The 113,085-nt window shown below is 39.2% G+C and overlaps 1 protein-coding gene across 3 annotated transcripts; it reads left to right on the top strand.

Annotated features, from left to right (window-relative positions):
* Positions 1–7,029: 7,029 nt before the first annotated feature.
* ELOVL7 (ELOVL fatty acid elongase 7) lies at positions 7,030–81,725 on the top strand. Of its 3 annotated transcripts, none has more exons than XM_045494078.1 (8): positions 7,030–7,133; positions 53,377–53,474; positions 62,547–62,737; positions 66,288–66,368; positions 67,227–67,283; positions 69,573–69,678; positions 77,081–77,217; positions 79,041–81,725. In XM_045494078.1, exons 2-8 carry the CDS (start codon positions 53,411–53,413, stop codon positions 79,248–79,250), a joined length of 846 nt encoding a protein of 281 aa, XP_045350034.1. In that variant the 5' UTR covers positions 7,030–7,133; positions 53,377–53,410; the 3' UTR covers positions 79,251–81,725. The 3 variants fall into 3 exon arrangements, with proteins under 3 accessions (XP_045350034.1, XP_045350027.1, XP_045350044.1); XM_045494071.1 differs by lacking the exon at positions 7,030–7,133 and adding an exon at positions 34,864–34,994; XM_045494088.1 differs by lacking the exon at positions 7,030–7,133 and having other exon boundaries at positions 53,358–53,474.
* The last annotated feature ends 31,360 nt before the right edge of the window (positions 81,726–113,085 follow it).

Here is a 113,085-nt window from a genome sequence, read left to right as displayed (position 1 = left end):
TGCAAAAATAAGCAAATGACATGAAAAAGCAATTCAGAGAAGACATCTCAATGATTAAAAAATATGAAAAGATGTTTAGTATCACTAGTAAACCTGAAAATGTATATTAAACCAACATACCCACCAGACTGGCAAAAACGTAAGGTCTAACAAAATGGGATGGTGACAAGTATTTGGGAAAATGTGAATGATTCTATAATGTGGTGGGAGTGTGAATTAGCACCATTTAGGAAAGTAAGTCAGTCAGAGTTCTCAACTGCAAGCAAAAGAAACTAAATGGCTAATTTAGACAGAAAACGTGTTTGTTTATTGAAAAAATATTGAGAAGTTTACAGATTTCCACAAAAATTGTATGGTTTACTCATACAATAGAATACTATGTAGTAATTAAATGAATGAACAAGATCTATATGTATCAACAGGAATAAATCCTTGAAGAAAGTGATGACTAAAAAACACAGTTGCAGGAGAATATACAGTATGATACTATTTACATAAAATACAACCACATATAAAATTATAGTAAATGTTTAGAAATGTATGTAATAAAATTATAAATACATGCAGGAATGATACATAGCTACTTTAGCACATACTTTTGGGAAAAAGAAAGGGGTTAGGGTAGGTTTTTTTCTTTAAGTTTTTCTAGGTTTATTTATTTATGTTCACGGGGGGGGGGTTGCAGAAGAGAGGGAGAGGAGTGGGGCAGGGGGAGGGGGGGAGACTGGATCTCACAAACCTTGAGATCATGAGCCACCCAGGCACCTCTAGGGTAATTTTAACTGTAACATTTTAATCCTTTTTTAAAAAGCAAATTTGGGGCGCCTGGGTGGTTCACTTGGTTAAGTGTCCAACTCTTGATTTCGGCTCAGGTCATGATCCCAGCATTGTGGGATGGAGCCCTGGCTTGGGCTCTGCACCAAGCATGGAGCCTGTTTGAGATTCTCTCTCTCTCTCTCTCTCTCTCTCTCTCTCTCTCTCTCTCTCTCTCCCCCTCTGCCTCTCTCTCCCATTTGTGCTCTTTCTCTTTCTCAAAATAAATAAAATGAAAAAAGTTTTTAAGGCAAATTTGGAAAATATTAATATTGGCATAGTGAACAGCGTCAGTTTTACCCAGATCCTCTTTGATCCCTTAGTGACCTCAATAAATCAGTTATACACAACTTTCGGTCTTGGGTCTGCCTCTGGGGAACCTGCTAAGACCATCTATGAATACAAGCTCCTAAATCCTCCAAATATGTCCATAACTCTACCCTCCCTTTGTTACTTATGGGTGAATGTGTATGTTCAGATCTAAGGTCAAATTCTCTACCTGCATACCAAATCCCAGCCCTCTCACATATTCAAGGACATCACTGCAAGAGTTGTCTTCTTTCTAGTTTTACCAGGTTTGCCTTCTTTACTAAAATTTTCCAATGAATACAAACATACTGTAAATGCCACTATCTTTAATGACAACAACCAACAAAAATTCTCTAGATCTAATTCCACTTCCTGCCATTACTCCATGTCTTTGCTCCTTTATACCACAAAAATCTTTGATAAAATTGTCTAAATTTGTTATCTCCAATTTCTCTCTTCCCACTTACTCTTGAAACTCATTCAATTCAGATTTTCATTCCTTCCATTCCTCCAAACGTGTTCTTGTCATGGTCACCAATGATTTTCACCTTGCTAAATCAACAGTCAATTTCTGGTCTTCAGTTCACAGCATTGGACACAGTTGATCACTTCCTCCATATTGAAACACTTTCTTCTTTGTTATAATACAAATTTGCATTGTTGTTTAGCAACTACTCATTTTCTTCATCCTTCTACTGTGGGGATTCCTTTTTAAAGTTTCGGTCAGAGGACATGACACTTTATGTGGAAAACCCAAAACATTCCACCAAAAAACTGCTAGAACTGATATATGAATTCCACAAATCATAGGACATAAAATCAATGTACAGAAATCTATGACATTTCTATACACCAATAATGAAGCTACTGAAAGAGAAATCAAGGAATGGATCCCATTTACAATTGCACCAAAAACTAAAATACATAGCAATAAACTAAACGAAAGAGGTGAAAAATCTATACACTGAAAACTATAGAAAACTTATGAAAGAAATTGAAGAAGACACCAAAAAAATGGAAAAATATTCCATGCTCATAATTGCAAGAACAAATACTATTAAAATGTCAATACTACCAAAGCAATCTACATATTCAATGCAATCGCTATCAAAATAACACCAGCATTCTTCACAGAGCTAAAACAAACAATCCTAAAATTTGTATGGAACCATAAAAGACCCTGAATAGCCAAAGCAATCCTGAAACAGAAAACCAAGGCTGGAGGCATCACACTCCCAGACTTCAAGATGTACTATGAAGCTGTAATCATCAAGACAGGATGCTACTGGTACAGAAACAGGCACTCAGGTCAATGGAACAGAATAGGAACCCAGAAGTGGACCCACAAACGTATGGCCAACTAATCTTTGACAAAGCAGAAAAGAATATCCAATGGAAAAAAGACAGTCTCTTCAGCAAATGGTGTTGGGAAAACTGGACAGCGACATGTAGAAGAATGAACCTGGACCACTGTCTTACACCATATGCAAAAATAAACTCAAAATGGATTAAAGACCTCAATGTAAGACAGGAAGCCATCAAAATCCTCGAGGAGAAAACAGCCAACAACCTCTTTAACCTCAGCCGCTGCAACTTTTTACTCAACATGTCTTTGGAGGCAAGGGAAACAAAAGCAAAAAGTGAATTATCATAAAGATAAAAGGTTCTGCATGGCAAAGGAAACAATCAATAAAACTAAAAGGCAACTGGTGGAATGGGAGAAGTTATTTGCAAATGACATTTCAGATAAAGGGTTAGTTTCCAAAATCTATAAAGAACTTAACAAAACTACACCCAAAAAACAAATAATCCAGTGAAGAAATGGGCAAACAGGTGCCTAACAAACACATGGAAAAAAAAATGCTCAACATCACTCATCATCAGGAAATGCAAATCAAACCACAATGAGATACCGCCTCACACCTGTCAGAATGGCTAATATTAACAACTCAGGCAAAAGAGATGTTGGCAAGGATGTGGAGAAAGAGGAACCCTTTTGCACCGCTGGTGGGAATGCAAACTGGTGCAGCCACTCTGGAAAACAGTTTGGAGTTTCCTCAAAAAATTAAAACTAGAACTACCCTATGACCCACCAATTGCACTACTAGGTATTTATCCAAAGGATACAGGTGCGCTGTTTTAAAAGGACACATGCACCCCAATGTTTATAGCAGCACTATCGACAATAGCCCAAGTATGGAAAGAGCCCAAATGTCCATTGATGGATGAATGGATAAAGAAGAGATACACACCACATCTTCTTTATCCATTCATCAGTCCATGTGTATATATGTGTGTGTGTGTGTGTGTGTGTGTGTGTGTGTGTGTGTGTAGGAATGTTACTCAGCAATCAAAAAGAATGAAAGCTTGCCATTTGCAACAACATGGATGGAACTAGAGTGTACTATGCTAAGCAAAATTAGTAAGTCTGAGAAAGACAGCTATCATATGACTTCACTTATATGGGGGAATTTAAGGGACAAAACAGGCGAACATAAGGGAGGCGAAGCAAAAATAATATAAAAACAGGGAGGGGCACGAACCATAAGACACTCTTACAGACAACAAACTGAAGGTTTCTGGAGGGGTTGTTGGTGGGGAATGGGCTAACTTGGTAAGGGGCATTAAGGAAGACACTTGTTGGGATGAGCACTGGGTGCTATATGTAGGGGATGAACCACTGGATTCTATTCCCGAAATCATTATTGCACTATATGCTAACTAACTTGGATGTAAAATTAAAGAAATAATTAAAAATAAATAAATAAATAAATAAATAAATAAATAAATAAATAGCTGAACAAATTGAAAAGTCAACGACTCTTTTTAGATCTGTAAAAGAAATGGAGTCACATGGCAAACTGCTGCCCCTAAAATTGGAGAGACAGGCAGGTACAATCACAATCACAACTTATCAGAGCAGACAAGCCACAGACTGGCAGAAAATGTTTGCAAAAACATATCTTAAAAAAGACTGTTACCCGAAACATAAAAAGAACTTTTAAAACTCAACAAAAAGAAAATAATCTGTTTAAAAGTTGGACGAATACTTTAATAAGTACCCCACTGAAGAAGATATACAGATGGCAAATAAGCATATGAAAAATGTTCCATGCCATATGTCATCAAAAAGAAGTAAAAATTAAAAGAGCAATGAGATACTATCACACACTTATTAGAATGGCCAGAATCCAGAAGACTGACAACACCAAATGTTGATGATGCTATGGAGTAACAGGAACTCTCATTCATTGCTGGTGAGAATGCAAAATGACACTTTGAAAGACAGTTTGATAGTTTTTTACAAAACCGAACATACTCTTACCAGAAATCGTGCTCCTTGGTATTTACCGAAAGGAGTTGATACTAATGTTCACACAAAACCTTGCACATGGATGTGTATAGAAGCTTTATTCATAATTGCTAAAACTTGGAAGTAACCAAGATATCCTTCGATGAGTGAATGGGTAAATAAACTGTGGCATATCCAGATGGATTATTATTCTGTTCTAAAGAAAAAAAGAGCTATCAAGTCATGAAAAGACATGAGAGGAAATTTAAATACACCTTATTAAGTGAAAGAAGCCAACCTGAAAGGCTACCTACTGTATGATTCCAACTATATGGCATTCTGGAAAAGGCAAAATTATGGGGAATAGTAAAAAGATCAGTGGTTGTCAGTGGTTAAAGAGAAGGCAAGGATGAATAGGTGGAGCACAAAGATTTTTAGAGCAGTGAAACTACTCCATATGATTCTATATTGTGGATACATGTCCTTATACATTTGTACAAACCCATAGAATATACATACTGAAAGTAAACACAAATGTAAACTATGAACTTTAGGTACTAACATCTGTCAGTGTAAGCTCATCAACTGTAACAAATGTATCCCTCTTGAGGGGATATGGGAGAGGCTATGAATGAGTGGGGACAGGAGGCGGGTGGGAAATCTCTACCTTCTGCTCAATTTTGCTCAATACTGCTGTGACATAAAAGTGCTCTAAAAAAATAAAATAAAATAAAATTTCAGTCAGGGGATGTCACTTCTTTACTAAAAAATGCTTCCCTTAACTCTTTGACCTCATTTATTACTAATGTCCTCACTAATCCCATTTCAACCACTCTGGCCTCCTTCCTATTCTGTGAACATGAATATCTCAGGTATCCTCATGCCTCAGGGCCTTTAGCCTTGCTGTTCAACTGACTAGAATGCTGTTACCAAGGTAAACATACAGGCTTGTCACCTCACCTCCTTAAAATTTTGGCTCAAATGCCTCCTTCCATTGAAGCCTTCCCTAACTGCTTTATCTTCAAATCCCCTCCTCTTTCCCTCTTAATTTTTCTTCATCACAGTTATCATAACATGAACACTACATATTTTATTTATCATCTACAGTCTCCAATTAGAATGAATGTACATTCTACAAGAAGAGAGGATATTTTTCCGTGTGTTATCCTGTGTGTTGAATCTTCAGGGCGTGGGATATAGCAGTACTCAATAAACATTTGTTAAATGAAAGAATCTGTTTGACATTCTACATATTTGAAGTTTCATAAATACATACAGATATTTAGAGATAGACTAGAAAGATAGACTCAAAGGGAAATACAATTAAGCAACTGTCTCCAATTCACAAAGGAATTTTACAAATCTACTAAACTATATTTATTCATGTTTTTATTATGAAAGCAGAGTTTTTCTACAAAAAGGGAGAAATCTTCAGTTCCCTTGACTTCAACATTCTCAAGCTCAGCTTGAGCTTTCATGTGTTTTGCGTTCCTTTCAACGGTTACTATGTGGGTTCTCAACATTTTACATAAAACATTCAAAACCTCTTGTTCAATGCAAGATTAGGGTTAGTCATGGAAGGCAAACTTGCTATGCAAGGAAAATATGCTTCTGGCCCACTGAATGTTCTCCCTACCCAATATACCTGGTGGTCTGTATCCTTTGTCGATTCAATTCTTGAAACTTACAGCACAAACAGACCAGCTTGGCTCAGGACTGCAACCTGTCAGGCTGTTTCAGGTTTCTAGAAGACAACTCAATTCCGGTTCATGGTTTTGCCTAACTTCTTCCCACTCCTATTTTGCCTCCCAGCTACCGATGCCCCGATCCCAAAACTCAACAAAGGTTAAGAAGACCGTAACTAGACACAAGGCCAGACAAGTTAAAAAATAATTGAACGTGCATACACACGCCCTGCATTCTCCTCATCTCACTCCCCAAGCCCACAGTGGCGGATAAGGAGAAACCAGTTTGCTAGACTTTGTTCTTTGCAGTGACTAATCAGGAAAAAATTAATTTAGATTTTATATTTGCTCCCCACTGCTCTAAAAACCCCCTCCACTCCCCAATATTTGCAGCAATTTTTGCCAGTTTCTTACTAAGCAGGGATGGAGTTGACCCAAATTGGGATTCTCGCCGTGGTGGCCTCCATTTTAAATAGGAGTTGACCCTCCCAATAGCTTTTTCAGGAGCGGGGATTCCTTCTTTTCTCCCTCTCTCCACTCCAGCCTGACCGGTACCAGGTTTCCTCTTCTCACATTTTTCTACAACTCATTCCTGAGTCATGCATGACGACAACTTTCACACTATTTATGTCACGCCTCGAGATGACCTCAAGGGATGGCATCGGTGCTCAAAAAGAAACATAACAGTCCAAAGGCCAGAACCCGTAGTCCAAAGTGGCCCGCGGGGCTCCGAGGGTCTGGGCGCTGAGGCGGGCGGAGGCGGGACGCTCGTTCCCGGATGGCGGCTGGCTCCTCCTTCCCGCCCCTCGCGGGTACCTGGCGGCGGCGGGCGGGCGGGGGCGGTGCTGCGCGGCGTCACGCGGCGGGGTGGGAGAGCGGGCAGGTGACATCCCGGCGGCCTCCTCCCCTTTTCCAGCTCTGTCGGCGGCCGGAGCAGCAGGGGCCGCTGTGAGGAGCTCTGCGCTCGCGCCGCAGCCCGCCGCCGCCCTCTGCTCCCGCGCTCGCCCTGCCGCTTCGGCTCCGCTCTCCGTGGGGTGAGTGCCAGACTCCCAGCCCCTGCGCTGGGACCAAACTTTTCCTGGGTGTGGAGAAGAGATGGGGGAAGGGAGAGAGACCCCGCCGGCAGGAGTCCGGAGCAGCCGGATGGAGGAACCTGGGCGCAGCGCGCGGCGGCGGGATCCGGGTGCGGGAAACCCGGGAGCGTGGCCAGGCCCTCCCCGGGCTGTGTGCAGGCGCTTCGGAAGTTCTCGAAGCGCGGCCTGTGGGCGCAGAGAGAGAAGGCCCTTCCCGCGGGAGGGCGGGGCCGCCGTGCTCACCTGCGCGCTCCCTGGGAGCCCCCCGCCGCCCCGGCATCCCAGAGGGCCGGTGCTCCCGGGCCGCCCCAGGGCTCTGAGCCTCCCTGAGCGCTCCCTGCGGGCGGGGACCCTGGTGCTCCGGGCGGGAGGGCAAAGGTGCTCGCCCCTGGGACTGGAGGGACCTCCTCGACCTTGGCCACCGAGGTCACTTTCCCAGCTCCGGGCTCTGACCTCCCTAGCCGCAGCACCCCCCCCCCCCCATTACCGGAATTCCCGAGCCCCTTTCTTACTGCTTCCTTCCCGTCTGGGGCGCTTTTGTGTCCTTGAGGTCGGAATGAACTTGGGGGGGGGCGTGCTGCTCTCGCAGCGGGGAGCTGCCTCTTTGGCTCTCTGAGCTGCGCGGTGTCCCAGCGACTGCTGCTGGTTGAGGAGGGTGATGACTACTGAGCCATAGAACAGGTCGTGCGGGAGATGGAGATGGGAAAGCCTGTTGTTTCATCTTCCAGGGTATCGTTGGTTGGGAAATTGCCCGCCCCCCTCCCCGCCCCCCATCAGCCAACGCTGATTCAAAGTTACCGGATGCCGAGCGAGCGCTGCTTCGAGCTCCTGGGGAACCGGGACAGGAAGGGTCCGGTCTTACCCCTGTCCACCTCCCTGTGTGGTAGGAGAAACAAGTCCCACTCCCACTCAAGAATAGTTTTGGCGAGCCAAACCTTTCCCCTCTTGCTGAGCTATCCCCTCAGAAAGCATTTTCACTTAACACTATGCTCACAGGTTACTTTTTGTTTCACAGCTCGATTTTTTTGTTTAACCGCCGTGGAAGAATCATCCATACTTTGTGATTGCCTTTGCCTTCTTACTGCTCACTTGCTTATTAATTCCCTTACTTTGTACTTCCTGCTCCTACTGCTGGCCAGAAATTGTTGTCCCTGAGGTCGCGGAGGACTAGAAAAAAATCTTTTCCCCTCAACGGCAGACATTTATCGAGTGTTTCTGTGCCAGGCACTGTTCTGAAAACTTTCATTAACTCTTAATCCTCACCACAATCCTGTGAGGTAAAATTATTATGTTATCTCACTTTATGGATGAGGGAATGAATACTTGGTATCTTGCTCAAATACTCTCAAGTAGCAGGAGAGGACTCCAACTCAGGGGCTCAGGACCAGCACTGGGGCCCTTAACCACTGTGCATACTGCCTCGCCTAGAATTCCTTTCTTCCTCCTTATTTCCTGAAGTCCTGAGCTCCTTGAAGCATCACTGATCAGGTTTCTCAGTCTCACATTCCCTCTTGCATGACTTTGGACTAGTTTAGGTTCTTTTTTATTTTATTTATCATTATTATCATTATTTTTTTAGAGATTTCACAGAACCTTGTTACTTTAGTTATCGCCTCTAGTTAGCTGCCTTAAGATTCTGTGCTTTCCATGTATCTTACTCAGTTTTAGAGTAGCATCGGTCAGTTTATATTGTAATATTCCTTGTGGACTTGCCCTGTTTTGCCTCAAAGCATTTATAGTTAACATCGTTTATGTCACGGGCCCCATCATTATCCTAGTCACTCAGGTGCAAAATTCAGCAGTCCTGTCTCATATCACCTCTCTCCCAATCATGATGTATCTCTTCAACTTTTACAATGTCTCTTCCTTCTAGCTTTCATCGAACCTTACCCCCTCCCCAGCCCTTCTTTCCTAGTCTCCTCCTTCACAACCTCTGAACACTCATTCATCACTTATCATATGTCACTTTCTCCAGTTGGGTATCTTCTCTTATAAATGTTCCACATCCACAAAAAATATTGTAAGCAGCTTTGGACATTAAATATTCAGGCCTTACAATTAGTAGTTACTTGCTAAATGTTTGCCACATATGATGCAATGTGAATTACGGTAGCACACAGGTGGGCTAGGTTTTACAGGGTGTAAAGAAGCTTACATTGGTAGACATGGAGGAGCTGGCAAGCATCCTGGAGGGGGAGGAAAGCTTCTGGTGACTTAGTTGCTGCAGCTAGGAGGAACCCAGTTATCCTGAGTAAGCACTACAGTTAGAAGTGTGGAAGTAGGACCATATCCGCAGAGAATGATGAATCCTATTCTTAGCAAAACAAGACAGGAACCAACCACAGTAAATTACAAAAAAAAAAAAAAAGAAGTCATCTTTATTGTAAAATATAACACATACCTAAAAATGCATAAAACATAAATGAGATTACCACAGTAGACATATTTAGCAGTAGAATGACTGTCTTATTCTGGTAGGAGATATGATGGTAGTGGGATGAGACTGCAGACATGCCTAATAGGAACCTGTTCCCAAAACTTCTGTATAAGGTAATGTGAGCCTGGACTAGTCCCAAGAGGAACTGTTTGGAAAGAGTTGGCTGTGCCTACATAGGTTTGAAGTGAGAAGACAAAACCAAGAAGGTACCTAAATGGTAAGAAAAGGGAACCAATGAGAGTTTTGAGCCACTGAGCATAATTCTACCAAAATGGATATTTTGTGATTTTTGCCTTTGTTTCTCTCCATTTTTTCTATGCATGTTTTCCTATATCATAGTACATGTAGAATTTTAGTATTCTTTGTTTTTAATGTAATACCTAGTAAGCATTTTTCATCTTATCCGATTTCCCAAATTCCTATTGTTTGTGTCATATTCTGGCAACTGTAATGTGATTTCATAAATTAATCCTCTATTGTTGAGCAGGTGCACTAAACAACACTTATAAATCTAAGTTGTAGCAATACTTACTTTGGCAGATATGTCACTTTATAAACTGGAGTTTGTTTGTTTATGTCAGACATCGGAATGTATGTAAAAGAAAACCCATGTCCTCAGATAATTTGTAGTTGAATGGAAGAAATAGGACTTTCCCAAGTATATTAACTGGTTATTCTTCTTGGTGTCCTATGTGTGCAAACATCAGTTTTAGGATATGTTAGAATGTTGTTTACCAAACAAGTAACTTTGGAGACTCTGTATTAGTGTATTAAATTGAGAACTAACCTTGAATTTCAGTACAACACGTCATAGAGCATGCAAAGAAGCATGCCATGAATACATTTTGAGAGCGGACTGTATCTCACATGTGTTTCTGAGATACTCATCCAATTTGGACCACTCACAAGTTATGAAAAAGTTGAAAACTAATGCAAATTTGGCACTTTATAAGACTGGTCTTCTAAAAAAAGTTGAGATTTCTAATTATTCCTAATTTACTTAAGTATATTAAAAGCGCATATGTTATTACATTGGGAAGTAAAACTATTCATTTAGTTAATGATAGAAGTAGCCACACCATCATAAATATTTCTAAACAGGCTATTATTCAGATGCACTAAGTTACTGTATAACGTATGACATAAGTCTGCCAGGTGAAATGCAGATTTTCATCTCTCTTGAGAAGCAGCCTCACAGCCCTCAAACAACAGCTACCTACCTTCTTTGTCCTCTCTAATACAAGGTAATAGAGATAAATCTGGCCCAAAGTAGGGAGTTTCAGAAGTTGTGTGTTCAGTAAACATTTAAATGAGCGTCCGTTTTGTGTCAGGCAAGGTGATCAGCAGAATGCTAAAGCCAGGCCAGGTCTGTGAGGTGCAGAGAGGCAAACAGTTCCAGTACAGTGTGAAAAACTGTGAGAAGCACAGAGTGTTGGGGAAGTCACATGGAGGAAGGCAGACAAAATCATGCTCCTGAGCTAAAAGAAGGAAGAGTGTAAGGGCAGCAGAGAAATGAGATGAAGGCAGGAAATCACATTCAGGCTGAGAGAATGCAGATGCTGTGCTGAAATTGGAAATACTATAAAACAACTGCAGAGGAGTGTATGAGGTGAGGTGAGGTTGCTAAGAGCCTTGTTGGACCTGAAGGATTTGGAGTTTATCCTAAAATCAGTGGGGAGCCATTGAAAATGTTCAAGGAAGTGAGGGACCTGTTCACATTTGAATTTTAAAAGCATCCCTCTAGCATTTGCAACTTCACCTTTCTGAAAGCTCTCCTCCTCCCCCTGTTGGAGGCTTTATCTCTCTTCTCTACCTGATTGCTATCTCGTAGCTCATTTCTCTTTGGAAAGGACAGCCACCAACATTGTTTCCGCTTGATATCTTGCTTATGTTCTGTTTGCATAACAATTTTGGAACAGAAAGTAAGCTTTCATCGGTGTCCTTGTGCTGCATGTTTATAAAATACCCAGTCTTGCAGTTCAGTTTTAAATCTTTTATTGACAGTTACGAGATGAAACGTTTTGGCATCTTTTAGGTATCAGTAATAGTTGCAGCAAAGCACTTTTCATGCATTTGCTCATGAATCCTCTGAAGCTGGCAAGATCTGCACCATAATTCTCACAGTATACATGAGTGCAGGAGAGTGAAGAAAGGTACTCAGTATTCACTGTTGGAAGTATGCAGCCAGGATTTGAACCCAAGTAAAATTACAATGTTTAGCTTCTTCCCACTTTGCATATTGACTCTGTGGATTGCTATTTTAGAGGGTACATGAGACAGTAGAGTTCTGATATCATATGGTACTTTGGTGAGGGCATAAGTGCAATCACAAAGAAAAACCTGATTTAGACTTTCTGGGTCAGTGGTAGAAGAGAAAACTAGAAAAAGAGGGTTGACCAGTAGCTCCTCATTTAAATACAGCCTGTCCTCCTTCCTGTCCCAGCTTTCTGGGTTTTGTCTTAATAACACCTTTGTGATTTTTTTGTTTATTATAATCAAATGACAGAACAGGGACAGTGAAGGCTGCTCATATTTATTATTATTATATTATTATTATTTTATTTTTAGAGAGAGTGTGGACATAAACAGGGAAGAGGGGCAGAGAAAGAGAGAGAATCTTAAGCAGGCTCCATGCTCAGCATTGAGGCTGATGTGGGGCTTGATCCCATGACACTGGGATCATGACCTGAGCCAAAAGCAAGAGTCAGACATTCAACTGACTGAACCACCCAGGAGCCCCTAAAGGGTGCTCATATTTAAGGATGACTTAACCCTAGGTCTGTCCAAGGGCTTCTCTGCCCAATCCCCTTCTTGCTTGTCTTTTTCTTGCCTTCTCTCGGCAGGTAGTGCTGTGTTGGATTCTGTGGGTTAAAAAGATTTGTATCTCAGAAACAAATAAACAAACTAATGCTGATCTCACATTTTAATCCCTCTGATGTTTTTCATTCAGTTATCTAGAAGGCACATGCTTATACCTTCAGTCTCTGAAATTCTAACAGGTGTGTCTTTAACTTGAAGCAAGGTGGGAGGCAGAAGTAACATTCCTAGGAAACCAGAGTCCAGATACTGATTATTCAGTAGCTTAGGGTGAGTTCCTGAGTAAATGTAGAGTGGAAGTTGAAAAATAAAGCTGCAGAAACTACTAATCATTGTTTAAAGGGAGGGGAAAAAAATGTCTAGTAGATATATTTAACATTAAGTATAGCTAATATTTCTTTAAAAATACTAGGTTGAACATAGGCACTTGCCATTGCTCCAGGTAAAAGAGTTAGATGTTGGCAATTGCATATAGTTTATCCTAATACAAAGATAATCCTCTTAACATCTAACCATTTGAGCCAATCAGCCAAGCCTACACTCTTCATTTTCCCAGAAAGTAGGTTGAGTGCAGCGTGTTCATTTCTACAACTGCTGGGTTACTGGCTCAACAGTATTTATCATAAGCCTGTTGGTGGCAGTTACACGTGTTATTATGATTAGATCATTTAAATATCAGTAATAGTCGTGTAAATCTATGAAACATGAGTGCAAAAGAAGAGTATTGGTTTCTGTGAAAGGAATGTTGAATTGTTTAAAAAAAAATTTTTTTTTAATGTTTATTTTAGAGAGAGAGAGACAGAGTGTGAGCAGAGGGAGGGGCAGAGAGAGGGAGACACAGAATCTGAAGCGGGCTTCAGGCTCGGAGGTGTCGGCACAGAGCCTGATGTGGAGCTTGAACTCACGAACTGTAAGATCATGACCTGAGCTGAAGTTGGAGGCTTAATAGACTGAGCCACCCAGGTGCCCGGGAATATTGAATTCTTTAGAAAGAGTCCATAAAAGTGAGAGACTAAAAAAGTGGGCAGAAAAACTATTAAAAAATTGGAGAGAAAATTATGAAAATTTGGAAGAAAATATCCTGACCTTGCTTTACAAGTTTGTTTTGTTGTTTTGTCTTTGTTTTTTAGTTCTCAATCTACTTAGGAAATTAAAACTAGAAATTGTAGAAAATAAATTCTGAGTGTAGTTAATGTAAGAAAAATATTGGGGAGGAATTCTTCAAGGAAAATCTTGGAATTACTTTGGGAAATTGGGGAATTAATGCATATTTTTATGTGTTAAGGTAAAGTAAATATGGTGTGTATATAATTTTTTGATTCTTGAAACAACTTTTTTTTATTAACTAACCAGAACCAGTCAAAACTGCTGATGCTGTTAGTCTAACTGTAATAGTTTATGCTGTAGGATAGTGAGTAGTCAGAAGTTTTGCCTCTGTAGATGTTCTGTGGGCCTACTACATTACCAAAGTAAAACTTTGCCATTGGGAGTGTAAAAAGCAGGGCACATATAGATTTTTTTCTTTGCTTACCATATTATGCTAATGGCATATAACTCATACTATTTTGAGTTAGGCTTTTAGCAACCCTATAGCATTTAAGTTTGTATTAGTAATGTGAACCAATATATAGAACCTAGAGCTGATTTCCACCTCCCTTAAGTGACTGCCATAAAAATTGAAAGCAAAAACTGGAAAAAAAGAAAAAAACCATAGCCATAGTATAGGATTAGCTAGTTTGTTAAACTTAATAAATTTCATAGTGCTGCTAATCTGAAAGTTGGATTAGGTGAGGTGTAACTTATTCTAGATTCAAATACCAGTTATGGCAGTATAGTAATTATTTTCTTCTGAAGTATTACAAGTTAGTGAAAAAAGACCAAACTTAAATGCAAAAAAATAAAAGTATGGCATTTATTGACTATTTGGTATATGCCAGGCATTGTAAAACATTTTCTATATGCCTTATCTCATGTAATCTGCACAGCAGCCCTACCAGGAAGGTCATTTTGTTCTCATTTTCTAGACTAGGAGACTCATGCCATATCAGAGTTATGCAATGTGTCCAGAGTCATGTGGTTAGTAACAGAACTGGGAATCCAATCCCGTTTAGTCTGAACTCTAGCACTCATATGCCTCTGCTCTTACCACTTCATAAGGTAGTACTTTTCATCTGAATTTCTAATATAGGGGTTTTGTTGTTTTGTGGTTTTGGTAAGCCCTTTATTGGAGGGGTGATTCTAGACATGATCAACAGAGAGAGGGGGAGGAGGTAGCTAGGATAGGATGTGTTGGTCAAGATGCTGCTCCTGCCACTGTGGGCAGCTGGGCTTCCCTCAGGGCAGGATACACCTCAGAGTTGTCTTGGCACCTATGGGGAGGAGGTGGAACCTTTATTGGCACATGAGCATGGCGATAATTTCTTAATGACATGTTGAAGTGTTTTAACCTGGAAAGGACCTTAGAGATCTTTTAGGCTTCCTCTTTGATAGATGAGGAAACTGGGGCCCATTGAAGCCAAGTTGTTTCGCCAAGGCCACTAGCTGATTTATCATCCTGGAAGTGGAAACACCTTCTCCTGATCAGAGTCCAGGTGCTTTTATAGCTTAGTAATTATTTTTCTTTGTTAACCCTAACTCTGATTGGCAATTGCGTATAGTTTATCCTAATACAAAGACAATCCTCATGACATCTAACCTTTTGAGCCAATCAGCTGAGTCTACACTCTTTATTTCCCCAGAAAGCAGGCTGCCTTTACTACTGAATTTTGAAGTTCTTAAGTTGCTCCACCCCATCTTTGTCTGCAAGTAACAACACTGATTATTCCCTACACTTTACTGTAGAATATGAACAGGGCCAGTATTATGTTCCCCCTGTGTTACATGAGGGAGACCTGAAACTCAAACAATATAATGTTGTCCTCAGGCCTGTGTATGTTAAAACCTGACCCTGAACTATGACTGAAAATGTAAAAGAAGAAAAATACATTATCTTAGCAAAGATGACTAAACCTTCCTGGCCAAGCCCTGTTGTCTTATCTAACAATCCCTTCCTGTCCTCATTCTCTTTCCTTAGCCCAAGTCCACGCCCTTTAGGTGGCTGCCTGACAGTCTCAGGGAAGTAGGCATCTGTGGGGCTGGGTAGGGGTGGAATGAGTTGTGCCCATTGCTTTGCTGGGCACCCCCTGAAAAATCTGCCAAGTCCCAACCTTTGGCCTTTCATCAGCAGACAGAGGAAGGGCTGTTGTTAGTCATCTTCTTATTAACAGGCAAGCATGGACTACAGCAGCTGCTGTTCCTCCTCCTCCTGCCTCTTTGCTTTTATATGTCATGAAAAACTTTTCGCATGCATCATCTCAGTCCTTACTGCAACCCTGTGTGATGTGGGCTTTTAACTGAATTTTAGAAACCAGAAATCTGAGGCTCTGAGAAATTCAAGTGATTTTTGCCAAGGTCACTTGGGTGGCAAGTGGTAAACCTGGATCTGGAATACAGATAATCTAACTATACATCCTGCCACTTGCTGTATTTGGCCTTCGAGTCTATTTTCTCGTGTTTAGAAAATAGCATGGAAGAGAGCAGATAATATGCTTAGGAAATAGGACAGTTGCAAAGTTTGCATGAGATAATGTATAATTTACATTCCACTTTTTTCCAAAAAAGATTTGAAATTTTCACAATAAGTACCTGAAGACCCAAGCCTGCAAGGGGAAAATGGAGGTAATGTAGTTGTGATAAACAGAACACTAAATTTTAACTGTTAGCTGGGAGCTCATATTGAAAAAATAAGAAAATGTTTCCACGACTCTAATGGTTTAGTTTTTTTGAAACAATAAAACAAAAATGTTGTAAGGTAATATTTTTCCCAGAAATGAATTGTAGAAGGCATTTATCACATTGGTGTTATAAAGAGGATCTTGAATAACTCCATTTATAATACTTGCAATAACAGTTTTGCTAAAGATGCAAAGATATTTTTTACATTAGTACTGGCTCTTGATAACTCATTTATTATGGATGTTAATGAAGGTAAACTGTTCGAAAGTATTTCTTCAAAGTCTTGAGGGCTGGATTAATAAGGTCTAGATTCTCATAGTGATAGACAATAGCAACTCACACAAGGTAGAGCAGGGCCTCTTAGCCTGCTGGTCCATGGATGGAATTCAGAAGGTCCATAACTCTCCCAAACATCAAACTTGTTTGTGCATATGTAATCTTCAGGAACATGACCCATAGCACTATAGTCTCACAGGATAAAAGCTACTGATTTAGGAAAGACATGAAGTAATACATGTAAAATGCTTGTTAAAATTTAACTGTGTGCATGGAAAAGTATTAGCCTTTAATGTTAATGTTGGAATTAAGCATATAATGTTGGCATGAACCAACTGTGTAGACTTTATCCGTGTTACAAGGATGCAATTAGTACAGACTGAAAAAAGATATCATCTCCTGCATGTATGGTAGTTTTCATTTCTCTTGTCCTAGTTCTCTAGGAAAAAAATGCTTCTATTTATTTATGAATTGAATGTTACCTATTTGCTTGGGCTAGACACTGGAGACGTAAAAATCTAGAAGTCATTTCCTTTCCTCACTTCTGTCTTTATCATGCCCACATCCAAATTAGCAGCAATTGTGTCAGCTATGTGCACAAAATGTATCCTCAATCTATCTACTTCAATAAACTCCTAATCCTACTGCCTCACTACAATCAATTTTTTACCAGGCAACCAAGTTAATTTTTAAAAACATAAGTCAGATCATGTCACTGCTTTGCTTAAAAGCCTCTGATGAGAGTTTTCAGTTTTGCAAGATGTGGAATTCTAGAGGTAGTTGGTGGCTGTGGTTGCAGAACAATAGGAATGTACTAAATACTGCTGACCAATACGCCTAAAAAAGGCTAGGATGGTAAAGCTTCTGTTATGTGTATTTTACCATAATTTTAAAAAAGGAAAAGAAATAGTTTACTGCAACAACAACAAATAAGCCTCTGATGGTTTCCCTAGATGGACCTAGAATAAAACCCCTACTCTTTAATTTAGGCCTCAAGACCTTATGTATCCACTTCCCCAAGGCATCCAGCATCTCTCTCCTCCTTGTGCTCTGCTTTCTGTTCCTCTGACTTAAACTAAGTTTGTTCCTGCCTCTAGGCCTTTGCCTTTGTTGTCCCCTCCAGGACCACTTTCCCTTCATATCTACTCAGGTGTTCTAGATCTTTCTAACTACCCTTGTACTGTTAACAGCCCTCTGTCCTCAGTGACCCTGTCATATCACTCTGTTTTGTTTCGTTTTCTTCAGAACTTTTGTCACTCTTTGTCTTATTTATGTTTGTGTCTGTCTTTGTTTACTTGTGTGTCTTCCCATACAAGTTAACTACATGAGAATAGAGATCTTGGTGTATCTTTGGTGTGGAGAAGTGTGCTTGGCACATAGTAGGTGCTCAAATATTTATTGAGTAAATGAATGGAGACATGAGCCCTTCCTCCAGTGACCTTGTAGTTTCTGATACTGACTCTCAGTCTGAGTTATAGAACTGTGAGCAAGGTCTTTGAGAGCCTCTCAGCTAGGTCTCACATAGAGAATGGGCAGCTAGTTCTGCACCAAATAAAGTGATGTGCGGATGGAAGATAAGAGAATGATGTCGGGGGCAGAAAAGTCAAAACCACATAAACTGTTTTCTCTCATTCAAGGATAAAGAGAAACTTTCCCTCTCTTCTATCTCCATCTTCACCTAAAAAACAAAACCAAAAACCAACACCAGCAAAAGAGGAGAAAACAAAACAAAAATACAGCTATGTATCAGTATCCAGGCAAGAACCCTACCCAAGCCAAGCTTAAAATGCAAATTGTGTACAATATTGTATATCACATTCCCAGAAATGCCCAGTTCCTCTGGACCATTTGCTCTTAGAGTGTCCATTATGAGCACTCAGTTGTAGGAGTCAATAAGATGGTCTTGCCAAAATGAGTCCATAATCTTACCAGTCTATCATTCCAGAATTATCTTCTTTAGGATGCACTTCCCAAGTGGCCATAAAAATGTTGCCTTGCCATCTTACTGTCAAACTACAGGATATTTTATAGATAAGTGGAGTTTCATGTTCATGTTTTTCATTCATATTTTTCATGGTAAACATAGACTGTAGAGATTTATGATATAGACAGATTTTCAGTGCCCGATGTGAAAAATAATACTTTCATATAATCAGAAAAATCAGATTATTTTCTGACTATGAAAAAGTGTATGCAGATTTTAGAAGTTGGGAAATGAAACAAAAACTTGTAACAGAAAACCCATCACCTGTAATACCACCAAGCAGAAATTATTCTTGCGAACATTTTAATAAATTGCTTTGCGGCTTCTTAAAGGCCATTTTTAAAATGTAGTTGAAGTTTTTCTTGAGGAAAAAAGGTGAGAACTGTTTAGATGAAGAACAAGAATCATCTAGCATACTTTTAATAAAAACCTTTACAAGCATTTGCAACATGGAAATTTTATTTCTTCCTTTAAAAAAAACCTCATCTATAAAAGGAGAGAACAATATAATGAACTGGATGTACACATCACCCAGGCTCATGGCTAATCTTACTTCATTTGTGAATATTTCAGTTTATCTTCAAAAGGTAAGAACTTAACAATGACTACAGTACAATTATCACACCATTGTAATAAAATAAACAATTGTTATCCTCTTAAAGGTGCAAAACTTTTAAAGAAAAGGCAAAATCTTGAGTGTCTCTGAATAATTTATTCCTGTTTCAGTTATTGCGAAGGTGTGTCAGAATTCAGGGAACAGCAAGAAAATCGTCTTGACTAAGAGAGAGTAGTTGATCAGGAATCAGAGTATGAGGGGAGAGTAAAGGGTAAATGAGGTCCAGTTAAACAAGTCCATAAGTACGAATTACAGCTTGGTTCAACACGATATTATAAATTACTGGAGGGTTCTGAAAAGAGAAAAGACCTGGTCACAGTGCTTTGAGCTGGGCAGTTCAGGTCGCTGGCTTGTGACACTGTCAGATGTGAAATAGAAGTTGGCCCGGCAAGCAGGACAGAGCCTAGATGGGCATGTGCCTGTATGAATGGAAAGGACTGAGAAGGGCAGAGGAATGAAGGAAAAGCTGAGAAGAAGGTCTGGATGAGCGAAAGATAGAGGGCAAGGTTTGAAGCCTGGAAGCATGGGTGGATTGTGGTGCCAAAACTTGTCTTGGAGAAACTGGGTTGGGAAATGCTTTGTTTGAGATTCTGGACATTTCTTTATTTCTCTTCATTGGTAATCATTGCAGGTGAGGTGAACAAACTACATGCTTATTTACTTTGAGGCTTTTGACCAAGGTGGCCTCTTCTAGGTAATTACTTTATGAAGGGCAGTTAGAATTTGTACTTGTGAAATATTTCAAAGATCAGGTGGTTAAAACTCATAATGGTAGATAAAGCCGGAAGAACTAGAATTTCTCCCTTGCCTCTCTCCTCCCCCACCTGAAGGAGATTCCATGGAAATTATTTAAGTATCTTGTGTATAACTAATTAGAGAGAAAAGTCTTTCTTTGTTTACCTAGAAATATGTTTGTAAATATCCACCAAGACCACTATTATAGGAAAGTCATTGTTTTAATCTTGTATTATCTGTAATTTCTGTTTGCTGATGCTGAGCTATTGTTCGAAAAGGTCGTAAATAGAGAGGCCCACACCAAGACAAGATTGAACTAAGCTATATTTTTCTATCCAGATAAATAGTGGGGGGAAATGTTCGTGTAAGTTGTTGCTTCCAGAATCTTTCATATCAAAATTATTTAACTTAAACATTAAGTAATGGTATTTAGCAACACTATTCTTTACTACAAATATATTTTACATATATTTTGCATTAAATCAATATGTCTACTAGCCTAGAAATGTAACTTCATTTTCCTTGGGAAAACCTTTTCTTTGATTAAAATAACCAAATTATAGATTTCATTTTCTTTTTTCCCAACGTTTATTTATTTTTGGGACAGAGAGAGACAGAGCATGAACGGGGGAGGGGCAGAGAGAGAGGAAGACACAGAATCGGAAACAGGCTCCAGGCTCTGAGCCATCAGCCCAGAGCCTGACGCGGGGCTCGAACTCACGGACCGCGAGATGGCGACCTGGCTGAAGTCGGACGCTTAACCGACTGCGCCACCCAGGCGCCCCTAGATTTCATTTTCAATTGGAAATAATCTTTTGCAGACCCAGGATAAATACAAATCCTGTCCTAAATCTGTGTTAGTTTTTAATTTGTTAAACAAGACTGAGACCTTAATAATAATCATTTTCTTAGAATTGAGTGAAGAAGGTCACGTAAATACAGGAACAGTATGCTAACCCAGAAGGCATTTATCAGGAAGTTTTGATCCTAAAATGCTATTGAAACCCGTAAGAAAGCAGAGCAATCATACCTGAGCAGAGAAAACAGTGTCCTGAAGTCCATTGAGTAAACTTCTGTTTGATCTTTAGAGAGAGCCTCTGATGTTTAATCATATTCTTTTTCACATTATTTTACATAGTCCAACATTATTAGTTATTTTATTTCCCCTCCCATAACAGATTAGGGACAGTAAATTAGAATAAGTAGGATCTTACAGCAATGGGAATGCTGGTGACAAGCCAAGTGTGATGGCTAACAAGGGAGGGGACAGGAAATCTATTAAAAGCAGATGCAGGTATTTGAAATGCCTGGAAGTTTGGAACTTTTTACTGTAGGCAAAGGTCATACCTTCAGCCCCAGTAGTCACAGAGGGTACTGTTGTGATACCCCTGCTCTCAGTAATATCCTTGAATTATCCAGGAAAGTTCAGTATATAAGATGATTGAAATCTTTCAAAAAATGTTTTACTTTTTTTTTTCCACAAGTACTTTTTAAAGTGGTTGCACCTAGGGTTTAGCCTTTCTGTTATATAAAATATATACTTCTGTGGAACACTCATTCCAGTGGGTAAGGCTGCATAAATGAATTGTACCCATAAATAGAAAGTGAGGATGAATTAATTTAATCTTACTATTAGTTACTTTTCTTATCCACAATTTTCTTTGAGGGCCACTTATTTTTCTTCCTCTTATGGGCCTATCTGTATATTTTATGGATGTGTATTATTATATATTTTATAATACTATCCCTGTGTTCAAATATATAATGGAAAAGACTAGTATGATTATTGTGTTCTCTAGGATTCATCAATCCACATGACCTACCCACCCACCTCTGGATACCATCTCCCTCCACTTTTGGGGCTCCTGTCATATTTGTCTTCCCACCCGGGCTGAATCTGTTATTGCAAATTCTGGTTTGTCTCAAAGGCAAGGTATTTGAGACCAGTTGATTCCCACTCTTCCTCTCTTTCTTGTAATTATTGCTTACTGCTTAAAAGAGAAACCCCTTACTGGGTATTATAGCCTTTCTATTGTTTCCTACTGTCAACCACACTTTCATCTCTGTCTTTTATCTTTTAAATTGTGTTCCATCATGTTCACAAATGCTTTTCTATCCTCAGTCCCATCACCTTCCAAACATGACTGAATGTGGCTCATTCCTCCCACCCCTTTCTGTACACTACTTATGAGAAGGTTCATCCATTCATCCACTGAACAGTATTTGAGTGTCTGCCACATCTCAGGTACTGTTTTGGTGCTAGAGAGGCAGCAATGCACAAAATGGATAAAGATCCCTGCCTTTGAAGAACTTATATTCTAGGGTGTTATGGAGGGTGTGGGGAATGATACAGAAAGCAAATAAATATAGAATATTGGTGAAATATATAAAAATAATGTTAAAAAAGTGCTGTGGAGAAAAATAAAGCAATAAAGATAGTTTAGATGTGTTAGTGCGGTGCTGAAGGTGACATTTTAGCAGAGAGCTGAAGGAAGTGAAGCCACAGCCATGGCAGATTATCTTCAGGAAGAGAATTCCAGGGACGCCTGGGTGGCTCAGGCGGTTGAGCGTCCAACTTTGGTTCAGGTCACCATCTCATGATTTGTGAGTTGGATCCCCGCATCGGGCTCCCTGCTTTTAGCACACAGCCTGCTTTGGATCCTCTCTCCCTCTCTCTCTCTGTACCTCCCCCACTTACGCTCTCTCTCTCTCAAAAATAAAAATAAACATTAAAAAAACATTAGAGAGAGAGAGAGAGAGAGAATTCCAGGTGGTGGGGATAACGGTTTCAAATGCTTTGAGGCAAGAGCATTCTTGATGTGTGCAAGGAATGCTAAGGAGCCACACCCAATGTGGCTAAAGCTAAGAGAAGTGGGAAGGAGGAAAAGTTAGAGAGGTAGTCAGGGCCCAGATTATGGAGGGCCTTATAGCCCATTGTAAGAATTTGGACTTTTACTGGCATGAGGTAGAAAGACATTGCCATGTTTTAGGCAGAGAAGTGATATGAGTTGGGTATTTTTTATTTTGTTTTTTTCTCCAATGTGAAGAATACATTGACCGAGGACAAAGGTGAAATCAGGAAGATCAGTTAGGAGGCTATTGCAGTAAATCAGATAAGAATGACAGTGGTTTGGGCCACTACTGGAGTGAAAAGTGGTTGGATTCTAGAATATATTTAGAACATAGAGTTGTCAGGATCTGCCGACGGGTTTGATGTAGAGCTGAGAGAAATGGAGGCTTTCTATCATATTGAAAGGTACATGTCTAAGGTGGACTGGCCAGAATTCCCCTGTCTTCTCCTTGCCACGTTTGAATGAAACTGTTACTTTTCCACTTCCATGATAAAATAAAACAAAACTCTCCTTTTCTGAATGTCTCCCTCTCAGGCTTTGTGCTCTCTGCCTTTGCTAAGGCGCTTTGTTCATAGTTTTCCTCTTCAGTTCTACAATGCATTGTGGACTTTGGCATCTGATTAGTCCACTTTTCTATCCCCACACCTACTCTTGCTCTGGGAAGCTGCAAAATCCTTTTTGATGCCAGTGTGTGAGTATGTCACAGTTCCTTGTCTGACCCAACTGTGATAACCTCTTCAACACTGTTACCACCTGCTTCCATCACCATTCTCTGAGTCTTATCACATGAACACGTGGTGAGAAGAAATTACTATCCCGTCTTCCAACTGCATTGTCACTCTCTTCAGCTCTTTTTATTTTTTCAATATGAAATTTACTGTCAAGTTGGTTTCCATACAACACCCATTGCTCAGCCCAACAGGTGCCCTCCTCAATGCCCATCACCCACTTTCCCCTCCCTCCCACCCCCCATCAACCCTCAGTTTATTCTCAGTTTTTAGGAGTCTCTTATGGTTTGCCTCCCTCCCTTTTTTTCCCTTCCCCTCCTCCATTGTCTCTTAATTTCCTCTTCAGGTCTTTTACACCACCCTCTCTTCACACTCAGAAGGACCTTAGTTTTTCCTCAGTTTGTCAGCAATATACTTGTTTCACTTTCATTTGTATCTGGCAAAGCACCAACTTCAAATTAAATCTCCAGTGGTCCTCCGCACATATACTCAGGTAGCTGAACAGTATTGCAGAAAATTGGGTGAAGTGGTGACTCTGCCAATTCATGATTTCCAGTCTCAGCTTCACTCAGACCAACATTATTTAATCCTTCCACTCAGTGACTCTCAACCTTGACTGCATAACAGAATCCTTTGGGAACTTTAAAAAAAGCCAATGCCTTGGCTGCCAAGGCTTATGATATGGAAATTTTGGAGTGGAACTCAAACATCAGTATTTCTTTTTCTTTTTTATTTTTTTAATGTTTATTTATTTTTGAGAGACAGAGACAGACAGACCACGAGCAGGGGAGGGGCAGAGAGAGAGAGGGAGACACAGAATCAAAAGTAGACTCGAGGCTCTGAGCTGTCAGCACAGAGTCCGACGTAGAACTGTGAGTTCATGACTGGAGGCGAAGTCAGATTATTAACTGACTGAGCCACCCAGGTGCCCCACCAATTATCAGTATTTCTTAATGTTCAGGTGATTCCATTGTGCAACTACGATTGAGAAGAGCTGCTTGAGATTTGCCCTTGAAGGATTTTCATTTTTCCATTCCTCTCAAAAGGTATCCTGATCTTCCCATACTCTCCAAAACTATTCCACCAAACCCTATTTTATAAATTCTTGGCCTCACCTCCTACTTTGCTAGAAAAATTGAAGCTTTTGTTGCTGAATCTCTTTTAATTTTTTGGCCCCATTTAGTCAAGTTAACATTTAATTAGGTCCTAGTTTGTGCCAGGCATTATGCTAGACATTGAGTATAGAGTGGTGAACAGGACAAATACAGCCCATACCTTCCTGGAGTTTACAGTTTAGTGCTGCGTACAGATAAATTAGGCAGTTACAGGACATGGTAAATGCTATGGTGAGGCAATAAGGTATTATTGGAACTCATAGGTATGGCCCTAATCCAGACGCAGGCCCTGAGAAAGACTTTCTTCTGTCTTACTAAACTCCTCAACATCTTGCCCTCCTTTTTCTTTCCCCTTCTTGGAGAATGAGGTGGCACCCTGCTCCATTAGAGGAAGAGCACCATCTCATATCTGTCTCCATTCTCTCCATTTCTCCTCCAGACCTTCATTGGTTGTTCTTCCTTGTTTCTCTCTGTTGTTTCTTCCTCTCACTCTAAACATACTTAAGGTTTTACCAAAATGATACAGCTGGATTTTATATCTTCTCGTCTCTTTTTTTTTTTTTTTTTTAAACAGGCCTCTTGAGAGTGGCCTATCCAGTGTCTTCTGTTACTCACCAGCTTTCGTATTTTGGTTTCTGCCTCATCAGTCAGCTTTATCGTAAAGTCACAGGGGCTTCCAGTTTGACTTCAGTTGGTGGAGACCATTCAGCTCTGTCACACTGGACCTCTCTATGCATATGGCTATTTGTCACCGTTTCTTCTTGAGAATTTTCTCCACATTTCTTTCTGTGATTCTGCATGTACTAATTTCTTGTGATGTCTTCTTCCTTGTAAGATTCCTTCCCTCAGCCTACCACTTATAAAGGATGGTATTCTCCATTGGTTTGTCTTTATACCACTGTTTTTTTTCATTCATCCATTACTGTGGTTTTAATCACCGTCTAGATGTGAAACCTTTCAGAATCTGTATCTTCCACCTTGAAATTTCTCCCAAATGCCTTTTGGGCATCTCTACCTGAATATTCCATAGGTTTGTCACATTGAAATTTACCAATCCTTTGCCCTTTAAACCTGTTCCTCTTTCTGTGCTCCTAATCTCACCTGGTGTTGCAACCATAGACGTTTGTCACTTAAACCAAACCAGAAACTTTAGTCATGTTACCTTGTCCCTTAATCCTGTGTAGTTAATCACTTAACCCTTCCTGTGTTGCCTCATAAATATTTCTTGACTTCATGTCTACGACACTGCACATCACCCAACTATCTTTACCCTTGTTGAAGCCTTTAAGCATTTCTCATTGGGATGATTGTAATTAAATCCTAGTTGGTGTCCCTACACTTATGCTCACCCTCTTACATTCATCATTTATACAGCTAGGCCACTATACTGGTTTGAAACCCATCAGGGGCTCCCTCTGCCTATAGGTGAGGCTAGGACACTGCAGTAAGTGGTTGCTTTTGGGATAAGCTGTAGGGGACCAGGGTGGTAAGACATTGGCAGAACTGCCTGGTTGAGTTCCCTTACATAATTATGCTTCTGCATAATATTTCACTTTTGAAAGTTTTCTTTTGCCTATGCAACATCTTTTCTCACTATTCCTCATCAGCACTTCTTTCTCAGTGCATTTTCCCATTCTGGTACCTCAAAGTGCTCAATTCCTCCCCATACTAAAAGCAACTTAGGTATCATGTCTTTCAGGAGGTCTTCTTATCATTCATGTCTTTATTTGTTCACTGATGTTTATCAGACATCTGCATTTTTAGGCAGCCAATAGCATATCAGAAGGTGAGAGATGAGAACATGCCTGAGTGCATTAGAGCAGTGCTTTTCCTACTGTCTGTGGTGGTGGACCAATTGGGTTTTTTGTTTTTTTCACTCTCTCATGAACCAATAAGTGGTCTTGTTGCATGTGATTAAAATGCAATCTGTACCACATGTGACTCACCGCACAAACTCAACAACACCCAAACTGGTCTACATCTTGTTTAACCAGTGTCACATACTTGCATGTCACAGCAATGTCCAATTGTCATAAAAAATTTTAAACGCTTATACTTGATTTCTGAACTTAGCTTGATCCAGACAGGTAATACACCATTTGTTCATTAGCACCAGTCCACAGGCTACCTTTGAGTAGCATTGCTCTTGAGGGTTGCTGTAGATGTCATGGTGGAAGAGGGGACAGCTTACAACAAGGGTACAGAAGAGACTAGACACTTTCCCTGAATGGTTGAGCTATAAGGGAGGAGAGATCCTATTAGAGGAGGGCAAAATCTTAAAAAATGAGATCTGCTTACCAGCTAGATGAACATGGCTTTTTAGCCATGAGGAAAAATTGGGGCATAGAGAGAGGGCAGCTGGAGCAGCCTGGTTGTGGTAAGTCTAGAGTAGTAGGCACATAGTGCAAAGAGGCTGCTATAAGGTAAGAGATGAGACTGGAGTGAGGGGTTGATTTGGCTACTTCAGCAAATACTTTCGAAGGATCTTCGTAGAAGATCCTTCCTAGGCCCTGGGGTTGGAAGCCAAGGAGAGACTTTTTGCCATAGTAGGGCTTAAAAAGGTTGCTAAGGATAACCAAGGAGTTAGACTGATACTTGCAACGCATCTCGAAGGATTTTTGAGCTGGCACACAGTATGATCAATTTAATCCTTAGAGGGTTGGCTCATGTGGATAGTGGGAAATGGATGACTACTGAATCAGGAGAGTTAGTTGGGAGGTAAGTGATCCAGGTAAGATATGATAAGTATCAGGAAGGTGCATTCAGGGGTTGAAGGAAGTAGTTGGGGTGAGGAAAAGAGACAGGACTTTTATGGGAAATATTATTAGGATGGTATATATCACAGATCTTGAGGGGTCAGTGGAGTTTAGGATGGCTTGCAATTTCTGACTTGTTATGAAGTTGATAGTATAATTCATTGGGGAAGGGCTTTTTGGATGGTGAAGGGATTACAGAAGTGGTAAGTAAACTGTCTGAGGCCAGTTAGAGGCTTGCTCTCTGTATTCCTGTAGTGTGTTGTGCTAACCTCTATCATTGTGTAGGTCAGTGGGTTTCTGTATTTGTGAGCTCTTTGAGAACCTGTACCCACTTTTCTATCCTAAACACGTGGCACAGGGCCTAACATGTAGAAGAGGCTCAACAAATCATTCTTAAACTGAAAAGAAAGGTAGTGTATTAGTATCCTATTGCTGCCATAACAAATCACACACTTAGTGGATTAAAATAACACAAATTAAAACTCATGTTGTTTATTTATTTTTTTGGTCAGATGTCCCGGTTGGCAAGGTTGATTGCTCTACTTTGTGTTTTACAAGGTGCTGGCCATCTGGACTTTTATCAGAAGGCTCTAGAATGAATCTATTTCCAGACTCATTCAGGTTGCTGGCAGAATGCAGTTCTTTGTGGTTGTAGGACTGAAGTCCCTATGTCCTTGCTGGCTGTCAGCTAGAGGATGCCCTTAGGGGCATCTCTCCAGTCCTCGAACATGGGCCTCTACATCTCAGAGCCAGCAATGGTGCATTGAATTCTCATGTTTTGAATCTCTTTACCTTCCTCTTCTGCCATGTCTCTTGACTTTCTCTTCTTGCAGCCAGAGACAGTTCTCTAGTTGTAAGGGCTCCTGTAATTACATTGGGCCTACCTGGATAATCCAGGATAATCTTCCTACTTTAAGGTCTGTGACCTTAATTCTATCTGTAGAGTCCCTTTTGCAATGTAACACAGTCACACATTCCAAGGATTAAGCCATGAACATTTCATGGGGTTGGGGGTGAGCATTGTTTTGCTGACCACATAAGTAATTATCCAGCAAATCATATAGGGATCTTGATCATGGTTCTGAAATACTGATGCATTCTGACACCTCTTATTTGTACAGGGAAGCACAAGGAGAGTAAGACTTGCCTAATGACAGAAGGAAATAGGAGCAGAGGTAGATCACAGCCTACAGCTTCTATTTTTTTATTCTAACCACTTATCTATCTATCTATCTATCTATCTATCTATCTATCCCATCCATTCATCCTTTCATTCATTCATTTATTCATTCATTCTTTCATTCGTAAACATTTGAGTATGTGTTTTATTTCAAGGGTCTATACTAATTTGGGACATGAGGAAGAAAGTGAGCTACCGATGACTTTGGCTTGATGATGTTACTGTCCCTATTTAGTGAATAATCTCTTTTTAGTATGATGTAGCTTCAGGCTTGTACCAAGGACTCAGCAAATGTGTATACTTATGATCATTACTGCTTGGTTTATTCCCTTCTATGTGTGGCCATAAAATTTAGGAAACAATAAATATATATTATTAGCATTTTAATTTTTAACTTTATTCAAATAAGTAACCAGTGTTATCAGTTTCTTACCGATTTTTCCAGAAATATTCTATGCATATAATAAAGAAATGTTTATCTTGTACTTGGCATTAATTATATATTCTAGTAACTATTTCATGACAGATAGGTTAAGGTACTTAATTCTTTTTTTATAACTGTATATTATTCCCTGGTATGAAACCAGCTTGTTACAAGTCTCACGTTGGTGGACATTTGGATAGTTTCTACTTCTTTTGCTATTAAAAGATTCTTGTAAAAAATCTTATACATGCACTTTTCACACAGATGCATACATACAGAACTTATGCTTTGCGGCAGTTATTGTCTAATGACAGATTGTACCAGTTCCCATTCCCCCCATCAATGTATGCAAGTAACTACTGTTTCTGTACACCTTGGCTAAAAAATATGTCATCGAGGGGCGCCTGGGTGGCGCAGTCGGTTAAGCGTCCGATTTCAGCTCAGGTCACGATCTTGCGGTCCATGAGTTCGAGCCCCGCGTCAGGCTCTGGGCTGATGGCTCGGAGACTGGAGTCTGCTTCCGATTCTGTGTCTCCTTCTCTCTCTGCCCCTCCCCCCTTCATGCTCTGTCTCTCTCTGTCTCAAAAATAAATAAACGTTAAAAAAAAAATTAAAAAAAAAATGTCGTCGAACTTTATGGTCTTTACCAATCTTATCAGTAAAAAGTGATGTTTCTGTTTCTCTAGCTTAAATGTGCATTTGTCCCATGACTAAGGTTGGTCATCTTTTTTTGTATGTATTTTAAAGCTATTTCTATCTCATTTTCTATAAACTGTTCATATCTTTTATCCATTTCTCTATTGGATTGTTGGCTTTTTTATTAATTTATTGGCAGTGCATATATTAAGGAAATTAGCTTATAAGATGCATGTATTTCAGGATATGAAATAGGATATAAGGTGTACATATTTTTTCTTTGATTTTTCTTTTGATTTTGTATGCTTAGGCTTTTGACGTGCATAAACAGTTAATTGTAGGTGAGCATGTTTAATTAATCTTAACATCTTTGTCTTCTGTGCTTTGTGTCATCATGGTAAAGGCCTTCTTTATTTCAGTATTACAAAGTAATTAGCTCAGGTTTCTGCAAGTATTTTTTTTAACTTTTTATTTTGAAATCATTATAGATGCACAGGAACCTATAATGTTAGTACAGAGAGATTCTGTGTATTCTCTTTATTCAGATCCCCCAACCAGCAGGTATTTTTATGGTTTTATTTTTTATATTTAAATTGTTAATGATTCTGAAATTTATTTTGTTATAAGATTATATATGATTATAAGATTAGATATGAATTCCACTTTCTTTTCCGCTTGGTTACCTGTTTGCTCTAACATTATTTATTGAATAATCTATATTTTGTCCAGTAATTTAAAATTCATATGTATCAATCATGTGCTAAATTCCTAAGTGTACTGGTTAGGTTTTGAAACATTAAAGTGTCACAACTTGCAGAGAAGCTGAAATGTCATTGTATATTTTCCTAAGAGCTACGTGTTGAGACAGCTGGGGCCAGCCCTCTTTCAAAATCCTATTATGGTGTCTGGAATTGTGTTTGTGGTGTTGTGGGTTGTACTAGGGTACTGGTAAATAACCTTCAGGTTTGCATCTTAGTTTACTGTTCCCAGTCTGTAAAGGTAAAGCCTTTACCCAATGTAGTGCCTAAGGTTAACCATGCCATTGATTAATACTTACAAAACCTTTAATTCTTTATTATTTTTATTTTATTTTTTTAATTTATTTCTGAGATAGAGAAACACAGAATCTAAATCAGGCTCCAGGCTCCGAGCTGTCAGCACTGAGCCCAACGCGGGGCTTGAACCCACGAACTGTGAGATCATGACTTGAGCCAAAGTCAGACGCTCAACCGACTGAGCTACCCAGGCACCCCATTACTTAGAAAACCTTTTAGACGGACTATATTGTCCTCATTTAGTAAATAGGAAATAGAGATTCAGAAAGATTAAAAATCGCCCCAGACCTCAGGTCTTAGATAAGGTTGGCAGAGCTCAGACAGGTTCTCACCTTGCGATTGGTATTATTACACAGTATTCCAGGACATGCCTCAGATCTGCTCGAGATACCTCTTCACTCCATTGATCTGAGATAAAAACTACTGTAACTTCTGGGCTAGGACATAACTCTCCTATTTCATCTCTGCTTTAGCAAACCTGAAGGCCTTCCGCATTTTTAGGTCCTGTTTTTCAGTGCAAAGTTTAGGCAAAAACATGATTTTTCCAAGGTTTTTCTGACTTCAGTCTGAAGAATGCTAATGGAAAAATACAATACTCATTTGCCTATATAGTTTTCTGAATTTAAAGAGTAGATTTAGATAATTCTTAAATTCTTTCCCAGCTCTGTGATTCTAAATACATGTTCTTTATCTTGCTAATATTTTTCATAGTTTTATGTTCTCATATAGTGGGGAGTGAACAAAGCATTTAAAGAATGACAAGTATTTTCTGTGGGTTATTTAGAGGGGAAACATGTTAGAATTCTTTAATCCAATTAGAAATCACGTTCTTTTAGGAGAAGTCATATAGGCTGGTTATTGTATTATATAAAAGGTCTCTTAATTTTAGTTCATTACTTTAGCTTGCCGGCATATATTTATTTTTTAAAAATATTTTAATGTTTATTTATTTTTGAGAGTGGGGGGAGGGGCCGAGAGAGAAGGGGACAGAGGATCTGAAGTGGGGTGTGCTCAGTCAGCAGCAAGCCTTATGCAGAGCTTGAACTCAAACTGTGAAGATCAAGACCTGATTCAACGGAGATGAAGTTGGGCACTTAACCAACTGAGCCATCCAGGTGTCTGCCCCAGTAGCATATATTTAAAGGCCACCACTTAAATTCTGTATGTGCTTTGGGTCTAAGGCTATCACTTCACACAGGTCCTCTCATTTCCTTTTAGCTGCAGTGTTGTCTGTGTGGTGCTCTTCACGAGATCGGAGTTTTAGAAGTAAAGCTTCCGGCTCTGAACTTTCCACTTACTGTTAAAAAATATTGCTATGGCAAAGTAAATTCTTCCAGATAATTTTGCCCACTTCTCTTTGAAGCTGTGTCTGTGGTCTCCATGAACAGCCCTCAAACTGGCCACCTTGGAGATCTAGATTCATAAGTCATTTGGTGTGTTTGGAGGGGAGAAATACATTCTTAGGGCCTAAGTGAGGTAATGGAAGGCCAGCCACATTCAGGAAACTGATTCATAAACTAGAATCCCCCCAGTCATTCATTTATAATTGGTTATATCTGTAGACAAAGCAAAGACTGAGCAAAGTTGCAAGTAGGTAATTCTGCTTAGCAGATCCAGGTCTAGGTGAGAATATTGGTTAAAATGAAAGCAAAAAGAGCTTGACTAATCCTGTTCTCCTCTCTAGAGATCGATCATTCTGTCCTTTAAAACCTTCATTTACAACACCTTTCTGTGCAGTGCTAGAAAATTCTGGTGACTAACTTTGTTTTTGAGATTTTATTTAAAAAAAAAATTTTTTTTTTAACGTTTATTTATTTTTGAGACAGAGAGAGACAGAGCATGAACGGGGGAGGGGCAGAGAGAGAGGGAGACAGAGAATATGAAACAGGCTCCAGGCTCTGAGAAGTCAGCACAGAGCCCGATGCGGGGCTCGAACTCACGGACCGTGAGATCATGACCTGAGCCAAAGTCGGACGCTTAACCGACTGAGCCACCCAGGCGCCCCTGTTTTTGAGATTTTAAAGGGACTTCTTCCTCAGTTTGCATTCAGTTTCATATCACCTTCTGTAATTTTAACAGAACTATCACAGTCTACTAAAGTTTACTCACCACATAAATTTTAAATGGTTTCTTTTATATGAAGGGTAGCATCTAATTGTTAACAATAGGCAGGCTGGCTTTGTTTCCTCATCTATCGGTGGACAGACCTCTTCATGCAAAGACTTTCAGCTCTGTGTTAACCTATCTGTGAGGGTGGGTGGTTGACACTTCTAGATTTTGTTACTGAATTTGGAGATTTGTCCCAGTGGGGGACTTAAACTTTTTTTCCTTGAGTCTACCTTTATCCTTTTTGACACTTTTCCATATGGTGGACTGGGGAGATTAGCAGTAAGGAGAACTACAAGCCATCTCAGGTGTAAAAGTCTCAGCTTGGTTAGATTGTGTTAACTTTCTCTTATTAGAAATCCCCAAGTTACATTTCTGCAGGATACATCAGCCTCGCTCCTACTTACCCTTTCAGTGATCAGCTCAGACATGACTTCCTCCAGGAAGACTTTCTTCATCTCTGTCCATGATTCAAGTTCTAGACTGGAGTAAGTGCCCTCTCCTAAAAGCACTCTAGGCTCATTGCTTTTGTAAAGCATATGTTATATAACTGTGTACTTGTATATGAACTCCAAGAGGGCAAGAACTCTGTCTAGTCTACATTTTAAAAATAGCTTCATTGAGATATAATTCATGTACCGCACAATCCACGCATTCAAAGTATACAATTTAGTGGTTGTCTGGTCCACTCTTGAATCTCCAGCATAGGGCCAACTTTGGGGTTAACAAATGTTGGTTGATTGGCTAAGTCTTTTTTGCCATCTTGCCTCTCTTACCACCCTCCACACTAGAAGGCTGCATGCTCTAGTAGATGAACACAGACTAGAGTCCTGTTGAATTTTGAACAGCTGCCCTGCAGCATAATAACTGTGCGCTAAGGAACAAGTTATTTAACTTCTCTGGGCTTCAGTTTACTTCTCTGTGACATAGAAGATAATGATATGTCTTTCATAGTGTTGCTATGAGGATTAACTAGATCATATGAATGAAACACGTAGAGTAATACTTGACACAGAGCCCTGGATGGGTGGGCACTCTTGTTATTCCCTTGGGTAACTTGGGTAGGAAATGGCTGTCCCTTGCCTCAGGAAATAGAGGCAGCATCTGATTTCAGATCTGCCTGGTTGTGCTGCCTGTGTTAAGTTAGATCAGCTCCCTTTGTTTCTTCAAGAAACCTCCCTCCACACAAGATCTGTTAATACCTCTTCACTTTTTGAGCAATAATCCAAGACTTCTGAGGTTTGATGAGAAAGCTGATTGTCATCTGTGGTTCTGTTTCTTACTCATGAATTCCTACTTTTTTTTTTAAGTTTATTTCTTTATTTTGAGAGAGCACGAGTGAGCAGGAGAGGGACAGAGAGAGAGAAGGGGGTGGGGGGAAAGAGAATCCCAAGCAGGCTCCATGCTGTGTTGTCAGTGCAGAACCCAATGTGGGTTTTGATTCCATGAACTATGGAAACATGAACTGAAGCAAAATCAAGAGTTGGACACTTAACCTACTGAGCCACCCAGGTGCCGCCTCATGAATTCCTACTTAAGCTTTAACCACCTGTTTCACATATTTGCTTGCATCTATTAACTCATTATTAAAATGGTATTCTTTCCAGGAGTCCCACCTTAAAACTTAAATCAAGATAGTTTTTGGGGGTGCCTGGGTGGCCCAGTAGGTTGAGTGTCCAACTCTTGATTTCGGCTCAGGTCATCATCCCATGGTCATGGGATTGAGCTTCACGTCAGGCTGCTTAAGATTCTCTCACTCACTCACTCACTCTCACCCTCCTCTTCTGCCCCTCTCCCCTAAGTACACGCTCTGTCTAAAATAAAAATTTAAAAAAAAAAGGTTTTTAATTGCAAAATCTGTGTCTCCCTCAATCTCTGCTCCAGGTTGGGCCGGGTTGATTTGGGCAAGGGAGAAAAGTCTTTCTGACCTTTGTCCGAGAGAAGGTCTGCTTTGCTTAGTGCAGCCTGTTGCTGCCTTGCTTTTGAACCTCTTGGCTAATTTATGAAAGCAGAGGAACTGCTTTCATCTGAGGCACACAGTGGCAAAGTTCCCATGGCAGGAAGTGTTCATACAAATTTCATCCATAGTGATTACAAGAGAAATGGTATTTTGTTTTACTTGTTGGTGCTTTCTTGTGATTGAGTCAGTGTTTTTATTTGAGAGCTAATGCTCTAAGACAAATGTGACACGCTCGCTCTTAGGGATCTTTATTAGTCAGGTGCAATCTGCCTGTCCAGTTGAGCTGCTGCTTCCCCTTCTTATAAATCCTCATGTGCTACAACTGGGTCTGTGAACAAGCACCGCTTGAAGTTTGCAAGTCCCCAGTTTATGTAAGTAGAAAAAGTGTGATAGGAAGAAAACCAAACAGTTGGTGACTTTGGGTGTGGGGAGGGGTGGGGAGGGACAGGTGGGAGATAAAAGAAAAAAATGGGAAAAAAAGAGGTTTTTAATATCAAAGAGTAGAGAGTGGTGGGAAGTAAAGTTGAAAGGGGAGAGTGGAGTCAGATAATGGAGCTAAGAACTTGGGCCTAAAGTGATTTATAATAGGGCATCCTGGGGGAGAAGAAGGTAAAAGTGATATGTTAGGGTGATTTTTTTTTCTGGTAATAATATTAGTCATAAGCAGGAATTTAAAGGAAATAAGAGTGTAGGCAGGAGTTTTCCAGGCTTAGTTGCAGTAATATAGGTGTGCTGTGGGGTTCTAGTTGTTAGTAGTGAGAATGATGGAGAAAGTTTTCATCTAAGAAAACTCAGAGAATTTGTAACAGCTCACAGGTTAGAGGCAAAAAAGCAGAGTCAAAGATGATTGTAATGTTTTGGATCAGAAGAAAAGTCAAGCCACTAACATCGGTGTTGGGTAAAGAAGCCAGTTGGTGGAAGGAATTGGGCAAGTTAAGTTCCTTTTGAGATTAGTTAGGTTTTGTGTGGCAGTGGAATGTCCAAGTTACAGTGTTTATTGGCAGTTGGGAATGGTCGAGTCTGGCATAGGTACAAGATTGGGGTTCAGAGTATAGATCTGGGAGTTGTTACTATAATAGTAGGAGCAAGTAGATGCAAAGACAAAAAAAATTACTGGTACATATTGAGGGAGAAACCCCCAGTGCGGGAGTATGAAGAAGAAACCCAGCAGAATAAAACGATTAAGAGCTTACAGATGGAAAGAGATGAGGCCAGTTAGAAGAATGCTATGTTCTGAAAGCCAAAGTCAGGGCTTCACCAACAAGTCTTTTTTAAAGGGCTTCTCTATTCCTGTATTTTTTGATTCATCTCTATATTGACTTGATTTTGTCATCATAAAGTTTTTTCAAGAAAGCTGATGGATGTGATATACCCTGAGTTCTTCCATTCTTGAGGAGGTATTTCTGCTGCCTTTGTACTTGAGCAAGATCTTAGTTAGGTATAATATTCCTGGGTTATACTTTGTTTCTTTAAAAATGGTGTGTTAATTCACTTACCATTGGATTTTGCTTTAGAAAAGTGTGATGCAGCGTAAGTTTCTTCTCTCTTATATGTAATTTACTTTTGGAGGGATTTTAAAATCTTTTAAATTTATATTCAGTAAATTAACTCTTTTTACATTCAGTAAATTCACTGTGTTTTGCTTGATAGTTCTACAAGTTTTGACTCATAGAATCATGTAACCACCATCAGAGTTAAGATACAGGTATTTCCATCACCCTAAAACATTTCTTTGTACAGTACTTTGTAATCAACCCTTCTTCCGAACTCCATACCCTGGTAACCACTGATATGGTCTGTATTTATAGCTTTGCTTTATTCAGAATGTTGTAAGTGGAATCATATAGTATATAGTTTTTTGAGTCTGGCATACTTCAATTAGCATAAACATATTTGAGATTCGTCTATGTTGTAAATATCACTAGTCCCTTTGCTTTTCTTGCCGAGTAGCATTTCATTGAAAGAATATACCACAGTTTGTTTATCCATGTATTAATTGAGGAACTTGGGTTGTTTACAGTTTGGGGTGATTATGAATAAAGTCACTATAGATATTTGCATATAGGTTTTTGTGTGAATATTTTCTAGATATATTTAATTTACTTTCTGTAAAGATTCTTCCTCCACATAAGATCATATTCTGATGTACTAGGTGTTTGCACTTCAGCATATGAATTTTGAGGGGATACAATTCAATGCATAACACTTGAGTATTTTCTCAAACCACAAATTTTGTCTGCTACATGCCAGACATTAGTTTAGGCACTGGGAATACAAAGATAATGAAGCTCAGTTTCTTCCTTTATGATTAATGGAAAGATAAGAATTAATAACAGGCATCTGCAATACTATGCAATAGGTACTGTCAAAGATGAGACAGATTATTATGAGAACACCTCCGTGAGACCTAACCCTGACTGATTAAATCAGGGATTACATCAGAGGAAATGATGTTTATGCTGGATCCTTCCCAATAGGATACACTAGTTGCCTAATTGTTCTTCCTACTTCCAAACCACACCCTCAGTTACCCAGCCCTGGACTCTACCACCTAGTTAATCTTTCCAAGCACCACTTTGGTTAGGACATTCCCTGGTTGAGAAACCTCTAATGATTCTCCATTGTCAACAGAACTAACTACTCAAGAATTCTTTATCCTGACTTTTGGTGCCTTCACAATCAATACCACCATTGGAATCTACCTTTCCTGTTTTGGTATTTATTTTGTTAACTTAATTCTATGCATTAACAAAAAAGACTAACAAACATTTTTGAAACACATGAGGAGCTTTTCTATAATTTCATACAAAGGCAGGATTTGTTTTGTTTTCTACTATATCACTGGCACCTAAAATGGTGAATATTGGTTGATATATATGCACCCAAAATATGAGCACCAAAATATATACAGCAAATATTAACAGACCAAAAGGGAGAAAATGACAGCAATACAATAATAGTAGGGGATTTTAACATCCCACTTCATCAATGGATAGATTAGACAGAAAATTATTAAGGAAATAGCAGCTTTAAATGACACATTAGACCAGGTGGACTTAATAGATATATGTGGAGCATTCCATCCAAAAGCAGCAGAATTTACATTCTTCTCATGTATATATGGAATATTTCCAGGATATATCATATGGTAGGCCACAAAATAAGTCTCAGTAAATTCTAGAAGATTGAAATCATATCAAGCATCTTTTCTGACCACAATGGTATGAAACTTGAAGTCAGTTATTAGAAGAAAACAGGAAAACTTCAAATACACAGAGATTAAACAACGTGTTACTCAACAATTACTAAGTGATAGAAGAAATCAAAGAAATTAAAAAAAAAAAAAAAAAACCACCTAGAATGAAAACAAGAACACAACCTACCGAAATCTATGGGACACAGCCAAAGCACTTCTATGAGGGAAGTCTATAGTGATACAGGCCTACCTCAGGAAACAAGAAAATCTCAAACAACTTAACTTTATACTGAAAGGAAATAGAAAAAGAACAGATGAACTCCAGAGTTAGTAGAAGGAAGAAAATGATAAAGATCAGAGTGGAAATAAATGAAATAGAGACTAAAAAGGCAAAAAAGGTCAATGGAACTAAGAGCTGGTTCTTTGAAAAGATAAACAAAATTGACAAACTTTTAACTAGATTCACCAAGAAGAGATTGTGCAAATTAGTCAGAAATGAAAAAGAAGTCACAACTCATACCATAGAAATACAAAGGACCATAAGAGACTATTATGAATGATATATACCAGCAAATCGAACAGCCTGGAAGAGATAAGTTCCTAGACATTTACAAGCTTCCAAGACTGAATCAGGGAGAAATAGAAAATCTTAATAGACTAATTGCTAGTAAGGATATTGAATCAATAACCAGAAACCTTGAAATAGACAAAAGTCCAGGACCAGACACCTTCACTGGTGAATTCTACCAAACATTCAAAGAAGACTTAGTACCTATCCTTCTCTAACTCTTCCAGAAAATTGAAAAGGAGGGGAAGCTTCCAACCTTATTTCACAAGGCCAGCATTACCCTGATATCCAAGCCAGACATGGATATTATAGGTTAATATCCCTTATAAACCTAGATGCAAAAATTGTCAGTAAAATATTAGCAAACTAAATTCAACAATACATTAAAATAATCATACACTATGATCAAGTGGAATTTATTACAAGGATGAAAAGATGGTTCAACATCCACAAGTCAATCAATGCAATACACCATATTAACAAAATGAAAAGTAAAAATTATATGATCCTTTCCATAGATAGACAAAAAGCATTTGACAAAATTCAATATCCATTTATGATAAAAACTCTTTAAAAAAATTTTTTTAACGTTTTTTTTTTATTTATTTTTGGGACAGAGAGAGAGCATGAACGGGGGAGGGGCAGAGAGAGAGGGAGACACAGAATCGGAAGCAGGCTCCAGGCTCTGAGCCATCAGCCCAGAGCCCGACGCGGGGCTCGAACTCACGGAACATGAGATCGTGACCTGAGCTGAAGTCAGACACTTAACCGACTGAGCCACCCAGGCGCCCCTATGATAAAAACTCTTAATGAAGTGAGTATAGAGAGAACATACCTTAACATCTAAAAGCTATATATTAAAAACCCATAGCTAATATCATACTTAACAGTGACTAGCTGAAGGCTTTTCCTTTAAGTAACAAGACGAGGATGCTTACTATACCCACTTTATTCAACATAGTATTGAAAATCCTAGCCACATCAACTAGTCAAGAAAAATAAATAAAAAGTATCCGAATTGGAAAGGAAGAAGTAAAATTGCCACTCTTTGCAGATGACATGATACTTATGTATAGAAAACCCCAAATACTCAACCAAAAATCTGTTATAACTAATAAATAAAATTCAGTAAAATTGCAGGATACAAAATTAACATGCAAAAATATGTTGCATTTCTATACACTGGTAACAAAGTATCAGAAAGAGAAATCAAGAAAATGATACAATTATAATCGCATCAAAAAAAAAAAATGTCAGAATAAATTTGACCAAGGAGGTGAAAGACCTGTAAACTAAAAAGTGTAAGACATTGATGAAAGAAATTGAAGCAGATACAATTAAATGGAAAGATAGCATATGTTCATGGATTGGAAAAATTTACATTGCCAAACTGTCTTATGACCCAAAGCAATCTAGGGATTCAGTGCAATCACTATCAAAATTCCAATGACATTTTTCACAAAACTAGAGCAAATAATTATATTTGTATGGAACCACAAAAGACCCTGAATAGCCAAAACAATGCAGAAGGAACAAAGCCAGAGGTACCACACTGCCTGATTACAAACTATTCTGCAAAGCTATAGTATTCAAAACTGTATGGTATTGGCATAAAAACAGACACAAGGATCAACAAGACAGAATAGAGAGCCCAGAAATAAATCCACATATACATGGTCAAAGGAGCCAAGGATATATGGTGGGGAAAGGACTGTGTCTTCAATTAATGGTGTTGGGAAAACTGGATAGCTGCATGCAAAAGAATGAAACTGGACCACTGTATTACACCATATACAAAAATCAATTCAAAATGGTTTAAAGTCTTGAATGTAAGACTTAAAACCAAAATCCTCCTAGAAGAAAACATATAGGCAAAAGCTCCTTGACATTAGTCTTAACAATGTTTGCTTTGGATCTGACTCCAAAGACAAGGGAAACAAAAGCAAAAGTAAACAAATAGGACTACATCAAACCAAAGAGCTTCTGCAGAGTAAAGGAAACTATCAACAAAATGAAAAAGCAACCCACGGAATGGGAGAAGATATTTGCAAATGATATATCTGATTAGAGATTGATGTACAAAATGTGTAAAGAACTCATACAACTCAGTGAAAAAAAAAAAAAGGAACAGTCGAATTAAAAAATGGGCAGAGGATCTGAATAAACATTTTTCCGAAGAAGACACACAGATGACCAACAGATACTCAGAAAAGATACTCAACATTACTAATCATCAAGAAAATGCAATATAAAACCACGGTGAGATATCACCTTACATCTATCAGAACGGTTATCATCAAAAAGACAAGAAATAACAAGTTTTGGCCTGGATGTGAAGAAAAGGAAACCCTTGAGTAAATTGGTTCAGCCACTGTTGAAAACAGTATAGAGGTTCCTCAAAAAATTAAAAATAGAACTACAAAATGATCCAACAATTCTACTGGGTATTGATCTGAAGAAAACAAAAACACTAATTCAAAAAGATACATGTTGATTGCTGCATTATTTGTCACTCTGTTGGACATCAAAGACTAATATAATATCATATGTCAGTGATACCACAATAAATAAAAATCATATTCAGTAAAAACAGCTGAGATACGGAAAAAGAAGACGTGGGGTGTGTGTGTGTGTGTGTGTGTGTGTGTGTGTGTGTGTGTGTGTGTGTGTGTAGCTTGAGAGTATTATTCTAAGTGAAGTAAGGCAGGCACAGAAAAACAAATACTGCATGATATCACTTATATGTGGAATCTAAAATACAAAACAAAACGCAGACTTAAAGGTACAGAAAAAAGATTGGTCACTGCCAGAGGGGAGGGGGATTGGGCGTGTGAAATGGGTGAAGGCTATTAAGAGGTACAAACTTTGTTTATAAAATAAGTCATAGGGATGTAATGTAGAGCATGAAGAATAGAGTCAATAGCATTGTATTAACTTTGTAAGGTGACTGATAGTAACTAGATTTATCGTGGAAACTATTACACAACATATACAAATGTCAAGTCACTGTGTTGTACACCTGCAATGAATATAATATTGTATGTCAATTATACTTTAATAAATAAAAATCAATCATCTCCAGCAAAAGTAATAAAAGCGATAATACTGATTAAGTAAATAAATGAATGAATTTTCCCTTGGAGGGCTCTCTGCTTGCAATGCATGTCTGTCTTCTCTCCCAGGTGCACACGTTTTTGCTTATTGAAATCTTATTCTTAAAGCCCAGCTCGTGTATCCTCCCCTCCATTATACCTTTCTTCCTGGTCACATGTGCCAGAAGTGAACCTTCATTCCTAAAAGCTGTAGTACTCTCTGTGAACTATTTGTGTGACCCTGTGTTCTGCTTTGCATTTTGGATATCTGTGTAGGCATTTATTTTTCCTGTCAAATCGAAAGTCGTTTGAATTGAGGGACCATATTTTAAAAATAATATTGCATCCTGCTCAGCACTTCCTTGCAGAGCAACAAATGCTCAAAAAATACCTTGTGTTTGAAAAGAAAATGAATGGGAGGAGTATTAACATTCATTGGAAGAAAAGTGGAGAAGGCATAAGTGAGGGGATCTTTGGTTTGGCCCCCTTGCTTTGCCATTTATTTATTTATTTAGAGCATTTAAAAAAATTTTTTTAATGTTTATTTGAGAGAGAGACAGACAGACAGACAGACAGACAGAATGTGAGCAGGGGAGGGGCAGAGAGAGAGGGAGACACAGAATCTGAAGCAGGCTTCAGGCCCTCAGCTGTCAGCACAGAGCCCAACGTGGGGCTTGAACCCATGAACTGTGAGATTATGACCTGAGCTGAAGTTGGATGCTTAACCAACTGAGCCATCCAGGCACCCTGAGCTTACAGCATTTTAAAATTCATCCTGCAGATACTTATTGAGCACCTATTTTACTCAGGGCATTGTTCTAGGATTTAGGTTACAAGTAGGAATTGAACTGTCCTGGAGGTATACCTCACTTCTTCTGACAGAGAAGCAAATCCTATTCGTCCTGGTGGTCACTTTCATCTGTACAATTTTTCAGATGCTTTTCTCAGACTTACCACATTTCCTGGAATCTTTCCATGAGTTGAGGAAGTCCAAGGGCAGGGTTCCTGTCTTCCTCGTCCTGCTCCCTACTGCATTGGACTGTGTTTTATACCTGCTAATGATTTAAGCAGGCCCTTATTTACCCTAAATGTTCTCTGAGTCTTCTCTAAACTTGCTTCATGTTTCCAGTGTTAAATGCTGAAGTGGGACCAAAGTCTTGGCAAGGATACTGATTGCTCTGCTAAGAGTAGCAGTAAGCATAATAAATAGCATGTTTAGCATTGCGCTGTGTTTACATGACTTGTTTCCTAGTAGAGCCTCTTGCTGGTTTCTAGGAGTCCTTCATTTCTAACAAGTTGTTGTATTAACATGTTGAAGTTGTTGAATGAACATCTCAACAAGTTTGTCTGCTTCTCTGCTCAAACTTATGAGTACTGATAATGTTGCAGAGCTCAAGCCAAACAGAAATGTAATCTTAATTAGTCTAGTGGGTCATGCATATATAGTGTTATATTTTCCAGAGCCCTCTGATACTAAGGAAAAGTGAAGAAGTGAAAGTCAAGATGAAAGAGTGGAATAGTAAGGAATGGAGTATATGGCACAGATACTTGTTTTGAGGTCCTGCTTGACATGGAAATGACAATTCTTAAATCTGATTGAAGGACAGTCCTGAGTCTATCCTATAGAGAGAATGTTAATATGCACTCCCATGTCATGGGTACTGGAGGGGAGAAGTGCTCATTTTATTTAAATTTGTGTATACCAGCCAGAAAAATGTCAGTTTGTGGAAGTGGTGTAGCATTTCCAAGTGTGAGTTCAACCCTATGTTGTCTTGTGTTTATGAATTTATAATGTACCACCTATATCATCAAAGAGACTGTGGCACAAGATAATTCTAAATAGATATATTGAAAGTCTAGAAAGTCTCAGATGCTGCAAAACATGCTTAACTTACTAACCATGTCTTAATTAAACACACACACACGAAAGTCAAGATTAGTTTATCCTGAGCACATATCACCAGGACATGCAGCACTTAGGTGGATGGTCTCACTGTCAAGAGCTTCAGTTCATATTGGAAATGTCACTACAGAGGAATCGCTTTCAGCCACAGTTTCAGCAGACATCGTTTCTCAAAGCTAACCCCCTTTCTTCTTTGTGGAGAAACCACTCTTCTCTCATTTCAGGCTCCTCCTTCCTCTCCGAAGCCATGTGCTTCCCCATGTCCCTGTGGGGTTGCGGTACCAGGTACCCTAAAGAAACCCCTGCAGTCCCAATCCTTTCTCAGTGCATGGCTTAGATGTTGGCAGGTGGTGCAGTCCTGGGAAGGGACATTTAAAGAACTTCTGGGGAGCACTGGGAAGGGTTTTGGAGCTCCTGAAAAAAGAGACACATTGGAAGAGACCCTTTGGTCTCGATGAAGGTGTATGAGAACATAATTGGAATGACTGCCACCATCTTTTTCCACAAAAATGACAAAACAGAAATTAATCAACCCAGAAGACATTTCCCTACCTTTAGACCTCTTTTTCTGTAACTTACCCTCTTACTGTTTAAGCCACTTTGAGTTGAGCATTCTCTTGCAGACAGAAACTTTTTTCCTGATACTATAACATTTCTACTTGCAAAACAGAAAGCTAGGTGGTTAGTTCCTGTATTTGATATTTTTGGTCACTTTTGTTTGCCTAAAAGACAAGGCTTATATTCTAATTTTCTGTAATTTACTAAAACCTAAGATGTGGCAATGATTTTCTCTTTGGCGCATGTTTGGGAGCTTCAAGCTTATTTTGCTCTCAGAATATGAGGCTACTTTCTTTATGTCTTGGGTGTATGTGCTGATTAAGAGATCTCCCACATTTCACATCTCTTATGGATGTTTTGCATCACTAGAGAAAACATTCCAGTATTGATTGCGTCTCCTGTTGCTGCCCTTCTTGACCCAGATATCTTATCATATCCTGGTCACGTTCATGAACTGAATCCTCTGTCACAAATTTTATGTCTTGCCTTATGTTGTGGACGTTGTCGTGTCTGCCATTGGTTTATGCAGCATTAAGAAAGGTTCCCAAACCTGGCCCATCACCATAATCTCCCCATATATACTAACTGAATCCAGACCTCTCTCCAGGTAATTCTCATTATCAACCAGGTCTGGCAACCACCGATATAAGGGATATAGAAAGGGAGAAAATTGTAATGACTTCATTCTATACCTAAAGTAAATGTTTTCAAACCTCAGCTGACAAAGACAGCTATGTAAGAAGAAAATTTCATTACTTTGTATCTTAATTTTTATTTTTTAGTACAGCTTTCTTTATTCTTTTGGGTGTCAGGAACCTATTTCAAGCAACTCTAAATATGACCACCGCTCTCTGTACCCCTCAGCAAGTTAGAACAAGCTTATGTGATACCAAGTTTCTTGGAAGGATGAGCCCTTTAGTCCTCAGTGTCCTTTGTCTACATTGCCATCCCACGAGATACCGGGGTCCCATCGAGTCTCTGGCCACTTGTCCCTCCAGGTCTGTGTTGTTGCTAGCGCATGACAACTTCATTTTCTACAGCTCTTGTGCTGTTCTTCTGGGTCTGTCGAGGGTGCTCAGAAATGTTTATGCTGCTCCTGCTCCACTCCAGAGTAAGAGAAGCTCTCTATGCCTTCCAAGGCCCCATCGACCACCTGTTCCCTCTCTACGTGGGCACCTGAGCCTGACCACTCCTGCTCTCGGTTCCTGAAATCCTACCTGGCACCTTGCCAGGGTTCCTTGCCCTTCTCGTTGAGATCTGCACTAAATGCTTTCTCTCCAACTCTTCCTCAGTCAAGCCTGAAGCATGCTCTTCTGTGCTAGGAGGCTTGGAAACCCCAGATGTTTCCTCTTCAATCTCTGTTTATGTCCTTTGGTTCTTCTGTATGGCTAAGTGCCTCTGCCTCAGTAACTCAAAAGGTAGGATAATACTTTCTGTCCTTTTGCTTTCTGCTGTTCTGTTTCACTCCCAAGACAGTTTATACAACATAGTTATTCAATAGACATGGCAAAAAAGTGGGGGGAGTGATAAAGGAAATCCCAAAGAAAAACATAAGTGTGTGTATGTGTGTGCGTGTGCGTGCGTGTGCATGTGCATGCGTGTAACATTAAAATGAAATGCAAAGTCCTGTATGGTAGGTGCGTCAAACGTATTTTTACTTCTACAGTGTGTGTGTTAATTAACAATATTTAAAATCTGTCATTTGAAATCATTTTTCACTGAGTCTATTTCACATTCTAAATTTACTTTTAATTGGAGTTCATAGTAGATGATAGAGAAAAAGGATTTGAACTAATAGGCTGGAATGTACACATAGAAATGAGTGTTTCCTGTAAAACAGCCACCTCAGGCTACTATACATTTATTCCACTAATTTTTCTTTTGAAATTGTCTTCATGTTACAAACCTATAAGTTGAAAATGTTAGCAGTAAATTATGATTAAAGCTACTCCATTGCCCCCTTTCCCACCCCACTTATTAAGGTGGAATTCAGCTTCATCCATTTACCTTCAGAACCATTCTTAAGTTCTGATTGGTTATGAACTTGATTTTTCTGAAGTATTAGACAAAGATTTTTCTCCCTTAAAGTCATTTACATGAAATTCTGAAAAACTCTGACATCAGTTTGTAAAGAAAAGTTCAAAAATTGTTTTGAATGGCAGCGTCACTGAAATAAATGTATTGTTGCTAAAGTGGTAATTCTGAAGCAAACTACTATTATTTGGATGAATCATTGTTTTGTTGGTAGTTTAATTCAAATCAGTGATTCTCAGGGTGCCTGGGTGGCTCAGTCAGTTAAGCATCTGACTTCCGCTCAGATCATGATCTTGCAGTTCATGAGTTTGAGCCCCACATAGGGCTCTGTGCTGACAGCTCAGAGACTGGAGCCTGCATTGGATTCTGTGTCTCCCTCTCTCTCTACCCCTCCCCCGCTGTGGGAGTTCTCTCTCTCTCTCTCAAAAGTAAATAAACAACAAAATAAGTAAAGTAGTGGTTCTTAACTGGGGATTGGCAATTTGGCAAGTCCTGGAAACATTTTGGTTGTCTCAACTGGGAAGGAGGTAGGTGTTCCTGGCATGGGAATGCCATGGTTGGTGCTAAATATCCTTCAGTGCCCAGGACAGCTTCCCACCGCTAAGAATTGTCTATCCCCAAATGTTAGTACAACCAAGGTTGAGAAACCCAGGTTTAAACAAACAAATTATTATTTTACAGTCATTTCTCACATTTTAATATGCTTAAAAGTTTCTGATCCCCTTCCTCCAGCCTCAGTCTTACTAAACTGTTGGGATGGAGCAGACTCAGGCACCCTTCTGTCCAGCACTGAGACTCACAACCTCTTTAAGGAAGGCTTTCTTTCTGCTTACATACAGAGGATAGGGGTGGGGTGGGGGAACTGGATCCAGGGAGGAAACAGATGGGGAGGGGAATACACAGGAAACACAGATTAGTATCTACGTGGAAGTTTCCCTAGCAGTCTTTGAATTCTTCACGAGATTTTTGCTTCTTATCTCAGCATTTTTTCTTCCTAAGATAACAGGAGCAGAGACTGCATGTGAACTCTGGTTTTCCAGAGTCATTACTCAGAGAGAGGCTGTGTGACACTTTCACCCGAAGACCGTTAAGCACTGCATGTGCTGAGATCCTGATGCCGCCTGGTTCTGATTCACTGCAGAACTTCCCCTGTCCCCTTCTAATGAGTCGGGCTTGAGTGCCTTTTCCTTTTGCTTTCCAGGCTGGCTCTGCTCTCCTCCCTTGTAACACTGGCTGCCTTTGAAGGCATGTTTCCCTCACCAGTTCTCCAATGAGCAATTATGATTTCTATGGAATAACTTGATTTGCCCTGTCCCTCTCTCCTCCCTGCTTTGTACAGAGGTAAAGTTTCAAACCTCCTCAGTATGAGGCCAGATGTGGCTTTCCACAGGAAGGTCAGCTATTTTGTTGTTTACCCTACTGTCCTCATTTCCATCATAGATCCCATCTGTATGCTGGTACCTTACTATATCTCCTTTTGTGTCTTCAAGCAGCATGTGTGGCTAGCCAGATCTCTTCTTGCAGGTTTGTCCCTGATGGTCTGATTTCGAAAGCAAAGATCATTGGGAAGGCCAGAACCTCCCAAACATCCAAGAGAAATGGAAAACCATAAGGCCTTGTTTATGGATCTTAGACACACCTTAGGAAAGCCATATGCTGACTCTGCCACTCCTTTCCCTCAGAGAAGGTGTCCCCTACATATTTTACAGGGTTTGGCTAAATCTCTACATGGGAGAGTTTACCTGGAAATGGTGGACCATGGTTTTAGATTTCTGGATTCCTGATAGGTACTTCCTATCACAGGCAGCTCTATGGTCCCATTCTCATCTGGGTGAATTCCACCAAGAAGTTCTCTCAGATGAGTTCTGCCTTATGATTGAGCCAAATGTATGAGGTGATCAGATACCTCAAGCATCCCCTCTTGGTTCTGGTGTTATATTCATGCTGCACTGACATAAGCAGCTTGTGGCTTTGGATAGTCTCCAGGTAAGCTGCTGGAGGGAAGGGTCTTCTGTTGGCAGCAGCCACATTTCTCACATTTGAACTTGACATCCTTTTTTTTTTAACGTTTATTTTTGAGAGTGAGAGAGAGAGACAGAGAGAGAGAGAGAGAGAGAGACAGAGCATGAGCCAAGAAGGGGCAGAGAGAGAGGGTGACACAGAATCTGAAGCAGGCTCCAGGCTCTGAGCTGTCAGCACAGAGCCCAATGCGGGTCTCGAACCCATGAACCGTGAGATCATGACCTGAGCTGAAGTCGGACGCCCCATCAACTGAGCCACCCAGGCGCCCTGAACTTGACATCTTTAATGGAGGCCTTAAGAAGCTAGTCTGGGTAGTTTCAAGTCCCTTCTTTACCAAATATCCCAGTCACCATGTGATACTGTCAAAAACAAGAGTGGAATTCATGGGTCGGTGGTAGGCAGTGGTATTCCAGCACCAGTCCTCCATCAACAAGTTCCTGTTTCCTACCATATAATTTTGAGGCCTTTGGGGGTGGGCCTCTCCTATACCCCTTGTCTCTTCCACCCTTACTGGTGGCATGGTCACTTGTGTACCATTTATGAGCTTTAAGTCTCTGCTTCACCTACATGAGAACCTTAATTTTTGTGGCATCACTAGCCCTGAAATACTATGCCATTGAGCATTTTATTTTATTTTTGTTTAAAAAATTTTTTTAATGTTTATTTTTGAGAGAGAGAGAGAGAGAGAGCACACGCAAGTGGGGGAGGGGCAGAGAGAGGGAGACACAGAAGCTGAAGGAGCTCCAGGCTCTGAGCTGTCAGCCCAGAGCCCAATGTGGAGGTCGAACCCATGAACTGAGAGATCATGACCTGAGCTGATGTTGGATGCTTAACTGAGCCACCCAAGTACCCCTGTTTTATTTTTATTTTAGAGAGTGAATGGGGGAGAAGGGAAGAGGGAGAGAGAATCTTAAGCAGGCTCTATGCTCAGCATAGAGCCCCATATAGGGCTGGGTCCCACAACCCTGGAATCATGACCTGAGCTGAAATCAAGAGTTGGATGCTCAACTGAATGAGCCACTCAGGCGCCCGAACTGAGCATTTTAAATTGGTTATTAAGGTCTCAGTTATGCTGTCAGCTAGAAGATACCTCTGTACCTTCACCACCTAGAGTAAGTTTCTTCTCATCTCTATGTTGTTGTCCAACAATCAAGTATCCATGCTAAATCATAGTATGGTTAGGGGTAGTGGGGAGAGATGCCTGAGTCTAGTCTAGGAGTAGCACTATATCTTTTGCAGGACAACCTAGGCTGCCCCAAATTCAGTTGTTAACAGTTTTCTAGACCAGTCCCTACAATGTAATATTGGCATCCAGTCTATCACTGTCCAGCTTAGAAGATTCTCAGCTCCTTCTTGTCACTTCCAGCAAGCGAAAAGATCAGGTTTTCTTTTCATGCCCCATCCTTACACAATTTTGCACATCCCTTATCTGCTGGTGGGCCCACTTGTTGGATGTCAAGTTACCTACAAGGAAAGGATCAGTGAGCGAGTCCACACTCCAGGAATTTGGGCTAATGGATCCCTTTCTTACCCCACCAGTCTCCTCCATCTACTACCTGTTTGGAGAAAACATCTGCTTCTGCTGCCCCTTCCCATCTACTGTGAGTTGCTTCTCTGAGTACCTTCCTCATCTCCCTTCATCTCAGTCTTATGTAGTGTTCGGGATTCGAGAAACCAGCTCTGTTTACTGCCTGCGAATATTTCTGACCTGCCTCTGAGTCTAGTTTCTTGAGTTTTTGTGCTTCAGTGAGAGGAGAGGAGAATATCCTGTGTAGAATCAGTGAGGAAAAAAAAAAAAGAGGAGGAAGGAATTACACAGAAAACAGAAATGTAACCTCACCATATGCCATATATAATTAGAATCTTTTACTCTGGTTTTGAGTAATTTAGACAGCATCATTTGGGCACTTAATCATGAGAATAATAGCTTGAGGTCTGTTTTATCGGTGGTTAAGGTGGACAGGCAGGTAGCTTTTAGCATGATCTGATACGCTCTTACCAAAACAGTTGGAAAACATCAAGGGAAGAAGCATTATAATCTGTGACATACCAGCTTTTAAAATGAAAGTAGTAGAGTTTTCTCTAGATTTATCGCATAAAATGACATTCAACTCTAATAGATAATGAGTTTGGCCAGATAAGGGACAACTTATCTCTGCAAGTAATGATGTCTGACTTTGATTAAATGTTCATTCTTTATCAGATTCTGTGCTCTAAACTTAACAAAAAGGCATAATCTCGTATGGTCCTCAAAACTAACTCTGAGTTAGTTTATCTTGGCAGGTTGTAGAATCATCATATTACAGATTAGGACATTGAGCTTTAGTTTGCCCAGAATCACACAGCTATTAAGTGGTGGGATTCAAACCAAGCCTTTTGTGACCCTAGAGCCCCTGCTCCTGACCCCACATCATACCTTTATTATGGAAACGATCCATAGGAAAGCAAGAGTCCAGGCTGACTCCAGCAAGACTCTGCCATCACCATAGCCAATCTTGAGTCTGAATTCAGCTCAAGGAGACAGAATGTGTCAAAGCCAGGCTGAGATACTTCCCTGAACTTGGAGAGATCCTCTGGAGGGGACGAACCCTTGAGGAAGTAAGATAAAAATCTCTCTTTGGTGTATATGTGCATTTGTGTGTGGATGTTTAAGTAGTAATGTCCCAGCAAAGATATGGCTGATCCTATTCTTTTTTTTCCTTTAAAATATTTCAATTCTTTATTTTTGGATAAGTAATATATTAACATTAGTTTAAAACTACAGTATGAGATCTACCTACTATCCCTGCACCCCAGTTTGTACCATTCCCTTACCCATGGATATCTTTTTACAGTCTGTTTTGTGCTAAAATAAATAAATGCAAACTTGTATTCTCATTCCTTCCTTTCTTTTTAATGTAAAAGTTAGTCATTTAAAAATTATGTACCTTCCTTTGCTTTTTTTCACATAGACGTTTATCTTGGATATCTTTCCATATCAGCACATGGAGCACTTCCTCATTCTTACAATAGCATAATATTTCATGGTTTAGATGCATTATGATTTATTAACCAGTCCGCTTTTAATAGACACTTGGCTTGTTTCTAGTCTTTTGCTGTTACTAACTGATGCAATGAATAACCTTGAATATATGTCATTCTGTACATGTGCATGTGTATCTGTAGGATGAGTTTCTAGGAGTAGCATTGCTAGGATAAAAGATACACATTTATAGTTAGTACCAAATTGCCATTACTAAGGGTTATGCTCATTTGCACTCCGACCAGCACTGTATGAGTTTGCCACAGTCCTGTCAACACATTTTTGGATTTTGGCCAATCTGATTGATAAAAATGTTTGGACTTTGGTCCATCCGCTATAATAAAATATTGTAGATTTCTTATCTGATTAAAATTAAACAACTTTTCATATGTTTAAGAGCCATTTGTATTTCTTTTCCAATGAAATTTGCCCATGTTTTTCTTGACTTCTAGGTCTTTTTCTTATCAATTTCTTGGAACTCTTTATTAAGGAGAGTAACATTTGTGTATGAACTGGACATATTTTTTTCCTGTTGGCCATATTTTACTTTTTACTTTTTTCCTCTTGATTTTCATGTGGCTAAATTTGTTAGTCTTCTCTTATATCTTTTGGAATTTAAGTCAAAGTTAGAAACTCCTTTCCCACTCCAAGGTGAGAAAAGTGTTCTTTTTTTGCCATCTAGTACTTTCATGGTTCTGTTTTTCTTATTTAAATCTTTGATCTACTTGGAGTTTATGTTGGTTTATAGTATAATGTTTGGACTCAGTTTTTTTCTAGATGGCCATCTAGTTCTATCACACCATTTTAAAAAATGGTTTTATTTATTTTTGAGAGAGAGGGAGAAAGAAACAGAGAGCATGAGCAGCAGAGGGGCAGAGAGAGACACACACACACAGAATCTGAAGCAGGCTTTAGGCTCGGAGCTGTCAGCACAGAGCCTGATGTGGGGCTTGAACTTGTGAACTGCAAGATTAGACCTGAACCAAAGTCGGACGCTTAACCCACTCATCCACCCAGGTGGTCTTATCACACCATTTTTTGAAGAACTGCTGGCAATTCAGTGCCCATTGGTTTGAGATGCTACCATTATCATATACCATATGTCTTAAGATATATTTATATATTTTGTATTTGTATTTGTAATATATTTGTATATATATTTATATATTTTGTGTATATATGTATATATATATTCTAAAATGGATTTATTTCAGAATGCTAGAAGAAAGTTTGAATTTTCCTGTTGCAGGCATAAAGGATTTCTTTTTTTATCATGATAAAATTTACATAATGTAAAATTTACCATTTTAACCATTTTTAAGTGTAAAGTTCAGTGGCATTAAGTACAGTTACATTGTTGTGCAACTGTCACCACCATCCATCTCCAGAGCTATTTTATTTTCCCACTTTATGACTTTGAATCAAATACACTGTTCATTTGATAACACACCATCCACTTGTAAGATGTATGCTAATTATAGAGAAGTTAAAATGTGGGAAAGTGTACATCTGAGAATTTACAAAATACCGTTCTAAGTTCTTAACGGTATTTGATGTATTCTTGGATGTTCTGCTCTGTTCCATTGGTTTGCTTCTTCATGTGCCAGTGTCACACTTTAATTATTAAAGATTTAGAATATCTTTTAATACATAATAGAGCTAGTTTCCCATCACTTATCCCTTTCTTTTTTCTTTTCTTTCCCTTTCTTTCTTTCTTTCTTTCTTTTCCTTCCTTCCTTCCTTCCTTCCTTCCTTCCTTCCTTCCTTCCTTTCCAGAAGACTTTTTTTCCAACTATTCTTATCTTTCTGTCAAGATAAAGGAGGCAGCTTTTCCTTGGTTGTTGTGGATCTTCTTTCCTTCCTCTTTCTACCTGTATTCCACTTAAATTGTAAAGACTTGCATATAGAAGACCTTATTATGCCTGAAGATCAGCTGTAAGTTTTGGATCAGAGTAGCTTCTCTGAAGGTTTGTATATCTTCTTGACTTTCTTCTACTAGGTTTTTATTTCAGAATTGCCATGGGAGGTACAGTCCTTTTCTGATCTGTGTGGTTTCAGTAAAAGGGAGATAAGCTTATGAAAGTTCTTAGAATCATTTACTCCTTTTATGTCTTTTACCTAGAATGTCAGCCTTTTTCAGCAAAGTAAGCATTGTTCTTATAATGGTGAAAAATCTTAAATGTTTGCCACTGTATCAGGGTTTAATGTGATTCACTAATGCATTTACCCTCAGTACAAGTTTGTTGTTTTGCCAAGTATTCGTATTAAATATTTAGCATTTATAATATTGTTATATTAGAATTTGGCTTTTTTTGCATTTATAGATCATAAACTCATTTCTCTTTTATTGTACTGAAGAACCCATTGTAAGAGCCAGTAAATCCTGTGGAAAATGGCCTTCAGTGATCTTACTTCGAGGACTGTGCGTCTTTATGATAATTGGATCAAAGATGCTGGTAAGTAACCAAATTTCCTACTTAAGGAACATCTTTCCTTTTCATATCAGATTCCTATATTTCATAGGAATTTAGTGAAACAGAATGAGAGACTACAACTTAATACTCCCTTGTAGACACTTCAGATATTGATTTTTATCACTAGTTAATGAAATGGAAGTGTCACTGTTCTCATTACAAATATGTACAAAGAGCTACACAGATGTTTATTTATAATAATGTTTATAATAATGAAAATAGCTTTAATATCCAGTGAAAGAAATTGGTTAATAAATGATGGTACATTCCAACTCAGTAATCATTAAAACTGATTTTTGAAGCACAGTGCTCTTAGCTTGATTCTGCCCTAATGCTCCTAAGGGAAATAGCACTTAATGCCACTAATGATAAATCTTGAATGGGAGGGCCTGCACCCTCAGGGATGTATCAGAAAGGGCAGGGAATTTTCATAGGGCAATCTCTGAGTAATACTGAAGTGTCTGCCTTCTTGTTTTGCACATTTTAAAAAATAAAAATCAATGTTCCAGAAGAACGTTTAGTGCCAATTCAAGTTTAAATATGTTAAATGAAAAACAGGTTATAAAACATCAGTACATTTCTTTTGTGAGAACACTTGTTTCTGTGTGATGGGATTATGGGTAGTTTCTATTTACTTATCTACGTTTTATTTATTTATTTTTATTTTATTTATTTTGAGAGAGACAGAGTGGGAGAGGGACAGAGAGAGGGGGAAATAGAATCCCAAGCAGGCTCCCCGCGCTGCCAGTGCAGAGCCTGATGCAGTGCTTGAACTCAAAAACCTCAAGATTATGACCTGAGTTGAAACCGAAAGTCGGACGCTTAACCAACTGAGCCACCCAGATGCCCCTACTTATCTATGTTTTATACTGCACAAATGTGTGTTGCTTTTATAACCATCACAAAGCATTTAAAAAATATAACAAAGGTAGGGGCGCCTGGGTGGCGCAGTCGGTTAAGCGTCCGACTTCAGCCAGGTCACGATCTCGCGGTCCGGGAGTTCGAGCCCCGCGTCAGGCTCTGGGCTGATGGCTCGGAGCCTGGAGCCTGTTTCCGATTCTGTGTCTCCCTCTCTCTCTGCCCCTCCCCCGTTCATGCTCTGTCTCTCTCTGTCCCAAAAATAAATAAAAACGTTGAAAAAAAAAATTAAAAAAAAAAATAAAAAAAAAAATATATAACAAAGGCAAAACAGCTTTTAAATAAACAAGCAATCGGAGTGTGGTAGAGCTGAGTTGGACCTAGGCATCTTCAAAGAACTAACTCCTCACATTAGAATGTAAGACACTGAAGCTCAGAGATGTGACCTTCCTGAGACTGTGGTTAGTTGTTAGCAGAAAAGACTAGAGCTTTTGTTTTCTGATTTTGATTGGTATTCTGGTATTTCACATTTGAATTATTTTACACGTATTCACCACCATCACTACTTTAGATTAGTTCTTCCTTATCCAGAAATCACATGTTCACCAAATGCAGGAAGAAAAAGTGTGACCTCTTGGCATTTAGCGCAACTGGAATTATTTTCTAATTCATGCGGATTTCAGCAAAGATACACTGTCTCATGGTTGCCATCTTTCTCAGGAGACTGCTAAAGACCAATTTTATTTCACTAAAAAAGGTCTCAACAGATTTGCCCTTGAAGAACGCCAAGGGTTTTTTTAGTATCCTATAAATAGAGCAGCTTCAATCCGGCAGGGGGATGGAGAATGATTATTTCCATATTTCTTCCTTTTTTTTCTTTAGTTTTTCAGTGAATATAATGATTTTGAGAACACACAGATTTCTTGAGAGGTTATGCTTCTCTGAAAATTTACAGTAGTTCTCATACATTCAGTATTTAAGTTCTAATTTTTTGTCTCATTCTAATGGCTTTCACTTTTATTTGTTTTATATTTTTAAAAATATTAATATTTTCATTGCTTTTCAAAGTAAAGGTGTACCTTGCTACCCAAAATCTCATGATTTGAACTTGGGAGCCAAATAGATTTGGGTATATTTTTTGAAATGGACCCATCTGGAAGCACAAGTTTCTTGCTATCCGAGTCTTGCTATTCACTATACCAAATGCAAGAGCTCAAGAGATTCAGATAATCAGTATCCTAACTCAAGAGCCAAATCAATTTAGATAATGACTAATACCTGTATACTGCTAGAAGTATAAAATGTTTTTAAATGAACTGCTTCTGAATTCCACTTCCACTTTTATCCATGGAATGACTCTTTTTTTTTTTTTTTAATGTTTATTTTTGAGACAGAGACAGAGCATGAACGGGGGAGGGTCAGAGAGAGAGGGAGACACAGAATCCAAAGCAGGCTCCAGGCGCTGAGCTGTCAGCACAGAACCCGACGCGGGGCTCGAACTCACGGACCGTGAGATCATGACCTGAGCCGAAGTTGGCTGACCTGAGCCGAAGCTCAACCGACTGAGACACCCAGGCGCCCCGGAGTGACTCTTTTTTATTAGGAATACTTACATTGAAAAGCCAAGTAATATGAGAATAAAGGATATGAGTAATATGTAATAATAAAGTAATATGAGAATAAAGAATGATAAAGGGCTGGAAGTGGTTAGGGAGAGAGGAGAGAGGATTTAGGGATGTATAATGAGAAGACCTAGATTTAAGTTCTACTTCAATGGACAGGCTATGTGGTCTTGAACAAATGATTGTCTGTGTTAAATAGATGTTTCTTTTTTAGCAAAACAGAGGTGAGAATGGTACCTACGAGCTACCAGACAATATACATGAAAGTACTCTGTTACTTAGGAAGTATCTCAGCATAAATGGTGGTGGTGTTACAGATGACGGAAAGACTACTTTCCTCTGAAAATACTTTTAATGTAGCATATGCTTTTTTCAAATATCTCTTCCTATTTTTTTAACTCAGGGACTAGAGGGTTAAAATGTTTTGTGTTAGATTTACAACTTTGTGAGAACACTATCAGGTGTAACAGGAGAGGTTTTTGCCTCTGCTTAGTGTGATATTGATCTCGGAGAGCCATTAGAAATCACTCCTGGCCATCTCAGTCCAGTTTTACTTTGCTTGCCCTGGGAAGGTCTGAACCCATGATCAAGGGCCAAGAATTTCAAATGTATTCTTGGCATTGGCCCTATTCCTGAGTAGCATTCGGGAAACCTACTGTTATTCTTTGGTTTTCTGATTGCTAGGGAAGTGGTGATACTGCATAGTTATTTCATGTGGAAAATTCCACAGCTACAGATTTAAATATGACTTAATTAACACTAAGCTGTAAGAGGATTTATGGTGATTCTTAGATACGAAATGTCAAATTTTGAAATAATGTTCTAGTAGCATTTTGGACTGTAGAAAAATGGAAACTTTTTAATGTTTTAGAAGTAATTTTCCTTGTGTTTGGTTAGTAACAATGGTTTTTCAAACCTAGTGATGATCTTTTTACAAGAAGACGGACTATGAATAAGGTTGCTGCCATTCGGAACCTTTAGTATTTCACTACATGCTGGAGGCACATGTTTGCTTTTCCTTCCAACTTCTTCATCTTGTTGGTGCTTTGAATTTTAAAGGGTGTACTTGAGCTAGTACATGCTATTTAAGAAGAGAATACTCTCTTACAAGTAGTTGATGGAAAAGCTCATTAAAATTCTATGTATGTGGCACTTCTACTTTCCCTGTACTCTCTCTCTCTGGAACACTCTTTGAAAAAATATTGTTAGCCTAGCAATAAGTCAGAACTGCGGTAATCACTGGGGTATGGATTTCAGACAACCTGCCTTCCTATCCTCTTATTTCATCTTGGCTCTCTTTACTTATGACACTTAAATCCAGCCCTGATGCCAAATAGAAGGTACATGAAACACTCTTCCCCTCAGCCTCTTGTCTGTGGGGAAAACAGAGCTCACTTCACCCCTGAACCTTTTATAATTTGTGGGATCACAGAGTGAGTCTTTATCATAGACTTTAAATTTAGTCTGATCACAGCCTTTAAATGTCATCAAGCAGTCCCCTCTACAACTCCCTAAACAAGTCACCATCTGTACGTGATTTATAGACATCTTGTCGTGGGGAGCCCCTACCTCACAGGGACGTGGGCTTCCTATCTAGAAAGGTATAACCATCATTGAGAAAGAAGGCAGGAAAAATGAACAGTTGTCAGTGTTAACAATAACCAGAGTCATGAACATCATATTAAAGCATTTAATATGCTTTATTAATAAAGCATTAATATGCTTTATTTGCTCAGTAGGGAGAGCTGATTGAAGCAGAGGAATAATCTGAACAGAGCTGTACTTTTAGAAAGTGAACTTGGCAGTTGTATGGAAGACAAGATGTAGCAAATTTGATCTAGGGCAGGGAAACCACATAAAAGACCACTACAGAGCACGTAGTAAGGGATGCTGAGGCCATAGGTGTAGGTTAAAGAAACACTAAACCTTTGGTTCTTTTTTGTTTGTTTATTTATTTTTGAGGGAGAGAGAGACACAGAGTGTGAGCAGAGGAGGGGCAGAGAGAGAAGGAGACACAGAACCAGAAGCAGGCTCCAGGCTCTGAGCTGTCAGCACAGAGCCTGATGTGGGGCTCAAACTCACAAGCTATGAGATCATGACCTTAGCCGAAGTTGGACGCCCAACTGACTGAGCCACCCAGGTGCTCCTGAACCCTTGGTTCTTAACTCTGACAGTTCATAATGGTCACCTCAGCAGCTTATGGATGCCTGGGACCCCATGCCCTAGGATTCTGATGCAGTTCAGTCAGCGTCATTTTTTTGACCATTTGATTCTTAAATCCTGCAGAGGTGATTCTGCTATGCTGACGGAATTGATATGTGTTGTAATAATAGCAATGCATAATTACTGAGCCCTTATGTTGTGCTAGGCTCTTTACATATAGGCTCTTTACATACTCACTAAATCCCCTATGAGTTACATGCTGCTTTATGCCCAATTCACATATGAGGGAAGTAAGCACGGACAAGTGAAGTCGGTGGCCCCAGATCACACGAGTCAGTAGGAAAGCCAGGGTGAGAACCCAGTCCCGCTGACTCCAAAGCTCACTGAAAATAGGATTTTAAAACCCCCAAACTTGGTATATTGTCTTATGAAAATAGCATGAAATTAGCTAGTTTTTGTTAAAAGATACAATGGTATTTTTAAATTTACAAAATGTGAAAGTTACACATAGGATTTTGATAGAAGGTATATGATTAAAATGTTAAATTACAGGAAAAAATTATTCATTTTAAAGTGGGTTGTTTTTTTTTTTTCCTCTTCCTGAGCCAGCCCAGCATGCTTTTCCTGGCTTGTTTTCTTTCTACTGCTACCAAAGGAAAACAGAAAGATGATGTCATTTGATATTTTTCCCCCTGATGTGTCAATAAAAGAATAAAATGAAATTTATCTTTAGTTCAGGAATTCCTTTACCGACACACAAAAAACCCTAGTTTTCAGTCATGCCTACGATGTCTTTTAAGAACAGCAACATTTTAAATGGCTTAAAGAAAAAGGCAAAAAGTGAAAATCATCCATACTGTTACCATCCAAAGGCGATAATATTAATATCCTACCAGTGGTCTTCTTTGGTACTAGTTTTCAGTCTTTATTTCATTGGAGATAAAAACTAGACATATTCCTGTGGCTTACAATGCTCCTCTAAGCTTCAGATTATCCACTGACAGGAAAAATTCAACAAAGTTTGAGCAGTTCTGATTCTGTCCATTAAGTCCCCATTTGTGTGACAACTTTTATTTATGGAGACTTCCCTGGTGAGTTACAGGCCTGTGGCTAGCATTCCTCATGGCCGTTTACACTGCACGTGGTACCCAGATGTTTGGGGAACTTGTTGAAGAGAAGGATGGTCACTAACAGAAGCAACAACACGCTAAGACACTAACACAGCACATCAGCGATTTTAATTTTAAGAACTTTAAGGCTTAATTTAAGATTTTAATTTTAAGAACTTTGTGTTTTTATGAATGTCTTTCAGCAAACTTTTGTTGAATTTCTATCTTGTGTAGGATACTTGACTGAAATTGTTCCTGCTGAGAGCATCAGTGACTTCCTTTTATTAAATCCAGTATCACTTTTCAGTCTACATTTTACTTTGTCTCTCTGCTTCATTTTATCCTTTGACTCCTTCCAAAGATTAACTCTTCCCTTGGCCTCCAGATAGCCTACTTCTCTGGTTCTCCTTCTGCCTCTCTGGCCACTCCTCATTCTTTTTTATAGTTTTCTCATGTACCATTCCTCCTGTGAAGATTGAGTCCTCAAGACTCTGACTTGAATCACTCAGGCTTCTTACTCTATGCTCTTTCCTCAGCCACTTGCATGGCTCTATGGTTCATCTTTTATGTGATAATGACCCCCAATAGTACATCCTTGGCCCAGATCTCTCTCCTAATTCCAGATCCAAATATCCAGGTGCCTTTGGAGGTCTCCATAGAAATGTTCTAGGGGTGCCTGGGTGGCTCAGTTGGTTAAGTGCCTGACTATTGGTTTTGGCTCAGGTCATGATCTCATAGTTCATGAGTCCAAGCCCCATGTCAGGCTCTGTGCTAAAAGCTCAGAGCCTGGAGCCTGCTTCGGATTCTGAGTCTCCCCTTCTCTCTCTCTGCCCTTCCCCACCTCAAAAATAAATTAACATTAAAAAAATTTTTTTTTAATAAATAAAAAAATATTTTCAGGGGTGCCTGTGTGGCTCAGTTGGTTAAGTGTCCAACTCTTGATTTCATCTTAAGTCGTGATCTCCTGGTTGGTGAGATCCAGCCCTACATCTGGCTGTGTGTGGACAGTGTGGTGCCTGCTTGGGATTCTCTCTTTCCCTCTGTATTTCTGCCCCATCCCTCCCTCTCTCTCTCTCAAAATAAATAAATAAACTTTAGAAAATATTAAAAAAATAAAAATATTTTCAGACATCAAAATATAGCCATAATATTATAATTACATTGAAATAAAACATCATCATCAAGAATTCAACCAGTATTTATATTTTGCCAATTATCTCATAAGAGTATCCTTTTTAAATGTTCATTTATTTTTGAGAAAGAGAGACAGAGTATGAGCAGGGGAGGGGCAGAAAGACACACACACACACAGATTCTGAAGCAGGCTCCAGGCTCTGAGCTGTCAGCACAGAGCCCGATGTGGGGCTTGAACTCACAAGCCGTGTTAGATCATGACCTGAGCTGAAGTCAGACGGTCAACGGACTGAGCCACCCAGTTGCCCCTTTTAAGGTATTTTTAACTGCTAGTTTGGTCACTTTTTATACTTGAGGCATTAAAATATTTACTCAAATTATTTACCCTGTAATAATAGCTGATATTAGAAATAACAATAACAAGTTTGACTTTAATGTTTTTTTTTCCTTTTCTACTTGAACAACATTTTAAATATATTAAGATGCTTAGATTATATCAATTTTTCTATCAGTCTATATATATATATATTGTTCCTTTTTTTGTGGTCAACTGGTGTTAAGAAACTTGTGGGACAAGTCTGACATTTTTTCATTTTAAGATTTGTTGCTTCTTTCATCATACTTATAGAAATTTTGTTTATCCTTGCAATACAAGAACTGCACATACATCTGTATTTGTTTATTCATTAGTATTTACTTCCTGATACATGGTAAGTATTTTGACATAAAGATTAGTTTTGATTTTCATTTTTTCTGAAAAATATTTTATGATCTATTTGAATATTTTTCTGTTTTTCTGCTGTTCAGGAATACCTGTTATTTTTGCAAGTCCACTGTTGATTTGGCATATATATTTTTTTTCTCAAATGCTTTTAAAAAATTTCATTATTGAAGTATAATTGACATACATGTTATATTAGTTTTAGATATACAGGATATTAATTCAGCAGTTCTTTACATTACTCTACACTCACCATGATAAGAGTGGTTACCATCTGTCACCATTACAGCATTATTAACTATATTCCCTGTGCTGAACTTTTCATCTCCAAAGCACATTTTATCTTCAGTTGCAGTGTTTTAAAAAAATGTTTATTTATTTTGAGAGAGAGAGCACATGAGTGGGAGAAGGGCAAAGAGAGAGGGAGAGAGAGAATCCCAGGCAGGCTCCATGCTGTCAGCATAGAGCCCAGTGTGGGGCTCGATCTTAGAAACTGTGAGATTATGACCTGAGCCAAAGTCAGGAGTCTGATGCCTAACTGATTGAGACACCCAGGTGCCCCTCAAGTTGCAATTTTTAACTGATCTAATTCTCCTGGTCTAGAAAGAGCAGTGACCAGGTGAATTTCTCTTTACATGGTTATGAGGCCAATATAGTCTCCCCACCCCCCCCACCCCCCCCACCCCCGCCCAAATGTCAGGTTAGTTAGCCTATTTTGGACACCTAGACCCATACTTTAAGTAGATAACGCTAAGTTCCCTTTCAGTTCTCTGATTTTGTGATACGGAATATATGGAAATGTCCCAGTTTCCTTGGGGAAAGAAGAAAGTCAAGAAACAGCAAAGACAAACATATTTTTATATATAAAAGAATATCTGGGTGGAGAAACTCTAAAATGTTGCTAGTGGTTATAGATGGATGGTGGAACTTTGCTGCATGTCCTCTGTTCCCCAGATCTACTCTGTATCCTGTGCTGGACCGTGAGGAACACAGTAGACTATATCCACAGGCTTACTCTCCTACCATCTGGTTCTGGTTGGTTTCAACCAGTGGAGAACCCCAGGAAACTAGAAAGAGAGAGAGAGGAGAGTGGTATTGAGATGTTAATTCCCCAGTCACTTCCATAGTTGCCTTATGCTGGCCCATTCCCTCCACTGAAGGTCACAGTTCCTCTCCTGGAGGGCTTGTCCATTTGACTCCTGGGTTCTGGTAACCACTACCTGCCTCCCTTTGCTCTTTGAGGCCTGTGGTGGTAACAGCCCTACTCTTTTTACTCTTCAGTAGGAGCCCTACTCCTAGCCCTTACTCTTAGGCTTCCAAAGACAGTAGTGATCATTGACCAAATAGTCTGCTGTCAACATTAGGATCTAAGTGCTTGTTTAAGAAATGCTGGTTGCTGTCAGTTATTTCTTGGCTCAATGAATGTGCACTTACATTTTGTTTTTAGATCCAAGAGTTGAAGACTGGCTCCTCATGTCCTCACCTCTGCCACAAACCATCATCCTGGGATTCTATGTCTATTTTGTCACTTCTCTAGGACCAAAGCTCATGGAGAATCGAAAACCCTTTGAACTCAAGAAAGCGATGATAACGTACAATTTTTCCATAGTGCTGTTTTCTATGTATATGTGTTATGAGGCAAGTGTCTTCAGTATTCCTAATGGGAGAATTTTGCCTGAGTCTTCCTGTTTTTCTGTCATTATATGTCTTGTTATAATTATAGTGATGACTCTTTGAGATTTAAGGAATTTTAGAAATTTAGCTCACTAGAGCAGGTATTTGCCAAAAAAAATTGTTATGTATAGACTGGGTATAGAGGATCTCAATATACTCTACCTCACAAGTAGTGAGAAAAATTAACATTAAGTGTGGGGACTTGCACATACTTAGTCTTAATAGATGATTGAATGAATCCATACGTGTTAGTTTTCAGGAAACTCATACATGGAGAAATTAAGTAACTTACTCAAAGTAGCATAGCTACTGTAGTATTAGTGGAGGACCAATATTTGAATCCAGGTCTGTCTGACATCAGGAGCTCATCCTGACTCTGTAATGAGTTACCATCACCATGGTAGGAAGCTCTGATGAGCTGTAAGATGGTAGACTGTTTAGGTTTGATTTAGATGGGCCTTATAGGGACAGGGAATTTAGACTCCTACAAAGCAGTACCTGAGGGAGTCTGTCCCTTAATTGTTACTTTGTTACTAAGAGAGATGAGGATCTTCCAGGACCCAAGAGTAGACTCATGGTTTCTCTCTCACCCACTCTGCTATTAACAACCTTCACCCAGCCTCACTTACCTGCTTTTCTGTGATTCCTTGCTTCTTTTCTAATACTGGCGGTCTCCCTCATCCTCTACTCCTTAGTTACTTCTTTGCAGCATAGCCTATGCTTCCACAGAACTGGAACTCTCTAGGGCCCACCATGACCCCTCTGGCCCCTCTTGACACCATGACCTCTGCACATGCATCCCTCCTACCTGATTCCTGCTGCGAATCCACCTGATTGAGTCACCTTAAATCTGCTGGAGCCTCATTACCGGCCTCCCTGCAGTCTGGACTTACCTTGCTACCTTCTATTTCTTCTACTTTATTACCAAAATTAACTACAAGCTACCTTACTGTCCCTTCCGGATCATGAATAACTGAAAGGGAAAGAGTAATAGAGGTGGTCTAACCAGGTTATGAGAGATAGGAAATAACCTGTAGAGCCTATAAGAGAGTGACCTAGTAGCCAGGAGACCAGGGGCCAGTTAGTACCAGTTATGCTACTAACCAGCTGCCTCATTTTGAGCAAGTTACTTAACCTCTCCAGGCCTTAGTTCTCCTGTTTTATCGAGTCAGGATTAAACCAGATTGTCTCTCCGTTCCCTTTATGCTCTGTGTCTGATTGTGCCATTCAGTGTGATATCCCCAAATACATTTCTCAGGAAGTAATTAAATTATAGCCAGTAAGTTTGGTTTCTTGTTTTAGCAATTGCAATGTAAAAGAAGTTTTGAAAATATCTGAATTTGGCAGTTTCTATCTCCCATTAATCACTCATACTAGAGTTACTTATGTGCCAATTTTGGGGTTTATTACCTGCCAAATGAACGTTATCACTCGTTCTTCTTAATTGCCTGAAATATAGACATATATGTCAGAAGTTTTGTAGACTGTTAAAATGTTCTTAATCTTAATATCAGGAAGGCATTAGGCTTCACTCTGTCTTTAAACAAAGACTTTTGACAGCTGGTCAGGATGTCATCTCCAGAACACCGAACACATGGTTTACTGGGTGTAGCACAATTGCATTAGGTCTACAGAGGAAACACCTCCACTAGGGATGTTAGGGAAAATATGAACAAGGTGAAAGGGAAGTACACCAGACTAAAGGATCCCACGTGCCTTATCGTGTAGTGATGGTTTTGAATGTGCTAATTACTTGGCACCAGTCAGACATTAATAGAGAGACACTGGTGAAGACCACCCAGGAGCCCATGTCACAGGGTTTCTCTTGTCCAGCTCAGTGTTTATTTGGGGTAGGGTATGGTGGAGAGCCAGCATCCCCATTAGGTAAGTGGACTTTCAGTTTTACTTGGATCAGTTAGAAGATAGTCTGAATGGAAGAGAATATGACACTCACTGACAGATCAGGATTTTGTACAACAGAATTAGCTGTTTTTCCACCACATTCCATTGTTCCCTTGAGGAAAAACTTATTAACTTGTTTTTGTAAGTTACTTTTCTCACTCTTAAAATATGTCTTATACTTTTGTGAATCTTAAGATAATCTTTTTTTAAGATTTCATAATTGACCAAGTTAAGAGTGAGATTAAATATCTTATGAATTAAGCTTGGAGTCGATATCAGAAAAGGATGGTATGATTTTGAACACCACAATCTAAACAGTTGTTTTAGCTCCTTTGTTTCTTTTTGTTTTTCACCATTAAAATATCATTCTGCTAATGCCTCATAAACTTTTGCCTTTAAAAATTAATTTATGATAAAGTTTTCATTTTAGCTTTAATAGTAACTAAAAGTAGAAATTTAAAATGTGCATTAATGGCAGAAAATGATGTAACCATTATACTGAAAAAGAAGGCATTTATTATACTGAAGAAGAAGATGCTGGCACTTGAGAGAATAGGATGTCAGAGATGAGCTGATCATATTGCGAGGATACTAAGTTAAGCCAACTATTTATATGTGCATTAATTTAAAATTAGAGCCCTTGGATGAGCACTGGGTGTTGTATGGAAACCAATTTGACAATAAATTTCATATATTAAAAAAAAAACATACTAGAAAAATAAAATAAAATAAAATTAGAGCCCTTAGCTTTTCATTTTCAGATACTGTTTCATTTTTTAAAATTTTATTAAAGTTTTTATTTGAATCAGATAGTGTTTTAAAAGAACTTCCCACCATCATACTAAAAGAATGTCCATATAAATCTTTGAATTGAGGTTCAGATAACAACAATAGGCTTTTTCTTCCCACCACTAGTCTATGATTCCTTAGTGGGTGTGCTGGAATTAAGGCATGCCAAATTGCACTCTTACTGATAACATTTTCCTCTCTTACTTGCTATGTGAATCCAAAGATGAACTGATCTCTGAGTCTTGTGTTTCATCAATCTTGATTTTAAGACCCACAGACTACCCCTTCACATTATACCCACTAGTGAAGGACAGGAAAATGCAGTTATGGCAACCCTCTTATGAGTACCGTGAGGAATCTTGGTTTGCCTATGTATTTTATTGACTAATTGAGAAGACTGGAAATCACCAGAAAGGACTGTTTTCAGACCCACTAATTCCCTTCAGAGTACACAAATATACTAATGGGCATATATAGATGTACACATATGTACATATACTGACATATACCTACCAGTATTTGCTGTTGAGGCAAAACACTCCCAATGTTTTATTCTCCACCATATCAGAATAATCATCCTAAGAAATGGACACTTGAATATGAACACAGTTGATAGAAATAATAGATGATTGTACACTTTTGAAAATTCTTGTTGCTTTGACTATCAATTGAGTTGCTAGTTCTAACTGTTCTAGCCTGGCTTTCCCACTGACCTGAATGCTGGCTCAGCTGAGAATGTGGTGAGGAGGCACAATCAAAACTACCTTTATTATAGCTGTTGAGCAAATGCTTCCTTCTTTAATATGCATGTGCTCTCTTACAGTTTGTGATGTCTGGCTGGGGTACAGGTTATTCATTTCGATGTGAAATTGTTGACTACTCACAGTCACCTTTAGCACTGAGGGTAAGTTTCTCTTTGGAATATCTTGTAACTCAAATTAAATGTTAAAACTTCTGAGATTCTATTTTTTAACACTTAATGTGAACTCAGAAGAAGTAAATGACTCATCTATCAGATTATATGTATTGAGAGAAAACTAAAAGTTATCAGAAAGAATCAAATGAAATCAGGTGTGTAGTTTTCTGTTTAATGAAAATTGGTACTTTTATTTTTTAACTTCCTGGACTTAAAAACAAATTCATATCTGGTTCCTCAAAAAAAGTAAAAATATAATTCCCATATGATCTGGCAATTCCATTTCTGGGTGTATACCTAAAAGAATTGAACACAGGGACTCAGGTATCTGTACTCCCCTGTTCATAGCAGCATTATTAACATGTCCACGGACAGATGAATGGACAAAGAAAACATGGCATGTACATACAATGGGATATTATTCAGCCTTAGCAAAGATGGAAATTCTGACACATGCTATAACATGGATGAGCCTTGAGGGCATTATGCTAAGTGAAATAATCAAGGCACGAAAGGGTAAATACGGTATGATTCTATTACATGTGGTGCCTAGAGTAGTCCAATTCAGAGACAGAAAGTAAAATGGTAGTTTTCTGGACCCATGGGTGGGAGGGGAGATCTTACTTAACAGGTCCAGAGCCTCAGTTTTGCAAGATGAAAAGAATTCTCTGGATGGATGGTGGTACTGGTTGAGCAACAAAATGAATGTACTAACTGCCACCAACCTGAACACTTAAAAATGGTTAAGATGGTAAATTTGGTTATGTGTATTTTGCCAAATTAAAAAAATAAAATTTTCCTCTGTATAAAAATAAGATAAATTTGTATCTTTGTGTGTTTCTGCAGATGGTACGCACCTGTTGGCTTTATTACTTCTCCAAATTTATTGAGCTATTAGATACTGTGAGTATGTGGTCACCACATTTGGTAAATGTTTGATGTCTCAATGGAAGCAATAAACTGCTAGAGTTCAGTTGTTGTCTGATAACTTTGGTTGTCTCTGTACTTCAGGCAGAACTCCTATTATCTCTTACCTTTTATTATCAGTAATTTTAGAGAATAGATAGTATAAGCTTTTTTTTTTTTTCTGGTCTTTTGCAAACTCCAAAGGTTTTTTTTATGTATCTACTGCCTCATTAGGATAAGCATGTAACTGTCATATACATTGCAAAACTGTGTATCTTTTTGGAGATGGATGACAGGTGTTTTGGGAAGCAAGCTCAGGAATCAAAGAGCAGAAAACATTTTACCTTGGGTTCTGCCAGTGTAAAGCAAAGCACTCTGTCATCCATATTCCTTTAAGAGGATAAATGCTTCATAATTCTTAAACATAAATTAGGATATCATCCCTGGGGTATCAGTAATTTTGGTAATATCAAAACTATCTCCAGCTGCCGTTCTGAAGTTCATGCTTACTAGGTGTTCTCTCTTCCCACATAAGATCCTTTGAAGATCAGCTCTGAATTTGGATGACTGGGCTCTGGGGGAAGCAAGTGCCATGGAGTAGGGTACATGATGAGAGGAGAATGCTGTGTACTTCTGTTTTCAGAGTAGCTTAGGAAAGCTGGATATTTATCATATCTTTGGGATATGTGGGTCTTAGTTATCTGGAACCAGTTCTGTCTGTCTAAGACAGACAAGTGTGTTCTATCTTCACAGTACATACAAATATGTTTCTTGTAGCAAATCTCAACATGCTTCACCTTCTCACCTCAACAATCACATAATGTTAGAATTGGAAAGGACTTTAGTGAGCATAGCATACAGTAGTTCTCAAACTTGGGCATGCATTAGAATTGCCCAGAGGGCTTGTTAGAAACACAGATGCCTGCACCCCACCCCTAGAGTTTCTAATTTGCTAGGTCCTATGTTGGCCTCAAGAATTGCATTTCTTTTAAGTACTCAGGTGATGTTATTGCTGTTGGCCTAGGGTCCACACTTTGAGACCTCTACTGTAGTTCAGTGGTTCTCAGCCTTCATGAGGCTGAGGCAAGAGGATTAACTGCATTAGAAAACAACAACAACAACAACAAAAACAACAACAACAACAACAACAACCTAGGTCCCACCTCCAGAGATTTGGTGCCATATGGTCTATAGTTAGAAACCAGGCATGGTGTTTTTGAAAAGCTTCTTGGACATTGGCATATACAGCCAGGGTTGAGAACCACTAATCTGGTTCAGAGCCCTCAATCTGAAAGTAAATTGAAGCCAGGAAGGTAAGTAATTTACCCAGAGGAATGCTGCTACTGTCTGGGGTCAGGGTCCCAGATAGCTGGTTTGGGGCTTTTCCGTTGCACCATGCTGCCTTCTTCCATGTGCATAATAAGCAAATGCTTCTCGGCCTCATTTTTTCTGCTTTGCATGTTCTCAGTTCCACGTTCCACAAAAAAACTGTTGGTGCCTCTGTGTTCTTCCCTGAACCACATTTTTCAAATACTACTATGGATACTTTTTTTGTGCTGCTCTGTTTAGTCTGTATTTAGAAGTCTGACTCAATACTGGTATTCTGAATTTTCAGTATTTTTTGAACATTTAATTCTGCTCTCGAATTTAAATTTCCCCCTGCTTTTGCCTGCCTTTTCTCCTCTTTGTTTGTAGAATTTCTGCAAACCGCGGGTGCATTCAATCTGGATGGTGCCTTTGCTGCTCTTCTCATTTTTCCTAGGCTACTTTTTTTTTTCTCCATCCTGTTTCTATAAAACCCCTCAAGTTTTTCCCTTTTCATCTCTATCTACTAATAATATGCTAACTTTTGGTTTGTTGCAAGTCCTCTTTCAGTTTGCTTAATCCCTTATCTAAATTAGTAGGATGTGTCTTAAGAATTGAGACTCTCTGCTTTCCCATGCACTTCAAAATCCACGTGGATGTTTTCCTGCCAATAATAATTCTTTCAATATTCTTTGGCCATGTTCTTCACTTTCCATTTTTGATTTTAAAATCTGCATTCAATTTCTTTAACACCTTTTTATTGATTCTCCCATGACTAGGCATCATACCAAAGTTCCTTCATACTAATGAGCTTTTGAGCTACCCCTTGGAGAATCAGCTGCTTCTGTGAGCATTCTCTAAGGCAGCCCTTTCAATGCAAGTGATGATGGGAAATAGTTTGTACTTTGCCAATACTTTTGTAACAGTAGATATATCATTGCATGATTTTATATGAACTTGATTTTTTTAAAATTATTTCAGATCTTTTTTGTTCTGCGTAAGAAAAATAGCCAAGTGACTTTCCTGCATGTCTTCCATCATACCATCATGCCATGGACCTGGTGGTTTGGAGTCAAATTTGCTGCAGGTAGCCAAGGGAGATTTGGGATCATGTGTAATGAGCGATTACATTTTTGTATATTGTAAACACAAATTCTGTCCTGCAATGTGATTTAGAAGAAACTCAAAACATCAAAGAATTAATTTGGTCAAACTTCTGACTTTCATTATTACCTGAAACATAAAATTTAACCTAGATCCCTCCTCCACCCTCCCCTCTTTAGATACACATGACTTTTAGGTATAGTCTTCTACTCATATCCTTTAGTTGTTTTGTTTGGATTTTACTCTTTCCCCAGATAGTTCTTTTAAATGTCATTAACTAAATAAAAACAAAAAAAATGGTACAAGCTTTAATTTCGTAGATATATAGATAAATACTCCTAATTGTTTCCAGGAAGTTAGAATGTTGGTCTCAAGTTCTAGTCTTTTTTGCATTCACATTTCATCCCCTACCAATTCTGTAAAGATGTGTCAAATTGTGGTTGTCTAAACTTTGTTAAACATCCCACCATATTAAAAGATATTATTTTGATATTTTTTGAAGTTAAAAGTACTTTAAAACAAAAGCTTGGCAAACAGATTCTTGTTCGTTTGGTTTTCATTTTATGCTTCTGAACATCTAGAATCGGAAAAAACAGATTAAGTAATTTTACCCTCTCATAAAGTATTAAATAAATGATACCCCCAAGGATATACACGTATTAGCAAAAATTGGTTGGGAGATTTATTTACGTGAGTTTATTAAATTTAAGAAGTCTTCGAGTTAGATAATACTTTAAAATTTCTGCAAATAGCTCACCTCTATTATGCATTCTGACTTTGTATGACTAAAAAGAGAAACCACAATTGAGGAACTCTTCTTTGAGTTTTAGAGTCTGTAGGCATAAGGAAAAATCTGCATATCTTGTAACAGGAGAGGGTGTGAGTAAGCTAGTGGCATGAAAGAGATACCAGAACCTAGAGAAGCCAGAGGGCTGTCTCTACTATGGCCTTTGGGCATCAGATTTTCCAATATGTGAAGTATTTCCTTGCCCCAAACTGGCATTTATGTGTCACAGATTTTTAAAAAGTGAAAGTCACTGTTTTTCCTTATAATGTATGTAAAAATGTAACTCATTATAATAAGATAGTCTCTTCTGTGTCCATTTCATAAATCAAGGATAGCTATATTACTTAGTCTCCATTATTATACTTAACTTCATATGTTTTTGTTTTCTCTCACATGCATATCAGTTCTTTGAATAGGATTTTCATTGACATTTCATTTGTGTTGGCCAAAAATTAAAAAATACCATCCATTAATAAAATGGTTATGGGGGCGCCTGGGTGGCGCAGTCGGTTAAGCGTCCGACTTCAGCCAGGTCACGATCTCGCGGTCCGTGAGTTCGAGCCCCGCGTTGGGCTCTGTGCTGACAGCTCAGAGCCTGGAGCCTGTTTCAGATTCTGTGTCTCCCTCTCTCTCTGCCCCTCCCCTGTTCATGCTCTGTCTCTCTCTCTGTCTCAAAAATAAATAAACGTTAAAAAAAAAATAAAATAAAATGGTTATGAATTCTTGTGTATATATAATTGCGAAATTCAAATGATATCAAGGGACATTTAGCTCATCTTCTCTTTTCAGCAGTTTGACTCCAAAATTATCAGAAATAGGTATTTATTTTATTTTAAAGTATGCTAGCAAAAGTTCTTTCACACCCTTATAATTTATTTATGCAGATTTCTTCTCTGAGACTAGAATGTTACATCACAACACTGAAAAATAAATATAAATTTAAAAAAGATTGGGAGGAAGTACCTCAAAATACAGTGATTTAGAAATAGTGCACAAAAAGTGGTTTCCCTCTCCACCTTTATCCTTCTCTGTTTTTTCTAAGTTGAATGTCTATTGGTTCTATAATGGAGAAAATGGACTTTATTTGAAGAACAGAGTTGAGCAGTTTTTTCCTAGATTATCTAGAGTGATTTTTTTTGAATTTTTAAAAAAATTTATGTAAATCCAAGTTAGTTAACATATAGTGTAATACTGATTTCAGGAGTAGAATTGAGTGATTCATCACCTACATAGAACACCCAGGCTCATCCCAACAAGTGTCCTCCTTAATGTCCATCACCCATTTATCCTATCTCCCCACTCAGCACCCGTCCAGCAATCCTCAGTTTGTTCTCAGTATTTAAGAGTCTCTTATGGTTTGCCTCCCTCTCTCTTTTTATCTTATTTTTCCTTCCCTTCTCTTATGTTCATCTGTTTTGTTTCTTAAATTCCACATATGAGTGAAATCATATGATATTTATCTCTCTCTAACTTATTTCGCTTTAGGATAATACATTCTAGTTCCATCTATGTTGTTAAAAGTGGCAAGATTTCATTCTTTTTGATTGCCAAGTAATATTTTGGTGTGTGTATGTGTATATATATATATATATATATATATACACATACACACACACACACACATATATACATACACACACACACATACACACACCACATCTTTACCCATTCATTAGTTGGTGGATATTTGGGCTCTTTCCATAATTGGGCTGTTGTTGATAGTGCTGCTATAAACATTGGGGTGCATGTGCCCCTTCGAATTAGCATTTTTTTATCCTTTGGATAAATACCTCTAGTAGTACAATTGCTGGGTTATAGGGTAGTTTTATTTTTAATTTTTTGAGCAACCTCCATACTGTTTTTCAGAGTGGCTGCACAAGTTTGCGTTCCCACCAGCAGTGTAAGTGTTCCCCTTTCTCCACATCCTTGCCAACATCTGTTGTTTCCTGAGTTGTTAATTTTAGCCATGCTGACAGGTGTCATGTGGTATCTCATTGTGGTTTTGATTTGTATTTCCCTGAAGATGAATGATGTGGAACATCTTTGTGCATGTCTGTTAGCCATCTGGATATCTTCTTTCAAAAAGTGTGTGTTCGTGTCTTTGGCACATTTCTTCACTGGATTATTTGAGTTTGATAAATTCTTTATAGATTTTGAATACTAACCCTTTATCTGATATGTCATTTGCAAATATCTTCTCCCATTCTGTCTGTTGCCTTTTACTTTTGTTGATTGTTTCCTTCACTGTACAGAAGCTTTTTATCTTGATGAGGTCCCAATAGTTCATTTTTGCTTTTGTTTCCCTTGCCTCTGGAGACATGTCTAGTAAGAAGTTGCTGCAGCCAAGGTCAAAGAGGTTGTTTTCTCCTCTGGGATTTTGATGGTTTTGTGTCTAACATTTAGGTCTTTTATCCATTTTGAGTTTATTTTTGTGTATGGTGTAAGAAAAGGGTTTCAGATTCATTCTTCTGCATGTCGCCGTCCAGTTTTCCCACTACCATTTGCTGAAGAGACTGTCTTTTTTCCATTGGATATTCTTACCTGCATTGTCAAAGATTAGTCAGCCATACATTTGTAGGTCCATTTCTGGCTTCTCTGTTCTGTTCCTTTGATCTGTGTTTCTGTTTTTGTGCCATTACATACCGTCTTGATGATTACAGCTTTGTAATATAGCTTGAAGTCCAGAATTATGATGCCTCCAGCTTTGGTTTTCTTTTTTTTAGTATTACTTTGGCTATTTGGGACCTTTTCTTGTTCCATCCAAATTTTGGAATTGTTTGTTCTAGCTCTGTGAAGAATGTTGGTTTTTTTTTTTTTTTTTTATATAGGGATGGCATTGACTACGTAGATTGCTTTGGGTAGTATCGACATTTTAACAATATTTGTTCTTCCAGTCCATGAGCGTGGAATGTTTTTACAGTTCTTTGTGTCTTCTACAATTTCTTTCATAAGCTTTTTGTAGTTTTCAACGTATAGATCTTTTACCTGTTTAGTTAAGTTTATTTCTAGTTATTTTATGGTTTTGGTGCTATTGTAATTGAGATCGATTCCTTGATTTCTCCTTCTGCTACATTATTTGTGTATAGAAATGTCATAGATTTCTGTACATTGGTTTTATATCCTGCTACTTTGCTGAATTCGTATATTAGTTCTAGCAGTTTTTTGGGTGAGCCCTTTTCTAAAGTGTATCTTTGAAGGGGAGACTGGGTGGCTAAGTCCGTTAAGCGTCCGACTTCGGCTCAAGTCATGATCTCACATTTCATGAGTTCAAGCCCTGCATCGGGCTCTGTGCTGACAGCTCAGAGCCTAGAGCCTGCTTCGGATTCTGTGTCTCCCCCTCTCTCTGCCCCTCCCCTGCATGTGCTCTCTCTCTGTCTCTCAAAAAAATGAATCAATGTTAAATAAATAAATAAATACCAAATCACAGATTTTTTAAAAAAGTGTATCTTTGAGTCCATTGATAGGCTTCCATTTCTAAACAAGTATTGCTTTTGATAATGAAATTTTAAAAAAGAAATTCCTGTTTTTCAATGTTACCCTATTTATGGACATTGAACACTTTGTAGTGGGTTCATTTTCCACACCTTAATCCCCCTTCTGCTTTACAAAATGCAAATACTTTCTTCTCTCTTATACGTTCCCTAAGTTGGCATTTCCATTCAGTCTTGCATGTGGAATTTAGTAAACACTTGTACACCTATATCTACTTAGTGACAAGTACAGTGATAAGAGCTGAGATACTTCCAGAAATGTGGTTTGGCATTGACTTTCATTCCTAGAATGGAACTGTTAAGTTTAAACTGTTCTTTCAAAAACTTGAGCACAGCTGATCTCTATCTAGTATTTAATTTCCTGTTTGCCTGTTGTACACTTCTCTGGCATAACAGCAATCCAACTTTTCTTTGGAATATGATAAAACGTTTCTCTGGCAGGTTTTTATATTCATTATGCACATATTCCCTTCCAGAGATATGGAGAGCTGTGATAATTACCCAGGTGATTCCTTTATTTTTCTAATCCAAAGGAATAAAATGTGATGGCACTAATTGTAATTCATTCTGAGATGTTAGCTTTTCAAAACTATTGTTGTAAAGAAGAAAGCAAGCTTAGAAAATACTTTATTAGGAAAGCCTTCCAAGAAAATAAGTTAATTTTGATGGCTGATTTTGATGAGTAACCCTTACTAAACACTGTTAATTACGTTAGTGCTTCATTAAATTCCTGTCCATGGGATCCTCATTTTAGGACATTTAAATGGTGAAAGATTCTGAATGGAAAATAGTCTTCTAACAAAAAATGGGAGAGGTGTCTTAATGAGAAAGGCTCTGATGTAGATTGTTAATCAAAGGTGAAATAGGTTTCCTGTGTGTTTGTATAATCAGGAGACACAAATGGAATTAAGAAGTATTTGGCATATGCCTGTTAAGCAGCTTGACTCCTAACCTATCAGAAATAGACAACTATTATATTTTTAAATCACCTCAGAAAAGGTGTTTTCACACCACTATAATTTATTTATTTAAGTTTATTTTGGGAAAAAAGACTAACCTAAATGTAAATAATAAAAGGTGGGAGGTTGTTGATAAGCTGCATTAATTCAGTTTCTTCTGACTTGAAATTTATGATAATTAAAAAATTGGCTGAAATTTTATTTACTCTAGTAAGGGAAAGTTTATGAAGCATAGTATAGCAGAAATGAGGAAGTATTTAAATTACTCAAAAATATTTATTTTATTTAAAAAAGGTTAAAGGAATACTTTAGCAGTGGTAGTATCCAGAAGTATCTAAGATTTCTGTGATTATGAGTGATTATTAAGTCATTAGTTTCTACTATGCAACAATTTTTGTTTTGCTTTAAAATTTCCGGAATACATAATGCTTATGAATGTGGTCCTTTTTCTAATGTAATTGTTCCACATTTGTGAGGTTTTGTTTTATTTCTGGAATTAAAGAATACTGGAATAGGGGCACATAAATGGCTCAGTTGATTAAGTGTCTGACTCTTGGTTTTGGCTCAGGTCATCATCTCACAGTTTGTTGGTTCAAGCCCCACGTGAGGCTCTGCACTGTCAGTGCAGAAACTGCTTGGGATTCTCTATCTCTCTCTTTCTCTTTCTTTCCCCCCCCTCCCCCATTCATGCTGTCTCTGTTTCTCTCGAAAACAAACTAAAAAAAAAAAAGAGTAATGGAATAAAGAAAGTGGAATATTTTCGAGAAAAATTTAAATCTCAGATCAGCATCACTAAGCTGAATCAGGCTATACATAAAGAATGCAGCTTCTTCTAGATGGTCCGTCTTAGGAAAGATGCCAGGGAAGAGTGTTTTTTTCATTTTTTGCCCCTACTATCAGCTCATCACCTTGTTACCCCTTCCACTACTACAGGTCCAGCTAAAGACAATTGAAATGATCTTTGCTTCTGTTCTCCAAGGATTTTTTGCTTCAACTCTAACTTGAATAGGACCAGTAGGAGATATAGTGGTTAGAAGAAGAAAACCAAGATAAGAAGGCACAATTGATAATAATCAAATGGAAGCGGTAATCAAAGATGACTTAACAATTAATAAATGTTTATTTTGGAAAAACAATTATTTTTAAATAACTAAGGCAAACCTAGCTTAGCCTACTGATGAAAGCCAGTGGTTTTACTGCCAAAGTTTTGTAGCACAGGAGAATGGATTGTGATGAATTCATACAGTGTAATACTATAATACTGCACAGAAGTAAGAAAGCAAACTACTAATATACATAGCAACATGGATAAATTCTTAAAAACATTATGTTGATTGAAAGAAAGTAGGCTTGGGGCACCTGGGTGGCTTGGTCGGTTAAACGTCCGACTTCGGCTCAGGTCATGATCTCATGGCTTATGAGTTCGAGCCCCATGTCGGGCTCTGTGCTGACAGCTCGGAACCTGGAGTCTGCTTAGGATTCCATGTCTCCCCCTCTCTCTGCCCCTAACCCACTCGCATTCTGTCTCTATCTCTCTCAAAAATAAATAAACATTAAAAGAAAGTCTCAAAATCTGTTGTATAATTCTATTTATATGAAGTTTAATAAAAGGCAGAACTATAGTTTTAGCATAAAGGTTACTTTGGGAGGGGTATATTCTTGGAAGGGGGACATAGGAATGTATGTGATGTTGGAAATAGTCTATGTAGACTTTGGTGATGGTTATGTGGGGTGTATACCTATGTAAAAAAATCATCAAATTATACACTTAAGATTAATGTATTTGTGTACATATGTCAACCCTCACTAAAAAAATGAATTTGATTACTATCATTTAGCATATGCCACGTTAAAAAAGTAACACAACTTAATTTGTTAAAGTATATCCAAATTATAAGACCATCTTAAGGTTAAGATATAACAATAGACATGCTAATTTATTTTTAAAGTTTTGCATCTTGTATTTTACTGAATGAATGTATTATCCAGTTCCCTCTAATTTAGTAGCTGTTTAACAAGATTTATGTTTTGGATGCATTTCTTTCTACTAAAATTAAAGAAATATTTATTCTAAAAATCTCAATTTAGACAAAATGAGTCTCATTTTAAGGAACAGTGCCCCCATTTTATAATAATTTTATTTTCCAGGTGGTTTGGGAACTTTCCATGCCTTTCTAAATACAGCTGTACATGTAGTTATGTATTCATACTATGGGCTATCTGCATTGGGACCAGCCTTCCAGAAGTATTTGTGGTGGAAAAAATATTTGACATCATTACAGCTTGTGAGTAATTAATTTTCTTTAAAATCCGATACAAAACTAAATTGCAGTCATTCCTCTTCCCTATGAACCAGGATAGTAACTAAATAAAGAACAAAAGTTACAAAACAATAGGGATATAGTGTGTCTGGCTCCTATATTGCATCCCGTCCTTATCCTTTTCCTGTAGTTTAAACTTTTGTCAAGAACTGTGTTGCAAATGAAGTGTGTTTGGTAGCCGAGAAGCTCAGTTGAACCATAATGTGTATCTTTATGCCATCTTTATACTATTTTTGCTTTTATATTAAATATATATAGTTATGATCAAGATAATCTCAAAGTTATTTGAACCACAGTAGGCATAATATTAAATTAGAAGTTAGAAATTCCATATTCTAGATCTAAATGACTTTGAGGGAGGGAATGTAACTTTTAGAGCATTAAAGATGTAGAGTGATGGTATAATAAATATACTGACAAAGTTGACGACACTCTAAATAACCAAGTATAAGGAAATAGTGAAATAAATTATTTTAATTCTTACTTTGGGATATTATGAAATCAAGAAAATTATTCACAATTGTTTTCTTTTTAAGAATTTTTTCTGACTGTAAAGTAATATATGCTCATTGCAGAGAAATTAAAACATCTAAATAGCTTGTCTTTTCTATACTTATATATGTACACTTGTGTGATTTGCATTATACTGCGTATACAACTTTATATTGGGCTTTTTGCACTTAACATTACTCTTAAATGTTGTAAAAAATGTTTAATAATGGGGCAAACTATTCTTATATAAAAAAGAATAGACATTTGTTTATTACTATTTCAAACATGTTGGTTATACACAAACACACCTACATCAAATGTTGAGGGTGTCACTTAAGCTTCCTAAGGTTTCATCTTCTTGTCTGAAAAATGAGAGGGATAGCTACTGCACAGGAATGTCATAAAAGTTCATTCAGATAAGGCAAGGAAAGTTGATGATGATAATAAAAGAAACTGTGTGAAAATCTTAACGATGGTTACAACTGGATAGTTTATAGGCAATTGTTATTTATTTGTATGGATAAATGTTTACTTTTCTAAAATTCCCTCAGAACTCATGTTGCCTTTTAATCAGGAGAAGAAAGCTATCCAAAAAGTCTGAACATTAGCCTGGAAGTGTTCCTCTTTAGACTGTGTATAATGTTCTGGGACAAAGAGCCCTTGGGCATCACTAGAATGGTGATCAGTAATGTTTCATTCCTTACAGATTTTCTCCTGCCATTGGCAGGATATATTTTTATCTATGACTGTGGATGACAGGTGGCAGATATAAGGACTCAGAGATGCTTTGGATCCTACAAAATTGCTGGGGCTGTAATTAGAATGTTTGTAGTTCCCCAAAATTGAAATACCTTGTCTAACAGCAAGACAGAATATTTGAATTGAAGTTATTTTAGAAATAGTAAGACCATAAGATAGTGGTTCCTTGTGCATTTCCTCAGTCGAGGACTCAAGTCAGAGACGTGCCAAGAAAACCTGCTCTGATGGTCCTTCCTCTGGGTACAAAAGGCCTCTTGCACCTCACAGCTCCAGGGCATTTACATGGGGCCCCGCTCGAGTTATAGAGCTTGGCAGGACTGCATAGTGGTTCCCAATTCCAGGCTGGATTCTGACACTCTCCTACCCACTCTCACATCCATGGAGGGCAGATAGATTTAAAGATAAAATTCCCTACCCAGCAGTACGCTAGATGTGGTTGGAGAGTGTTTAAAAGTAAGCAGCCAAAGAATGCATGAGATAATTGCTCCATTGTGACTTCATATCTGAATAATATTTTTCATTCTTTCATCTCTTAGGCCCAGTTCATTATTGTCACTATCCACATAGGCCAGTTCTTTTTCATGGAGGATTGCAAGTACCAGTTTCCAGTCTTTCTGTACATCATTATGAGTTATGGGTGCATCTTTCTGCTGCTCTTTCTCCATTTTTGGTACCGTGCTTACACCAAAGGTCAGAGGCTGCCCAAAACTGTGAAAAATGGAGTCTGCAAAAACAAAGACCACTGAAATGCAAACACAACACGAATCTATGAATGAGACTGGTATCTTACTTCCCTTGACAATCAAGAGCTATTTCCATGTGAAGTGCATTTTGTATATTTTTCAAAACCAAGAGCTTGTATTTTTATGATAAGTTATTGGGGTTTCTGATATTTGAGAGCCCAAAGCTCCCAGATAACAGACCTCTGATAATTAGAGCCTAAAGCAGGCGGTTTTTCAGCAGCTTTTAAATCTAATCTAAAGGTTTTATTTAATACATTTTGTTATAGTGAAAGGAGGATATGAAACAGTATAGTACTTTTCAAAGAAGTCCGGTATAGATGAGAAATATCGTTACATATTTTGAGCATGGACAGAGATCTATGCCATACAATAGATTCCTTCTGCCAGGTCCAAAAACCTCTAACTGTGGGCGCTGGCTTTGTTGCTTGTTGATTATATTCAGAAGAGTATATATACCCTGGAGTTAAACTCCCATTCTAAAGAGCTAACACTGGTGAACATGAAGTGAATTTTTGATAAGTTGTTATTTCATACCACTAACAATTTTTAATGGATCTCTTTTGAAGCTGCCACCAGTTTTGCTGATAGGACTTCCCACAGCACTTTTGTTGTATCAACTGTTCAAAAGCAACAGTAATTTTGGTTAGTACATTGATGCACTTGACACTAAGTTTACGTTAATATTTTGAAAACAAGGTGATTTGTTCTGTGGCTTGATGAACACTGTGCTATTACTGTTTTGCAGTTAACTTTATATATTTCTGGAAAGAGGTGAAATACTTCTGGAAAAGTATTCTGTAGTTCAATGGGAAAAATCGGTTTTCTGTTGTATTGTAATGTCACTTTCTCATGTTGTCCTGGTTTAAAGGATCATCTTGGTTAAATGTGTATTGGTTAGATGTGTGAACGTTCACATCATTGGCACACTGCAGGTACCCTTAATCATAAGTGATTTTAGACCACCTGTTATTCCCAGTTTCCAGAGATGGGTTGCAGTCATGAGTAAAGAAGCCCGAGGCAAATGGTGGCACAGAAGTTCTCCCGGGAATTTTTGGTTCTGGAGGCTTTCTTAGTAAAGAGAGAAAGAGAACTTGTTTAATAGTTGTTATAGATACAGTGAATGGGAAAATGTTTCCCAGAAGTATGAATTCTTCAATAGCCTGGGTTTCTTTTTTTTCAAACCTATAAACTCTATAATGAAGACCTGAAATTCATTTTGCCGACTTTTGTTTCTTCACGGATATTACTTCCTAAAATTCTCTTGTTCTTACTTTTTCTTGGTGGCAAACCCAAACTACTGGTCAATAGAGTTTTGCCCCAGAAACGATGATATTTGCACATTTCTGAATTTCTCCCTATTTTTTTCTTTTTTGTTATATTTATAGTTGAATTTGAAGGACTGCCTATGCCCGTATGACTTTAAACAATTAGTACTTATGGGATGGGCCTCAGTTGTGTAACACAGTGCTAGCATTGTACAGCAAACCTGAGTTTTTCCTCACTGTAAGCTCCTGTAGTTCAGTTTGTCCCCCCAGGCCACTAATCTATACCATGGCCTCTTCTCTTAAACTTGCCAGGTTTACACTTGCCTTTAAGTGACCTTCACTGATTTCACTTGCTTATAATTTGAGAAGATGAGAGCTGATAAATGGGGGAAATAACTTATTTTTCTTAAATAAAGAACAGAGGACAGAAAGCAGAGCTAAAGGAGCAGCTATAATTTATTTCTCTGAGGGCCTCAGGATTCCTTCAGTGTTTTCCTGTTTGGACTCTTCATATCCAACCTGTGCTAAAAAGAGACCATGTAGTAGGTACTGTTACACATGCACACAATTCCCAAGGACCCACGTAGGGAAAAGACCAAAAGGAAGCACAAATACAAGACGAAACAGGAGAGTTTGGTTTTCATAATACTTTCCATCCTGCATTGTACAACCTCTCCTAACCTGCCTGTAGTCTTTAAAATGTTTGACTTGCCAGAGAACTAACAGCAACATGTGATGGAACTGGGTTCTAAATTATGAGAATAGAAGTGGAGAGCTGGGATGTTACATGAAGAGAAATCACAGCTAGCAGAAGTATCCTCCATGGAAACATCAGTAGGTCAAAATGAGTATCACTGGATGTAGGATTTGCATGGACAATATTTTATTAAAGCGCTTTGTAGGTCACACAGAGTTTCTTTTGGGGTTTCATCCACTTTTCAAGACTTCATTGCCTTTGGGTTTACTTACCTAACAAATAAAGAGGCCAGTTACAACATCTGGCTTATGACATGAAGCTCTATGAATCCTTGAAAACCTATGTCTGTATTATAAATCAATACAAATACATAATTTTAAATATCTATTTACAACCTAAATGGAGTTGAATTCTTAATTAAGTGGACTACATTGTACTTAAATTATAAAATTATGAGTTTAAATTTTCTCAGTTATCTCTCATTTCTGTTAAATTGTTAAAGACTATGGAAAATTCTGTGGATATTGTCAAAGTTTGTGCATGTGTGTGTGTCTTTTATTTTGGAATTTAAACGCATATGTTTGCATGGGAAGATGGTTTTATTCCTGAATATTCATTTAACCAAAGGATTTTACACATTGGTTGCCCACTTACTATATTCAGAGCCTCTGCTAGATATGAGAGTGATACAAAGATGCCTCTGACATAGTTGGAGCCTCCTGAAACTTATAGACTGATGGCGGAAATTATGTAACCAGGCAGTAGGTGCCATATGAATGAAAGTTGCTCACTTAGAAAGCAGGGGAGGCTACATGAAGGAATTAGAACTTGGGTTGTGTGTTTAAGGTGTACAGATTGCAAAATGGGTGGTGGGTTAGTGGGCAAGGTATTATAAGTAAAAAGAAGTAACAAATCAACCTGACACAAACAAAGAAAAACAGCAAGAACAAAGCATGGCCCCGGGTAAGGAAAGTGTAGGGAATGGCTAAAAGACCAAAGCAGAGGAGGATTTTTTGCAGGTGAAACAGAGAGATGAGTCCAGAAAGGGAAACGAGGTCAGAGCTTGGGGCCCACGTGGCTGTGACATCTGGGCTTGATTCTCCAGGAAAATGAGAGCATTCAGCGTTTTTTGAGGGAGGTGAGGTTTAATCAGAGTGGTACCTTAAGAGTCATCTGGTGGGGCGGGGTGGAGTGGCAGCTTTAGATGCTAAGGAGAGAGATAAATTGGTTGATTAAGGGTGAGGGGAGGATAGCCAGCATGTGTGACCAGAAAGAAAGGCAGATGTGAGAGAGCTTCTGAAGGGAGAGTTTCATCTAGGCTGACCATGGATGGGATGGGTAGCAGGGTCCAAGGAAGCTGTGTAGTGGTGTGGAAAGCGGTCTGAAACTGAAGCCATGGGGCATGGATGTTAGGTGCCAAGTGACCTTGGAGAAGCCAGTTACCCTCTCTCAGCTTCTGTTTCTTCATCTGTAAAACGATAGTACAAGTTCTCCTTGCTGGATTATTGTGTGGCTTAAATGAAACAATGTATTTAAAAGCCCTTTGTAGTAATTGATAAAAATAAGGGGGAGGAAAGCAAAGTAAGTCCCTAGCTCAAAAGAGCACAGAGGTCACATTTCTCTCTACTTCAGGTGGAGTAAGGTATGTGATGATTGGGGAGGGGATGAGATAAAGGGATTGAGGTAAAATTCTTTTTTTTTTAATTTTCAAAAAATGTTTATTTTTAAGAGAGAGAGCAAGTTGGGCAGGGGAAGAGAGAGAGGGGGACAGAGGATTTGAAGCAAGCCTGACGATGGGCTCAAACTCATGAACCATGAGATCATGACCTCAGCTGAACTCAGATGCTCAGCTGACTTCACCGAGGAGCCCCTTTTTTTTCTTTTAAGGAAGCAGAATAAACATGTTTCTTTATTCTAGGGATGACGTGAAGAGTGAAAATGCATAAACTGTGGGGAAGGGATGTGCTTAGGGATAGATACAGATTTCAAATACTTCCCAGCCTCCAGGAGAGCCCTGCTGGAGACCATACACTTGTAGTGGTCCCAATTTGCATAATTGTGTTAGCCCATAATCATGTAGGCAAGGAGAAGACTTGGATTGACCAAGATAGGGATTGCAAGAAAGATGCAGCAGGACAAGGGAGGAGGTTGGGAACGCCAGCAAGAATGGATAGAGTGATGCATTATGAGAGCAGAGTGAGGCTGTCAAGGGACAGTGGTGCTTACCAAACTCCTTATATGTATCATGCAATAAGAACCTCACAATATCCCTATAAGTTAGATACAATGAGGTAGCTACACATACGGAAATTGATGCCTATACCATTTACATAAATTGCCGAAGATCAGGAAATTATTGGGTGGTAGAGCTGGGTGTCAAACCAACTCTCTTTGATTTCAAAACTCTTAACCATCGTGCTGTATGGCCAAGAAAGGCTGATGGAATAAGGGAGTGAACGGATTTGTAAGTTTAACTAGGAATGATGAAAACCTAAAAATAACAGTTCCTTAAACAAGAGAGATGTGCTTTCTCATATAAGGTTCCAGAAATAGGCAGTTAAAGTTGGATTAGTTGTATTATAATATCTGAGACCCAGGAGATTTTTGTCTTGCAGTTTTCCCATATGGGCTTCCTTTCCCATAGTCCCCTCATCCAAAATGGATGTTGGAACCATCCATTAATATACATATAACCAGCCATTAATATACATTTCAGGCAGCATGAAGGAGGAAGAGGATAAGAGAAGGAATGTTCTCTCCATCTAAGACCTATAACGAAAGTGATACATCACTGGCCAGAATTGCCACATGGGTCACATGTAACAGAAAGAAATCTGGGAAATATACTCTTTATCTTAGGCGACTCTATCTAAAGTCAGAGATTCTACGTCTCTGGAAGAAGGAGGTGAATGGGCATAGTGGGGGCTGTAGTCTGTGGTCAGCATTTCAAACTGTGGAGTAGTACTGTATAGCTCTGGAAGTGAGTGGCTGATACAGAATGGGTATGATGGTTATTGGAACTGAACAGACTGATGAAGTGTTAGACATGGTGGTGGATGGTTTGACTACATGAATGTTGAAAGGCCTCAGAATGATGAAGAATCTTGGAATGAAAAACTAGCCAGATGATAAAGTGCTCTGAATGTGAGTATATGGCCAAGAAGGCAGTAGATGACAATAATGAGAAAAGCAAATGAGCAGTAGCCTCAAAAGCCTCAAGATCTGGCCTTGTGTATGAATGGGGTTCTTTTTAAAAATTAATTTTAGGGGTACCTGGGTGGCTCAGCTGGTTAAGCGTCCAACTTCAGCTCAGGTCATGATCTTGTGGTCTGTGGGTTCGAACCCTGCATCTGGCTCTGTGCTGACAGCTCGGAGCCTGGAGCCTGCTTCGGTTTCTATGTCTCCCTCTCTCTTGGCCCCTCCCCTACTCACCCTCTGTGTCTCTCTCAAAAATAAATAAACATTAAAATAGTTAATTTTTCAAAAAACAAGAGTCCAGAGCCAGAGGGCTTTCCAGGGGAATTCTACCAAACATTTAAGGAAGAGGTAACACCTATTCTCTTGAAGCTGTTCCAAAAAATAGAAATGGAAGGAAAACTTCCAAACTCTTCCTATGAAGCCAGCATTACCTTGATTCCAAAACCAGACAGTGACCCCACTAAAAAGAACTCTAGACGAATTTCCCTGATGAACATGGATGCAAAAATCCTCAACAAGATATTAGCCAACCAGATCCAACAATACATTAAAAAAATTATTCACCACAACCAAGCAGGATTTATATCTGGGATCCAGGGCTGGTTCAATATCTGCAAATCAACGTGATTCATCACATCAATAAAAGAAAGGACAAGAACCATATGATCCTCTCAAAAGATGCAGAGAAAGCATTTGACAAAATACAACATCCTTTCTTGATAAAACCCTCAAGAAAGTAGGGATAGAAGGAGCATACCTCGAGATCATAAAAGCCATATATGAACAACCCAACGCTAATATCATCCTCAGTGGGGAAAAACTGAGAGCTTTCCCCCTAAGGTCAGGAACAAGACAGGGATGTCCACTCTTACCACTGTTATTCAACATAGTATTGGAAGTCTTAGCCTCTGCAATCAGACAACACAAAGAAATCAAAGGCATCCAAATTGGCCAGGAGGATGTCAAACTTTCACTCTTCACAGATGACATGATACTCTATATGGAAAACCCAAAAGATTCCACCAAAAAACTGCTAGAATTGATTCATGAATTTGGCAAAGTTGCAGGATATAAAATCAATGCACAGAAATCGGTTGTGTTCCTATACATCAACAATGAAGCGACAGAAAGAGAAATCAAGGAATCAATCCCATTTACAGTTGCACAAAAAAACCATAAAATACATAGGAATAAATCTAACCAAAGAGGTGAAAAATCCATGCACTGAAAACTATAGAAAGTTTATGAAAGAAATTGAAGAAGGCATAAAAAAATGGAAAAAGATTCCATGCTCCTGGTTAGGAAGAACAAATATTGTTAAAATGCCAATACTACCCAAAGCAATCTACATATTCAATGCAACCCCTATCAGACTAACACCAGCATTCTTCACACAGCTGGAACAAATAATCCTAAAACTTGTATGGGACCAGAAAAGACCCTGAATAGCCAAAGCAATCTTGAAACAGAAATCCAAAGCAGGAGGCATCACAATCCCAGACTTCAAGCTATCCTACAAAGCTGTAATCATCAAGACAATATGGTACAAGAACAGACACTCAGATCAATAGAACAGAATAGAGAACCCAGAAATGGACCCACAAACGTATGGCCAACTAATCTTTGACAAAGCAGGAAAGAATATCCAATGGAAAAAAGTCTCTTCAGCAAGTGGTGCTGGGAAAACTGGATAGGGACATGCAGAAGAATGAACCAGGACCACTTTGTTACAGCATACACAAAAATAAACTCAAAATGGATGAAAGACCTCAATGTAAGACAGGAAGCCATCAAAATCCTTGAGGAGAAAGCAGGCAAAAACCTCTTTGATCTTGCCTGCAGCAACTTCTTACTCAACACGTCTTCAGAGGCAAGGGAAACAAAAGCAAAAGTGAATTACTGGGACCTCATCAAAATAAAAAGCATCTGCACAGCAAAGGAAACAATCAGCAAAACTAAAAGGCTACCAACAGAATGGGAGAAGATATTTGCAAATGACATATCAGATAAAGGGTTAGTATCCAAGATCTATAAAGAACTTATCAAACTCAACACCCAAAAAAAACAATCCAGTGAAGAAATGGGCAAAAGACACGAATAGACATTTCTCCAAGGTAGACATCCAGATGGCCAACCGACCCATGAAAAAATGCTCAACATCACTCATCATCAGGGAAATGCAAATCAAAACCACAATGAGATAACATCTGACACCTGTCAGAATGGCTAACATTGACAACTCAGGCAACAACAGATGTTGGTGAGGATGCAGAGAAAGAGGATCTCTTTTGCATTGTTGGTGGGAATGCAAGCTGGTGCAGCCACTCTGGAAAACAGTATGGAGGTTACTCAAAAAACTAAAAATAGAACTACCCTATGACCCAGCAATTGCACTACTAGGCATTTATCCACAGGATACAGGTGTGCTGTTTTGAAGGTGCAAACATACACCCCCATGTTTATAGCAGCACTATCAACAATAGCCAAAGTATGGAAAGAGCCTAAATGTCCATCGATGGATGAATGGATAAAGAAGAAGTGGTATATCTATACAATGGAGTATTACTTGGCAATCAAAAAGAATGGAATCTTGCCATTTGCAACTACATGGATGGAACTGGAGGGTATTATGCTAAGTGAAATTAGTCAGAGAAAGACAAAAATCATATGACTTCACTCATATGAAGACTTTAAGAGACAAGATGAATTAACATAAGGGAAGGGAAACAAAAGTAATATAAAAACAGGGAGGGGGACAAAACAGAAGAGACTCATAAATATGGAGAACAAACTGAGGGTTGCTGGAGGGATTGGGGGAGGAGCTAAATGGGTAAGGGGCACTAAGGAATCTACTCCTGAAATCATTGTTGCACTATATGCTAATCTGGATGTAAATTAAAAAAAAAAAGAATGAAACAAATGTAAAAAAATTTAATTTTAGAATAGTTCAGATTTACAGAAAAACTGAAGTTAGTGCAGAGAATTCCCATATATGCGCACCCAGTTTCCCCTCTTATTAACATCTTACATATGTATAGTACATTTATTACATTTGATGGGCCAATATTGATACTGTATTATTGTCTAAAGTCCATACTTCATTCAGATTTCCTTAGTTTCTACCTAATATCCTTTTTCTTTCCCAGGATTCCATTTAGGATACCACTACATTTAGTTGTCTCCTTACGCTCATTTTGGCTGTCATGGTTTCTCAGATGTTCCTTATTTTTGATGATCTTGACAGTTTGGGGGAATACTGGGCAGGTATTTTGTAGAAAGTCCCTCAGTTGGAATGTATCTGATGTTTTTCTCAAGATGAGATAGGGGTTATTAGTTTTTAGGAGGAAGACAATAGAGGTAAAGAAGTATCATTCTTATCACATCATGTCGTGGTACTTACTATCAATGTGACTTTTCACTATTGATACTAACCTTGGTTACCTGGTTGAGGTAATGTTACTCTTTTTTTCCCCTTTTATATTGTATTTTTTGGAAGGGAGTCACTGTGCAGTCACACTTCAGGATCACACTTCAGTGCAAAGTATCTACACAACTTATTTGGAATTCTTCTGCCTAGTTGCCTTATGCAATGATTTATTCACATTAGCGTGGATTTGTGAATATCTATTTTCTACTTTGGGATGTAATCTAATACTGCATTACTTATTGAATTGCTCAAATTCTTCCAGCTTTGGCCATTGAGCATTTTTCTGGATGGCTCTGTGTCATTTTGACATATTCCCACTTCCTTACCTTCTGGTACTGCTAGATGCCCCAAGCTCATCTTGCGTATTTCCTGCCCTAGTTCTAATGTCAGCCAATTCTCCCAGGGGTCTTGGTTACTTTCCCTGGGGAATGGTATTGGAAACCAAGAGCTGGCACTAAGTGCGCTTGTTGCTACTGGAGTGTCATTGCTTCTAGGCCCTCTCAGATGACAGCAAGGAATTACATGTGTGTATACTAACTAGTGCATACACACATCCCTGTAAATATTTCTATATGTAACCATCTGTGTATATATTAAGGAAAACATGAGTTCATATTGATATCCCCAATTCTAATCCATTACCACATGGGTCATTCTAGCCTTTACCCCCCTTGCTTCTCTGTAACTCCAACAGGAAAAAAAACCTAGCTCTCACATCAGCCATCTATTTACTTAATAGTTCAATTCTAATATATGCATATATATATATATATATATATATATGCACATACAGTGATTTCAGAATTGTTAACTCATACCACACTTTATCAACTAGAGTTCCTTTTGTTTTCCATTTACAGATCCCACTCATTTCCAAAATTACTTAGGTTAGCACTCTTCCCTGTCACCCTCTTCAATGAGGTTGTTTCATATATTTATAATACAGTTAGATTCTTTTGTTACCATTCAACATTCCTTCCTGGGACCCCCTCACTTTGTAAATGATTTTTTAAATGTTTATTTATTTATTTTGAGAGAGAGAGAGAGAGCAGGGGAGAGGCAGAGGGAGAGGGAGAGAGAGATAATTCCAAGCTGTCAGTGCAGAACCTGATGCAGGGCTTGAACTCAGGAATGTTGAGATCATGACCTGAGCCGAAATCAGGAGTCAGATGCTTAACCAACTGAGTCACCCAGGTGCCCCTCTAAATGATTTTTGCAATTTTTGCATCTTTTGAGTTTGACTCTGTGCTCTAAAGCTCTTGGAGATTTGACAAATACGTGGTGTCATATAGTCAATATTACAGTATTATACAGAATAGTTTCACAGCCCTAAAAAAATCCTCTCTGCTTCACTAATTCAGCCTTTTCCCACCATAAGCCCCTATCCACTGACCTGTTTACCATCTCTATAGTTGTGCCTTTTCCAGAGTGTCATATAATTAAGGTTTTTTTTTTTTTTTAAGATGAGTTTAAGATTCACCTATGTTTTTCTTGTGTCTTGATACCCCATTCCTTTTTACTGGTCAATAATATTCCCTTGTCTGGAGAAACCTCAGTTATTTCTTTTTTCTTTCTTTCTTTCTTTCTTTCTTTCTTTCTTTCTTTCTTTCTTTCTTTATCTCTTTCTCTCTTCTTCCTTCCTTTCTTTCTTTCTTTCTTTCTTTCTTTCTTTCTTTCTTTCTTTCTTTCTTTCTTCCCTTCTTTCTTTTTTTCTTTCTATCTATCTTTCTGTCTTTCTTTCTGTCTAGAGGGTAAGTGGGAGAGGGGTGAAGGGAGAGAGAAAACCTCAGGCAGGCTCCATGCTCAGTACAGAGCCCGATGAGGGCTCTATCCCATGACCCTGGGATCCTGACCTGAGCCGAAATCAAGAGTCGGGTGCTTAACTCACTGAGCCACCCAGGCATCCCTGAACCACTGTTCTTTATCCACTCACCTATTGAAGGACATCTTGGTTGCTTCCATTTGGGGAGATTATTATTAAGGAAGCTGTAAACATTCATGTGCTGGTTTTTGTTCTCAAAATCAGGAGGATAAATATGCAGGAGCACAGTTGCTGGATTGTACAGTAAGAGTATGTTTAGCCTTGCAAATAAAACTGCCAACATGTCTTCTCAGGTGACCGGACCATTTTGCAGTCCCACCAGCAACAAATGAGAGTTTCTGTTGCTCTACATGTTTACTAGAATTTTGTATTTTCAGGCTTTAGGGTTGTAGGCATTCTCATAGGTGCATTCTCATTGTTTTATCTCATTGTTTTATTGGGGTTTTTGTTTGTTTGTCTTTAAGTTTTTATGTAAATGCCAGTATAGTTAACATACGGTGTTATACGGTTCAGGTGTACAATACAGTGATTCAAGAGTCCCCTACAACACCTGGTGCTCATCACAACAATGCCCTCCTTAATCCCCATCACTTACTTCACCCATCCTCCCAAGCCAAAATCAATTTCATTGCATTTTTCCCGTGACAAATGATATTTAGTGCAATCGAGTTCTTTTTACTCCTCACATGGGATGCCCTTTATTCTCTGCTGTTTACCAATTTCTATACATTCTCCAGTCTCTGCTCAAGTGCTTTTTCCTCCATGAAATCTTTACAGATCTTGTTAGTCCTCCTAGCAACACCTTCCTCTTTTGATTGCTATTGCACTGTACTACAGTTAACTAATACCCTAATAATATCTACCTTACTCAAACTCACTTACAGATTCCCAGTCTTTTCCTGTGATTATGAAATCCAAAAGTCCTGAAACCCGAAGTTTGTAAGTTTGCAGCACACTTATTTGATGGTCAAACCTGACTTGGGTGCTGAGAGACCATTTATCTTTTTATTCATCCACATAAAATAACTATTAATATATTTCACTGCAGAAATAGGAATGTGTTTGTTTTTTTTTAATTATTTTTTTTTTTACATTTTACTTATTTTTGAGAGAGAAAGACAGAGCACAAGTTGGGGAGAGGCAGAAAGAGAGGGAGACACAGAATCCTAAGCAGGCTCCAGGCTCTGAGCTGTCAGCACACAGCCCGACGCGGAGCTCGAACTCAAACCATGAGATCATGACCTAAGCTGAAGTCGGATGCTGAACCGACTGAGCCACCCAGGTGCCCCAATAGGAATGTGTTTGACTATGGGGTGCTGGCTGAACCCTGCTGTGATGTTAAATAATATGTGGTATATGTACAGCATAATCCTCTCAGAAACATCCTAGACTGCATTTAGTAATCCTCAGGGAATGGAGGTATTTTAATTTTCTAGGGACCCGTAGGGAATGGATCTGAAGAGGCAGAGGGATATCTTTGGCTCCTGAGAGCTCCCCTCATACAGAGCTCCTGAGAGGGGAACTTCACCTTCCTTCTGATAGTATTTCTGGAGAAGTGGTACTCCAAGAGAAATGGCTGCATAGGGCATTTGGTCAAACAGGGCCAGGAAGAGCCTGGACCCTAAGGTCCTAATGTAGAAAGGAGCTGTTGAATCCATGAGGAGAGGGAGGAGGGTCCACAGACATCACAAGGGCCATCTCTAAAAGTCAGATGACAAAAGGCACATGGTCCACCCCCACCTTCCCACTTCACAGCCCACCCTCCCGTACCTGGAGAAAACTGGAAAGAAATGAGGGTATAGTTTCATTGGTTGAAATACATAAGACCAAACCAGTAAGGAAAAGTTCAGTGTTAGAAATTTGGACTATAATAAAAACAGTTTTATTTTTTGGAGTCATGAGTTTGTGGACTAAAAATCATCTCCGACATATAGACGTAAAATTGTATCTAGTCCTCACAGAGACGATTTTATTTTTGGTCTTCTTCTTTTTATTTTATTGAAATCAACTGCTCCGGGTCTCACTTCTTGGAGGTCTTTGAATCGTCATTGAAGCCTGAGGCTACTGATGGAAAACTCACCGCAGTTTCTTCTGGTTTCTGTTAGTTCATTGCCCTGTGGTGTTCTGTGGATGGATTGCTTACATTTTGGTACTTATCCGTTGGGTTTTTCTCCACATGTGTACTGTGTGTCTCTCCAGCTTTCTTCTTTACACCATTTTGCAGGTGAATGGAGATAAATTCTTTCCACCATTCTCCTACTCACAGTAAGAGTAGTCACAGTTGCCAGGGGGGAAGCTTTAAGACTCTGATTTTAGGAGTATGAATCAGTTTCATGTCTACAGGCAAGGTAGCCTAGAATGGCACTTCGTCATTCAAAACACATTCCTTTTGTCATTATTTACTTCTTTCACTGGAGAGCACTTTTCCGTAAAACCTCAATGTATTTTGTCCCAGTGAAATAAAACCAAGAGTTACTTTAAGGGAGTTACTTTAGCATTTAATTAGAGTTACTTGAGCATTTAAATTCTTGTCCCTGGCTACAAGAGGGAAGGGAGTGTCTGTTGCTGCTGGATGGTAGTGGTGATGGTGATGGTGGTAGTGATGCGACGTGTGATTGTTTTTCATTTCTAGTGGCCTCCTTCCCCACCTGAGTAACTGCCTCTTGCTTCCTTCTTGGCTACTACTGACTATGAAGACTCTTCTTGGTGTCCTCGGGTGGAACGCAGGCCTCTCCAAACTGAACGTTAACTACTGCTTTCAGAATCTTTTGCTGAGCCAACCAGGCAGCCCTTTGTTGTCATTTCTTAATAGGCTCTGATACTTTAGGGTTGTGAGACCTGTACTACAATTAACTTTATCGTGTTTAAGTCACTATTGTGTGCTTGTATCATTTTTTCCTTCCTTTTCTTTTCTCGGCTTTATGGAGGTATAATTGACAACTAGGAATTGTACGTTATTTAAGGTGTACGGCTTGATGTTTGTATACATTGTGAAACGATCACCACCGTCAAGCCCATTAACATTTTATCTCACATAATAACTATTCTCTTACTTTTTTGTGGTAAGAACACTTAAGATCTACTTTCTTAGTAAATATCAAGTATAACATACAGTGCGGTTTAACTGTAGTCATCACACTGTGCATTAAATCTCTAGAACTTATTCATCTTGCATAATTGAAACTTTGTACCCTTTGACCAATACATCCCCATTCCCCACCACCTCAGCCCCATCCCCTGGCAACCACCATTCTACTTTCTGTTTCTATGGGTTTGACTATTTCAGATTCCACATTTAAGTGAGACGGTGCGGTATTTGTCTTTAAGTGTCTGGCTTATTTCACTTTGTATGATGTCCTCCAGGTTCATTCATGTTGTCACTAATGACAGGATTTCCTTCTTCTTCTTTTTTTTTTTTTAATGGTTATTTAGTTTTGAGAGACAGAGTGCAAGTGAGGGAGGGGCAGATAGAGAAGGAGACACAGAATCTAAAGCAGGCTCCAGACTCTGAGCTGTCAGCACAGAGCCCAATGCAGGGCTCGAACTCACAGACTGCGAGATCATGACCTGAGCTGAAGTCGGATGCTTAACTGACTGAGCCACCCAGGTGCCCCGGATTTCCTTCTTTTTTAAGGCTCAATAACATTCCATTGTATATACACATACCACATTTTCTTTATCCATTTGCCCATCCATGGACTCTTACGTTGTTTCTGTATCTTGGCTATTGTGAATAATGCAGCACTGAACACGAGGGTGCAGATAACTTGTCAAGATAATGATTCCACTTCCTTTGAATATATAGTCAGAAGTGGGATTGCTAGATCATAAGGTAGTTCTTTATAAATTTTTTGAGGAAACTCCATACTGTTTTCCATAATGACGGTAACAATTTATATTCCCATTGTATTGTGCAAGATGTGGATTTTCTCCACATCTTTGCCAACACAAATTATCTTTCATCTTTTTGATAACAGCCATTCTAACAAAAGTGCAGTGATATTGTTGGCCAGGACATAACTAGGGAAGTTACTGAAATCAGAGGGCTAAAAGCTATCAGCAGAGGGAGGAGAGGAAGAGACAAAAGCAGAGAAGGAATGTATTTTGTTTTGAAGAACCAACAGTTCCAGCCAAGCAGATGCCGAGCTAGGTCTTTTGCCTGATAACCCTTGTGAGGTGTTTTGCCTGATAGTCCCTTATTACGAGAGCCAGTTTGAGCCAGATTGGAGCTGAGAACCTGCACGGAAGCCCCTCTGAGTTACCTTCAGCTCATGAAATTACCTTTTAGCTCATTATAATACTGAGAGCTCCTCCTATGTGCAGGGCTTTCCACCATTTTCTGAACATACAATGTATGCACTAGAATATTGACATGGTAGGCATGCACAATTGAAACTTAGTTCCTCAGTAATAGAGTAAGTTCCTTAATATATATGGAAGCTCCCTGCCACCACCCCCAATACACTGAATAAAAGTTTCCTGGACAAACTCCACAGAGAGACAGCACTTTGAGAGCTATACACCCCCCACCCCCCACACCCAGGTCTCTTTACTTGTAACAAAGTAATAAAAAAGTTATTTGCTCTCAACACCTCCTTGGGTTGTGGCCAATTTGATGCACCCCAACTGGCAAACTTGAGTTCGTTTACAGTATCTCATTGTGGGTTTGGCTGGAATAATTTTTATTTTCTCATTTGGGGATGAAAAAAAAACCCTCATTTTTGTTAGTAAAAACAGTATCTTCCCATTTTAAGAATTTATACCCCAAGAAGCAAAGATTATCAAATTGCTAGAAATAATTTTTACTATAAAACATTCTGCTCGAGGTGCCCGGGTTGCTCAGTTGGTTGAATGTCTTAACTCTTGACTTCAGCTCAGGTCATGATCTCACTGTTCCTGAGTTCAGACCCCGTGTTAGGCTCTAGGGCTCTGGGATCTGCACGGGCAGTGCAGAGATTGCTTGGGATTCTCTCTCCCTCTCTCTCTCTGCCCCTCTCCCACTTATGTGCTCTCTGTCTCTCTCTCAACAAATAAATAAATAAATAAGTAAATAAATAAATAAAATCATTCTAGTCTTTGCTTTATTTTTTTTAATGTTTATTTATTTTTGAAAGGGAGAGAGACAGAGTGCAAATGGATGAGATGCAGGGAGAGAGGGAGACACAGAAACTGAAGCAGGCTCCAAATTCTGAGCTGTCAGCACAGAGCCTGACGCGGGGCTCCAACCCATGGACCGCGAGACCATGACCTGAGCCGAAGTTGGATGCCCAACCGACTGAGCCACCCAGGCACCCCTACCATTCTGGTATTTAAACCATTAGTGTATTTAATCCAATCATATTATCCTGTTTTAATTTCTAAATTAATCTTTGGAAGGAATCTGATTCCTTTTTTTTAACGTCATATAGTAATTTCTACCTAATGTGGTTTTGTTCCCTTTCACAGGGTGAAATAAAGAAAAAACAACATCTTTTTCTCCAACAACAACAAAAAAGGGAAACTCAGATATTATGTTATTAAATAAATTATATACGTTTAAATACTTCTAGTTGCTTTGCCCTAAACTTTTAATAAAAAATCATGTCTCCAATACACTGAGATTGTAAAACTGAAGAATGAAACCTGCTAGTCTAAAATATTTCAGTAATGTCAGATTACAGAATGTTCTTAAATTAACTTTTTCAAATGCATTCTCGTAGGGGATATGTTTTTATGGCTGTACATATGCAGTTGGCAAACATACATAAGACATTCTTATAACCAAAGGCAATATAGGCTAATATGGAAAAAGACGTGGAGTGTGCAGATAAATAACTGTTTACTGTGATACACGAAATGAGAGAATGGGACAGAGCATTACCATGGTTTATAAATGAGTGGGTGTGATCCTTCAGCTTTGTGAGGACTACATTTCAAATTCTTCCCCTCTAAGCAGTTGGTGATTGATAATGTATTGATCCTTCACAGTTTCTCCTTTCCTTAGGTTTAAAATAAAAGGAGAAAAAAAGTTGTTAAATGAGGCAGAAATGTGTGGTTTGTGTGTTTAGAGGTAGTAGACGAAAGAAGGGTCTGTGTATCTGCCTAATTCGGGAAGCCTTTAAGGAGAAGAACATCAAGACAGGCCCATAATGATTTTCTTGTTAAGATGTCATACTTTTTTACCACGTTTACAGTGTGAAACTCCCAACACTCATTGACTGATTGTAACCTTGCACACAATGTGGAAAATTAGCAATTTTGTTCTAGTTTCAATACAGAGTGAGAAGAAACATAATTATTTCCATTGTTCTGGGTTTTTTTCCCCTAATCCTTCTTTTTTTTTATTATTTTTAAATGTTTATTTATTTAGTGTTTATTTTTGAGAGAGCACATGCATGTGAGCAGGGGCGGGGCAGAGAGAGAGAGAGAGAGAGAGAGAGAGAGAGAGAGTGAGAGAGAGAGAGAGAGAGAGTGAGAGAGAGAGAGAGAGAGGAAATCTGAAGCGGGCTCTGTGCTGACAGCAGAGAGCCCAATGCAGGGCTCAAACTCTCCAACTGATCATGACCTGAGCCGAAGTAGGACTCTTTACCCACTGAGCCACCCAGATGCCCCCATGATTCTTTCATCTTAACAGTAAGACAGCAAAACAGAAAACTTTCATCCTATGACCCAAGCCAAAGTTGGATGCTTAACTGACTAAGCCACCCAGTTGCCCCTCCTAATTATTCTTTTAAATTATATTATTTTTTTCCCACCTCAATTTAAAAGGTAACATAGGCTAAGGTTAGAAAATGTGGAAAACACAAAAAGTGAAAAATCTACCATATTCTATTCATCGAAAGAAATCCACGGTTAATATTTTGTTAGAAGTTTCAGGTAACTATTGGCAAGTAATGCTACATATCAATCAACTTCAAAGTCTCAATAATTTATAACAACAAATATCTATTTTTTTCCACTCATGGGTCTGTGCGTTGGTTGGACTGATTTTGGCTGGACTCAGTTGGATTTTGCTTCAAACAACCGATGTGGGTTAGGTCCCCTTCATGGGATTTATTTTGGGGGCCCAAATAAGACTGAAGAGCTTGAAGGGCACTACAATTTTCCAGTGAGATGATATGGTGGGATGCATGTTGGGCTGGGGAACAGTGGGTGGGGCTGTAGATGAATCAACATTGGCCTTAAGTTGATCGTTACTCAAACTGAGTTTATTATACTGTTCTTTATACTCTTGTATATTTTTAAACTTTTACATAATAAAGAGCTAATTTATATCCAGGGTACTGCCTTTACTATTAGCAGTTCCTTTAAACCAATCTTTAATGTCTACACACTGTAGCAATAGTAGTATAGCAGTTGTTGTTATCTGGTAGCAAATACTGTATGTTAGATATTTAGTCTATAATCCTGTCATGGTCATGAGCTGCTCTTAAGATCAAAGGGCCTATCAAAGGCCCAGCAACTTTTACTGAAGCTCCTGACTTGTTATATTTGTATGATTCATTGTATTTTACAGTAATAGATACGGAAAAATCTGTGGAAAGCATTTTAATAGTGGACCCACCAGGATCACCACACGAGTCACTCTGCCTGCCACCTCTCCCTGGAATAATCATACCCAAAGCAATTACATGATTTGTTTACTCATACCCCATCTGCCACCTGTGTATTTACTATAGAATCCCAAAGTTTATTGGCACTATAACTAGCCATGCCACTCTCCTGTTAAACCTCAAGAGAACCCCTGTTAGTGGGCACTGGGCAGAAGAAGGGCCCTCTGCCTCTGACCCAACCCTCCTCCATCTACTACTGCGTCCAAGAAGAGAACAAGTCCTCAGTGAGGGGTTTCATCACACTCTCTTCCAGTCTGAGCTCTAAGGAACTCACAGCCAGTAGGGCCATATCTTCTTTCTCACACATGCACAGTCCAACAGGGCATCTTCTTTGTCATCAAACATTATGGTAATGTCCCACAGACATAGGGCATTTCCACGGATAGGAAACTCAGCCTTAAGATCCAGAAGGATCTGCTTCCAAATCCTATCAGAACTTCACCCATAAGAATAACTCTACCAGTGGTGGGGAGTCTGGGTGGTTCAGTCGGTTAAGCAACCAACTTCAGGTCATGATCTCATGGTTCATGGGCTCGAGCCCTATGTTGAGCTCTGTGCTGATGATGTGTTGCCTGGAGCCTGCTTTGGATTCTGTGTCTCCCTTTTTCTCTGCCCCCTCTCTGTCTCAAAAATAAATAAACATTAAAAAAAAAAAAAAAGAATAACTCTACCAGTTGAATGAAGAGTTCCTAGAAAGTTTGGTTGCTGGATATTCTAAGTTCTTTGCTTTTTAAGCACCTATAACCCCAACAAGTCTCCTACCAGACACAGGTGAATCAAGTCTTAATCAGTAGTTAAAGTTATTTAACAATTTGCAGTGCTAATAACTTAACAAACAAACCTATTTGTTTAGGTTATCTACTGTTGCACAACAAACTGCCCCAAACTTGTGGCACTGAAAGACAACTAACCATTTGTTATGCTCTCAGATCAGGACAGGACACAACATGCATTGCTTATGTCTACTGTGATATTAGGGCCTCAGTAATGAAGACTTAAAAGGCTGGAATGTCTTGAACGGCTGAAGGTTGAAATCATCTGGAGGCTTTTTCTACATCTGGCATCTAGGCTGAGATGATTCCAAAGCTGGGCTCAGCTGGGACCATCATTCATGCACCAATATTTGACCTCCCACCAGCGTGGCTTTTCACAGCATGGCAGCTGGGGTTCAAGGGGGAGTACCCAGTGAAAGAATTTACATAGAATGAGCAGTCTAAGAAAACTGGGGCAAAGCTGTGAGACCCTTTAGGACCTAATTTCAGAAATCACTCAGTATCACTTCTGTTAGTTGAAACTGTCACAAGCCTACCAGATTCACAAGAGGAGATTTAGAGCTCACCTCTTAATGGGAGGAATTTCAAAGTGCTTTGGGGCAAGTTTTAAAACCGAGACACAGAGGCACCTGGGTGGCTCAGTCAGTTACGTATCCCACTCCTTATTTCGGGTCAGGTCACAATCTCATGGTTTTGTGGGCTCTGCATGTGGTACTGCGCAAAGCCTGCTGAGAGATTCTGGCTCCCTCTCTCTCTGCCCTTCCCCTGCTCATTCTCTCTCTGTCTCAAAATAAATAAATAAACTTAAAAAAATAACATTTAAAACCACCACATCGGTGTTCAGTGGATTCCAGCTCCAGTGGGAACTGCTGTGCCTTCAGAACTCCCCAGGTAAGGTGCTTTGCTACCGGCATGATAATAAATACGTATGCAACTTATAACTCCCACCTGGCATTGCAGTCTTGAATAGAGCACTTTAGGAGTCTTGCCTTTTTTCCATAAAGGCCCCAGCATTCTTTTCTCTGAAACAAAATGTGTAGTTCATCCATCTCACTTGTGTTTTCAGAGCTTTTTAAGTGCTCAGTTTGAAATGCTAGAGCATTTCAAATGTATCATTGGTTTCAGCGTTATGGATGGAAATGTTTCCTCTGGCTGTCCAGCCTCCATTTTCTCACATTAAACGGATACGTCAGTTTGGGTCCTGGTCCTTGAAGAGCAGGACAGAAGCATTTTTGACACCCCTTCTGCTGTAGTAGCCACACAAGGTCCCTTCACTCTCTGTCCTCACAGAGGAAGTGACCAGAGAGCTAGACAGGGTTCCATCCTGTCTCCCCAGCCCCTGCTATCAATCCTTGGACATATTCATTGACTACTTCTGCTTCATCCCTGGCAACCTTCTTGTGCCCATCCTTTACCCACTTTTCTATTAATGTCTTTGTTTTTTTTTAAGGAAAGTCTCCTTTACATTAGCATAGCAGCGCTTGGCTTCCATTTGAAATGGAACGTTTTTAAAGTTTTTTTTTTAACTTTCTTCTTGCATTTATTTTTCTTTTTTTGTCTCCAATTTTCACAATAAACATATGCACTTTTAAAATTTTAAAAAGTAAACACACACCCGTTAGGATGACTACTATTAAAAAAACAGAAAATAACAGGGGTTGGTGAAGACATAGAGAAATTGAACCTTGTGTGGCTGCTATGGAGAAAACGATGGTAGTTTCTCAAAAAAATTAAAAATGCAAGTACCGTATGATCCAGCAATTCCACCTTTAGGTATGTAATCAAAGGGACTCAGAGATATTTGTACACCCAGCATTTGCTACATTAGCCAAAAGTGGAAGCAACCAAAGTGTGCATTGACCAATGGATGGGTAAACAAAATGTGGTCTATGGGCACAGTGGAAAATTATTCATCCTTAAAAAGGAAGGAAATTGTGACACATGCTATGACATGGATGAACTTGGAGGCCATTACAGTAGGTAACATAACCCAGTCACAAAACGACAAATACTGTGTTGTTCCACATATATGATGTACTCAGAGTAGTCACATTCGTAGAGACTGGGGGTAGAAGGGTGGTTACCAGGGGCTGCGGGAAGGGGTAGTTGTTATTAATGGGTATGGAATTGTGCAATATAGTTGCACAACATTGTGAGTGTGCTTGACCTCTACCGAACTGTACGATCAGAATGGTGAAGACAGTGTCTTTTATGTTGCCTCCTTCCCATTTGCATTTACTATGTCAGATTTGGTGTCAGAGTTATGCTAGTGTTTTGAAAGGAGTTGGAAAGCTTTTAAAAAACCTTTATGACACTTCGAAATAGCTTATGAATTGGATGTGGTTTTAAGGAATCATTCAGGTTATTCTCTGGCTCCCTTCCTCCCAGCTTTGTCTGCTAACATTCATCTCTCACACATTCCCCGCCCCCACCTTACTATAGACTTCATTCCTTTCTGCTCTGCTTTCACCATTACCCCTGCTCTCTATTTCAAATCATTTCCACCGCTGGGACAGACCAGGTTTTTTTCATGATGCCACATCTTATGGTGGGAAAAGGGCAGATCCTATAGAGTAAGGGCTGGGTGTGGGAAGTCCTGTGCTCAGCCCTCCATTAACCTCTCATCCATCCTTTCCTCCTCCTCACAAAAGAGCCAAACAAGGGAGCCTGGATGGCTCTGTCATTTAAGCATCCAACTCTTGATTTTGGCTCACCTCGTGATCTCACAGTAGTGAGATGGAACCCCATATCCAGCTCCTTGCTGAGTGTGGAGCCTGCTTGAGATTCTCTCTCTCTCTCTCTCTCTCTCTGCCCTGCCCTGCTCTTGTGCACACTCACATGTTCTCTCTCTCTCTTAATTAAAAAAAAAAAAAAAAAAAGCCAAACAAATTTCTACCTCCTATCCCATCTCTTTCCCTTCCTCCAGAGACTTCCACCCTACTTGTGACGTATGTTCGGGTTTTGGGTTCTTGTACCTTTCTGTTCCTAAGCTCTTGCTGAGATATCAACTCTGATCTCCCCTTTGTGTTTTCCCTACTGTATAAAAGAAAAGCGAGGAGCAGAGAGAGTGGGGGCTGGGAGGGAGATCTTAGGGAGGAGTCCATTAACTAGATTCCCCATTGTCTTTAGAAACTTTTAGAGGTTCCGAACATGGGTGTGTGCTAGCTTCAGTGACAGGAAGTGACAGTGATGTTTCACAGCCACCACTCTATAACACATTACTTGGCAGCTCTCTATGCACTCCTGCAAAGAGCCTGCCATCTGGAGGCTAACATGCAACCTTTCCCCAGCCAATCTCTTCTGTATTAGCCATTATTCATTTGAAAATGTAGATCTAATTATGCCTCTCTCCTGCTTAAGTCCTTTAATGGCATCCCTTTATTTGGAATATGTTAAGACTAAACCCTGTAACTTGCCCTGCGCTTCCTATGGAGTTAGCATCTGCCCAGTTTTCCAGCAACCCGGCTAGCCTCTTACCCTAGCTCTTGGCTGAATAAAGATCTCCACACACTTCTGTTTTCTCAAGTTCCTCCCTTAACCTGGGTCTGGAACCTACTTGACTGACAACCCCCCTTACCTTCTGCTACCGCCATCACTACCCCCAACATTACACAAATCCCCTACCCTTGGACTGAATAACTGCTCTCCATTTTTCAGTTCATATGTTTAATGAAGCTTTCCCAACTACTCAGAGTATATCAGATTCCCTGTTGTACGCTTAGAACTCTAGAATCATGTGCCTATATTTAGAGTGCTTACGGTATTTTTAAATATTTGTAGGGTCATCTGATGCATATTTGCCCTGCTCCCTAGACTGTGTGCTCCATGAAGCCCACGAATGTGTTTGTTTTGCTTCACATTTTATCATGGGTGCTTAGCATAACACTGTGAACAATAAGCATTAAAAAACATTTTGAGGGGCGCCTGGGTGGCGCAGTCGGTTAAGCATCTGACTTCAGCCAGGTCATGATCTCGCGGTCCGTGAGTTCGAGCCCCGCGTCAGGCTCTGGGCTGATGGCTCGGAGCCTGGAGCCTGTTTCCGATTCTGTGTCTCCCTCTCTCTCTGCCCCTCCCCCGTTCATGCTCTGTCTCTCTCTGTCCCAAAAATAAATAAACGTTGAAAAAAATTAAAAAAAAAACATTTTGAATCAACATAGAAATGTGAAGATAAGGTGTGAGTCTGTTCTTTATCACATTGGGTCATGTGTTGAGGTGTAGGGGGATTAATTAACAACACCGCAAATTCTCCTGCAAACATGGAAATAGATGCAGGAATCAAGCAGGTAAAGATAAAAACATTACTGTTACTACTGAACAGAAATGGTATGATAAATGCCATCTCTACTTAAAAGGGATGTCAGCTTCTTGGAGAGATGGTTGATTTCATGTCTAGAGAAGGAAATATACAAAGTGAGCCTGAAGTGTTTTGCAGTAAAAATAAAGGCCCTTCCTAAAGGCTAATGGAGACATGTTGAAAGAACACAAGAGCTGGTTTCAAAAAGACAAATAACAATAATGAATCATAATTTGTCAAGTAAGCAAAAATCCATTGGTCCATAATGATACTCAAAAAATCAAGTGGGGCGCCTGGGTGGCTCAGTCGGTTAAGCATCTGACTTCAGCTCAGGTCGTGATCTCATGGTCAGTGAGTTTGAGCCCACATCCGGCACTGTGCTGACAGCTCAGAGCCTGGAGCCTGCTTCGGATTCTGTGTCTCCCTCTCCCTCTGCCCCTCCCCCGCTCATGCTCTGTCTCTCTCTGTCTCTCAAAAATGAATAAACATTAAAAAAAAATTTTTTTTAATAAAAATTAAAAAAAATCAGGAAACGGGAAAAAAAGTAGGAAGTGGAGGAAAGGGGAGAAAAGCTCGTATTTATAGTGGAATGTCTGTTAAAAAATGTAGAAGGAATGGCAGAATTAGAAAATTGCTATTGGCAACCACCATTGTCATAACTGGTTATCAGTGGATGCTAAGACCATTGGGTATAAGAATGTTGGGAAACAGGATATTCATATGGTTTAATAGTATCATCCTGCAGGTTATTTATTCTGTATAAAGTAAAAACATACCTTTAAAACAAAGAGTTCAGGTGGGTGCCACCTTAACTAAGTGATTAAACTCAGCATTGGAGACAATGGGGCAAACTGACTTTATGATCTTCCTGATGTGATACAACTGGAACCACACAACATCATCAACATGGTATTCTTGCTAAATATTTAAGTTGAATCTTAGGGAAGCATCATGACTTTCGGGGTATTCTGCAACATACTCTGGCTCTTTTAAATTTATCAATGTCTTGTTAAAAGGAGGGAGATTATGCTAGATTATGGAGAGTAAAGAGACAAGTAAATGCAGTGTGAGGTCCTTAAAATAGGTATAAAAGAGATTTTGAGATGATTAGAAAAATTTACTTTTTTTAAAGTTTATTTATTTTGAGAAAGAGACAGAGAAATCATGAGTGGGGGAGGGGTAGAGAGCGAGGGAGAGAGAAAGAATCCCAAGCAGGCTCCACACTGTCAGTGCAGAGCCCAATCCGGGGCCTGAACACACAAACCACAAGATCATGACCTGAGCTGAAATTGGATGCTTAACTGACTGAGCCATCCGGGTGCCCCCAGATAATTAGCAAAATTTAAATATGGATTGTAGATTAGGTAATATTAGTGTATCAGTGTTAAACTTCTTGAGGGTAAAAATGATATAATGGTTAAGTAGAAAAATGCCCTTGTTTTTGGGAGATACCTATTGAACTATGCAGCTTCAGCAGTGGGTGGGGAGAGGTGGCAAATGAAGCACAGCGTTAACAATTAATGAAAGTGGGGGCACCTGGGTGGCTCAGTTGGTTAAGTGTCCAACTTCAGGTCATGATCTTGCGGTTCATGGGTTCGAATCCCACATTGGGCTCTGTGCTGACAGCTCAGAGCCTGGAGCCTGCTTCAGATTCTGTGTCTCCCTCTCTGCCCCTCCCCCATTTGCACCCTGTCTCTTTCTCTCTCAAAAATAAATAAACATTAAAAACTACTCCATTAAAAAAAAACAATTAAAAGGGGCGCCTGGGTGGTTCAGTCGGTTAGGCATCCGGCTTCGGCTCAGGTCATGATCTCGCTGACCGTGAGTTCAAGCCCCGCGTTGGGCTCTGTGCTGACAGCTCAGAGCCTGGAGCCTGTTTCAGATTCTGTGTCTTCCTCTCGCTCTGACCCTCCTCTGTTCATGCTCTGTCTGTCCCTGTCTCAAAAATAAATAAACGTTAAAAAATTTTTTTTTAAAAAACAATTAATGAACGTATGTGGAAAGTTATGTAGGTTGACATTTTCCCAAATTAAAGCTGGGGAGGTAAATGTTCGAGGAAGATAGCTTCAAACCTGTTGACTAAGTGGGATTGCTGAAACTTCCTTATACCTAAATTAGATAGCCTTAACTTGTCGTTGTCACTTGTGCACAACCATAGGCTTCTCCCAGCTCCTGTTCCCTGTGCCCCTTGCCATAGGGCCTATCATTTAAAAAATTGATGTCTCCGAGTAGTAGAACAGATTTGGCACACTTTGTAGGCAGGCGGATCCCAAATCAAACCCAGCAGAGCCTGAGCCATGCTTGCTGTCTCACCTCCTGAACTCACTGCTCAGAGAAATTCCAAGGCCAGAAATATGGCTCTAGAGCAATGGTTCTCAAACTAGATTGTGCTTTATAAGCCCTTGACAGTCTGATGCCTGGGCCATTCCCAGAACAATTACAGCACAATCTGTGGAGGAGGAACCCAGGCATCAGTAGTTTTTGAAGCTCCCCAAGTGATTCCAACGTACAGACAAGCTTGAGAACCACTACCCTAAAGAAGTCTCTCTGTGTAGAAATCGCATTAAGGCAAGGCTGGCAACACCAGTCAGAGAAGAAAAGCTATCTACCAGGGGCCCTCAAGTTGTAATAGGATGCAGGCTCAGAAAGGGAAAAAAGGCTCCTGGGAGCTTACACAATCTAGAACCCTTGTGCCCATAACCATCCAGTCCCTACATTGCTGGAGTCTCTATCCTTGACCACAGGATTGCACAACTTTTGCAGCTATTTTGTAGACCTCAAAGGATTTTCTGCATAGACAATCACATTGTCTACAAATAAAAACAGTTTTGCTAATTCTTTCTAATCTGGATGCTTTTTATTTTTTTCTTGCCTCATTACACTAGTTAGAATCTCCAGTACAATGTTGAATGAAACTGATGAGAGCAGACATCCTTGTCGTGCTGCTGATCTTAGGGACAAAGTGTTCACTCTTTCACCAGTAAGTATGATGTTAGCTGTAGGATGTTCATGGGTTCTTATCGCATTGAGAAACCTCGCTTTTATTCTCTGGTTTGTTGAGGTATGTGTGTGTGTGTTTAAATCAGGAATGGATGTTGGATATGGTCAAATGCTTTTTGTATTTTTTCTTTTCCCTTATCTTAAAAAAAGAACTTTTAAGAACAGAAATTGCAAACATAACAACAGTAGACAGAATAGTCATAGGGAGCCCTCATGTACCCATCATCCAGCTTGTTAGAAATGTAAAGTTCTCAGACTGCCAAAAAATCCTACAGGACAGAAACTCTGGGAGGAGGGTCCAGTAATCTGTGGCCCACCAAGTCCTCCAGGTGATTCTGAGGCATGCTAAAGTTCTATGTCCACTGCCGGGAAGAGTAGGAGGCTTGGAAAAGATAACTACATGGCGATGATCACACCTAACATTTTAAACTGCAATTCCTGCTTATCTTCAAGTATTTGCTCAGTGGTTCCAACTCCCAGTTGTCTCTTTTAAAATTTTTTAGTTGTTATTATTTTTCCACTTGGTTGAATTATAATTCAAATAATGTCCACACACTGCAATTAGTTCATGTGTCTCTTAAATCTCTTGGGGTTGTCCCTCCACCCTCTGTTTTCCCCCTTCCTTTCAGTGGCAAACACCTGCTCATTACAGCCTCTCCCACATTCCAGATTTTGTTGCTTGCTGCCTTCCATATTCTTCCATCCTCTGCATTGCCTGAAAATTGACAGTGGAGTCATAACAGTGAGGTGTGGCCAGGTTCAAGTTCTACTTGTAGCAGGGGTAGGGGGCATCCATCCTTAGTAGATGGAATTGTGGTCCTTTTCCCTTTAAAAGCTCCTGGCCCAAACTGGGTTCTAGCTATCTGTACTGCAGTTCTGTGATTATACTCCATGCTCTGCCTCAAGCCCATGTCCTTGTACCTCCTCTGTTCCCATCTCCTTGAGTTCTTTATTTTTCCTGGCCCAGTTTGGAGACCTGACTTGACATTGCTTATGACCTTTATTGAACATTCCTTTAGGATGCTACTTCTGGTAATGTCAGCTTTGAGCGAAGAACACATGGAAGGCACTCTCTCCTAGAGCTCTCAGGACACCTCTTGGAGGGTCAACAGAACCTTACCAGCAGCTGTCAGCTGGCCTGTGGGAGGGGGTCAGATTACAACATTTCTGTGGTCATTCCTCTCTTGTCCCTTCTCCCCAGAGCCGTTACTTTCAGGAGACCTGGAGTCAGGTATGGCATCAGTATTTTCATTAGTTTTCAGTGTTCTGGTGTGTGGACAGCCTGGGGGGGCCACTTCTTAGTGAACTCTGCGTAGATACTCTTCCGCCTACTCCCTCCTTGGAGCTGGAATCAAATCACTGTCCTGTTGTTAATTCCAGGAGTACCCCAATCAGAGATTTTTTAGAGAGAGCTATATAAGAAAATGCATTCAAACAGGTTTGAATGACTACAACGTTTCTGTTTAATTTTAAATGAACGGAGAAGTCTAAAAATGGTATATGTAGGGACGCCTGGGTGGCTCAGTAGGTTAGGCATCTGACTTCGGCGCAGCTCATGGTCTCGCGGTTGTGAGTTCAAGTCCTGCATTGGACTCTGTGCTGATAGCTCAGAGCCTAGAGCCTGCTTCGGATTCTGTGTCTCTCTCTCTTTCTGCCTCTCCTCCCCACTCATGCTCTGTGTCTCTCTCTCTGTCTCTCTGTCTCTCTCTCTCTCAAAAATAAATAAGGATTAAAAACTTAAAAAAAAAATAATATATCTAGTCAAGCTGGAAACCACTGTGTTTTATCCACTAAATAAAATCCTTTCATCCCTTCTCCCTCCACATTCATAGTTGGTTTTTGGGTTGCCATATAGATGGACTAAATTCCTAGTAATTTGTGAGTTGACTCCTGCTCCCTCTTTGGTCTGGGATAAACTCCTTCTTGTTTCTTTTTTTTTCTTACACAGCGAAAGACCTGTGACAGTTATCCTTGGGGGTGGAGACCGGAGGTGGTGTGAGAATGTCTGCTCAGGCCATGTTCTGTTTCTGGATTGGAGTGCTTGTTACCAGGCTGTGTTCACTTCGTGAACATTCCTCAAACTCTACAGATAATGTGCGTGTTTTTTGTCTATATGTGTTACAATCCAGTGAAAAGTTGAGAGAAAGAAGGAAGGAAGAGAAGAAAGGAAGGAAAGAAGGAAGAAAGGGATCTGTGTCAGGAATGAACAAAAGAAAACTATGAAATAGAAAATAATCATCATTAGTAAGGACAAATGTTTAAAATCATTTTTTAAAAAATACATCCAAACCAGTTTCAGTTCCTTGTCCCTGAAAGAAAATAAGAGTGGCAATGTTGTAGGCAAACACAATAACCATTGTTGCCTTTGTAAGCCCTTCCAGATAGCTCAACAAGTACAGACACCCTGCCCCAATCCCCGCTCACAGACCTTCCTTGTTTGACAACAGCTTTTGCCACACGATCTCATTTGCATCCCTGCTCCGGCTTAGTAATGCTCACCCTGTCCCACTTACTCTCTGGGCTCCAGTGTGTGTTTGTGGTCCACAGGCCCTGGCTACCAGGATTATCTGTTGCTGCTGCCAGAAGAGGAAATACCCCATTACATATCTTACCTTGCAGGATGCAACCCCTGCTACTACTTACAAGTGTCTGGCAGTGAGACCCGAAAGTAGTGTCTTCTGAAAGTTCTGCACATTATCCTTCTCTGTCTACTCTACTTTTATTTTTCCTTGGAAAATTGAGTTCTTTTTTGGCTATATTAACTACATTTGCTATTTCAGGGACCATTTGTGATGAATCTTTTTATTTTTTATTTATTTTATTTATTTTTTCTAAGTAGACTCCATGCCCAGCATGGAGCCCAACACGGGGCTTGAACTCACCGCCCTGAGATCAAGACCTGAGCTGAGATCAAGAGTCAGATGCTTAACCCACTAAGTCACCCAGGCTCCTCTGTGATGAATCTTTTAAAAATGCAGATGACGTCATCCTAGATTTTAGGTTTTTCTTAAAAGTTAGCTTAGGTGCTATGGTCAAGGCAATTGATCTACTGAAGCTGGAGTTTATCATTGGTCTCTTTGAGAGCTAGTCAAAAGTTCGGTAACATGTATTGATTTGCAGTTCTGGTGAGGCTAAAACTGGAATCTGGTGCCTTTGGCAGTAAAATGGAAGAGAAGGTCTTTGATAGATGTCCAGAGCGTAAGCTTATAGACAGGGAACCAAGAATGGGACAAGCTCCAGGGAAGCCTGGGGAAATGATGTAAGTGAAGTGACAAGAGTGAACAGAAAAGCCTAGATTCAGGGGTGAAGCAGCAGGTTTGAGGGCCAAAGAAACAGGTCAGACAGAGTAGTAAGCCCAAAGGTCTGAACGGGACAGTGGAGAAGTCCTTTCTTCTCTCCATATTCTTCCTTCCTCTAAGTCCTCATTTACCTGTAGGGTTCCAACTTACCCAACTCTGTCTCTCCTGCCCTTTTGATTTAATATTTTCAACCATGAGTCATCTCTATTTGGATGTTTCACTGTCAGTCAAATGCTGCATGTCCAGACCCCAACTTCTTTTGGCCTTTGACATTTATGGCTTGGGTGAATTCTCAAATACCAGTAGATATGTTCCCCATACCATGCATAAACATGAAGAGTAGAGAATGTCAAGGTCATATTGAGTGAGGGAATACCTACTCCTACCTAGGTGGTTACGTAGGCTCACTTACAATCTGGATGACATACTCTTGCACACCAACCTCCAAGGGGAGTTTTAAGGTTTTGCCTTATCAGAATTAAAAATCTGTACATGTCATGGATCTCTGGAGTCACTGGTAAAGAGTCAAACCATAAATACCTATGGAATATAGATACCTGTAGGTACTTCTGTGGGTAGAATCCATAAAACTGAATTTTAAACAAGCTACTTTGGTGGTTCTTATGAATAGTAAAGTCCCTTCTCTTTGTTCCTTCTTGCTTATGCAGACAAACCCTGTTTCATTGTGACCAACAATACAATCTTTCTGCCAGTCTTCCAGGTGTCATTTAGAGCCGTATGTGGCCTTTTCTTCTCCCTCATCCTTATAGCTAACCGTTCACTAAGCACTGACATTTCTACTATCCCCTCTATTGCTGTGTAGTAGCTAGAACAAACATTTATTGAGAGCTTGTGTGTACAAGATGTATCAGTTACCTATTGTCAAATAAGAGAGTACTATACATTTAGCAATGAAACACACTTGTTTCTTAGCTTATGTTTAGTAGGTCAGAAGTCTGGAGTGAGGTGGCTGTGCTCTCTGTGCAGCGTATTAGGTGTCAGAAGCCTGAAGTCGAGACATCAGCCAGGCTTGGTTCCCTTGTGGAGGCTCTGGGAGGACATCTGCTTCCATGTTCATTCAGGGTGACAGAATTCTGTTCTACTTCCAATCTCTGACTTCTGCAACCAGCTTAGAGAAAACTCTCCTCTTAAAAGGCTCGTGTCATTAAGTCAGGCTCATCTAGGTAATCTCCATGTTCCGAGATCAACTGATTTGATATCATAGGCAAATTCCCTTTACAGCAGCACCTGGGTTAGTGCTGACAAAATGGGAGAAGTAGGTACATTGGGCCTGGGAATGTTCGAGACCATTTTGGAATCTGCCTACCATACAAGGGAAGCAGAATTCTCAGAAATCTGCATGTATTTCCTTAAGTAAGTCTTTCAATAGCCCTATGAAGCAGATACCACTGTTATTTCCAGTTTTTGGATTAGAAACTGACACACAGGAGCCTTGCCCAAGGCTACACAACTGTTTTCATAACACTCCACTGCTCTTGGATTTTCATGTCTATGTTCATTTGACTACCTTCTAAATGGCTTTCCTGTTTCCACAGTCTTCCTCCTTGAAATTACGCAAGCCAGACCAATGTTAGTTAAAAAATTTTTTGCCATCAAGTGGCTTTCCTAGATATAAAGAATCATACTTAGTTATAGCAGCAAAGAGGCATGGTTAATGTGCAAGAAACTGAACTTATACTCAAATATGAGAATCCATTCAGCTATATCCTTGGCAAAGGTTTTATTATGCTAACTTAGCACACAATTATGTAATTGTGAAGGGGCAGGAGGTGTGTGTGTGTGGTGAGAGAGAGAGAGAGAGAGAGAGAGATTATAACACAAGGCATCAGGTATGGATTATGTCTAAGAAAAAAACAGAATAGTAGGTTCAGTAGCAAATTTTATAGGTTATATTGAAAATATAAAAGTTAGCTATTATATTGCAGAGTACATGCAATATAATTAAGACATCAACTTAGAGACAGAATGAATTGATCTTTAAGAGACAAATAACTTACAAAGTTTCGTTTTAATTTGTTCATCCATTTATTCCTTCAGCAACTGTTTGTTGAATGGCACTATGTGCCAAGCACTGTATCAACCACATTTATTTATTGTTTTCTATTAGAGTGTTGCAAGCTTCCTAACTGGTTTTCCTGCTTCCACTCCACACCTACCCCCATTCCAGTCCATTACTCACACAGTGGGGAGAGTGATGCTTTAAAAAACCCACTGAGATATTGACACACTTTTAAAACTTTGTAATACATTTTCAACCAATTCAGAGTAAAATCCAAGTCCTGTGGCCCATAATGTGACCTCTCCTCTCTGTGTCCAAACTCATCTCCTCCCCTCTCCCTTTCACTCATTCCACTCCAGTGACACAGGCTTCCTTCCCATGTTCCCTGGGTGGACAAGCATGTGTCCACCTCATGCTTTCACACGGGCTATTATTCCATCATCTTAGAAGGTCTGCCCCCAGACAGCTAGTCTTTTGACTCCGATTGTTTACTCAGCTGTCACTTCGTCAGAGAGAACTTGCCTGACCACTGGAGCCAAAATAGCATCCTTATCCCCTCACCCTCTCCTCTTTCTTCTTCTACTTTCCTTCCCAGCACTCAGTTATCCCTTGATATAGTATATATATTTTTATGTATATAGTTGGCTTGCTCTCTTCTCCCACCCTAGGATGTCAGCCTCTGGACTTTGTTTTTTCTCGTGAAGTATTCCAGTGACTGGAAGAGTGTCTGGCACATAGTGGGAATTCATACATATTGAATAAGTGAATGAATGAATGTAAATCTTTATTTTTGTGGTATTTATTTTTTAAATGCTGAAATAAAAATATTATTTAACAGTTTCAGTGAAATAGTATGGTTTTACATTTTCCATATATTTTTATCCTTTCTTTGCCACCCATATCCCCAAAGAATATGATGCCCTTATTAGTGAATAGTATTGATACAATTTCTGGGGGAACATTTCCCAGTAGAGTGATGACAGTACAGACCAATAAGTATGGAAATCAAGTCACAGATTTTGCAACTTTTAAGAACCTCAGTAAATGGACTGTCTTGATAGCTTAAATGCCAAGGAACACGACTGAATGGGGTTACAGCATAATCCAAATGGCTCAAGTCTAATATAAGCAGTGAGTGACTTGGGTTTCAGCAGAGGAGTTCTTTCAAAACGACCCATCCAACCTGCCGGGAGACCTTTCAGACAGCAGGAGGAATGAATGCAGCAGTCAGGAACCCTCTGGGCAGTGAGGGACTTGCTCCCAACCACTCCCTACTCAGTGATTGAGAAACACAATTTCCAAACCCACATTAAATACACTTGGTGCCTATGTTGCTTTTTGCTCCACAGCCTGGAATTTCCTAACGCCAGTGATAAGTTAGCTGGTGATGGTGAAATTGCCAATACTCACTGCACCTTATAAAGATGTTCTGAGGCTGAGTCAAAGTTTCTACAGGATCTTGATGGTGTCACACTTAAACGTGCCAGAGAAGAGTATGTAAGCAGTTTCCCAATTGTTTTTATGTGATGCTGAAAGACCGGTAGATTATCAGCAGCCCAATTTAAACTCCAGTCACAAAGACTGTGGCCTCTGATATGTAGATCATTTTGAAATATGTTTTTCCAGTAAAAGTAATTATCTTGTGTATGGCTCATGATGGACTCTTGGGAAAATGCTCAGGAGGCAGGGCATGACATTTTGTATCAGATCGCAGTTTACAACCCCAGTGGCTGGTGACAAGTCCCGGATGGATAAGGTTTTGAAGTTACATTTCTTCTTTCTCTTGTGCCTCATTGGTATCCTTTCTGATAAGGATTCACTCAGTGGAGGCAAAAATTACCTTTATATTATCTGTATTGTTTTTTCTGAATATAAAAGTAATACATACATGTCATCTCTGAATTTTTCTGGGCTTTCTAAAATGCAGCTAACTATATATCTAAAGGAGCAAATGGAGGAGGGGTGTCATGAAAGTGGGGGTTTGATCTTATCCCGGGTACTCACTGAGGTGACCAGATATGAACTTTTTTTTTTTCGTATTTGAACTTTAAACTCCAGTTGTAGGTATAGAGTGGTGACCTCATTTTTCCTTTAACAATAGCAAATCAGACCAGCACTTCATAGGGGGAAAATTCTGAGCGGAAAAACAGCCCTCTGGCAAAAGACAGAAATTTTTAGGCTGATATAAAATATAGAATTCAAATTCAAGGGATAGACTATCAAAAGAAAAAATAGATGAATTGGCACTCTTCCTGCTCTTTTTTTTTCATTAAAAAAAGTTTATTTATTTTGCGAGAAAAAGAGAGAGAGCGAGAGCAGGAGTAGGGTAAGCACAGAGAGAGGCAGAGAGAATTCCAAACAGGCTTAGCTGTCAGCGCAGAGTAGGACATGGCGCTCTATTCCATGACCCTGGGATTCTGACTGGAGCCCAAATCAACGAGTTCAGATCAA

Source organism: Leopardus geoffroyi, chromosome A1, assembly GCF_018350155.1.
Source record: "Leopardus geoffroyi isolate Oge1 chromosome A1, O.geoffroyi_Oge1_pat1.0, whole genome shotgun sequence".
NCBI lineage: Eukaryota > Metazoa > Chordata > Mammalia > Carnivora > Felidae > Leopardus > Leopardus geoffroyi.
Note: the sequence above shows the minus strand (reverse complement) of the source record. Positions and strands in the feature narration are given on the sequence as shown.

Excerpts from the sequence above, each read along its gene's own strand:
- ELOVL7 (XM_045494078.1), top strand. The coding sequence starts at position 53,411 with ATGGCCTTCAGTGATCTTACTTCGAGGACTGTGCGTCTTTATGATAAT. Across the intron at positions 53,475-62,546 it reads TAATTGGATCAAAGATGCTG|ATCCAAGAGTTGAAGACTGG; the intron begins GTAAGTAACCAA and ends TTTTGTTTTTAG. Across the intron at positions 62,738-66,287 it reads CTATGTATATGTGTTATGAG|TTTGTGATGTCTGGCTGGGG; the intron begins GCAAGTGTCTTC and ends GCTCTCTTACAG.